Source organism: Oryza sativa, chromosome 1 (genome assembly GCF_034140825.1).
Source record: "Oryza sativa Japonica Group chromosome 1, ASM3414082v1".
Lineage (NCBI taxonomy): Eukaryota > Viridiplantae > Streptophyta > Magnoliopsida > Poales > Poaceae > Oryza > Oryza sativa.
The window spans coordinates 33,491,921-33,606,262 of record NC_089035.1 but is presented as its reverse complement, the minus strand read 5'-3'; the positions used below and the strand labels follow the sequence as shown (position 1 = coordinate 33,606,262).

Sequence of the window (114,342 nt, the reverse complement as noted above, 5' to 3'; positions counted from 1 at the left end):
GAGATAGCATTTCTCTAGGCGTCTAGTGTTTCTAGTTTGTACAGGTGCTCAGATTTTGTAGTTAAAGGTGGCATTGTGGTGCGATTCATTTTTTCTCCGTGCAAGTGGCAACTCATCAGGTAATTTTTCGATGAGCTGCAGTGGTGTCTTTTGATCATGAAGATACAAAGGAGAACGTCATTAGCTAACGCCATATTTGTACATAGTTTTCACCAGCAATCTTAACTCATCTTGAGCTTCGCATTTCAGCCGTATGGTTGTACATCATAAACCATGTAAAAGATTAAGCTGAACTTGTCTTCGACAATTTTTTTCAGTTGATCAAACATGATAGTTTATGGGGAATGAAATTTGCTCAAAAGTTCTAATGAATGTGTGGCATAGCTCATCACTGATGTGTGTATGTAGGCCAAGACGTGTGCATTCTTTTGTTCTTTCAAGTCCCTAGTCATCCTTGTACAGTTTATTTTAGGGGGAAGGGGGGATGTTGGTGGTGAGGGTTGAGATGAGGAAGTCGGTGAAGTTATATTTTGAGATTAATTTTGAGTATTTACAGGTGGAACTTTAAAGTAAGTATGGTTCCTGCGCTGCATAAAGCTCAGTTGGCTTCCTACACTGTTTGGGGGCAACAAAAGTGATGATTTGGCAAAATGGCTCACGGACACTTTGGCTGTGTCCAGTTCCTTTTAAATTTTCAACTTTTCCGTCACATCAAATGTTTAAACATATGTATAGAACATTAAATGTGAATGAAAAAAAAAATCAATTGCACATTTTGCATGTAAATTGCGAGATGAATCTTTTGAGCCTAATTACGTTATGATTTGACAATGTGGTGCTACAGTAAACATTTGCTAATGACAGATTAATTAGGTTTAATATATTCGTCTCGCAGTTTACATGCGGAATCTATAATTTGTTTTGTTATTAGTCTATATTTAATACTTCAAATATATGTCCGTATGGATCAAATTCTTTTTACCAAAACAACTTACGGCCTTTGTAACTGCAGTCCGATGGAATAAGAAACAACCGCTCGTTTTTGTTGCGTGATAAGGTTGTAACTTGTAAGGGCTGCAGCCGCTGACTATTCTCGCAGCGCATAATTGCGTATCAGAGCTCCAGATGACTTAGCACAAGAGCACAATGCATTTCTCGCTATCCCCAACTTTGAATCAACGATTTTTTTACTTCTCCCATCTCACAATATAGCAACCTAATATTTAGGATAAAACATATTGTACTGTTTAAATTTATGTTTAAATTTATATTATTAGGATACGTCCCATCGCTATATCGTGGGATGGGAGTACATTTTGATCATGCACATGTCAAAGTGTCAAAAACTACACCATACAATCTGCCACTTCTGTATGCCGTGAAGCTAAGCCTGAAAAATCAGACACAAAAAGGGAAAAAAAAAAGAGAAAACCTTTTGGCATAGCTACAGTTGATGAATTGAGCCCCAAAAAAATCTTGCTCATGGATCGAGAAGCCTATCATTGATCCCCGATCCTCCTCCGGCATTGGACCCAGACGATCCACACTCACTGACGCCTGGGCCATCGGTGCTCGACGTGCCTTCGACGGACACCGGAGCGACCAAGTCCGGCGGCGGGAAGTACGACGGCACCGGCATCTTGGGCGGCAGCGACGGCAGCGGCGCCTCGAACTTGAGCACGTTCAGCGCCTGCCTGATGCTCGGCCGGTGCGCGTGGTCGGGGTGCGCGCACCACAATCCTACCACCATGAGCCGCTCCATCTGCTCGAGGTCGAACTTGCCATTGAGCCTCTGGTCCGCGGCTTCGAGGATGGCTCTCTTGCCGTAGAGCTCCCACACCCACGGCACCAGCCTCGCCTTGCTCGGGTCCTCCTCGTCGAGCTCCGCGGGGCGGCGGCCGCACGCGATCTCCAGCGCCACGACGCCGAAGCTGTACACGTCCGACTCCCGGCTGGCCCTGCCCGTGATGACGCACTCCGGCGCCAGGTAGCCCAGCGTGCCGGCCAGCACGGTGGTGTGCGGCTGGCTGCCGTGCTCGACGAGCTTGGCGAGGCCGAAGTCGCCGAGCTTGGCGCTGAAGGTGGCGTCGAGCATGACGTTGCTCGGCTTGATGTCGCGGTGCACCACGCACTGCGGGCACTCCTCGTGGAGGTAGAGCAGCGCCGACGCGAGGCCCAGCGCGACGTTGTACCGCGTCGGCCAGGAGAGGGGCGGCGCCGCGCCGCCGGCCTTCTTGCTGCCGCCGCCGCCGCCGTAGAGGTGGCGGTCGACGCTGCCGTTGGGCATGAGCTCGTACACCAGCAGGAAGTCGCCGCGGTGCTCGTGGCACCAGCCGACGAGGCGGACGAGGTGGCGGTGGCGCAGCTGGCTGATGATGCGCACCTCCGCCGCGTACTCCTTGCGCCCCTGCGTCGAGCCCTTGGACACCCTCTTGATCGCCACCGCCAAACCGAGCTCCTTCAAGAAGCCCCTGTACACGGCGCCGAAGCCGCCCTGCCCGAGCTTCCTCTCGTCGGAGAAATTCTTGGTCGCCGCCGCAAGGTCGCTGTACCGGAACCGCCTCGGCCCGCTCTCCACGAAGAACTCCTCGTCGGCGAGCTCGTCGTACCCCATCTCCTCGTCGATGTCGCCATCGGCGAGCTCTCCGGCTTTCCTCCATTGCGACACGAACCAGAGCACGCCAGCGGCGACGAGCACGAGAAGCAAACCGCAGAGCCCCAACACAACCCACAGGATTACCGTCTCCTCCTTGGTGTCGATGCTGGAGGTGAACTCCCAGTACAGCACCTGGTGCAGCTCGGCGGCCTCGCCCGTGGCGGCGGAGAAGCCGACGGCGACGGCGTCGGGGAGGTACTCCATCAGATCGACGGCGTACCAGAGCACGGGGTCCGTCAGGGCCGCCGCCGCCGCCGCGTCGCCGTAGGAGAGCGCGACGGTGAGGTTCTTGGCCTGGCCGTCGTACGCGACGCGCGCGTGCGCCCTCCGGCCGTCCTTCATGCTGGTGGGCCAGTCGACGGTGGCGGCGGAGACAATCCCGCCGAGGTCAACGCCGACGTGGTCGTCGCTGGGGTCCCACTCGTTCTTGTAGGTGTCGAATTCGACGGCGACGAGCGGGCGCGGGTGCGCCGCCGCTGCGCCCCCGCGTGAGAAGGAGTTGAAGAGGCCGAGGAGGCCGCCGGCGGAGCTGTTGGGGAGGACGGAGGGGAAGGGGGAGAGGAAGAAGGCGAGGCCATCGCCGGAGGCGGCGGAGGGGTCGGGGGCGGCGATGGAGAAGGAGAAGGCGGTGGAGAAGGAGGCGCGGCGGCGGGAGACGGGGTCGCAGAGCGGGACGGGGCGCGAGAAGAAGGCCCTCCCGGCGCTGCTGGTGATGGGGCCGATGCGCTCGTCGCGGGTAAGGCGGATGAACTTGTTGAAGAAGGCGTCGCCCTGGAACGCGATGCCCGACGGCGCCGTGTCCGCCGAGGTGAAGTTGTAGGTGAAGGAGAAGGCCGCGGCGGGGGACGGCAGCAGCAGCAGCAGGGCGACGAGGAGAAGGAAGGGGGCGGCGGCGGCGGCGGCGGAGATCCCCATGGCGGAGAAGCTCGGGTTCTCCTGCCCCAGGCCAGGCGAGCCTTGGAAAAGAGATACAAAAGCTTACTACATTTGGGTTGACCACCAACGAGAAGGCTCGAGCTGGCCAGCTGGTATCTGCTTGGTTGTGTCGTACTGTACCGTTCTTCTATACGTGACTACGTGCTGTGCATACTGCCCGCATTTGCAGCTGCCAAGTTACTGTCATGTATGTGTGCGTGCCTTGTGTTGGAATGTTGGATGAGGGCAGGATGCGAGCAGAGAATCGATTTCGAGAGCGTTGTCTCCCAACTCCGCAGGGATGGGAACACTGGACGCGCGGGGCGCCGCGGTGGCAGTAGCGAGAGAGTGGGAGACGGCGACATGAATCATGATGCATCCAGCGTTCACAATTCCAACAAAAACTGGTCGAATTCTGTGAAATTTCGACGTTTTGGCATGACTCAAAATTAAGTTCTGATTAGAATTTCGAAGGTTAAACAGTAGATTTGGTCGAAATTTATCGAAAACCGTGATACGATATAGCTCGAAATTTAGTGGTCAACCGGTAATGTAAACCCTGGATGCATCTCTACGAGGCGACGAGCCGACGACGGCCAAACAACTACCATTTGGAGTCTTCCCTGAGGAATACAAAGAAGCCTACTCCCTCTGTCCTGGAAAGCCAGCCTTTTTAAGATTGGTTGGACAAATTAACAGAAAGTAAAATTTACTATATTGGCCATATTTAATAGTTGCATTTGTCACATTAGATTGTAAAAAAAAAATACAACAAGTAATTAAGTAATCACTACTAGTAGTATTGAAGATCTATTTAATACTCCCACCATCCCAAAATAAGTACAGTTCTACACATCTCATATCTAACGTTTACCTTCCGAACCATTGTCACCTCCCCTCTTTTATCGGATGGGTTGAGGAGATTCACATCAAAACAAAGCTTCAGCCACGCTAGGTCTGGTGGTGGATTCTATCTGCGCTCCATCTTCCCAACTGCTTCCCGGTTGCGGATGACCATTTCCCAGCCTGGTGGCTCCACACTAGAAGCCTAATCCCTGCAGCAAGAAGATGCTTCGACACAATTGTTATCCTAGTAGCCTAGGTGATCTAGAAGGAACAAAACAACCGGGTCATCAACAATCAACCCTTTCCTTAGTTGATCGTCTTCGATAAGATTGCAAAAGAAGCTGCTCTTCGGTGCACGGTCAGGAGAGCCAACGCCTAGACCAACGTATAGCAATGGTAGTCTTTTTTCATGAGATTTCCCCTAGTATTTTTTTCCTAAGGCTGCTTTGTCGCCGGGACGACATGTACTAAAAACTTCTTTCTTAATACACAACAATGTGCAATTCTCTAGTGTATTAGCTATAAATTAACGAATGATTATAGGGATATGGACCATACTACCATAGTGCCAAGATGCACTAGCTAGGGTATAGAAGCTTGGAACAGTAGATGCCAGGTAAGCCGGACGCTCAAAGCAATCCGTTAGCGTTCAGGCACAGCATTCTCCTGGACGAGGGTAATACAAGACCAGAAGTGGCCGCCGCAAAGAAGTCTCCGGACGAAGGATATCCTTGTCCTGACCCGCCGCGCACTCCAATTCTAACCGGCTGCCTGGAGTGCACCGAAAGGAAGCTATAAAACCAAATCAAACCCCATCCACCCGCGGAAGCATGCGCGCCAACGCACTCCCCACGCGATCCCACAGCCCTCCGCTTCCTCTCCCCTTTCGCCTATTCATCGGTAAACCAACGCGCCGTCGCCCACAGATATTCCCCCGCCCTTTTTCTCTTTAACCTCTCGCAGCCAGCCAGCCACCATCCGAAAACACCAGAACCCGATTCCATCCCGGTTGCTGTTCTTATAATACGTGGAGAAGAAACTAGACTAGCTTCTTCGCCGTGAGGGCTTTGGTGCCGGAGCATGTGCCATCCTGGGCTGCCGCCTCTGCCGCCGGGGTGCGAGGTCAAGCGGCGGAGGGCGCCGCCGGTGGCGCGAGTGGGTTCCCCGCCGCCCGTGCCGCGGCGGGAGCAGCCTCATCAGGCTCAGCCGCACCACTACTGCGTGTGCTCGCCCACGGCGCACCGCGGGTCGTTCCGCTGTCGCTGGCACCGCCGCGGCTACTACGAGTGGGGCGCCTCCCGCCGCAGGTAGGGCAAAGCCCGTTCGGTGGGTGACGCGTGCGCGCATGGTGGAAACTGCTCGACGCATCGCCGGCCAGCTGCGTACAACTCATGGCGTCTTCTTGCGCATCATGTTCGGTTGCTCATGTGTTTGTACACAGACACACAGTGTACAGTTGTTCGAACTCGGAAGGAAACACAAAACAATTAAATAAGCGTACATTACTCTATAGTTTCTTTCATCCGGAAGTGCGTCATTAGTGGATTATAATTCATACCAGAAGAATAGCAAATCGTGTATAAGACTACAAGAGCGTCTGAGAGTGTAACGAATTCTAGCTGACTAGCTGTCAGTCCATTGTGATCCGGCCTGGCCCTCCCTTCAGTGAGCGGTACAGAGGCCTGGATCGCTTGAAGCCGAATATGTCAGTGATTCGGTAAGTTTTGGGTGCATCAGCTTCGGCAATAGCCTTCTTGAATTCTGCCAAATGTTTGCCGCCGAAGACTTGTACGCTTAATGTCTTCCGTTGAGGTGCACCAATTCTTATGTACTGATCAAAAAATTCGATGAATTCTTCTTTCTTGAGCTCTCTTAGGAGAGATACCTGCAAAAGAGGTATATCGCACAACTCTTTTCTTTTCTTTGAGAAGTTATCCTGTGCTTAATAACCTGTTTTCATTATATTCGATACCATCAAACAATTAACTATTTGCTGAAAACAGAGCACTTACCTCAGACCTTCCTCTATCAAACTGGAGAGTTCCTGCCTCAATCTCTGCCCAATAGAAGTCGGATTCCTCCCACAAATTTTTGGACTTCTCCAGTTTCGAATCAATAAGTGATTTTACATACCTCTGCAAAAAGAATGTCATATTAAGTGATTTTACATTGATGTGCAAAGAACAAATTTAGATAAATTCAACTATAATGCATCATATATCCCTGTTCTTTTATCGATTACAACCCCTCCAAATTTTGTATACAATTATGCATGTGGAAGTTTACCCCAAAATGAAGAAGAATTGAAAGAACATGATGTGAGCACTTCAGGAAGAGAAAAGAAAGGAAGTGTCATGTAAATTTGAAAACACGAAAGCTTGATTCAATGGAAGCTAAGAACCTTAAAATCCTTGTCTGACAATTCATGGATTTTGTTTTCAAACATCTTGAAGAATTCATCAACTCTAGCATCAAGATATGAAGGATCCTAGGCGTTCAACATAAGATCAGTTAGAGAGAAATAAACAACTATCATGCCAATCATTCTAGCCTTGAACATGTACCTTTACTGTGGACTGAATAACAATCTCGAGTGCCCTGACTCCCCTATCAGATCTGGTAAACAAGGATATTCATTGTAAGCTAGGATTTAAATGGTCAATATCTCCTCAAAAGGCAAAGTAAGAAGCAGCAAGTCTAAGACAAAACATCTGCTACGTACCTTACATAAAGATCTGCTATATAGCCAAGCTGCTCAATAGTTCGTAGCTGGTTGGCGGCAGGCTGCCTCGCAATTAAAGCGAACAGTTGAAGTTTGATATTTGAAAGAGCATCATCCAGATGAACCTGAATATAAATATCAAACTATGATTGGCATCCTCACATGCTTCTTTCTACATATCATCATGTTTTCTACTTTTCAAACTTCAAATTCGTGAGACATCACACTAGTAAAATAATAGCCCTCATTTCAAGTTAAAATTTTCCGCTCAAAAAGATATTGAAAATTAGGCCCCAAAAATGAGCTATAAACTTTATACATCTTAAACTTGATCAAAATTCTCGCATTGTCACTCTTTTTTCACGTCAAATGTTGTTGAGTAGCTAGAACATCAGTTGGTGGCTCAAGTATGTCCCCAGTTCTCCAAAAAAGTCAATAGAACATAATCGAACATGTCACTGAAGGAAACTATGCGTTATGTCCCTTGTGCTGGTTCAGTCACAAGCAACCATTTCAATAAGCTATAGTTACTGACGAATTCCTTTTCATTCTTGGCTACATTGTTCAGGAATTTCACATTAAGAAATTATTTTGATCATGTAATTGTACTTCAAATTTTGTTGTGGTTGAATGAGTATTTCATATTACTTTGCATGCCAGTACGATATGTAATAATAATTTTAGCAAATAGAAGTAGGTAAAGCCTCAAGTCCACTGAATTTTAGGAACAAGATCAACAATTTGTAATCAGTTTGGTGAACATTAGTTCAGAAGTTAGCGATCATGGATCAGTAATGTCTTTTGTTAATAGTAGTTGCATCCCTTGCACGAAAGATGAGGCCTCAGGGACATTTACCTGAATATGTTGGACTACTGATGAATTCTCATTCTTCTGATTTAAGCCCTCAATTTGGTGGTAGCACTTTAACTCATTTTCAAGGGTGATAACCCTTCTAATCAGATATTGTGATGGAGACATTGATTTGAACACAGACTTAGGGGTATTGAATATAGTATCTTCAATCTCCTGGACAATAGATGTAGCATCATTTGGTTCAATGTTCCCTAGAAGGAGAAAAGTTAATCGATAAGTACGACTGGAAATTCATCCTGTTACAGTCCTTAGCAAATATAAATACATGATGAATCGACTAACAATAACTTCCACCTAACCTTGAATATAGCATTCCAAAAATGTCTTCGATAGCAAATGTGGTATGAACTTTGCAAGAGAATCTGGTTCAAGCTTAGAAAGAGCTTCAAGTTTCTCAACCCAAGGCCAATTTTGATCCTCCAATATCAAGGAGAGATAGTTTGAAGCTTGATAGTACGGTTGGCTGAACTTGAAATTTTGGTAGTCCTTGACAGCAGTTTCCTGTGATGGTAAGATGAAATAAATCAATGAAAGAAAACGACATTGTCAAAAGATCCTAATTGGTCCGTGGCAGAGCCTGTTATCTACAGACCGAGAACAAAGCTCATTACAAACAAGTTAGACCAAACAAGTACATGTGATCTGACTATTTTTGATAATTTTCTGGCAGGTTCAAAATAATACAGCATGCGGAACTGAAAACAGTAATAAGATTACTAAATTAGGAGTATGAACTGTTATTTGTGATATTTGCTTTCACACGTTTGAAGCTTACAGGATATGGCACAAAATCCTTCATGTTGTTGTAATTAAAACATTATTTCCCCCAATCTTAATGAAACAAAGCTTTGATCGTCTAACAATTACAACTTGATAGATAACAATTGCCTAATAAAAGTAAAATCCAGCGGTCGAAAAAAAATTGATGCACACAAAGTTCAAACAAAGAGAACAATTAAATATTGAAACCTAAACTCCAAAATAACTGAATCTACCTACCTTCAAGGCACAAAATCTGTTCGGTTTAACTTCAAAGTTAGATATATGCTTCATAATGGCATCTAGCAGAATCCGCATTTTGTCATTGTAACCACCTACTGAGACCTTACATAGAAAGTAAAAAGGTTTTAGTTTAATTCAAACTATCCTAATAAAGCAACCTAATGTTGCATGAACAATGAATGTTTTTTTTTGGCTGGAACACTCCTTGGAAACTAAATGAGAACAATAAAGTAGTTCACTGACTAAACCTGGAATCCAGCAGAAGTGCGATATATTGAATAGAATAAACCAGCAATTTGAGCATCATACGCTGCAAAGGCACAAACATTTCGTAAATACCCAAATGGGTTATTAACATATGGATAAATATGCTAATATTTGTACTATTTGTGAAGTGGTGCTAACCATATGCATTCAAGTAATCTGCCAACAAATCAACAAAGAGACTCGTAGAAATGACTGCTTCGGGGGAATGGCTTGTTAACGGACAGTGGAAATCAATTACAATGTGAACCTTTGGAGTGGAGAACAGCATGTCGGGCATATACCACAACCGTGAAAGCGGTGTCTTTCTCAATATTGCTGGAAATTTAACCTGCAAACATTTATTTTGTAAGAGATATTTACTATATTTAAGATTCAGCAATTCATTTAGAATTGTGCTAATGTGGGGAACAAACACAGACGAGGTGATTTAAATCCAACCTTTTCATGCGCTTCTTTGAGTGAAAAATCTTTTGGAATGAAAATGTTAGGCTTTGGGATACAGAGCTTCTCAGTAGGAGCTTTTTGAATCCATTGCTGCCAAAGTAGAACAATCACTGACAATATGTTCTAGCATATTATCTCTATGGATTACAATAAGTAGCCACATTCTAGCAGTATGTAATGTGGAATAAGATAAGAGGAAAACTCTAGTTCAAAAAATCAAGATTATTCAAAAAGGACAAACCTGTATCATGGAAGGAGTGACATTTTCAACAGAATAAGCTGTACAATACCATGGCTCAACAGAATCAGTTGTTCCTTCAAACTTTTTAGATTCCCAGAGTATCCTGAAGAGGGAGAGAGAGAAATATTACATAAAAGGAAGGGGAAAGTCACAATATTTAGCTTCGTACGGTATTTTAAGTGCTGAACTGGACATTTGTCAGCTTGTCAGAAAATAAGTGGGCAAGTAAATATAATTGACTAATTTTGGGCCTAACTTTCTAAGATCGCATATCTGGAAGAAGTTGAAACCAGTAAGAATGACAAATAGTGATGCATAACTCTTAAACCTATTACCACTTTTTACTTCAGAAAAGAATGAATTCATAAATGTTTGTGTGTTGAGATACCTAAATAGTAGATACTGTAAATAGATAGGAGGCACAAACAATGCTGCCATGTGAACTGCATAAATGTACCTTACTCTTTCAGCTGACAACTCATCAAGTATCATATTTATTCTATTTGGAGCATACTTGGACGGCAATGATGCTCCAACCAGCCATTCTTCTGGTGGGAATGACTGCAAGCAGTTCAAAAGATCTTTCATATTGAAGATAGCTAATGGACTACAGATGAAAGGTGCATTTCTCCAACATTTCAGTACAACATTGAAAATTTAGACAATAGAATAGTTGGTAATCGGTGTTATCACATAATGCTTTGCGGGAGGTGTATCAGCAATGAATAGAATTGATCATATGGAATTGCAAACCATACATTATGTACTTAATGAGGTATTGAGAAGTATACCCGCATGGTTGTTACAATATCTGTCACATAGCTGATTGGATGAACTTTGTCCTGATAATGGAATTCCGTTTCATTTATCGCCACAAGCTAACACATTCAAAAACATGTTACCATCACATTAAGTTTATCTATTTAAATCAATCCCAATATGCTCAAGACATGTAGAAAAAGCTTGATACTATAAATAAGTGATGTTTGAATTTGTTGATGATGAGATGATAACTTGAAACATAATGAGATCTTGCTAAAAGAAAGTACGACTCATATGCAAATGTTTCTTTTTTTTTGGAACGTGACTTGTATGCAAATGGTTGTAGTGTAGTTGATAGAGTCTATTGTCCAGAATTAGAAGCACATCTGTCCTGAACCCTCATAAGTTCTCAAAACTAACAGGTCCTATACTCCTATTCGGTAAATATCCCATTTGTTAACCAAAATTTATATTCCTTATAGAATTCACTGAATGATTAAAACCTGTAAAATATTCCCAACAAAGGTCAACTGACGTTCCTAAAGAAAACTTTTCCAATCAAGATATGAAAAGATCAGAAACTCAATTATGTGGAATAACTCTTGTTTGGGTAGTTTGGGAACTCTAGAGGAAAAGATCAGAAGTCGTAGAAGTATCAGAACTTCTAACCATAAAACATGGATTTACACACTGCGTAAGCCATGTTCTTTGCAATTACCTCATCATAGATCCACTCATGGATCCCATTTTCTTTTAGTAGAAGAATATATTTGAAGACCAAGCCAATGATGTCTTCCATGTGTTCTGAAATCATTGCATGTGCACGCAAGAGGCTTAAATAATAACAAAATGTGCTTAAAACAAAATAGCCATGTTAGTTATAATTAAAGATAGAAGCTGACCATGACCAGCATCAGTGAGCCTCATGCTAATTGAAAAAAAAGGAGTATTGGGCACTGTCACTGCCCTCCCCGGCCGACAAATTCATAGCCCATCCTAAAGTAGTCAAAATTGAGCATATTTCACATGTAGAAAGAATAAACTAGAGTGACTATGAGTAGATAAGGGAGGCAAAAGAGTTGTACAGCAATCAACTGGTGAATGTACTTGCCTAGTTCCTTTATGATATGGAAGATGGATCCCTCGCCTTCATGCTCAATTAAGTGACTCAAATAATGGGAAGGACCTTCTTTGTAAAAGTGGATGTTAGGTGTAACAGGCCATGATATGTTTAGGTAATCGCCTTCAGATATCGGGATAGCTTTGATAACAAGCTGCACAGCAAATTTCATGTCATCTACCATCACACACACACACACACAGATATATATATATATATATATATATATTTGACCGAACCATCACATATATTTTATTTTTAGTGATTGTTGCAAGTATTCCATCTTCTCCATTTTCCACAATTGGTGTTGCTTCAAGTTTCTACCTGCATATGCTCTTCTGAAAGAGGTTGACTTGGGCATTTGAAGCTTCTCTGATCAGTGTTTTTGATGTCACTAAACATGTGCTCAACAAAGCTTTGGATGCAATCCAGGCTCTCTACCAAAATAAATAAATAATCTCAGTAACAGATAAGTTTGTATGAGAATGGACTAACCAGTAATATTTACCCTTTCCATAAACAACAAGGTGCATAAGGTTTGCTGAATAATTCTCATAGAACTTCAGAAGCTCCTGTCTAATGTCCAATCCCCTCTCTTTTGGTTTTGTTTCTAGCGTTTCACAGCTCCCTGATGCATTAAATGACAAATTAGCATAATAATAAAAATATAAAACATTTTAACTTGTTTTTTTTAAAAAAAATTGGAATAGTATTTCATGCAAACGGGATATACAATCACTGCAGAAAAGTAGCTAATTACAAAGCACAACTGTTGGGAGAACTGAACCATTGTATGATATGAATTTAGATTTCAGAATTGACATGTCAATTTTCATGAAAGTTTGTTCATATTTCAATGTGACCTGAAGAAAATTGTGGTCTGCAAAACCAATATAACAGCTAGATTTTAGCCTGTTTGGATCTTCACTTTGTTTTCTCACAAGAAATGCAACCCAGTAATCTTAACAGCTAGCAAGATGACTGGTAAGATATCCACAATTTCTGAACATAACTATTTGCTTACCAATATTGAATTTATGATAAGGGTGATCCTTTGAAGCCAGATGTTTTTGGAGCTGGATGGGGGAAAAAGTGGAAAATTAGGTAACAGTGAAGCATGTGCTATGAGATTCATAGCAAAGGAATGGAAAGTACTGTGCATGCTATTTTTTACTTTCTTTTTTATTGGAGGACCATTTACGTGCCTATAGTCTCACCAATTGTTTATAGATATATTTATATAAGGAAACACGCCTTGTAAATAAAGAATAAACACATATTGATCTGTGAGTGAAAAGGATGCATGATCCTATGCTTTAATGTTGCAGCTTCTAATACAGTCATACATATTTGGCAGCGCGCATGGAAGAATACATAACATATCAACTACCAAATTTGGAATGTTGCAGTACCTGATACATTCTCCAGCTATCAGACAACAAGTTTTTCTTGTGTTCTAGGACGAAAAAAAAGCAAAGTTAGCCAAAATATGCTTTTTACTACTCTCCAAATCAAACTGTGAGTTTTGAAGTGTAATGTAATGTTAACCACCCACACCAAAAAAGCATAACACGATGTTAGATACAAATAGCATAAAAAATCACCATGTGTAAAGTGAATAATCAGAACTTACCAGAATCAACAGCCTTAATCTCTCTAAGAACAGCATCTTGCGACATCAATGGCTTAATAAAAAACTGTGCAAATCTGCACAACCGAAACCACCAATGCAAATTGTTATTTTCTAACAAAAAGCATGAAAAATCTTCAGAACAAAAACCACCACCATATTCAACTCACACGATAAATACACGTGTGCACACATACATACATTAAATGAACTAAAAGTATTAAAAAAAAGGTCTTACCTGTCTAATGCTTCTTCAAAATTGGCCGCATTGACATAAAAAAAGAAAGTTGTTGTCTCTGAATATGTATAGGCATCGCAATAGCCACCGTGCTGATATTTTTTACATCAACCCATTGTCAAAAACATAGCCTAGGTATTTCCAAGCATTATAATATTTTTGTTATGTGTGTAGCTCTTTAACAACTTGTGGCATATGATAGGATGAGGATTACAATGCTATTGCTCATCAGGACATTGTCCTTCCGCTTAAACAGCACCGCACATAATGCCATGCTGGCAAGCATGGACATTAGCTTCAGGGGAACACAATGGGATATAACATGACTTTAGGGTCACGACCACGGATAAATAGCATTTGGTCTGCAGTTTGCCAGTGTGCACACATGCAAACCAGTCATAGCATAGATTACTCACAGTATTCCATATTAGAAGTCGTTTTGGATTTGTTCTAGGTCAAACTTCTTCAAACTTGACTAAGTTCATAGAAAAATAAATGTACCAATATTTTCAACACAAAACAAATATACTATAAAAATATTCAATGGTGGATTAAATAAAACAAGTACCTCTATCATATACTTCGAGTAATCATTTTCCCCAGGGTATTTCTCACTGGCATAAAATAGCATGTGTTCTGCAAACAAGACCATGACAATAAATCAAGACAAGAGAACAGATAAAAAACTATGGTCAATGCAGGATTTTTTTCTTAATTCCTGCAGGAATTAAACTTAAATTGTGTGAAATACTATATAATTTCTGTGAAATCTATGTGTTCCAAAAGAGGCCTAAACGGTTACTGAATTTTGAACAAGTCAGCATTTTCTTCACAAAAATAAGTGGTTTTGCTATAATTATGGCGACATTTTTGCTTTGATTACAGTCAAATTTGATTTAATCTCTCTTTCTATATATATGTATTAGCTAGTATAGACTTTATGTATTTAATCTCTCTCTCTCTATATACATTATTTAGAAATTATATTTACAATTTAGAAAGCTAAGTGGATATTCTTTGCCTTTTTTTAAAAAAAAAAAGTAGAGTCCAATCCAAACAGACTTGAAACCAGAAAAATAAAATAAAAGCTTGCACCGGGCTGGTTATAACTGTCGGTAATAGGTGGAAATCATTAGGGGATTTTTTTTCTAGCGTCATTAGACATAGCCTTTTTCATTTAGAAACTAAGAAAGGACGACAGCAGTCGGAACTCGGAACTTTTCCCGAGATTTTCTCGCTAAGTTCGCGAACTAGACTTCCCCGCGGAGATGAAGGGGACGAGGTCGGGAGAGAGGAAGCGAACGGTGGACTGACCGAGAAAGTGGGCGAGGCCCTCGAGCCCCTCCGGGTCGCTGAACGAGCCCACGCCGACCTCCATACACGCCGCCGCCTGCAACGCCGAGGAATTAGGGGTTAGTTAAACACACACGCACGCATACGCACCACACCACCAAATCACGCGAGAGTCGCCGATGAACCGACGAGCATTCTGCAGGCGAGAGCGATCGGGGAGGGAGATCGAGACCTTGTCGGTGTCGGAGTCGCTGATGAGGAGGCACTCGAGCGCATTGGGGAGCACCACCCGGCGGTACTCCCGCTTGTCGCTGCGCGAGCGGATGAACTCCACATTGCTCGCCGCCGCCGCCGCCGACATCGCCGCTTGTTCTCCGCCTCCGCTCTCGCTTCTGCTCTCCTCACCACCACCACGCGGTCGTCCAATCTCAGAGGAATCGTGGAGGTTTGGTATCGTTTGGAAAATTTTCCTATATATGACCTCATTTGGATCAAAGGAAAGAGCATCTCAAATTCCTAATTAGGGAAAGGGGAGAAATCCTATACTTTCAAAAGGAAAGCAAATGAAAGAGGTTTCCTCCTAAGGGCGCAAATGATCTCCCTCCAAACGGCAGTTATGGCCTTCTTGCTGCTAAAAGAACACAGGGATACGAAAAAATGCAGGAATATGATGAAAAATGGAGGATTAGGAAACAGAGGAATTTTATAGGATTGGATATTCGGAACACAGAAATAGAAAGTGGAGAATTCAAACACCCTATAGCAGCCAATGATGAGACACAAACAAAAAGGTTGGAGGGGATGTTTGGAATCCTTTGAAATTCCTGTGTTCACTGGAATGCTACAGTATTCCTTCAAAATCCCTTCGGACTTCGGTTAATCACTGTGAGTGAGGGATTGGAGGGGATTTATTCCACACCTATTTTGGTATGGATTGATTCCTACGATGCAAACAAGTGAACAGTAGCAAATCCAAAAAGAATCATCAATCCTACAAAAAAAAATCCTATGTAAACCCTTTCATCCGAACAGGCCCTAAGAAAGTCGTCGCCGGAGCTCGTGCTGCCACCGGGATCCGCAGCGCACGCCCGCCGCAACTTCAGCTCTCGCCGGCAGAGCTCGCGCCACGTCGGGAATCAACGCAGGCCACCACACGAGCTCCTCGCAGGCTCACACTACAGCCGCCGCCGCCGCCGCCGCCGAAGGTCCTGCCGCTTGAGCTCCCGCACGAGCCATGGTCCGTGGAGTTGTGTGCGAGTCGAGATCACCAGTGACTGAGATGAAAGGTTACAGGATAATGCTATGTAAATGAAGATATTAGTTGCTAGAGTAAAGGTTAATTAATTAGAATTCCTCCTATCCGTCCAAACACCAGGGTCATGTATATATATCACATGTTTTTTAATCATATTCTAACGTTTTGTATTCATGTGTTTTATTTTAATTAGAATTCCTCCTATCCGTCCAAACACCAGGGTCATGTATATATATCACATGTTTTTTAATCATATTCTAACGTTTTGTATTCATGTGTTTTATTTTCTACTCCCTCCGTCTCAAAATATAAGCATTTTTATACTTCGACAGTCTTCGATATGCTACTTTGACCAACGATATAAGTAAGATGTTTCAAATAAAAAGAGTTGCGCTAGTTTGTTCAATGATAAACCTAGTAACATTAATTTTAATTTTATATGATTGATCTTTTTTATTTTTGTTCTATTAATAGTCAAAGTTATAAATATTTGACTTGGCACTATAATAAAAATGATTATATTTTGGAATGGGGGGAGTAGCGTTCTGAGCTAGAAAATAGACAATATGTTACTTCATTTGTATGGTTTCGATAAAATATCACTCACCGTAATACATTGGATAAAATGAGACTAATTGTCTTTAGTTAATTAGCATGTGACCCATGCAGATTTGTGTGGCTAGTATTTTTATATTTTCTCACATAATGGCACATATATTTTCACATTTTATTTTAAAACTAGCAAAAATACTCGTGTGTTGCAATGCGATGTAAATGTTTGGAGCTGAAAAAGAAAATATTGTCGAAATGGAAAAAGTCCAAATGCCCCCCCCCCCTAACTTTGGATGAAATCCATCTAGCACCCTGAATTCTAAAACCGGACATTTAACCCTCTAAACTTTGTAAAATCAGTCATATTACCATCTAAGATGGTTTTGGATGGTGGTTTTGCATATTTTAAAAGCTTAAACGAACAACTTTAAATAACTAATATAACGTATTTACGTATCATTAGTGGTAAGTCATCAATTTATACTTATGCGGTAATATCATACTATTATTATGTTGGTACTTGTTTGTAAGTGAGAGCTAACAAGTGGTAAAAATAAAGATTTAAGTGGAGATTTTAATACATATATTCAGTGTGTATGTCATGTGATCAAACTCATCTAATTTATATACAAATTAGATAAAAAAACCATTATACAAAACCACCTTAGGGAATAATATGATGGTTTTGCAAAGTTTAGGGAGGGTGGATGTCCGATTGGTGCTAGACGGATTTCTATGTAAAGTGTATGGGGTATTTGGACTTTTTCCTTTTCTAAATAAGCCAATTGATACTCAAATTGGAGCATTATTTAAATTAAATAAGTTATGGGCTATTTTTTCAAGAAAAACATTTCAACTTAAATATTTAAGGTTTAGTTTGATTTAGATTATTACCGTGGAGTGCTTACTTCGTCCCTATATTTTAGAACATAGAGTGGCTAATTAATGGTAGAGATAAATTAAATATTTAAATGAATAGCAAAATAACATGTGTTGCAACGAAGGAAGGCAGGTTTAATTATGTATGCGTACTATATACTTCATAATATCAAATAGGAAGCCCCAATGGTTGCCTGTGATCAATTAGTTGATATATGTTCTGCTTTTAGCCGATTCATATATTGCTTTATATATTTCTCTTGTGACAAGTGGATGTATGATTGTTTGTGAGGAGAGGTAAGGAGAAAATCAAGAAGATAGGTAAGACTAGGCGAGCCATTAGTACATAATTAATTGAGTATTAATTATTTTAAATTTTAAAAAATGAATTTGTATGGTTTTTAGAGTAGCTTTTATATATAAATTTTTACAAAAGACAAATCGTTTAGTAGTTCGGACAACGTACACGTGGAAAATGAGGTAAATCTTCTCTCAATCTTCAAGTGAAGAACACGGGGGATGAAAAAGTTTTAAACTACTTTTATTCAGACTCTCTACAATTATGCGATAAGTTAATTTATGTATTCAATTTTAAACATCCGCAGTGAAACAGTGCTTAAATATTGCTGCTGAGAATTATCTGATCAAAGCAATTTATAACTGTAAAATACTTGTGGGAAAGAAGAAAGATATCCAGAAGCTCATGCAAAATGTGAGAGGGACAATGCATAGAACCCGACTTTATCTGCACTTTGCTCTGAGGATTGTTCTCTGAAACCAAAAACCACTGGTGCAAAATAGTAGTACTACTCAACCAGCCAAACCTTTACCAAAGTGAAAAGTCACCATGACGTTCGCCTGTTCTTGCAGCAGTGCACGTACCCCTGCTCTGAGCGCATCAGGCTCCTCTACCTTCAAAGGTGTGAGCCTTTCTCACTAACATGTAGGCCCATATGGGCCCGATGAACCCCAGGTCCACCTGTTAGTGACAAAGGTATGGTGTCTTTGAAAGCAGATGATCTTAATCCGCTCTGAACACGCGCTCGGCTGGTTGGCCTGCGAAAGACATGCTTCTCTTATCTCCCTTTTCTCTGATCGTTGTCGCTGACTCTCTTAGGTCTCAACCTAGGTAGGAGTCTAGAAGAGGAGACACGGACTCATATTGGAGGCCGGGGGCTGCTGTTGTCGTGTGGACAGCGAATCGCCAAATTCAGGTGGCGACCGACGTTCGAGTTGTGTTGTCCCAGAGGAATTTAGATTGAGTGATTTGAGTCGAACACGTCGTGCGTGAGGGACTGTAGTGTTGGAACAAAAATTAGGATGAAGAACACAACGTGACACATACGGATGAAGGCGACGGAGGAAACTCCTGGTAGAAACAAGTGGGTCCAAAGATGCAGGCGCAGCGGTAACGCGGAAAAGGACAACTTACCAGAGCCATGGTAAAAGATGGCTGCTACAGTACGAGATATACCGTTAGAATGATACACTTTAATAAACCTTTATCTTTTCTCTATCTACCTGAGTAACCACACATAAAATAAAACGAAGCAGCAGCGCTCCCCCTTGCTCCCTCGCTCATCCACATCAATTGCAAGGAAGGGTGGAGGCATCAGAAGAGGAAGGGTGAAGAAGAGCCAATGGCAGGTCCATCACCAGGCGACCAAAAAGCAATGACATGTGTCCCCTCTCTCCTCGACTTGATACCAAGTATCTGGGCAATGACATGTGTCCCCTCTCTTCTTGACTTGATACCAAGTACCTGGACGTACTAGACCTTGGTATCGAGTGTCTGGTACCACCATGGTACCCAAGTATCAAGCATGATACTTATAGGTATCACCTATGATATCGCTAGGTATCATGATACTACTGGAGTATCACTGGGATATTCAAAAGGATATCCATGTATCAAGAGAAAACTCAAGACAAATCAACATAAAGTAATTTCAATTCTAAAAAATCATATGTTTATCAAGAGAGGGCTCAATAAAAACCAATAAGGGAAATCGATTCCAGAAAAAAGTCATCATAACTATAGAAACACCCATAAAATATGTAGAAAACCCCACATCAAACCCTAAAACAAGCCAATGCAGGAGCTTGAGGGTCACGAGCCCAGATCTTGGTCTAAAGATCTGCACCACAAAGAGGCCTTGTCCTTGATGATGGTGACCTCGTCGACGATGGCGACATCTTGGAACGTGGTGAGCAACTCCACCTCCGTCATGTGCTCGGGCACCTACCCCACTAACAGCTTCGCGATCTCCTCCTCTAATCCGTTCACACCTCCACCAGCAGCAACAACGGCGATGGAGACGGTAGCTTCCTCGACGCCCGACGCGCCACCCCGCACGGCCAGCTGCCATCGTGGCCTCCGTGCTCATGAGGGTGTTAGTCAGAGAGAGTGGAGGGGAAGGGGAAGAGATAAAGGAGAGGATAAGATTGAATAGGTGGTGTGAGGAGTGAGGGCAAGATATTTACTAGTAGTAGTTATCCCATGTCTATGGGACTTCGTTCCCTAGATTTTCTGATGGTAAAAACATCTTCAATTTTTATAATAGCAGAGGATAGAGATATATTAAGGGAAAAAAATATGAATTATCCCCCTGAACTATTACGGTCGATTGAATTACCCCCCCAAAAAAAACTCAAATACCATACGTTTTATACCCTCAATTATTCAAACCAGATAAATAACCCCCCTGAGCACTATTTTAGGTTGTTTTGACCTAAGCTTGCACATGTGACGCCAATGTGGCAATCCAGTCAGCAAAGAAAATAGAAAAAAAGCATGGGCCCACATGTAATCTCCCCCAGTCAAGCCATCCCTCCCTTGCTCTATCTCTCTCTGCAGTCTACACCTAAGGCAGGAGAATACGAGAAGGCGGCTGAGGAGGGGCTTGGAGCGATGGCTCCAGATCCACCTCCAGCTGTGGACGCAGTGGCGGCAGAGGAAAAATCGCGTGGCGCCGTCCCAGCGGATTTGGCAGTGAGCTCAGGGAGCCATAGTGATGTCGGCTTCGTCATCGTCGTCGCCCTTGGAGACGTACCTGCGTGGCGCCCCACCGACGCATGTGGGGATGACGTCAAAGGCGGGAAGCGAGGTGGTGGCGGCGGCGCAGGGGCGTGGGGAGGGGGGCGTGGAGACGCCGTTACTGCTGGCGAACATCCTCGATTGGTCGAAGATCCTTGGCATGGAGTATGACGGCAGGGGAGCACGGGCGCGGACGCGGCGCGGTGACTGTTGGATGAGCGCGGCGACGAGGAGTTCCGCTGGGGTAGGGGCTAGGTCCCGCACACGAGCTCCTCCTTTGCCGGGAGCGCATCGACGCATCCTTCTCCGCCCGCAAGGGCGCCGGCCGCACGCTCAAGGGCCGTGACCTCTGCCATATGCGCAACGCCATCTGGGAGAAGACCGGCTTCTAGGACTAATGCCTCTACTCCACCACTGCCGCTGTCGTGATCCTCTCCATCAAAGAGGACCTAGTTGCCGCAGTCGCCCCAGTTGTGCCCGCCGCTGCGCCTGGAGCTTTGGCCCGCCTCCCCAGCCACTCGTGTGAGCTTCGGCCTCTGCCACCGCTGCCGCAACCTTCGTGCGAGCGCGAGCTCCGACTCAGTCGGCTGCCCCCGCTCGTTGCAGGCTGCGGCAAGGGGAGGGAGTGCCCGGAGCTTCGGCGCCTACCGTCGGGCCAGCCACCCTAGCCACTCTTGTGAGTTTCAGCTCCGCCACCGCTGCTGCAACCTTCATGTGAGCGCGAGCTCCGACTTTGCTGGTCGCCGCCGCTCGTTGCAGCAAGGGAGGGAGAAGAGAGAGAGAGAGGAGGGAGGAGAGTCTTAAAGGTGGGGTCCACACCATTTTTTAAAAAGAAATTAACTGGACTGTCACGTAGGACTAAAACCACTCTAGATTGAGCCGGGGGTTATTTGTCCGGTTTGTATAGTTAAAGGGGGTAATTCAATGTACCATGATAGTTCATGGGGTAATTCGTACTTTTTTCTATATTAAAATAACAACATAATTTTAAATTATGTACAAATGATCAAACTAACCGGTGTGTATCTCCTATGCTCACGAGATGACCAAAACACTTCTTTGTTTAACCAAAACTGATTGATCGATCTCACCTGCGCGTTCGTGCAAGTGCCTCCCAAGAGTTTGTTCGTCGCCGCCAAGGAGAAGGCCCGAAAGGATGACCAAAGTCCTGCTCGGTCCTCCACGCGCTCATCGAGCCATTATCACCTCCGCCAAGGTTCACAAAACCAATCGGTTTTCGTGTAAACCGGCCGGTTTTCGTGAAACCGCTAGTTATTGGTTTGTGGGAGTTAATCTGTAGTAGTCTATTTTCGTATGGCGTTGACCCAAAGTCATTGGTCTTTACTGATTTTTGCTAAACTAGTGAGGAGCGTTTTTCACTTCGAAGACAAAAAGGTAAACCCTGACCTCCGCTCTTTTATCGGCAACAGGCAAATCAACGAATGAGGATATCCAGATAGAGCATGAACCATAGTGGCATAGTGCCAAGATTTGCACTAGCAAGCCTAGAACAGTAGGTACCAGGCAAACGAAGCAATCGGTTAGCGTCCAGGATCACCTCCAGCCTCCAGGTACGGCGTTCTCCTGGAGACCAGAATGGATGTGTACGAAAGAGATGATAATATTATAGCTGTTTGGTTGGAGGTAGTTTTTAGAAGGGATTGGAAGTTTAGAGGAATAAGGTTATTAAGTGTTTTGTTTGGTTGAGAGACATGAGAATTTTGTTAGAATGGAGATGGTGAATTGAGGAAGGAACTCCCTCCTTTTCAATATCTGGGTAGGGGCAGGTAATTGGGAGGGAATACCTTCTTTACTTTATCTAAGCAAAATCTCAGCCATCCGTTTTTATTAATGACCTAATCTCCAACTAAACTCCCTATCAATTTCCATCACCTCTACCAAACAATATATTGAGATTAAAAATCAAATTCTCATTTTAGTCCCATCATCAAATTTTTTGTCTAAACTACAATCTCATTATATCGAGTTACCAAACAAACCGAGAATATGAGAAGCCGCCGCCGCAAAGAAGCCACGAGACCAAGGATCGGCGCGCACTCCAATTATTAATAGACGATTGCAGTGCACCGAAAGAAAGCGACCAGATCAGACTCCATCCACCCGCGGAACGGCGCCAACGCAATGGACGCACTCCCCACGCGATCCCAGCCCTCCGCCCGCACGCGCGCTCGTCCGCCACGCCCTCCGCTTCCGCTCCACTCTTCTCCTCTCCCGCGCGCCACGCCCTCCCTCCCCTTCCCCTTCCTTTCGCCTCCTCACAAAACCAACGCGCCGCCGTCGCCCACAGATATTCCCCCCGCTTTTTTCTTTAACCCATGGCCTCTCTCGTCGCCACCACCCGAAAACTCCAGAACCCGATTCCGTCCCGTTTCCCTTTCTATATTACGTGGAGTAGCCGGGTGGGCAGATCGCTTCTCGAGCATCTCCGCCGCGAGGGAGCATGTGCCATCCTGGGCTGCCGCCTCTGCCGCCGGGGTGCGAGGTCAAGCGGCGGAGGGCGCCGCCGGTGGCGCGAGTGGGTTCCCCGCCGCCCGTGCCGCGGCGGGAGCAGCCTCATCAGGCTCAGCCGCACCACTACTGCGTGTGCTCGCCCACGGCGCACCGCGGGTCGTTCCGCTGCCGCTGGCACCGCCGCGGCTACGAGTGGGGCGCTGGCCGCCGCAGGAGCGTGGCGCCGTAGGCAAAAGCCGTCTGGTGACGCGTGCGCGGATGGTGGCACCTGCTGGCCGCCTCGCCGGCGTACAAGTGTACAACTGCTATTCTCAGCTCCCTCAGGGCGTCTCCTTGTGCATCAATTGCTCGTGTGTTTGTACAGAGTGTATAGTTGTTAGAACTCAAAAGGAAAGACAATTATACAAGTTTGTGCATTACTCTCTAGTAGTCTGTACAGTTGTTATATTTCATTCGGAAGTACGTGCATTGGTGAATCATACCATAAGAATAGCAATCGTGTATACTCCGGCCATTAAAATGCCGTCAAAATTCAGTTCATGCATATACACAAGCTATATATCACCGCGAGAAAGAATAATACTATAAGAGAGTGTAACTAATTCTAGCTGTCAGTCCATTGTGATCCGGCCTGGCCCTCCCTTCAGTGAGCGGTACAAAGGTCTGGATCGCTTGAAGCCGAATATGTCAGTGATTCGGTAAGTTTTGGGTGTATCAGCTTCAGCAATGGCCTTCTTGAACTCTGCCAAATGTTCGCCGCCGAAGACTTGCACGCTTACAGTTTTCCTTTGAGGGGCACCAAGTCTTATATGCTGATCAAAAAATTCGATGAATTCTTCTTTCTTCAGCTCTCTTAGAAGAGCTACCTGCAGAACAGTTAAATGCACAACTCTATCATATGCTTCCTGTAAATAAATTTTACCAAGTTTAATCTGTTCTTGATTTTTTTTTTGTTAACCAATAACTTGTTTTCATTAATTCGATACATTTTTTCCAACAATTAACTGTTTGCTGAAAACAGAGCACTAACCTCAGACTCGACCCTGTCAAACTTGAGAGTTCCTGCCTCAATCTCTCCCCAATAGAAGTGGGATTCCTCCCACAAATTTTTGAATTTCTCCAGTTTCGAATCGACAAGTGATTTTACATTCCTCTACAAAAAGAATGCCATATGTCAATACCCCAGCCGCATTGATGTGTAAAGAACCACCTAGTAGTAATGTGCTCCAACTGAGTACATCTAGTGATCAAAATACTATAGAGCATACTATATCACTGCTCTTTTATCGATTACAACCCCTCCAGATATTGTATACAATTGTGCATGTGGAAGTTTACCGCACAGAAATGAATGTTTAAAAGAACATGTGAGCACTTAAGGAAGATAAAAGAAAGGAAGTTTCATGAAAGTTTGGAAATCTTGAAAACTCGATTCAACGAGGCTACAAACCTTAAAATCCTTGTCTGACAATTCATGAATTTTGCTTTCAAACATCTTGAAGAATTCATCAATCCTAGCATCAAGATGTGAAGGATCCTAGGCATTCAACATAAGATCAGTTAGAGAAAGCAGTAAACAACAATCATACTACTATCAATTACTCTAGCCTTGAACCTGTACCTTTACTGTGGACTGAATAACAACCTCGAGTGCCCAGACTCCACAATCAGATCTGATGAACGAGGATATTCATTGTAAGCTAGGATTTAAATGGTCAACCTCATAGGAAATATTTATGTATCTCCTAATATGGCAAAGTAAGAAGCAACAAGTCTAAGGCAAACCTCTGCCGCTCACCTTAAAGAAAGACCTGCTATATAGCCAAGCTGCTCAACAGTTCGCAGCTGGTTGAAGGCAGGCTGGCTCGCAATTAAAGCAAACAGTTGAAGTTTGATATTTGAAAGGGCATCGTCCAGATGAACCTGAATATAAACATGCTTAGCATCCTCACATGCTTCTTTCTACATAACATCAACATTTTTTACTTTTCAAACTTCAAATTATTGAGACATCACACGACTTGTAAAATAATAGCCCTCATTAGAAGTTAATTTTCTTCCCCTCAAAGAAAAAACTGAAAATGGGGCCCCAAAAAGCTAGACTTTACATCTTAAACTCATCAAAACTCACAAATTGCATCCTTGTGCTCCTTTTTTTTATGTCAAATTTTGTACTCACAACCCACAAATCGCATCTTCAAGCATATGCCCTAGTTCTCCAAAAAGTATCAATAGAACATAATCAAACCTGTCCTTCTGATTCAGTCCGGCAAAGCCACTGAAGGAAACAATGTGTCATGTCCCTTGTGCTGGTTCAGTCACAAGCAACCTACTTCTTAACTTCAATCAGTGCTAAGCGACCAAGAGTGAAGTGTCTATGAATTCTGTTAATTCTATAAATTTTTAATATTCTTATTTCAGATTTTTATTAAATTTGACAGTCTGTAAGCAACAAGATTCCTGACAAACAATACTAGAAAAAGAGTGGCAATGATTTTGTTGCAGGGTATGTTTTTCAAGAATAGTTAAAGAGCAAATAGGAGACGATGATTCATTGAGTAGAGCGATGATTATATCCATGAGTCTGACCCTCCCATTTCTTTCAGGGGCATATAGTAAAAAGGAGTAGCACAAATGACAGGAGCAAAACCAAGTGTCACCACGCACATTCCATATAAAATCACAAACATTAGTTCCAGCAAAAGGAATTTAATTTAATTGACTTGGATCTGAAGTGGAATAAACAAATTATATGACTATGGGCAGTACATCTGTGAAACAGATACCTTTTGACTAGACAAGAGATGCCCCCATTGTTGCTCGTATAAGCTACAGTTATTGACGAATTCTTTTTCATTCTAGGCGAAATTGTTCAGGAATTTCACACTAACAGATTGTTTTGATCAAGTAATTGTACTTTGAATTAGTTTTATGGTTGAATTTGAGTACTTCATATTACTTTGCATGCAAGTACGACATGTAATAATATTTTTAGCAATTAGAAGTAGGTAACTCTCAAGTCTACTGAATTTTAGGAACAAGTTCAACAATTTGTAATCAATTTGGTCACCATTAGTTCTGAAGTTACTGATCATGGATCAGTAGTTGCTTTCGTTAATAGTAGTTGCATTGCATCCCTTGCACTAAAGATCAAGCCACAGGGACATTTACCTGAATATATTGGACCACTGATGAATTTTCATTCTTCTGATTTAAGCCCTCAATTTGGTGGTAGCATTTTAACTCATTTTCAAGCATGATAACCCTTTTAATCAGATATTGTGATGGAGACATTGATTTGAACACAGAATTAGGGGTATTGAATATAGTATCTTCAATCTCCTGGACAATAGATGTTGCCTCATTTGGTTCAATGTTCCCTACAAGGAGAAAAGTTAATCAATAAGTATGACTGGAAATTCATCCTGTTACAGTCCATTGCAAATATATCTACATGATGAATCGACTAACAAGAACTTCTGCCTAACCATGAATATAGCATTCCAAAAATGTCTTCGATAGCAAATGTGGCATGAACTTTGCAAGAGAATCTGGTTCAAGCTTAGAAAGAGCCTCAAGTTTCTCAGCCAAAGGCCATTTCTGATCCTCCAATATCAACGAGAGATAGTATGAAGCTTGAGAGTATGGTTGGCTGAACTTGAAATTTTGGTAGTCCTTGACAGCAGTTTCCTGTGGTGGTAGGATGAAATAAATCAATGAAACAAAATGACATTGTATTCAAAAGATCCTAATTGGTCCATGGCAGAGCCTGTTATCCTATATTTATCAACAGACCGAGAACAGAGCTCATTACAAACAAGTACAAGTTATCTGACTATCTTGGATAATTTTCTGGCAGGTACAAAACAATACAGCATGCAGAACTGAAAACATTAATAAGATTACTAAATTAGGATATGGAGTAAGAACTGTTATTTGTGATGTTTGCTTTCACCCGTTTGTCTAGATTGCTGCGTTTTTTAAGAATAGATTTGTACCCAAATCTTCTGCACGGCAAGTTATACATGTGATGTAAGGCTGCCTTGTTTTCACATCAAATCCGTAACACGGTAAACACCAAGCAACAAACAAGAACAAATAAATCTTAATTATGTACTCAGAGTATCATATAATCATCCTGTGTGTTCTTGGTTCCCACAATATCATGTCCATAAGTTGAAAAGTTTGACACAACTAAGCTTTGATTGTCTAACAATTACAAGTTGATAGATAACAGTTGCCTAATGAAAGTAAAATCCAGTGATCGAAAAAAAAATTGATGCACACAAAGTTAAAACAAAGAGAACAATTAAATATTGAAACCTAAACTCCAAAATAACTAAATCTACTTACCTTCAAGGCACAAAACCTGTTCGGTTTAACTTCAAAGTTAGATATATGCTTCATAATGGCATCTAGCAGAATCCGCATTTTGTCATTGTAACCACCTACTGAGACCTTACATAGAAAGTAAAAATGTTTTTAGTTCTAATTCAAACTGTCCTAATAAAGCAACCTCATGATGCATGACAATTCTATCAGACAGCATAACAATTTTACAATGAATTTTTTTTTTGGCTGGAACACTCCTTGGAAACTAAATGAGAACAATAAAGTAGTTCACTGACTAAACCTGGAATCCAGCAGAAGTGCGATATATTGAATAGAATAAACCAGCAATTTGAGCATCATACGCTGCAAAAGGCACAAACATTTTGTAAATTTATGTTTGAACTTACAGTTGGTGGGAGTAGTAATACCCAAATGGGTTATTAATGTACGGATAAATATGCTAATATTTACACTATTTGTGAAGTGGTGCTTACCATATGCATTCAAGTAATCAGCTAACAAATCAACAAAGAGACTCGTAGAAATGACTGCCTCGGGGGAATGGCTTGTTAACGGACAGTGGAAATCAATTATAATGTGAACCTTTGGAGTGGAGAACAGCATGTCAGGCTTATACCACAACCGTGAAAGTGGTGTCTTTCTCAATATTGCTGGATATTTAACCTGCAAACATTTATTTTGTAAGAGATATTTACTATATTCAAGATTCAGCAATTCATTTAGAACTGTGCTAATGTGGGGAAAAAACACAGATGAGGTGATCTGAATCCAACCTTTTCATGCGCTTCTTTGAGCGATAAATCTTTTGGAATGAAAATGTTAGGCTTTGGGATACAGAGCTTCTCAGTAGGAGCTTTTTGAATCCATTGCTGCCAAAGTAGAACAATCACTGACAATATGTTCTAGCATATTATCTCTATGGATTATAACAAGTGTCCACATTCTAACAGTATGTAATGTGCAATAAGATAAGAGGAAAACTCTAGTTCAAAAAATCAAGATTATTCAAAAAGGACAAACCTGTATCATGGAAGGAGTAACATTTTCAACAGAATACGCTGTACTATACCATGGCTCAACAGAATCAGTAGATCCTTTGAACTTTTTAGATTCCCACAGTATCCTGGAGACGGAGAGAGAGAAATATTACATAAAAGGAAGAGGAAAGTCACAATATTTAGCTTCATATGGTATTTTTAAGTGCCAAACTGGATATCTGTCAGCTTGTCAGAAAATAAGTGGGCAAGTAAATATAATGACTAATTTTGGGCATAACTTTCTAAGGTCGCATATCTGGTAGAAGTTGAAACCAGTAGGGATAACTTTCTAAGGTCGCATATCTGGAAGAAGTTGAAACCAGTAGGGATGGCAAATAATGATGCATAATTCTTAAACCTATTACCACTTTTTACTTCAGAAAAGAACGAATTCAGAAATGTTTGTGTGTTGAGATACCTAAATAGTAGATACTGTAAATAGATAGGAGGAACAAACAATGCTGCCATGTGAACTGCATAAATGTACCTTACTCTTTCAGCTGACAACTCATCAAGTATCATATTTATTCTATTTGGAGCATACTTGGACGGTAGTGATGCTCCAACCAGCCATTCTTCTGGTGGGAATAACTGCAAGCAGTCCAAAAGATCTTTCATATTGAAGATAGCTAATGGACTACAGATGAAAGGTGCATTTCTCCAACATATGTCAGTCCAACAGAGAAAATTTAGACGATAGAATAGTTGGTAATCGGTGTTATCACATAATGCTTTGCTGGAGGTGTATCAGTAATGAATAGAATTGATCATATGGAATAGCAAACGATACATTATGTACTTAATGAGGTATTGAGAAGTATACCCGCATGGTTGAGACAGTATCTGTCACATAGCTGATTGGATGGACTTTGTCCTGATAGTGGAATTCCGTTTCATTTATCGCCACAAGCTAACACATCCAAAAACATGTTACCATCACATTTAGTTTATCTATTTAAATCATCCCAATATGCTTAAGGCATGCAGAAAAAGATTGATACTATAAATAAGTGAAGTTGATGATGAGATGATAAATTGAAACATAATGAGGTCTTGCTAAAAGAAAGTACGACTCATGCAAATGTTTCTTTTTTTTTGGAGCGTGACTCGTATACAAATGGTTGTAGTGTATCATTAATTGATAGAGTCTATTGTCCAGAATTAGAAGGACATCTGTCCTGAACCCTCATAAGTTTTCAAAACTAACAGGTCCAATTCAAATGGAAAATATACCATTTGTTAACCAAAATTTATATTCGTTATAGAATTCACTGAATGATTAAAACCAGTAAAATATTCCCCAAAAAAGTCAACTGACGTTGCTAAAGAAAACTTTTCCTATCAAAGATATGCAAAGATAAGAAACTCAATTATGTGGAATAACTCTTGTTTGGGTAATTTTGGATCTCTCAAGGAAAATATCAGAATGTCATACAAGTATCAGAACTTCTAACCATAAAACATGGATTTACACATTGCGTAAGTCCATGTTCTTTTCAATTACCTCATCAAAGATCCACTCATGGATCCCATTTTCTTTTAGTAGAAGAATATATTTGAAAACCAAGCCAATGATGTCTTCCATGTGTTCTGAAATCATTGCATGTGCACGCAAGAGGCTTAAATAATAACAACATGTGCTTAAAACAAAATAGCCATGTTAGTTCTAATTAAAGATAGAAGCTGACCATGACCAGCATCGGTGAGCCTCATGCTAATTGAAAAAAAGGAGTATTGAGCACTGTCACTGCCCTCCCCGGCCGACAAATTCATAGCCCATCCTAAAGTAGTCAAAATTGAGCATATGTCACATGTAGAAAGAATAAACTAGAGTGACTATGAGTAGATAAGGAAGGCAAAAGTGTGGTACAGCAATCAACTGGTGAATGTACTTGCCTAGTTCCTTTATAATATGGAAGATGGATCCCTCGCCTTCATGCCCAATTAAGTGACTCAGATAACGGGAAGGACCTTCTTTGTAAAAGTGGATGTTGGGTGTAACGGGCCATGATATTTTTAGGTAATCGCCTTCAGATATCGGGATTGCTTTGATAACAAGCTGCACGGCAAATTTCATGTTATTTACCATCAATTTTTTTTCCCGAACCATCGCATATATTTTATTTTTAGTGATTGTTGCAAGTATTCCAACTTCTCCATCTACCACAATTGGTGTTGCTTCAAGTTTCTACCTGCATATGCTGCTCTGAAAGAGGTTGACTTGGGCATTTGAAGCTTCTCTGATCAGTGTTTTTTATGTCACTAAACAAGCGCTCAACAAAGCTTTGGATGCAATCCAGGCTCTCTACCCAAAAAAAAAAAAAAACCTCAGTAACAGATAAGTTTGTGTGAGAATGGACTAACCAGTAATATTTACCCTTTCCATAAACAACAAGGTGCATCAGGTTTGCTGAATAATTCTCATAGAACTTCAGAAGCTCCTGTCTAATGTCCAATCCCCTCTCTTTTGGTTTTGTTTCTAGCGTTTCCCAACTCCCTGATGAATTAAATGACAAATTAGGAATAAGAAAACAACAAAACATTTAACTTGTTTCCTAAATTCAAATAGTATTTCATGCAAACAAGATATGATCACCATAAGAGAGTAGCTAATTACGATGCACAGCAATTGATAGGACAACTGACCATTATCTGATATGAATTTAGATTTTAGACTTGTCATCTCTATTTTCATGAATAAATGTATCATATTTCAATGTGACCTGAAGAAAATTGGGATTTGCAAAGCTAATATAATGGCTAGATTTTAGCCTGTTTGAATCTTCACTATGTTTCTCACAAGAAATGCAACCCATTAATCATAAAGGCTGACTGGTCAGAAGTTCACAATTTCTGAACACAACTGTTTGCATACCAGTACTGAATTTATGATAGGGGTGATCCTTTGAAGCCAGATGTTTTTGGAGCTGCATGGGGAAAAGTGGAAAATTAGGTAATAGTGAAGCATGTGCTATGAGATTCAAAGCAAAGGAATGGAAAGTACTGTACATGCTATTTTTTACTTTCTTTTTTTATTGGAGGACCATTAACGTGTGTATAGTCTCACCAATTGTTTATATATATATTTATATAAGGAAACATGCCTTGTAAATAAAGAATATATACATATTCTGTGAGTGAAAAGGATACATAATCCTATGCTTTAATGGTTGTAGCTTCTGATACAGTCATACAGATTTCACAGTGTTGCAAGGAAGAATACATGACACATCAACTACCAAATTTGAAATGTTGCAGTACCTGATACATTCTCCAGCCATCAGACAACAAGTTTTTCTTGTGTTCTAGGACGAAACAAAGCAAAGTTAGCCAAAATATATGCTTATTGCTACTCCAAATTAAACAACTGTGAGTTTTGAAGCGATTTTTATAGGGTTGTAGTTATGTCATGTTAACTACCCACATTATAAGAAGCATAATACGATGTTAGATACAAATAGCATCACCAATCACCATGTGCAAAGCGAATAATCAGAACTTACCAGAATCAACAGCCTTAATCTCTCTAAGAACAGCATCTTGCGACATCAATGGCTTAATAAAAAACTGAGCAAATCTGCACAACCGAGCCACCAATTTGTTATTTTCCAATAAAAAGCATGACAATCTTCAGAACAAACCCCCACCATATTCAACACAGACACACACGCACACACATATACAATAAATGAACTAAAAGCACTACCAAAAAAATCTTACCTGTCTAATGCTTCTTCAAAATTGGCCACATTGACATCAAAATAGAAATTTGTTGTCTCCGAACTTGTGTAGGCATTGCAAGAGCCACCATGCTGATATTTTTCACATCAAACAATTGTCAAAAATATAGTCTAGGTATGTGATTTCCAAGCATTAAAATATTTTTTGATGTTCGAGAAATTGTGCAAGGTGTAGCTCTTAAACAACTTGCGACAGATGACAAGATGAGGATTAAAATGTTATTGCTAATCAGGACACTGCCCCTCCTCTTAAACGTCACCACGACATAATGCCACGCTGGCAAGCATGGGATTTCACTTCAACAGAGCACGATGGGATATAACCTGACTTTAGGGGAACAACCAAATATTAAATAGCAGTTGGTCTGCAGTTTGCACACATACAAACCAGTTTCCCTTTCTCGTCATCTCTTATATTGTCTCGTTGTTTGCTACATTTCTACTGATCTGACATCTAAATATGATGTAGGTAACCCTGAAACTGGGCTGATCTCATACAAATCTGATGTGGTTGTGTCAGCATATCATGATATTGTGTGAATAATACTTTACCCCAAAATACAATGAAATGAAATGAAGACCAGTGTTTCTTTATATTTAGAGTTGATTAATTGAAAGTACCTCTGTGATATACTTCGTGTAATCTTGTTCCCCAGGGTATTTCTCACTGGCATAAAATAGCATATGCTCTGCAAACAAGACCACGACAATAAATCAAGACAAGAAAACAGATAAAAGACTTTAAGTCAATCCAGGAATTTTCTTAATTCCTGCAGGAACTGAACTGAATTGTGTGAGAATACTATATAATTACTGTGAAATCTATGTGTTCCAAAGAATACTTTTATTCCTTCTTAATACAAAGATGTGCCCCTCGCGTATTCCCAAAAAAAAAATCTATGTGTTCCAAAGGATGCCTGAATGATTACTGAATTTTAAAGTCCAGGGTCCGGGCTAACATTTGTCATGCTAATCATTTTCTCCATAGTCCATTCCAGTACAGTTTGCTTTCATCAAACATTTTGCCTTTAGATGATAAACAAAATATTTAGAAAACTATGCAACTCTCTAGGGTAGAATTTCAATTTAACTTTACATGGTTTCATCTGCAGTATACCTTCACATAGGGGTGTAAGTGGGTCAGCCGCGAACCCACTTATAGATCAAAATAAGCGGGTTCGCGCTTATTTTAGCCTATAAGTGGGTTTCGCGGGTTAGCCACTTACACCGCTACCTTCACATACATAGGGTTGGTACTGTCACGAATGTGCAGAAAGTACCCCCCCCCCCAAGTACTTGCAATGAATTGGTACAGTACCCCATGTGTAGGTGACTAGGTGTAGCGCAGGACTTACGATAACCAGTGAGCCAATGAATTGGTGCACCCCTGCGAGTGTAGCTGACTGATCCTTTATCACTAAAAGGTGGAATTTACTCACCAGTCAAAATCAATGCGTTGGTTCTGTACATATATAGACAAAGGTAAAGGGACATTTTTGTGAGCAAGCTGACAAAAATCCTACTAGGCAACAACGTGCAGGAGCAGAGCAAGATAAATTATTTGAAGAATGACCCGCTCTATTTCCTACAGTCTGGCCAGCTGACCATCCGTGAATAACATTGTGCCGACTAAACGAAATAAAAAGGCAATATAGAAGGGCGTCTGCTCGTACATCCTGTTAATAAAAGGGCGTCTGCTCGTACATCAGAAGCCACAGCATAGGCCGATCATGTGCGTCCCGTACGATCAATCACGGATGCCCTCAATGGATCACGCTGAAGAACAGAGATGACAGTTCCTTCATCAGACCATCAATGATCTGAACCGTCAGCTGCATGATCCGACGGCCAAAACAAGTCTGCATTTCCTTCGCAGAAAAGAATTGTACATTCAACTTTATACCTATGAAAACGTCATTGACCCACAAAAGTAGCAGTGGGGAAAGGTCGCCGAGGAATGAGCATCCCGATTCCATGGGAGACAATTCGAGACCCCGGCCGGATCCCAAAAGGGGATTCATCCACCATGCGGCGCAAGCGAATCGCAGAGAAAGGGAAGCGCCAGGTGTCCTGTCGAACCGAACACGCAAGTACCCCCCCCCATACTGCCTACTCTGATTCCCCACTACACGAATCCGGTGGCGGATTGCGCACACGAAACGAATCGAGAAAATCGAAGCGAAGTGAGCGGAGACGAGGGACGAGAAGGGAGGGAGGGAGCGGAAGCGAACGGTGGACTGACCGAGGAAGTGGGCGAGGCCCTCGAGCCCCTCCGGGTCGCTGAACGAGCCCACGCCAACCTCCATACACGCCGCCGCCTGCAACGCCGAGGAATTAGGGGTTAGTTAAACACACGCACACACGCATACGCACCACACCACCAAATCACGCGAGAAATCGCCGATGAACCGACGAGCATTCTGCAAGCGAGAGCGATCGGGGAGGGAGAGACCTTGTCGGTTTCGGAGTCGCTGATGAGGAGGCACTCGAGCGCGTTGGGGAGCACCACCCGGCGGTACTCCCGCTTGTCGCTCCGCGCGCGGATGAACTCCACATTGCTCTCCGCCGGCGCCGGTGCCGCCGCCGCCGCCATGTCCGCTCGCTCTCCGCTCTCCGCCTCCACAGCCTCTGCTCTCTCTTCCGCTCTCCGCGCGATACTCCAGTAGTTCTCCGGGGTTAGATTGGAGGCTAAGCAAGTGGGGTCTTTTGCTCCTCTTATCTCATCTAATCTATTAAATAAATATTGACGGAGTAGTACACTAGCAGTGCAGACTAGGCCGGGGTGGATTGGCTTGCGCGGGTTTGGTTTGGACGACGAATTAAAAGGACGATGAACTCGTTCGTGTCACCATCGGGCTTGTGCTTTTCGACCGCCGAATGACGCGCCCGCGCCTGGACGACGGAGAGGGTGACGTGACGTGGCTTTAGCGGTCTTGCTCCCAGTGCGGATTCCACGTTAGTAATCGCGCACCAGGACAGTCCCAACCCATAGTGTCTATAAGTAATGCCTATAATTCTATGTCAGTAAGACATCACAATATAAACTACACTCTACAATCTATGGTTTTTTAAAGTGGACCATTAATAAATACATCATCTCTCTTCTCTACCTATCATATTTATTCTTCATCTATTATAAAGACATTATTCTCTCCCAATACAAAACTTGATAGTGTATAATGCATAGGTTCTCTTGTTGAAGCTGTGTCTTGCATGAGACCCAGTTTCTTCCTCTCTTCACTCTCTCTCTTAATTAATATAATGCCATATAAGCTAAAAGTTCTACGTAGCAATGTAGTTAATGCCATAGACACTATCCTAGGTGGAAGGTTGGGACTGCACTTAGAGCCTTCGTTTCTCCCAAATGCAGCACCCACACCGTCCGTTCTGTGTAGCTGCGTGCGTTTTGACGTGGCCTTCGGGGAAATTCACGCTTGACGTGACGCGGTCGTCTCGGCTGATCGGCTCTCTCCGAGCGAAGAGATTTTCTAAGCGGGCGAACGTGCGAAGAAGATCGTTTATTGCCAGAATGCAGATAGACTTTGTGATTGGGTGGAGAGCCGTGTCGAGTCGACACTCGAGTCTCGAGCGTCATATGCGAGTGCTTCCAAGCGAGCACGACGTGGAGGTGAAGTTTTACACGATGACCCTGCTTCTTCCGTGGTTCACAAATCACAAAGTTCACATCGTAATTAGCACGGTGTGTTAGCTAAATGAGAAAATATGTATGGCATCGACGTTCACTCCTTTTCATTTTTCTAAAGAAAACTGCTAGCTTACCGAATAGCGTAGACTTATAGGCGAAGTTTTGTCAATGAGCAATTGCTACCGTTCGCCTTTCAGCAATTTCGGATGAAGTGCATTATGAGAAAGTTGTAGACACGTCACAGCTACTACTATATCCAATGACTTGCCTCCTAGCATTATATATATATACTCTTATTAGTAAACATTTTTTTATGAAAGTCCACGTAGTCTAGTGGTTATAGTGACTTAAGTAGTACCCAAAGTCCTGAGTTCAAATCTCCTATGGAACAAATTTCAGATTGGGTTGTTTGTGGGGCTAAGTTCCCTATTTCAATTCCCTATTTCAATGGCCATATATATCCGGTTGGATGTAGAGGCCAGGTAAAAAATACCCTTTCTTTAAAAAAATTAGTATAAACATTTATGTTTGCAATGCAATACTTAGGCCATGTTTAGTTCACACTAAACTTCCCCCAACTCCCAACTTTCCATCACATCACATCCAAAATTTTTCTACACACATAAACTCTCAACTTTTTTTCAACTTTCCCCAAACATCTCCCAATTTCACAAACTAAACACAACCTTATGTTTAATCCCACCTCCTTCGAAGAACAATCACACATAAACTCTTAACTTTTTTTTCAAACTACCAATTTTCCCCAAACTTCTCCCAATTTCAAAAACTAAACATAAGGTCCAATTTCAGAAACTAAACACAAACTTATGTTTGATCCCACCTCCTTCGAAGAACAATCGGAAGTACTAGTGTGATAGGCAACACAAAGGTCATTTCTATTGTTATTTTTACCTTTTGACGTCGACAAAGGCCGTAGTTGCATACTTGCACGCGCCTATGTTCGCATTGCTCCTCTAAAAATATGTCCGCATTGCTGAGGTGTAATCGCACTGTAACTGAAGGTGTGTGCTTTTCTCACATATCAGAGGCTGATCATAATGTAATAAATGAACATATATAGCTAACGCAAATGTTATAACGTGAAGGATTATGTTGCAACGCGCTAAACACAGGTCCAACACTGTATCAAAACTCAAAAGTTTCATTCGCAGAGTATGCGTAGCCGAAATAGTCTACTATTCCATTATATTCTAGCCGGCACCAGTTGCAAATCTGCATTTTACAGTGAATTGAACAATGAAAGTATAGCTGTCGAATCCTCTCAAGCTTTCTAAAGTATTTCCAAAACAGAAAGAAAAAGGCACCAGTGATACACCTCACTAATGCAACCGTTCTTCATAAACAATTCCTAAAAGGTTCATCCGTGTTGACGTCTAAAGAATAGCAGCCTAACTTGTTCTCCTCGAGGAACAGCCAATCCAGGGCTCAATGGCAAAAGGTTGCAGCCATCACTTGGGCAAGTTAATGAAGCCCGTATATTTGCTCACTGAACAGATGAATAACTACAAATACCAACTTAGTACCGGTACTTGATATCATCTGCAAGGGCTTTGGCCAGGAGTATAATCTCATGAGGAGAATATTTGCAACTTGCAGCTGAATAAACACCACAAGTTGCAATATTTAGTTAGTTTTAGACTGACTCTGGGGCGAGGAATCAGTAATAAGCTCCATCTCTATATCCTGCTGTTTTTTGAGATATTCTTGAGCTGTTGATGTGACGATCTTAATGAAGAAGTTCACAAGCACAAGCCACACCACAGTGTTCCAGACCAATGTAAAAGAGAAATTCCACTGTGTATCCTGGATATATAACATAAGTGGACAAAAAAATGAGCCAAGAAATGGGATACATAGAGAAGAAATTAATATTTGAAACTCAATCCACGGGACCAATGTTTTGAACTGATGACAGTAAAATACCAACCTCCATTTTTGAGGATGATGTGGCCGATGTTGGTGTTGATAAATACTTATCCTTCGCACTGTGGAGCTTTGCAATCACAGATGGCAAGGAGGCAGAAAACCCAGGAATGTGACCAAATATCCAGATTAATTCCTTTTCCATAAGATACAAGAGTTGATTGTTGCACAAGGAGATAATAAATAATGTCTGCAAAAGAGAGAAGGCAAAATGCATGTGTCAGCAGCAACTTTTGGGATCATCGACAAGACAATTCAAGTGGAATACAGTAGTAATTAATTCAGTTCAATCAGGCTTGGAAGTTCAAATACTGTAGACTCCCTGCAAAAGTTTACTGTGGCGGCAGGAATGAAAAGAGTGCAACGAGAAAAATAGCACTGGCTTTTAACATACTTTGTATGGCAAAATTATATATCCTGACTAGAAGCAGGAACTATTTATGCGGCTAAGGGAGAAAAAGGAAGTTATGAAACAGATAAACAACAGAATTTCTAGAATTTGACTAATGCATGGTCTGGCCTTTTGTTTGAGAGGGCTTGCAAAATTTTGGTTTATTTTCTGAATGGGCAAGGTTGAGATAGTTTTGAAATTATGATTTCAACTGAATAGGACTCAGGAAAACATGCTGACACATAATGCAACTAAGAACGATTTGCCCTGTTAAGATCATTCACATTGATGAAAAGCGCACCCCCCCCCCCAACCCCCCGGCGAAAAAAAAAGGGCCCCAAAGTTACGAAACATATAAATATAAGCATTAACAGAAGATTAGACAGACAGCAAACCTGAATATGGGTCTTGATGATGGCCTTCCCAATCAAAGTAGCAAAGAAGAACTCCCAGAAGGGAATGCCAAATTGCCCACACATTATACCAGCAAGGTCAAACAGTGGGTTTGGAACCTAGTAAGCACAAAGAAAATTCATTGTATGGTAAATTATTTATCCATCAGATGTTAGTACAAAAGAACCAAGATTCTCCATATCACCACCATCTGTTAGCTATGGCATTGATACGGAGAATGTCCGCTTCAACTTTTTTTAGCACCATTAGCATCATGCATGCATTGCAGCAGATCATAACTAATATACTATAAGTCTAAAAATATAAAATGCATAAAAAATAATTATCCTCTCTAAAACTTGTATACAATATACATAATTATATGAGCAAAGATGCAAACACACATGACACACGCCTACACATATTTGCAGTTACAGAAGATCCGGAGTTGGATGGGTGTAGAACCTACCATCAACTCCAGCTCCCTCTTTTAAAGATGCATGAGCTATCTATGTTCAGAGCAGTAGGCATGACTCGAGAAAGAGGCCCAAATGAATAGTAGCTTGCATGTTTGCTAGAGAATCCTTATATGTAGTTTTTGCAAGAAAATCCTTACTGCTACAAATAAATTGGCATGACAAGATGGGAAAAGGACATAGACTAACCGAAGCAAGAATCAAGATAGTAATGAAGTTGAGATGCTGAGAGTGGGAAAGGAGCCAGCGTTTTGTTCGATTGAGAGTGGATGCTATTGGACCATGTTCATCCGAAGCAGCAGCATCCAGCTCCTTCACAGCTTCTGGTTCACTTCCTGACAAACGAGCTGCAACACGACACATCATTTACTTGGTGTGGTTGAATATGACAAAAGAGACAGGAACCAAATTCAGAAATTAATGCATGGGCCAACACAATCGATCTTCTAGAATTTATCACAACACTAACCGAAGTTTCCACCACAGCCCTAATTTATGGCTAAAAAATAACAAGCAAAATCAAGGGATTCATAAGATGTCAAGATACAAAGTTAATAAAATTGTATGGTTAAATTCATTATTAAGCCCACAAAAGGACAAAGTAGGCAACCTGAACTTTAAAAATGTGGTGACAATTGTTCTCAAACACAAAAGGTGGTCAAAGATGACAAACAGAAATGGAGGGAGCATTATTGAAGTTGAAGAACTATATACAGTAATGGTGGACCATATATTTTAGTTGTGTGGTACTAAAATTGATGAGATGCAGTTATATAGTGTGCAAGGAAAGTCAATTCATAAAAAAAAATAATAGAAAGCAGAGTAAATCATGTGTACAATTACATAGGTTCACCAGTACTGAGACGTGAGAAAGTGTAAAGCATATAGCTAAGCTTCTTTACTTAAGAAATAAGCGTTATGCCATATTACCAGCTCGTGATATAAAATAAGGAGGGAGCTCCCCAAGCGCTGTGCCAATGCCCCAAAGAACAGCTTCCAGCTGAACCTGAGGGAGTAATTCAAAGACTGGGATCCGGACAGAATGAGCCGATGCTTGGTACACTGGTGGTCCAAAATCTGAACACTTCTTGTCCAGCCATGATGGCCCTTGCTTAAGCTGTATGGTATCGTATGGAGCAGTTTTCAAATCAATCCGACCACATTGAACAGCCTTAATAGTGAAGAGGGCAATATGAGGGCCCAGATACAGAACAAATGTATGCAAACCTGAACCTGAATTTCAAAGATATTAATCTTAGTTAGTAAAAAAAAGGATGAGCTCATTTTCATCCGAAGTTCAAAATTTCCAAATTTGAAAGTCATTAAACCAGAAGAGCATCCATTGCAACAAGCCTCAAGCCAATAAAAACTAAAAAAGCATCACTTAATATTTGCTGGTGGTATATGCTTTTACACCTCTAAGCCCCTAAAAGTTAACCAAAGAAATTTCCAGTAGCTGGTCAAAATGATACTACAGAATTATCTGGAATTCTGAATATCCACAAATTCTGCTCAAAAGAACGCTGAGATACCTTTCTCTAGATTGGAAAGTAAAAGGCTAATTGCAGCAGTAGCCCTGTAATTGCGAAACTTTATCCCAATGCATTAAATCTCAAAGTAACTTTAGTGTGTAATTTGGCGATGGTGTGCCTTTTGCTCTTCTAGCCCAATACGAGTTTTTAGAAGATTTTTTAAAGGTTCAATGAAGTCATAGTACATAAATTTAATGTGATTTTGTTGTTAAAATTTTCCTGATATGATAGAGTTTCTAGGTAAGTAATAACTAATAAAATGAAAACAATCATTGTTTTTTTTCTTATGTTCATCTCTTCCTAACTAAATCATGGTTAGCATGTGCTTTAGTCACTTTCAACAGTGTATAAGAAACATCAGCTAAAAATATTATAGAACTAGAAAGGATATAAAATAAAGTACAGTGGCACATTATTTACTTCCATATATATAATGGTATGTCATAAATTTGACAGATGCTAGTAACACTTGCCTAGTCCAATTGACGAAGCCACGCCTAGTGAAACCCACCACAACACAAATCTAGCATAATTCAGGAACTCCTGCACATGCTGCATCAGAAAACAAAATCAGTATTCAAGCACACCACAAGAAGCTAACATAATAAATCAGTGCCCTTATTGTCATGTCTACTCTTATCAGCACAAGCACTGCGATCGTAATCAAATTACAGTGAAGTAACACACCTTTTTATGCAGACCATCTGTAACCGCAAGTAAAATTCCAGGAGCTAGCACCAACACAATGAGGACAACAAACAAAGCACCCTTACTCAGGATATATGTTGCTAATCTTTTCAAGTATTGCAACATAGCTAACATGAAAAAACGTAATGTCCTGAATGGATGCTTTGTTAGTGTCAAATTCTCCAGTTCCAATTTGTGTTTCTCACGGATTTCTGCAAAACGAAAAAAAAAAGGTAAGGATTGAAAATGGAACGCCAAACATCGACTGGTCCAATATAGCACCTTAGTCTACAGCTCTGATAATAGGCAAACCTAACTACATCAACATGTATAATGTAGATAATATTCAAATGACTAAGTCCTGAACCAAAGAGATCATACAAAGCACAGATGTTGGGGTCCTTAACTAGAGAGGATTTTTACTGTCTTGCCAGCCATTGCTCATCAGCTAAATAAAAATCAAAGTAGTAACACAAGAACCCTACTAGGATCCCTAGTTATCAAGGGAGATTGGAACTGCCATCAGCAAGTGAACCAGTCCAATGTTAAACTGCCAAGTTCATTGCTCCAGGATGGGAGAAGATTCAGGAACTGGCGCACGCAGTGCGGCAATTTTACAAGACTCTAAATGGTAAAAGTATATACATGCAACCAAACAAAATTGGAGATTTGATTAGCTTTCCTCTGATTTGAGTTGTAACATATATACTTTGCAGTTCAACCAGTAGATTAATGAATAGCTATTCATCGATTCGCTGTATCAGTAAGCACCATTACATTGAAGAATGAACAGTTGTCAATACATTGGCCACAACAATGACCTCAAGTATTCTCTTATATATATCCTAATTTAATGTATTGCCTCAAATACAGACTTGGTGTAGCACATTCCAAAGGAAACCAATATCAGTTCAGAATATACTAACTTTCCATAGACAGCATGCATTTCTTGGTGATGTGCATGCAACATGATATAGCATATAAAACACAGAAATAACACCTCTCAATTACATAGTACACGTGCACAACCAGCTAGGCGTATAGCTTAAAGCTGAGACGGTATAGGTCCCCATCGTTTGGCTTATTTCCTAATAAGCCAAAACGGCTTATTAGAAAATAAAAATGAATTTATAGGTAAAACTTTTATAAATGTGTTATTCGTGACTTAAAGCCAATGTTGTAAAAGAAACTACGTTGAAAATATCTCAAAATCAATCTCAAAATTAAGCTTGAAAATTTAAATTTTGGCTTTTTCTTTGGCTGATTAGGCCATCCGATGGGAGCCATATTTTTGCGGGGAAAGCTGAGACTTTGCACGCATTAAACACTGAGAGAACAAAACCATGACGCAACATATACACGCTACGTCACAGTCAGCTAGCTGATCCACCACTGAATCCGATCAAATACACTGCGTCTCATGCTTCGGATTTATAGGTATTCCAAATCCCACAAAACTAAAGCGCCATTCGAAATCGCACTCCCATCGTATAGTTCCGATCCCAACCTCACAGAGCATCCCAGTAGCAGCAAGCTCCGATCTAAAAAAGCCCGCAATGCCTTGACACTACCGCCACCGCACGCATCGAAACCGAAGGCGAAGGCGAGGATCTCACCGGATATGACGCCGCCCCCGGCCTTCGACGAGCCACGCGGCGGCGTCGCAGCCGCCGCCGCGGCGACCTTCCGACGCCCCATCGCTCCCTCCCCACCCCCGAGGCGCCGAAAACCCTAGATCTCGCTGCCGCGGCTGCCGCCCTGCGGTACCGACCCCACCATGGGCCGCCCAGATCGCGGGGGGGGGGGGGGGGTCGAAGCTCCTAGGTCTCCGGCCAGTCAGCCGGATCGCACGCCGGACCGGGATGAGCCGCCGTCCGCGACGCCGGCGGCGAGCTTGTGGTGGGTGGTGGACGCGGCGCGGCGGTTCCCCGTCGAGCGGCTCGTATTTATGTCCGCCCCGGCCGAGACGGGAGGAGGAGGCGATGGGGGAGGGTGGGGTGTTGGAAATTTTCTCTTCGATTTTGGAGGAGCAAAGCGAGGCCGTTGTTTTCCGTTGTGGCAGAGGTTGTGGGGGAATATTACTCGGACTCGCGCGCTGACCCTGCTTGCGGGACCCACGCCTCGCCTGTCATGGTGGGCCCCACCCCACCAGTGACACGAGCTCGGGATAAGAGCCGTGCGCGTGGCGGAGTACTGGAGCGTGTGTGCGCAGCGCAGGTGAAGTGCGCGCGAGGTGGAAGAAGCGATCCGGAGAACTAACTGCAGGTGGGCCCGCTGTGTCAGTGTGTGCGGCGAGTGGAGTACAGTACAGTTGAGTGGGAAGTTGGGTCTTGGGTGTAGGAGTAGTCGTTTGGCGTTGCTTGCAAGGCGCTCCAATAGATACTCTACACTCCTCATCGCTACACGAGTAGAGAAAAAATACTCCAATTTGATACCCTGCGGAATATAAAAGGAAGGAAGATGCTGTACCGATCTCGATCTCCCATGGAAGATTAGGGTGCTTCACCATTTTTGTAAGGGCTCACCAGCCTCTCAGGTCACTCCAATCCATGTCCACAAGAACATGCGTACGTAGTGGTAGTTAATACTACCAGGGCCATGGCTAGCGACAGTACTAGTGTGTGGCCCTGCAGAGATCTGGAGATTTTATATTCCAATGTCATGTAATGTGACAAGAGGGGACAAAAAGGCAGTTAGCAAATGTCCAACGTAGCTGAGAATATCGAGCGTTTTGGCGGTTGTTTTCAGCTCTTGATGCAAAGCTGGAGTATATGTCTATCATGAAGGAAAGGATCGATTGTATGCTATGCTTTGTACGAATTTATTTTGTCTTGGAATTTTTCACTTCGCACCATTCTGTGCTTTTCTGTGTGCACTTGCTATAGTTGAGTAAGGGATTGGGTTTGATTATAAATTCGTCATTTTGAGAACGGGACGATGGATTTAAAAGAGCAATAAAGGATCAGTTGGAGTGCCGAACTATTGATGACTGGAGAAGAAATTAAGAAAAGAAGCTGTAGCTCATCGATCTAGTATTGATGAGCACATGTGCTGGAGTTTGTTGGCCTGTTGCTTGTGTTTTTTCCAAGTATGCAATGAATGGGAACTGTCTCTTCCAGTATTAACATGTGGGGGCCTTTTAGATGGACATGCGGGGGCCCTGGTACGACGATGATTTTTGATCTTCTAATCAGGAGATAAATGATTTCTTAATTATTATGCTTCCAGAAAATAATTGTCAATTCATGATATACATATGGAGAAAAGGGAAAAAGGCACAACGCGATGAGTTTGGAACATTAGCTTGTGGAAGATGTTAATAGATGTGGAGAAACTCCCGGAAATCATATATGTGAAATCATATACTTGTACAATTAAAGAAACAACTTCTATGTGCGAATATGAACAATTGTCTAGATTCGCCCTTATAAGTTATTCTTTTCCTTAGAGATAGAGTACAGCAAAATTTGGTAAGTAATATTGTTGGAATTTGCTAGCGATCTAGTAGTAACTTTTTTCATCAAAAACAATATTTTCATCTTATTAAATTTGAATTCGAGCCAAATATTGTACCAATTATAATTGTTATTGAATTAGACCTAGGGTTCATCTTTTTAATGAGTGCCGGAACCCAACCTAAGCTGTGTTTAGTTTCCTTCAAACTTCCAATTTTTCCATCACATTAAATATTTGGACACATGCATGGAGCATTAAATGTGGACGAAAAAAACCAATTGCACGGTTTGCATTGAAATTGCGAGACGAATCTTTTGAGCCTAATTATGCTATGATTTGACAATGTGGTGCTACAGTAAACATTTGCTAATGATGTATTAATTAGGCTTAATAGATTCGTCTCGCAGTTTACAGGCGGAATCTACAATTCGTTTTGTTATTAGTCTATGTTTAATACTTCAAATGTGTGTCCGTATACGTCATTTTTTTTTGCCAAAACAACTAAACACGGCACTAGTGGTATGACATTTTTTTAACAAACTTTCATTAAATTTTAGTCAAAACTTTTACTGTTTCAATTTAAATTCTCAAAAACTATTTAAAATTTCACTCAAAATCTACTTCCGTTCCACATCGAAACCTCAAAATTTCGTGGTTTTCCACAACCCTGATTGGACCTCCATGTCCACACCAACCCAATTCAACTCTGACATCCAAGCGTAACCTAATAAAAGCCCATGCTAGAATCTCTGAACGGACATTGATAGCTTAGCTACTGGTTATACTAATAAAATCACATTTTGCATATCGTGATGGGCCTTGAGTTGACACTACACCACCTGATCGCATCGCATCGCTTCAAAGAATCCCAAAATACAGGTCCACCCTAATCACGCTTAGTTGATAAACAAAGCGCCCTGACATAAGCAAAGCCCCACAGTTTGATCACGCTCGTTTTTTGGCGATTGCAAACTGCGGTGCTACATTCATCCTAAATTTTTTACTACCTCCGTCATAATAAACGGTTATTATCTTTTAAAAAGTTATCATAATAAAGTAGTAATTGTTCCATCAATCATTTCTTATTTATTTTTTTTTCAATTTTATCCTCAACCACCCTCTCATTTTTGGCTATACATCATTTTTTTCCCATAGCATTTCTCCACAGCTATGTTTGAGAAATGAGGAATAAAGAAGATTAAGAAGATATGCAAAACTAGATAAGCTATTAGTACATAGTACCTCCGTTTTAGGTTACAAGACTTTCTAGCATTGCCCACATTCATATATATGTTAATGATTCTAGACATATATGTGTGTCTAGATTCATTAATATCTATATGAATATGGACAATGCTAGAAAGTCTTATAACCTGAAACGAACGAAGTAATAAATTAAGTATTGATTATTTTTTAACTTGAAAAGGATAAATATGATTTTTAAAGCAAATTTTCCATAGAATTTTTTTTTCAAAAAATACACCATTTAATAATTTGTGAAGCGTGAACACAAAAAGCAATGATCTTTTCTTCTCTTTGTTCAAGTCTCAAACACAATCTAAACATAGAAATATAATTATAATTATTTTGAAATAGAGGTAGTATATAGCTATTTTTTTATCGGTGTCTTGTCCTAAAATAGAACTATTTCTCTACTTACCACATCCTCTCAAACAATCACAAATTATTTAAGTTATTATCTTCAGCCACTTTCTCTTATTAACTAATCGTAATTTTCTTCCCATCATTTAAACTAGCTGGGTGGCCCGCGCAATTGCGCGGCTAGCACCCAAATAAAATCATATATTTTTTTAGTATGATTTTACTTAAAATTTATTAAATAGCTATCTCATGTCTTAAGAGTTTGAAAGATTAAACCTTATCATCCCCGTGTTTCTAATTATATATATTTTAAAAGTCACACCAGTTGCTACCCCTTATGACATCTCCTTCTTTATTTGCTTGCTCGATCTACCACTATTTCTATTCATTCTCCTTGAAACCTTTAAAAATTGGATCTTATAGTTTTTAGAGTTTATTGTCACGTTGGGTTTCGTTTTTATAATTTCTAGACGTCCCGTCAAACGTTGCCATTATATTCCTCTATGGCCCGTCCACTGTCTCTTTTCTTTATTGTCATTGAGATTTTAAAAATCGAACATAATTATCGTTTTGGTTCATTTTTACTTTCTAGAAATCCCGCCAAACCGTCAACGGCTTTGCCATTGTACTTCTCTACGGCTCGCTCGCTGCGTCCCTTCTTTATTTTCATTGAGATTTTAAAATCGAACATGATTATCATTGTTTTTTTTTACTTTTTCGAAGTTCGGAACCTTTAAAAATTGAACCTTATAGTTTTTAGAGTTTATTGTCTTGTTGGGTTTCATTTTTTATATTTTTTTAGAAGTCTCGTCAAACGATGCCACTATGCTCCTTTATGGCCCGTCCGCCGCCTACTCTTTCTTTATTATCATTGTGATTCTAAAAATTGAGCATAACTATCGTTGGAATTCATTTTTTATTTTCTAGAAGTCACGTCAAACATCAGCGGCTCTGAAACTATACTACTATACACCCCGCCCACTGCTTCTCCTTTTTATTGTCATTGAGATTTTAAAAATTGAATATGATTATCAATGGGGTTTTTTTTTACTTTCTAGTAGTCCCGGCAATCGCATTGCTCATTTGCTTCATGGCCTGCCTATCGTCCCTCCTTTTAATCGTCATTAGGATTCTATTTGGTGTTTTATTAATAGTTTTTATATGTCGTATCAACCGCCACCACTCTACTCCTTTATAGGCCTGTTACTTAATTTATCTCGTCATGTGTTTTAGATGGTCTTTCTTTCAATAGTCTTTATTTTTATCACAAATTTTAGTTATTTATAAATTGTATTCAATTAAAATCTTATTTTTCTTTTTCTAATTTCAGAATTTATTTTTTTCAAATTTTAATTATTATCGTATTGTGTTCTTTTAGTATTTTTATTTTAATTTTTTATTTTCAATTTCAGTTGTTTCAAAATTGTATTCCTACTTGAACTCTCTTTTAATTTTTCTAAATTTGAATATTATTTTATTTTTTATTCTGAATTTTAATTAATCTCGTATTGGGTTATTATATGGATTTTTATTTTAATATTGTTTATTTTTAATTCCAAATTTCAGCTAATTTTAAATTGTATTCCTACTTGAACTCTTCTTTTTTTTGCTAATTTCGGATTTTATTTTTTTATTCCCAAATTTAATTAATCTCGTAATTGGGTTCTTATATGGACTCTTTTTTTAATATTCCTTATTTTAATTCCGATTTTCAGCTATTTTAAAATTGTATTCCTACTTGGACTATCCTTTTATTTTCTAATTTTTATTTTATTTTAGTTTTATTTTGAATTTTGATTAATCTTGTATTGGGTTCTTATATGGAAACTTCTTTCAATATTACTTATTTTTAATTTCGAATTTCAGCTATTTTAAAAAAAATTTCTACTTGGGTCTCTTTTTTTCTTTCTAATTTTGGATTTTATTTTATTTTTATTTTGAATTTTGATTAATTTTGTATTGGGTTCTTATATAGAAACTTCTTTCAGTATTGCTTATTTTTAATTCTGAATTTCAGCTATTTTTAGATTGTATTTCTACTTGGACTCTCCTTTTCGTTTTTTTCTTTTTCTCCGATTAATGTGGGAATTTCTAGCCTCCACAGCGAACGTGGTGCCTTCTTTCAAAGCTGTATTTTATTATAAATTAAATTTTAGTTGTTAAAAATAATATCATTGGATATTCATTTAAATTTAATTTTATATGATTATGATTTTTTTTGCTACAATGAAAATTTTAAAGTTAAAGTTTAGTTTTTAAGACCGTACTAAATTTGAACACTCCTTAGCGAGTTGGACGGAGTGATGTATCTCTACCAATGCATAAGTTTTCTGGTCTATTTACTCTTTTTTTCATCCATAGGTAAAAAAATCACATTTTAATTCTAATTATACCGGCTCTAAAATATATATGCACGCATTGTGTTTGAATCCTAATCACCTGATCTGTTGATTGATCCTTAGTATCCATCTAGGATAAGGAAAGAATCAAAGCAGGAGTACGTCCACCTATTTGGACTTGTATTCTAATACTTGATCAGTGTTGTCCGTTTGATCTAGCAGTTGTTTTCTATTCAGACTTCTATTATCAAAGTTAATCTACACCATCAAAGTCTAGTCCCAGTATAATCTAACGGTCTAGATTTTTCTTTTTTCTCCGATTAACGTGGGAATTTCTAGCCCCCACAGCGAACGTGGTGCCTCCTTTCAAAGCTGTTTTAATAATATAATAGATAGATAGATAGATGGATAGATTTATTTTCTTAATTCCTCTATCTTAACTAATTAAAAAATTCGTAATTTTCCGATCATCACATCTTTTTGTCCGCGTTTTCGTCCGTCATCACTCTATTTACCAATCGTGTACGATGGAAAAGGCATAAAATCAAATCAAAGATCGGTATGAAATTCAATTGGGCAGCTCCATAAAAATTTAATCGGGTAAATCTACATGAAAAAAAAATCAATCAATCGGAGATATACACATCGAGAACCCTAGAAAAAAGAAAAAAAGGAGAGGAAAAAATCGCATAAATGGGCGAGCTTAATGTCACCGAATCCGATTGATCCGAGCTCGTTGCCATAGCCGTCCATCGCACTCATGTCGTGGCTGCGCCCGCCGGGCACGGTCACACTCGCCGCCTTCCCAACCACACTGGCACCCCCTCCCTCTAACCCCCCATCCTCAGGTGCTCTCCTCCTGCTCGGAGGCAGAGGAGAGAAAGAGAGAAGGATGGCCCGCACCGTAGCCCCACCATCGAGGCCGACGGGGAGAGGGGAAGAGAGGACGGTCGTCGTCGCCGCTGTACCCCCGTCGAGCACTCGCCGACGCGGTGCCATGCCGGCGATACGGGAGGGAGAGGGGGAGATGGAGCGGCGCCGCCGGTAGGGGAGGGAGAAGGGGAGTGGCGCCATCACAGCGGAGGGGGAGAGGCGCCACCTACGCTGTCGTTTTGAGAGAGAGGGGAGGGGAAATGATTTAAGGCTAGGGTTTAGGTTGCAGAACTTTTATATAAGTACAGATCAATCGGGATTGTCGATCAGATCGGACGGCTCCAACTTCTTCCGTGTCGAGCCACCATTCCCAGGCCACCACACAATTGGGCCGCTTCATAGGCCACGTGTAAGCGCACGGAATATGTTCAGTTTAGGTCCCTTAAGGCTGAGTTATTTTCTTTTCACCTCTCTCATTTTTTACGTGCACGCCTTTCAAACTATTAAACGGTACATTTTTTGCAAAAAATATATAGTATATACTAAAGTTGCTTTAAAAAAAATCATATTAATATATTTTTCAAATTATTTTTAGCTAATACTTAATTAATTATATATTAATAAACTACCACCTCCCGAACACATTGTCCCCAAATCTGAAATTCGTCCCTAAACCACAACACCATATATGACATGTCTATCAACTCCTAAAACCAGTGCAAATAAGATCCTAAGACGGTTTGGATGGTGATTTGAGCTAATGTGGCGTTGACATGACATGAAAAGTAAGAAAAAAAAGAGTATCTAATTAAAAATAAAAAATATATATAATGGGATCACGTCAACACTCATCGCCCCTCTCTTTTCCCTCTTCTCTCCCTTCCTCCTCTATCTCCCAAGGTAGTCGCATAACAAACTGAAAAAACATAGTGGCTCCAGGTGGACCATACAACAGGTGTACGGCCGCAAACCCACACGAAGAACTCCTTTCTCACGTGGCTCATGCGTCGCGCGAGACCTCCTTTTTCACGGGGCCGGGGACGGTGAGAAGCGTCGGCGGCTCATCATCGGCTTTCATCGCCTCGCCTCTTCGTTTTCGGTTGCACGCTCGCTTGTCTGGTTGTTGATCGATCGATGCCGTGCGAATTACCCTGCGTTTGCGTTCGTTCATCTGCCTGCGTTTTCCACGCCTCTCTCTGCAACTGGTCTACACAGGCATCATTTCCACGCTTGACTAAAGAGGCCGGAGCTAGCGGCTTGTGAGACAAGTGTTCACTGCGATTCTGCGAGGGCCTGTCCAGGACTCCAGGTGTCCTTTACTCCCGGTTTCTTAATTGTTTCTTAACCGCAGGAACCGGAGCTTTAATCCACAGCTGAACGGCACATATAGCAGAAACCATGCCTAGTAGTAACTGTCGATTATACCAATTTACCATGACTTGTTACTACCAGTAGTATTTTAACTGCAGTTGATCGAGGGCATAATTTACACCTGCTTCTGCGATCGAGCAACGGCGCGAGAGGGGGGTCGCCGTACGCGAGAGATTTGCTACAACGACTTACCACCAGAAAGAGATCGGCCGCAGCGCGCGCTGCCGCGGTCGCTCGAGGCTCATGCGTCGCGTAACGCGTATGATTGAGCCCGCCGCAAGGGAGTCTGGCGTGTCAGCGAGAGAGATGGAGAGGAGATGCGTCGCCCGCGGCGGCCAAGAGAGAAACTATCGATCGAAGAGCAGAGCAGTGTGCGAGACTTTACCCAAGTGTAAAGCAAAGCCAAAAAGGCTACTAGACCTTTTTATCTGATTCACACATACGCAGTTTACGACGACGCACCATACATTCCACCACCAACCTGCCTCTCTCTCGTCTTCTCGATGTGCAGCAGCAGCGGCAGTAGCAGCGGTTGTTCACATGGTCGTCGTCGGGGCTCGTCACGGCTCCTCCGCTCCTGCTTCGGTATAAATGTGAGGTGCAGACGACGGGCGAGGAGGTTCGTCAGGAGGATGGGGTGGCTCCGGTCGCTCCTGTCCCCGCTGAGGAGGCTCTGGTGCCACATGAACGCCGTGCAGCGAAAGAGTACGTCCCAAAATCATCCACTCCTCGATCTCGCTCTGTTGTTTCCTCTGATTCTGCTTCTGCCTGCACTTATCTGACGGTATGTATCAATGGCTGTTTGGCTGCAGAGAGAGGGATCTACATCCTGTACGACGATGTCAAGTCGTGCCCGTGCGAGGACGTGCACGTGCTGTGGTCGATCCTCGTGGAGTCCCACGGCCTGCCGCCGCCAACCCCGATGACGACGCCGGCGCCGGCGCCGGCGCTGAGGCCGACGCGGTGAGTGAGGACAACCGGGCAGAAACAAGCAGCGCCCGCATTAATGGCACCCGCGGCTAATAAGGAGATCGAGGTCGTCGTGGCCCATCGGAGATGAAGTGGTAGAATCATTGTGGGTGTACCGTGTAGATAGGATTTAGGACAGTGTTTGGTGCTGTCATTTGATTTGGCGGCCTTCCGTTTCATCGGCATCTCTCTTGGAGCATGTTGATCGGATGGGTTGGCCGGCGGCAGAATGCAGCTGCCGCAGTGGGGGGCTCCGGCCTGATGAGTGTGGTGATGGGCTTCTTCCTCCCTGGAGCGCACCCCTCTTCCGCCGTGTCGTCTCTGTTGATTTGGATGCGATTGTTTCGTCCCTCTTTGGATGAGTGGCGAAGAAGAAGATGAACAGGAGTTGAATCTCGCGAGATTTATGCGAAATTGACGTCGCAACCAACTGTCAGCGTTCTCCCCATTGCCGCTTTCTTTGCGCGCGCGCACGCAACAGAGAATTGATCGTGTTCGTACCGAACGCTCGAGCAGGAAAACGCTCCATTGGCTTTCCCCTTTATTTGGGGAGTGGATTCTAATCCCTCGAGGGACATCCCCTCGTATACCTTTTTCTTTTAAATTTAATATAAATAGTTGTGAAAAATTTTAAAAAAAATTAACAATGTAGAGTATAATGATACCTACTAGTCCACCAAAATTCATGTTCAAATTCGATCTACACATCGAGAAAAAAAAGACAAATTTAGATATAAACAGTACGCTACTATTCATACGCTAAATTTGTCTTTTTTATATCTCGATGTGTGAGTTGAGTTTGGACTTAAGATTTTGTGAAGTTGTATATATGTGTTGTATGAATGTTGTCAAATTTTTTCAGAATTTTTCATAACCATTTAAATGATTTTTGAGCAAACGAGGGAACATCCCCTCGAGGGATTAGAATAGTTTCCCTGTACTTGTTTCTCTCTGTTTCAGTACGGTTCTGGGCCGAACGCTCTGAGCCTCTGATTAGGAGGATCTGGCCTACCCAACCCTGCGGAAAATGGGCCTGGATCATCGGATTGGGCTGCATCAGAATTCGCTTGTAGACCATGGACGCAAGCCCCCGTAACCAGTAGACAGCGCGGCACGGCAGAGGAGTTGTCATCTCAACGCCAATTCACCATGTGCCTTGCCGCGCCGCGCCGCGAGCGCAATCAATTATTCCGCCGCTCTCCAGCGACGCAATTGCGGGCCCCGGGCCGGCGCCAACGACCCCATCCCGCGCCGGGCGGACTCCCTCCCACCACGATGAACTGAACCAGCTGGTGGCGCCGAGCCGCCAAGCCAACCAATCGATTCCAGGCGCGCGACAGCCCGCCCGGCCGCTCGATCGTCAGCTTATATTAAGCTAGCTAGCCAGGCCGCCTGAAAGCTGTAACACAACGCACCGCGCGTAGCTCAGCTTGTATATAAGCAGCGCACCATCTCCAATCTCTCGCACACACACCCACCGAAACCAGCAGAACTCGTGTCTTGTTGCAGTCTCCCCCAGCCCTCCCTTCTCCAACCCAGCTCGTACGAGATCCGATGGCGGGGCAGCTGAAGTCCAAGATCGTCGCCGTGGCGGTGGCCGCCGTGGTCGTCGTCGCCTCGTCGCTGGTCGGCACGGCCTCCGCGGCCGATGCGCCCGCCCCGGCGCCCACGTCGGGCGCCACCGCCACCGCCGCCGCAGCGCCAGCCTTCGCCGCCGTGTCGGTCGCCGCCGCGGCTTTGGGAGGTTACCTATTCTGTTAGGCTGGTTGTGATGCAGAGAGAGCATATGCGTCGACACATATCACGTATGCTTTGAGATTTGTTGTTGAGATGCGTGGGTGCAATTTGTTTCTTGATCCTGGGGTTGTAATTGCTCATGTACTCTCATGTGTATACCGAAACGTGATTGATTAATTACATATGCATTGATTATTTTTGGGTCGCAATTTGGAAGTGCAAATCTTCGTCGTGCATTCTTTTACGATCGCAATTTGGAGGAATAACGTGGACACGTCTAAGGAGGTGGTTGGCAGTAGTTCTGCTAAACTAGAAACTGCCAGCCAGAAAAACAACTCCAGAACCAAATTGGAGGCTGATTTGGATGCGATGAGTTAGTTGAAATTTTTTGATAGAATGAACGCTCCGGGTAGCAGACGAGCAATTCGAAAAATTGATGGTGAAATGAAGCGAAAACCGCTCCTTTCGAAAATTAAAGCAGAGACCGAGAACAAGGATTTTAATTCAATTCACGAAAGCTCTGAATATGAACGACGCTTTTGTACGCCAGCCAAGAGGATTTGGCGATCATCATAGCCATGTGCATGTGACAAGAGTCACTGTTGGATCTTCGAACATCTATTTAGGAAAAAAATCCTCCTTTGTTCCTGTAAATAATTAACTATGCAAGAAGACGCAAAAAGAGTATAACTAGAGTTAGTTTACTTCTAAGCTAATTCATTCTGACAATCGAGCTGCTACTGTAACCAGAAGGCCATTGATCATGCATCCATACACCATACTGATAAAAAAAATGATACAGACTGTTTTTATCTGTCGGTAGGCACGATTGGGTGCACCGTGTACAGATTGTTTTTCCCCCATACTATAATAAGGGTTTTTTATTTTTTTTAAAAAAAACTAGCGGACCAGGCGGGTGCAATGGTGCATGGGCAGAAGTCAGAGCACCATTCAGGCATCCACTAATCAGAATTGAACGGTCAATTGTGTTTGAGGTGATCGATTCATTCCCGTAATAATTTATTCAGATTTGCAACGTGGAATGTGTCTCAGGTGATCAAATTATTTCCCCATTAAAATTTACATGAATCAGAAATTGACAGTGGAGAAGGTGATGATCGATCAACAATGAACAAAATTATATATATTACTTCATGAAATACTGTGTACACGAGCTGAACGAATACATCAATCTATCAGCTTACATTATATATATCCAACAACAACAGACACAATTGCAAAAGAAAAAAAAAAGAGAAAAAGAAAAACATTTATCAATTAATGCATATAACCTCCGCGGCGAGAGCGCAACCGGTCCAGACCGAACTGACGCGCTCGCGAGCTCAGCAGAAGAGGTACCCAACGGCGGCGGCGGCGAGCGTGCCGAGGGCGACGGCCGGGGCGGCGTTCGTCGCGGCGGCGCCGGCGGAAGCTCCGGACGGGCCAGGAGCCGGGGCCTCGGTCGCGGTGGCCACGCCGACCAAGGACGACGCCACGACGGCGGCGGTGGCAGCCGCGGCGAGGATCCTGAGCTTGAGGGTGGCCGCCATTTCGATCGCTAGCTATGAATCGACTGGAGATGCTGGCAACGGAGAATTAACGAGAAAGCTAGCGAGGGCTTGGGGGGGGGGGGGGGTGCTTAATTTGGGATGAAAAGAAGAGCGAGAGGTGTCGTGTTTATATAGCTGCGATCGGGGAGGCTTTTAGGCTGTTTTTGCGTTGCATGTGTGCTTTGTTTAGGCAGGGCAGGGTCGCCTTGGAATAAGGAATGGATTGCTTGGCTGGGAGTTCCTTTCACAGGCTGGGGCATTGTTAGGTTTGCTATGATTAGCAGCAGCTGGTATAGCTGGGGTGATTGGCCGGCTCTGAACGATCAGCAGTTGTTGTTTCTGGTTTGTTAAGGGAAAACTAACATGCGCAGGTTCAAGTGCCAACTGGATGATGGCCCCGCGAAATTCGCAGATCAACTTATTTGCTATTGTTAAACAATGAATGAAATGAAATCGCAGAAATAATATATCTAACGGCCGGCCGGTTATAATGGTTGTTCGTTTCGCAGAAAATTTGATTTGTTCGCCGAACACGTTCCGTCTTGGCACGTGGATGATCCGCGTGCATGTTTGATGTGGTCCAATTCTACCATGCATCCGTGCCGGTCGATGCAAATTGGTGTGTTCCGAATAGCATGTTCCGATCTATTAGCGCGTGATTAATTAAGTATTAGCTAATTTTTTAAAAAAATAGATCAATATGATTTTTTAAGCAACTTTCGTATAGAATTTTTTTTTTGCAAAAAACATATCGTTTAACAGTTTAAAAAGTGTGCGCGCGGAATACGATAGAGAGGGGTTGAGAACCCAAGGTTCCAAACACAAATCAAGTTTCGTTTCAGATTTCAGCTCATGGTTGGTCACGCGCGCGGTCGAAAACGCCTTTCGATTGTTTCCCTGTTATTTCTATCGTGAACGTGAGCAGTAATCGAGATCGAGTCAGCCAACTCGCACGCACAGAGTTGTCCTCCGAGTATAATAGGTAGGGGTGGGCAAAATAAGACCGAACCGAAGAACCGAACCGAAAAGATCGAGACCAAGAAATTCGGTTAGTAGTTCGGTCTTAGCCATCAAAAGACCGAATTTATTTTGGGTATTTCGGTCATTGGGCTCGGTTAACCGAATTTTAACCGAGAAAACCAAATTGTGGCCCAATAGGACTAGAAGGCCCAATAAACCCAATAAATTGCAAAACCCTAGAAGTCCCCACTACCTCAGTCCCTCACCTACCAGCGCTGCCTCCATCCATCCCCACCCCATCCATCACGCCGCCTTCCGCCTCGGCGCCGCCTCCCGCCTCCGCCGACCGCCATGGTCCCGAGTCCCGACGAGCGTCGCCGTCTGCCTCGGCGCTGCCTCCCGCCTCTGCCGCGTCCCCGACGAGCATCGCCGTCCGCCTCCAACCTCCGCCGCGGCCACAAGGACTGCCGCCTCCAGCCTCTGCCGTGACCACAAGGAGCGCCGCCGTCCACGTCGGCGCTGCCTCTAGCCTCCGCCGCGGCCACGACGAGCGCTGCCATCCGTGGTGCTCCTGGCTAGCAGTGGCGTGGCGCCGTTGCGACAGCCATAGCCATGGCCTCGCCACCAGCTCTTGCTGCCCACCTGCGCTGTCCAAGAATTCGGTTAGACTGAGACTGAAACCGAAAAAACCGAGATCGAATTTGCCGGTCCTGAGTTTATTTGGATGAAATTCGATCCTGAGTTTTCAAAGACCGAAATGACAGAAAGATCGAAGACCGAGACCGAATTTTTCGGTCAGACCGAACGCCCACCCTAGTAATAGGGATCCTGACTCTATTTGGAGAGGCCTCTAACCTTCGTACCAACTATGTCAAGTGTTCCGCAATTCCGATCAACTGCTCGGAGAAAGAGGTCGCAGTCCTCGGTGACTCTCTCCTCTGCCCGGTTGAGGCGTTATCGTGCAAGTATTTAGTTGAGGAGTTATCGTGCAAGTATTTGGGTTTGTCTCTCTCCATCAGAAAACCGCACCACGAGGACCTTCAGCCTTTGGCCGACAAGATTGCACAACGATAGCCGCTGTGGAGATCTGATTGGATCCATCCAGCCGGGCGCCTAGCGCTTGTCAAAGTTATGCTGAGCGCGATCCTGGTTTTATCTGCTCATTGTAATCCCCCCACCCCTTGAAATGGGTGCTGAAAGCCATCAACGAGATCCGGCACGGCTTCCTTTGGTGTGGTTGTGCAAGCGCACAAGGTGGCCATTGCCGGCTAACTTGGTCCTATATCTGCGCGCGCACTGGAATATGAGGGGTTGGGCATCCACAACCTAGAGCTCATGGGGATAGCGCTCCATACTAGGTGGTTCAAAGTTCTGAGGGAGCGTCGTCGTGGGTTCGACATGATTGTGACCCTTGGCGCTTGGTCCATTTGGAAAGAAAGGAACAACTGTGTGTTTAACAACTATTTCCGATCCTAGCCTGAGGTTGTCGCAGGCATGGCACAAGAGGCCGCCCTTTGGCGGCTTGCCCATCCCTCACCACCAAAGCTTCTTGGTTAGCGTGCTTGGTCGTTTGGTTGTCACACTGTAAACGCGAGAATAGGCTTAAGTACTTGTTTTCATTTTTTTCTTCCTTTTTCTCCTCGACCCCCCTTACTTCTTTGTTTGCCGTCTATGTAAATTTTATTCCTTTTAATATAATAAAGGTGCACAATTCTTTTCTTTTGCGTATTCCTGAAAAAAAACCATTTGGCGTAGCTAGGATTCAATTAGGAGCAGTATCATGGCATGATCTATAAGTTTTGACCCAAAGGAGATCAATGTACAGTATCCTAGATAAGCTGTTAAATATTATGCACGCCATATAAGCGTGTGCTGCAAAATTCACAAACGAACTCCAAGGTCGATCGAAATGATCATCAGATCATGAGTCCCTGAGGAGGAGCACGGCGGACGGTCGGTCCGAGGTGTCGCCGGGGGCGGCGGCGGCGGCGGCGGCGCCCTTGCTTCTCGTCCTCCGGTGTTCGGGCCTCGCGGCGGCGGAGGTCCGGCCCCTGTCGACGCTGACCCGGGAGCTGGTGCTGCTCCTCATCTTCTCCCTGAAGACCCTGCACGACTGCATGTGCGAGTGCAGCTCCTGCGGCTTGAACTCCTTCCCGCACTGCCTGCAGAAGTGTGTTACAACATTTCACAAGTCAGTTCTTAAACAGGTTATAAACGATCAATGGAAAAGAAAGTGATTGTTCAGAAAAAAAAAAAAGCAGAGTCGTGTGGATGCTGATAGCTTGTTTGGGGTTTCAAAGTAGACGTAAATCTGCACTTGATGGGCCGGCCCATGAAATTTCTATTCAGACTGCTCGATAACGAGAGCCTTTGTTATCTTGATGGGCCGGCCCATGAGGTTTATAGCCGTACTGGTCTAGCACATTGCGCACAGCGAGCCTGAATAGGTGGCAACTGCAACAACCCAACCGAAAAGCTGCCACGCAAGGTTCTTGGACGAGCAGAAGAAATGGTCAAGAACGAGAAACAGATGGACAGCGTACGTGCAGGCGGTAGCAAAATCAGTTGAGAGGAAACGGGGCTGGCTAGTCAAGAGTACTCACGAGCAACGCGGCAAACTCGCCGGCTTGTGCGAATCGCCGCCGTCTCGCTTCGGCTTCGCCTTGTCTTTCCTGCCTCTTCGCACCTTCACCTTCTTGCCCACCCTGTCACGCCAGATAATCCTATTTGAGCACTGTGTAATCGGATGATCGAATTGTGTGGGGTTTCCGTACTCACCGGAGGCCGCAGCCGTCGATGCCGGGGCACACCGGCGTAGGAGGCCAGTCGCCGCCGTCGTCGTCGGCGCCGTGCCGCAGGACGGGGCGGAGCGCGGTGTCGTCGGCGTCGGCCGCGCCGCACGTCAGGAGGTTGTGGAGCAGCTGCGCCAGGTGCATCCTCCGCGCGCTGCCCACCGCCGGCGGCGTGTGGCTGCTGATCCTGCCGCTCGCCGCTCCTTTCACCTTCTGCTCCGGCGCCGGCGCCGGCACCACCACCGCCTTGGAGACCACTTTCACCACCTCTCGCTGCTGCTTCTTCCGCTCCTCGCGAAGGCCTCGTGGCAGGTCTTTCTTCAACGGCGCCGTACTACGGCTCGCCGGCTCGCCGGGCGAGTCCTCGTCGACCGGCGGCAGCGTCTTCGGCGATCTCTCGTCGGAATCTGGCGCCGTCGTCGTCGTCACCTCCTCGACTTGCTTCTGATCGCACGCGACCTTCACTTCCTGACTGTCCAGTTTCTTTGGCTCTTCAGCTATCACAAACAAATTTTGTGAATTTGTTAATCACGAGCCATCGTCATCGTCGAACGAGAAAAAGAAGACCAGAAAAAAATATCACCGCACCTAAAGAAGACGACTTCTCCTTTGGCGATTCGGTGGCTCGCCGGACGTCGCAGCCCTTGAGCACGTACTCGTTGTCGGAGATGGGGGTGATGAGGTCGTCGTCCATCATCAGGTCCTGCCATATATACCCAGCCTTGTACTTCCTAATCAAGAATCAATTATAAACATTCCTAAATTGCTAAATCTATCGGGTAAGCAAGAACATGCTAAAAATGATTTAGGAATTAACGCAAAAAGAAACACCGAACAATATAACCACGCGTGATCATCATCATGGACGATGACGATAAGGCGGGCAAGATTGATGAATCGCCTTCCTGTTATGAAATTATCGGTACCTTTTGTAGGACCAGGAGAAATTGTCCGCCATGTCCTGGCCGCGCAGCTCCGACAGCCACCTCTTAACATCTGAAACCAATGACAACACGATAAACACCATGAAGAAGAAGAAGACGAAGAAGAAGAGCCGCGTGAATGCGAGAGATCGATCGAACGAAAGGGCGAAACGGGACGAACTTACCGCGGAGGCGCACGCCGGCGCGGTGGTGGTTGACGCGGAAGAGGTGCGGGTGGTCCGTCCTGCCGCCGCGGCTCAAGAAATACACCACGTTGATCCTCCTCGCCTCGCCGCCGCCGCCGCCACCACCCTTCTGCGATCCCCCGCCTTTCTCCATGGAGAAAGTATGCACGTCCTCGTCGACGGCGACAAAAGGACAAGGGCCAAGGAAGGCGATGATATCGACACCACCAAAGCTATCGAAAACCGCGAGAAATCAAAACACGCATGCACACGAGGTTAACCTGCAGAAATTGTTATGTGCAAGAAAAGAGAGAGATGATGTGCGAGGCCGGCAAAGACGCACGCGACGATTAATTCGGTGCAAGGACCAGCCAGGCACAGGCCGAGCTCGCGTGGCTCAAGGTGTTAGCCTGGGATTGGATGCTGTTAGAATAAGGTTGAGGTTGCCTAGCTTCCTCACTTCTCAGCCCTATTGCATTTGCAGGCCTGATAGATAGTTTTAGCCTGTGTGGGAATCTCTCGGCGACGGGAAGGATTACAATATGATCATTGCTCGGTGTGTTCGGATGGGGGAAACCAGTATTTATATTGGTGGAGGTTTTTTGGGTGATCGATGTGATGGCCCACCTCGTAGAAAAGGGAGGAATAATCGCCGATCGAGATCGAAAGTTCCTTGTTTTGCTCCGTTTATTTTACCCTCTTCCATTTATGTGATGATGTAAATCCTTCCTGTAATATATGTTCTTTGATCCACCGTTTCGGTTTTATTACCTGTTAATACTATAAAGCAAGCTGTTTCTCCTACTCCATTCAATGAAAAGGTACTATCTCGTGCCGTTTTCCGTTCAAAAAAGAAAAGAAAACGAGCTGTTTATTTTCCTTCTTATAAAAAAAGAGGGGGAATAACTTATCTGTATGTGTGGCCGCGGTCAATAATAAATAGAAAAAGATGAAATGGAGTGAGTTCGTTGTTTGCAGCTGGTCCTTAGGGGCCGGCCGTTATGTACACTCGCTGTTCCTTGACTGAGAACTCAAAAGTATGCCAAACCTCGTAGGTTCCATCAAGAACACTGACCCTGTTGTTTCTTATTACTAGCAGAGTCCATAAAGAACAATGGCATTAGCATTCTGCATTTGGCAGCATTATTAACACTTTTTCGTGTACTTCAATATAACTTGATCACGAATGATTAATTGATTATTCGTTATCATTAAGTAACTTTTTTTGCGGGGATCATTAAGTAACTTTACAGGTCATGTATGCTAAAAGGGTTGTAGTGATCTGAGTAGTACCCCAAGGTTCTGAGTTCAAATTTCCTATGGAGCGAATTTCAGATTGGATTGTTTGCGGGGCTAAGTTCCCTATTTCAATGGCCGTATATATCCGGTTAAATGTAGAGGCCGGTTAAAAAATATCCTTCTCTAAAAAAAAATGCTAAAAGGGTTGTATAGAGCCCAAATTACAAGAGCAGTATTGAACTGAGAAAGGAAGACATGACTCTGCTACGGATTGCTGCTGTGTCACAGTTTGAGAAGAAAGACTGTAACCTGGACGTAAGCCTGCCATTTGAGTGTACTACTTCACCAGCAGGGAACTCGGGATGGGGTCCAACCGTCCAGGGATGCTTTTCGGAGAAAAAAGAAAACTGCTTTGGTCCCTTCTCGCCGGACAGTCTCCTTTCTTAATCCATCGCAAGCTTTGGTACGGTACGCATTCCCAGCACATAAGAAATTTATTGGTTTTTTTTTTACTTTGGATGTTTTATTTTTCTGAATTAATGTTCGCCTGACGTACCGTGTTGGTTCGTGAATGTTGATGCCGGAAGTTAATTAGCATCGCTTTCAAGTTCTTCTCATTCTTTTCTTTCTCTCTCTCTCTCTCTTTTGAGCTGGAGGTCTTCTCAATTTGACTGCAAAGAAAATATCTGCTATAGCATGAACACGATGAAATGCTGCCACGGTGTTCACTGCATTGACTGCCTTTCAGTTTCTGCTCTTCTTCATAAACCGCCCCAAGTCAACCGAGACTACGCGTCGAGAGACCAAGAGAGTACGTTTATCGGGCTGGCGTGAAGCGGCAGTGTGCACGGGGTCGGAGTTTAAATCTCCGACCCACTCTAGGATCTCAGCTCGCTGTTAACGTGATGCATTGCGGTGATTAGGCCATTAGATCTCATCGCTCTGATGCACTCTGCGCGGCTGCGCGCGCCTGTGTTGCGGTTTAATTTGCATCTATATCCAATTTGTTTAGTGCAATATATTGGAACCTTCAATGCTGCATCTTTGCAATAATGAGACCATAAAATTCTGCTCCAACAAGATCATCGATGCGGAGTATGGTTTGGAGTAGTTTGTTCCTGTCTCTGACATCACATTTCTATTATCTCCAACAACTCTTCTGTGAATTAGAGAGTTAAAATCTGCATGTCATTCAGCTTATCATATACTCCAATCCTGGGTTTAAATCTGAAGACAGTGTATGTCCAGATTTAAATCTAGGATTGGGTTTTTTTTCTGAACGGAGGGAGTACTCCATTCCAGAGTTCGAGGCCCATGAAAGGTGCGTGCATGCGCGGGCGACGGCGAGAGCACCTCGACGACCAGATCGTCCACAACATTGGAATATCTGACAGGCTAGCTAGCTGCATACCGTCAGGGATGAATGGAGCCAACAGCCAAGGTTGACAAAACCGACAGTAACCGTCAAATTGCTGTACTTACTTACCGTTAGGGTACCATAAAAATAAAACCACGGTAATCTCATTAAATTTAAACAAATTTTAAAAATAATTTAATTTTTTAATAAATTTTATACAGTTTACTGCAGTTACCACGCGGTAATCGTGTTTATCGCTAAGGTGCGATAAACTCGACACCGACGGTAAGGGAAACCTGCTTAGAGCTTGGGTGCATCCTCTTCTCATGTGGATCTGGCTAGCGAAGGGTGGACAGGACGCGGCGGCGGTCCGGCGAGGCTTGGCACGAGGGCCAAGGTGGTGTTCTTTGCTGAGTAGGAGTACAAAATAGTGGGAGTGGGAGTCATCGTTTTGAACTCCGAACCCCGTGGAATATCTTATGACTATTCGATCAAGCTTGCACGACTAAGATGAGTGGAATAATTTGTGGCTGCGTAGTCTTTCGACTTGACGAGAGGCCTCTCTGTGTCAGCCTATTGCGCTGAATTGGCCCACAGAGGCCCATTGGAAGGGTCCAGAGTTTAAAACTCCAAGCCCCATTGGAATCTCTGTTGTCCGTTCGATTATGCATATGCGGTCTAGATGAGCAGCTGCTCGCAACGATGGATGGAGACTCCCTCCCAGTCGCTTCGGCGTCGACGACGGGCGCTTGCCCCTGTCCGACCCCTTCTTCAATCCTCTGCCCTGCTTGCCGCCATGCTGCCGGAACTCTAGCTAGGCTAACCGGTGCCACCGAGGCACGAGACTACCTACCTCTCCATGGTACTTTGATTGCTTCGCAATACAAATTACTACTACCATATTTGATTGTTGTATACAATGCTATGGTTTTTAGGCTGCATTCTTCAGTTAAGCTTCCAACCTCACTCTCTTATTTACCGCACGTACGCTTCCCAAACTACTAAATGGTGCGTGGTTTGAAAAAATTCTATAGATAAGTTATATTAATCTATTTTTGAAGTTTTTTAAGCTAATAATTAATTAATCACGTACTAATTCATTGCTCTGTTTTTCATGTCGGAGGTGAATGGGGTCACATTCGTAGTTCTTTCCTGTCTCTCTGACATCACGTCACATGGCATTGATTGAACTCTTCTTTGAATTGGACTTTAGAATCGGAGTGTTTGCTATTCAGCTTATTGGTATATTCTCTATAGGCATGTTTAGATTCCAACTTTTTTCTTTAAACTTTTAACTTTTTCGTCACATCAAACTTTTCTACACACATAAACTTCCAACTTTTTCATCATATCGTTCCAATTTCTTCAAACTTCTATATTTGGCGTGGAACTAAACACAACCTATACCGTCTCTACCTTCTTCTTGATTCCAAGGATCGAAGATGCGTGCGTGTGCATCCGTGCGCTGGCGCCGGTGAGATCGTCCACAGCAATGGGAATATGGGATATCTGACAGACTAGCTGCTAGCTGCCGCCGGGGGACGAACGGCACATCGACCTAGAGTCCCAGACACCATTGGCACGTACTGCGAACTCGGGTGCGTCGTCTTTTGCATCTGCATCCGCCATTCCGCCTAGCGGGGCACGGGCAGGATGCGCCATTGCCGTGCGTCGTCGTTTCAAACCCCGACGTCCTATTGGGCCTATTCGCCGCGTGAACCTTAGTCCTTGGGCCTGTTGGGAGGCTCCATCTCGGCCTATCGCGCTGAAGCGCCCCCCCCCCCCCCCCCCCAGGCCCGTTGGTGGGGTTGGAGTTCAAAACTCCAAACCCCTTTGGAATCTTTTCCCGCCGTCTGATTAGATATGTGCGGCTCAGATGAGCAGCAGGTGCCGCACAGCCGCAGTGAGCCCAGGAGGAGGATGCACTGGTGCATGGGGTCGGAGTACTCCGACCCCCTCTGGGATTTCAGCTAGCGGTTAACGTGTCGTGTTGCGGTGATTAGGACTATGTACTCTGCGCGGCAGTGTTGCAACAACAACAGCTGGAACCTTTTATGCTGCATCGAACTTGCCCTTTGCAACATTATGGCCATGCATGAAATTCTGCTCCAGTAAGTTCATCAATGCAGATGAAGAAGAGTGAGACCTTCTATGGTTTTAGCTCGTTCTTTTCTCTGAGGCTAGCTGCCACGGGGACAAATGGCACATTGACCCAGACGCCATCGGCGTACTGGAAGTCTGGAACTTGGGCACTCGGGTGCGTCCTCTTTGCCTCTGGGGACGGGTATTACGCGGCGGCGCTCCGGCGAGGCCTGGCGCCTCATTCTTGCCACCCGAATACAGGGCCACGGGGGTTCGTTGTTTCCAACTCCGAGCTCCCTGGAATACCCGACGACCGTTCGATCAAGCCCGTGCGGCCTAGATGAGTGGAATTATTCGCGACGCTCCGTGATCCTTGGGCCTGATGGGAGGCTCCGCCTCGGGCTCTCGGCCTATGGCGCTGAACGGGCTCGTGAAGGCCCATTGATGGGATTCGGAGTTGAAAACTCCGAACCCCATCGGAATCTCTGCCAACCGTTCGATTAGGAATGTGCAATGCCATTGCAGAAGAAATTCAGGGGGGCGCAAAATATATATTGCAGATTTGAGGACCATGCACAGTATAACTTCACTTTACCTTCGTTTATTCTTTATAGTCGATCATGCAGACATACACATAGAAACGTATACGTCCTTTGGTTAATCGAGCAACCAGTGCATGCAATATAAATATTTCCACTGCAGGTGGATCACGCATGCATCTGATACTTGAAGAACCTGAACTTAACGGAGGACTTGTACTGTAATCTAGCTATAGACCGATACAATTATCAACATTTAACAAAAGGCAAGCACGTGTACAGTGTATATCTCAACTCAGACTGTTCGTCCTCGTCAACCAGTCGAGACGCCACTGTGACCGTAATTAGGTCACAAATATGACCGATGGGTCGCAGCAGCACTCGTCGATGAGGCAGCAGCAGCAGAGAGCAGCAAGGCTGTATTATTCAGACAAATTAGCACCATGATTAGCAGAGAGAATGCAAAGGACAGAGACAGTATTCTGACGATCGTATGCTCGCATATGGCTTTGTCGTTCTTACCATCCTTCGAGGAAGCTCGGCTCCGGCCGCCTCGGCGGCGGAGCCGCGTACTGCGGCGGCGCCATCACCGGCGGCCCATTGTAGTACCCTGCACGCACGCATTGCAAGCCCAAATTAATCAAGCAAGTAAAATCAACGAGGAGATAGATCATGAATGTAACTCTGCAAGTGATCATAATGCTTATTACCTTGGGGTGGTGGATACGAGTAGCCGTACCTACGATCATCCATGCTGGTCGATCACTGGATTCTGTTTCAGATGAGTACCCTTTGGTAGTTTGCTCAATGGAGAACTATACTGGGTGAGAGTAAGAAGAGAGCCTGTCCTGGAGCTATATTTATAGACCACGGTGCTTCAGGTTGCAGCTGAGTGATGATGCTTCTCGCGGTGTTTGGAGCTTCCAAGTTCCAACCCGGCCACCATCCTGCGTGCGCCGCTGTCAGCAGCTGATCCATCGGCGAGTGCGTGTGATGGATCGGAGGGAAACGAATAAAGCTCGATATATATTCGTCACCTTTTTACCTTTTCGGATTGTTCCTGCCCTTAACTTCAAGGCACGCAATGCCTAATACAACCGTAACAAAAGTTCAATAGTAGAAGTGTTCAGAATTCAGAAAAAAAAAAGGCCGTAAAAGAGAGAACAATGTTGATGCCAACGTTGAAGCTGGTGAAAGTCAGAAACCGATGGTCGTAGGGAGTGGATTCTAAATTCTCGAGGGATCACCCCTCGTTGTTTGCATGTCATTCATTGGGAGTATGACTTACGTATATTCATCTTACATGTTTGTAGAGTGACTTATCACATATTAATATATCTTGTAAAAAAATAACCATTTAAATAATATGTATAAAAGGAAAGGATGTCCTCTCGAGTTAAATATTTTCCCACCTCTAAATGCAATGTGAACGGCGATCCTAGTTAAGCACTTTTATCTTGAATTCTTCATCAAAGATGAGGCGATGAGAGATTCGACCGCGACGTGACGCCGAGAATCGTCCGGCAGGCCGGCGAAGGAAGCTGATTGCGAGCTCGTTCCAAGATCTCGAATCGAAGCACTACAAACCAAGGTAGCTCGCTGGTTCTCGCGGACACTAAGCATCGATCGGAGATCAGCAGATGCTGGTCGGGTTCTTGTTTCTTTCACACCGTCGAAAAAAGTACAGACCAGATTGATCGACCGCCATTGTCGTGAGCTTTCGGTGGCCTTGCTAGCTAGGCCAATTTGCCCTCCTTTTGGGCAAATGGAAATGATCCGGAGGTGCAGATTGCAGAAGGCGATGTGCTGCTTTAATTTGGCGATCCGGTTAAGGAGAGAACGTAAAGAACTCGCTCGAGCTCAAGCGTCTGACTTTCCGTCTACTAACCCGGTTAATTAGCAGAATTTTTGAGAGAGAGAACGAAGATCAAACACGTTTTAAAAGGGAATCAAATTCGAGAATCAGTACTACTTGCTAGAACTAGAAGACCACACGCTGTCTCACTTGTTGCAAAATCCAGAAGGATTCTTGTCTTGAGGAAAAGTCACAGTATTGCACACATAAGTTGAACGGATTCCCCTGCAAGAAAAATTCCAAATACGGTCTTGTGGGCAAAGGCCATCCTGGTCGGAGAAAGAGAGGAATAGTGCTCTGAGATTCGTGCCGGGACACGTGTCACGCAGGGAAGTGAAGTCCTTCGGATAACCGAAGGACCGGAGTCCCGTGGAACTTTCTTCGCACCGGTTCGGGGGCATGGAGGCGGCGGCGGCGGCGGAGGAGGAGGAGGAGGAGGCGGTGTGGGCGTGGAGTTGGGGCGCGGGAACGGACGGGCAGCTCGGGAACGGCGGCTTCCAGGACCACCATCTCCCGCAGCCGCTCCTCCTGCCACCTCGCTGCCGCGGTCTGGTTTCCTTCGTCGCCGGCGGTGGCGCCCACGCTATCGCCCTCACAAGTAAGCCCCGGTCCCGTTCAAAGCCGCCACATTTTTTTTTCTAGTAAACGATCGTTGTAGTAATGATTGGTTCTCGCATTTGCCGGAACTTGAACTCAGTTAGATACCTAGATTGACAATGGATTTGTGCACGGCGATGTAGTTTTGCTCACCATAGCAACAGATGTTCAGAGACTTCAGTTTGCACCAGTTCTAGTGTCTAGAATAATCACTTCCATCCAAACACCACTGAAGTGTTGCTGTGTTGGGCTTGATGATTAATCAGAACAGTTTTCTATTTCACAAATTTAAAACTTTTCGGTTTTCGCTAGTTCCTTTGTTCTGAATATTTGAACTTAGTGCCATTAAGTGGAGAGACATCTCTCTGTTGTATACTTGTATTCTAACAAGGGGCTGAGTGTTTTCCTTTTCAGTTCAAATTCCGCTTTCCAGTAATTAGTGATTGGATATGTTTCACAGATTTGTTCTATCCTTGGCCATTTTTTCAAAGCATTCTTGTTCCATTATCAAGATATATTGCTCGCTGAAGCTTGATCATTTACCAGGAAGAAAATTCTCTCATTGGCAACCTAAGCATTTTTGCCTTCTTTCCTCTTGGGTGTTTTGAGATGGGCTTGTAAATCTGAATCTTTTTGTGCCTATATTAGTGCAATGGCACGCAGAAATTTTGTATGTGCCCTAAATTGGCAACCTTGTCCCATTTCCGTCAGTCCTCAAGAATTTAGTCTCTGCATCAGATGCCTTCACGTGAGCAATATGCATCAGTTCTTTGAACAGCTACTCAACATTTCAGGTGATGGTGAAGTATTTACTTGGGGAAGAGGTACACATGGTCAGCTTGGTCATGGGGACGTGGAGAACATCCCTCATCCAAAGCTTGTAAAGTTCTTTGAGAACTACATGATAACCTGTGTGTCTGCTGGATGGAACCATTCTGGATTTGCTACAGGTGTCCAATTCTGAAACCACCTTATTTCCTTGTACTTTCTTTTGATCCTTTATGCTTTATGTTCAAAAAATCTACTTTATACTCTATATCACATATAGTCTGTGCATTTCAGGTGTTTATTTTGTTTCAAAAATAAAACCATTACTGATGAGCTTAGCTGTGATGTTTCTAGTTCTTATTTTCAGATTCTGGACAGCTTTTCATGTGTGGAGATGGTTCATTTGGACAGCTCGGTGCTGGTGATAACCACCCAAGAAACTTACCTTTTGAAGTGGCATACTTTACCACAAAGCATGTTGTGAGGCTTGCACTTGGGATGCGTCATTCTCTTGTCCTTTTGAAAGGTATGCAACATCATGTGTTGCGATGTTAGCTTAATTTTTAAGAAATTGCATAGTACATGAACCTACCCAGATTTACTCTGTTACCTCTTCTGAAACCACTTGCTCAGAAATCTTCCATTGTCTGGGCAATACCCAACTTTTAAATGACCCAATCATATTCCGTAATGCATTTTCTAAAGTTAAACAGCCTTTGAAAGAAACAATTAATCAATATTTTTTCTTTTCAATTGAGGATAGGCATCGCTATAGCAGGGCAAGACCATACTGATAATTTTTATTGAAAGCGAAAATCAAGAACAAGATGACCTATACACAGTTATACACTTCTTTGAAGCCAAACATACCGGCAACTTAGGGTTGTTGATTCCTTGAAGAAGGGCTGAGTGAGCATTCTTTGATTTTTTTCCAACTATGGCAATATGGCATACAAAGCATTCATGTGGATGCAGAACCATCCCTTCTGCACTAGTGATTCGGGAGACGTGGGAGGGTCATCAATCCACAACCATATAATATTTCCTATCAGTCATCTGAGAATTTTAAGGCCACTGCTTTCTCTGATGATGTGGAATCTATGAAGGTGTACCTTTGAGCCATCCTTTAGCATTCTTTTCAGAGGGATGCTGCACCATCATTGTGTTCTAATGATGAATATGCATGAGATGTTGCAGGTTTTAGCTCATCAGTCATATATCTTTCCTATTGGACGTCCTGAGAATTATATGGACACCTCTTCTACTTGATGTATTGACAAACTAATTGTTATATATGTTACAAACGGATGACACTGCTAGTCCTTGTTCTTGCAGATAATTCTGTCTATGGATTTGGCTCAACAAGACGGGGACAAATTGGTAGATGCACTAGGAACCAAAAGTTCTATGATGTTCCAAGAATAATTGATGGTTTTCCAGACTGTAAGATAGGGAATATATATGCCAATGGAGATCACAGTGCTGCATTGGATGGTAAGCCTTGTAAATTTGTTGTGCAAACACTCTTCTTCTCTTTGGTACTTGGACATGATTGTACTTTCATTGCATGGAACAGAATCTGGTCAGTTGTACATCTGGGGAAGAGCATTAATTGGTGAACATGATGATGATCAACCTCGGCCAGTCTTTCCTTCTTTGGGTATTTCTCAAGTGGCATTAGGATGGCATCATGCATTAGTTTTATCTGGTATGTGGTGCGTTGTTCCTTTTCAATTGAAATATGTTTTCTGGAACTGCTGTCAAATGAGTAAGCATTCCGCAGTTACAGCAGGTGAATTGTACACAATTGGCGCTTACCGTCATCGTAAGCTTGATCCCCATGTGTTGCCAAGTGCAGAGCCAGTGCAGAGACTAAATCCCGCCACAACAAGCCATAGTCATGATGGTAGCCCCTTTTCAATTTTGGTTATATTATGTCACGTAGTTGTATTAAGTTTTTATTAGGAACCAGTAGCTGGACTGGAAAATATCTTTACATATAGATGAATACTCATTCTATGTGTTAGCCTAGTAATTATTGCCCAACCGTTGTGCTTTCTGTTAATTTCTTTTGTAATAACAATCTGCTTAGTTCATACAAGATTAGTTGAAATAAACTCATAGCATAGGGTAAATCGGACGTCGAACAATTTTTTTCTTCAATAAGAGGTTGGCATTCTTTTCTTTGCCATTTGATCTGCATGCTGCATTTTTTTTCCCTATCACCATATAAAATTTGTCTTTGTGATTTGCAGAATCATCCTCATCATCAACACTGGTGAAGGTTCCCTGTGTTGATGGAGAACAGGTGGTGCACATAGCTGCTGGCACTGAACATTCTGCTTCGGTAACAGGTAAGTTACTCAAAGGCTGAAAATGAGCACATAATCCCTGGGTGGTACAAACTAATTGCTCTTGCATCTTTTTGTCAGATAAAGGAACAGTCTTCACCTGGGGTTGGGGAGAGCATGGACAGCTTGGTTTGGGAGATACTTGTGATCAAGTGACTCCACAGAGAGTTAATATAGGTGATAAGAGGCCATGTTCTTCTGCTTCAGTTAACGTCTATTGTGGGAGTGGATTTACCATTGCGGTGAATTCTGGCTTAGAGTCTGATTAGTTAGTATCATGCTGGATTCCCCTTTATGGCTAGTACAGAAGCAAAACATCAGATCCATTCTTGTGTTGTCATTGGAGTAAAAATTAAGTGTGCAACATGATTTGGTCAATTTCTTTTGTGATAACTTTACCAATCCCGGGCTATATTTACCTTATTTGGACTCCACATTCGACCTCTCCATTATAGATGAATTTAAAATAAATTCAGTAATCAGTATGCCATACCAATATACCATCGGAGGCTATTCGTCGTAGCGTAGAACCATATTCTGGATTGAATATATATAATACTGTAGTGACGCATCTGGTTCTTCAAAGAACAATATTCTCAGATGCTGTCTTCCTAAAGATCAAACTGCTGACCTTTTGAAAGCAGACTCTAGAGAGTAGAGACACACAAAGCAGACACTACTATAATAAGTGTCGGCTAGTTACACGCAGTAGATGACTCTCCAGTAAATCAAATGGTCTTCAGTGCTCCAGTTCGATCAAAACTTACACAATCAAATATTCTATCAGTTGTGTTAAATACAAAAATTCTATCCTTGCCTTATATATATATATATATATATATATATATATATATATATATATATATATATATATATATATATATATATAAAGGATCAGACGTAATTGTATTTGTCCATAGCCGAAAACAATCATTTCTGGAGTTTGAACGTGGAAGCAAAGGTTCCCATAATTCTTGGATTATGTGGCGCGTAGCACAAAGATTTGGTCAGATAATCTCGCATGAGCCTCCAAAATCATTTTTTGGGATATTCCAGTTGGATGTTCCTGCTACGTGCTACGATCTCGACGTCGACGCCGACGGGAACACCAATTGGATTAGATCACGGGTCAATTTCGCCTAATCTCAGGGTGCTCTTCTGATGGGAGCATTTGCCTGGATATTCCATGGTATGACTGAATGTTCTTCAAAATATTCCTGCTTGGGTCTTCCATTTTTGGTTTTTTTTTTATTTCTGAATCATCTGAAAGGGAGGATTTGGAGATGTAATACTGATTTTTGGGGCAAATATTTGACAGCTGAAAATTTGGTGATTGATTCCCTAAACATTTCTGATTAGCACTTTCAGACCCAAAGGACATCTGATAGGTGTACCTCACCTTTTGTGGGATGTGATCTCGCGCGCGCGCGCGTCACTGACAGGAATTCGTCCAAGATCTGGTTCTGTAAAATGTATTTCCTCCGTTTCATATTATAAAACTTTCTACCATTGCTCATATTCATATATATATATATATATATGTTAATGAATTTAAATACACATGTATGTCTAGATTCATTAACATCTATATAAATATGGGTAATGCTAGAAAATCTTGTAACCTGAAACGGAGGTAGTACAACATTTTGTCACCTACTTCTATTATTTTCTATTTTGCGATTAAGTGCCTGTGGTTAGAGAACATCAATTATAAAAGTACACAAATTTGGACAATTTGACCCTTTTCGAAAACTAATTTTACAAATGAACCGCGGCCAAAACTTATTTAAAAAATGATCCTTTTGTTCAGCGCCAAATCGTATGGCGCTGAATTTAGACACCTCAGTATCAAATAGCACGGTGTTGAATGCATGTTGGCACGCCGACTCAGCCTCTCATCCGCGGTGGCACGACATTCAGCGCCAGCTGACATGACGCTGAGGTGTCTAAGTTTAGCGCCATACGATTTGCGCTGAACAAAAGAGTCATTTCTGAAATAAGTTTTGGCCGCAGTTTATTTGTAAAATTAATTTTCGGAAAAGGTCAAATTATCAAAATTTGTGATAAAAATACATGTGTTTATTTGTCAAGGCCCACTGTAGAAGAAGGCCAGCATGAGTGGATGCCTAGAAGATTTTTTTTTCTTTTTCCTTTTTGCATGACATGGCTGACTAACGTCAAGTGCCTCCATAAGCTGATGGAACATTTTGCTGGGTCTTGCAAGAAACATTTGCTTGCTCATATAAAAATTTGCCTATACATTTCTTGGTCAGTCTCCTAAATAAATCTAGCCTTTCTTTTTAAAGTAGCAATAATATTTTATAAGACTATATATATAAAATGAGATACAGTATGCATCTTTCGAAAGACCATTCAATCTTAAATTTCCTTCCTGAGCGACGTAATCCATGGGCGCCTTCACCACACTCCAGTGTGACGAAGTATGAAGTATTTTTTATTACTATTGTAATTGAAAAGAAAATATGCAAATATAGTGACATATAAGTACACCGTAAGTCATACATATTTAATATCTACTATCTCTGTCCCAAAATATATCTATTTGTAGCATAGTAACTTGTCCAAAATAAAGTAATTTCTTCACCTACTTTCTGTTTACCAATCACAATCCTCTTTTAATCATCTCTACTTAGTTTCTTAATATCCGTGTCTACTTAAAAAATATTTAAATTCTAGGATGGAGGAAGTAGATAAAATTCAATTAAAGTTTTAAAACTTTGACATTCAATTAAAGTTTTAAAACTTTGACTATCACAACTGGTCATAAGAAGAAAAAAAAACATAGGAGGAACCAATTGCTACCTTACAAAGTGTTGGGAGTATCTGACTGAGAAAATGAAACCGAACAAACTAATGAAATACTAGGTGCACCCATTCCCATGCACATGTAGTTGTATTTTATTTTCTAAACGTACTACGGCTAATATACACATGCATATTCACGTACATTATATCTCTATATCTTATAAGCACATTAAAAAAAACTGGACCGACATATTTTAATTAATTATGAAATCACTCTAGACATTCCGTTGTGGATTGACTACAACTAAAGCAAACATGAGTTCATACCATGCGTTGCTCAAAAGCAGTATCGATTTTGTTTTTCTATTTATTTTCTTCCATATGACAAAAAGAAAAGAAAAAACACCTAATCCAAAAGCATTCGCCAAGTTGCAGTACTATCGATGCTCTAAGAAACTTTGACAGCCAAAAAACGTAGTCCTTTGGGGCCCGTTTAGTTCCCCAAAATTTTTTCTCAAAAACATCACATCGAATCTTTGGACACATACATAAAGCATTAAATATAGATAAAAAACTAATTACGCAGTTATGGGGGAAATCGCGAGACGAATCTTTTAAGCCTAATTAGTCCGTGATTAGCTATAAGTGCTACAGTAACCCACATGTGCTAATGACGGCTTAATTAGTCTCAAAAGATTCGTCTCGCGGTTTCCAGGCGAGTTCTGAAATTAGTTTTTTTATTCGTGTCCGAAAACCCCTTCCGACATCCGGTCAAATATTCAATGTGACACTTAAAAATTTCCTTTTCCCCAACTAAACACACCCTAAATTGTCCTAAATTGTGCTTGTGTTGCTACTAGACTCATCATGTATTGTCAGAAACCTCGAATGTGTGGTCGTGCTTGCAAGTAAACCAAAACTTGCCGTGTGCCCGTAGCAATAAGCCAACTAACTACCGTATCTCCTAATTTCTTGCTGAACAGAAGTGGAGAAACTGAAAAAGAGAAGAGTCATGTTGACTGCTGAGCACATAAACAAAAGTAAAAGCAATGAAAAGGAGGTTCTTTCCGAGCAAATCCGAGATAAACTAGCATGGGAAGAGATTCAGAATAACTAGCATGGGGAGAGACGCAGAGAGCTGCTCATTGTAGACTTGTAGTCCTTGAAAAATAAAGGGGGAAAAAGGAAGAAAAGTTTATCCTTGCACAGTGCACTCTCCTCACATACCCTCTTCGTCCCTCCCTGCCCTCCTCCATAAAAAGCTTCAATCTTGGAATCCTTGTGGGGGGTGCGAAATGTCCTAAGAAACAGACCCTCCCTTTCCCGTTGTAATCTCTTCTTTCCCGGAGAACAGAAAGGGGTAGCGAGGGGATGGAGCGGCGGAATGATGGCTGTGACGGTGGAGGCAAGATCAAGATTGGTGTCTGCGTCATGGAGAAGAAGGTGTGATTTTTTATCCATTTTTTTCAGTTGTGTTCTTGGGTTGGCTCCAATGCGGAGGTGGCCATGTTGATTACTTTTTGTTATTCTTTTTCTCCCATGTTGGTTGCAGGTGTGGTGTTCCCCCATGGAGCAGATTCTTGAGAGGCTGCGGGCGTTCGGGGAGTTCGAGGTATGGTTCGGAAAAGGTCATTCTGGTCTTCAGGCAGATTCCAGCCCGTGTTTCTTTTGTTAATTAGTTTGACGTTTCTCCTTAAGAGCAAATTTTGATATCAAATGGAGAGGAAAAATGGAGTCTTTTTGTAGGATGAGAAGCATTCAGAGATTCAATTAGGATTATTGATGCCCGCGAACTGTCTGAAGAAACATGCTAGAGGTCTATGACAACATCAACTGAAAAAAGCATATGATCCTTGTGTCTCTGTTTCCATATGCAGGAGTAAACTGTGTAACTGAACCCATTAGCACCCTATTTTCTGACTGCTGTACAAGTTAAGGCGTGGCGATTACATATTGCCCGGGTTCCACGGCTCAATCAATCCTTCATTATTTGGCCGGGTACCCGGAAAACAAGAATATGTAGGAGGAACAAACAACAACCATGCAAAACGCCATTCTTGTATTATTTCCTACAAAAGTCTATGTGTGGCCTGCACAACTTCAAGTTTGGTAGTCATAAAAACTAGATAAATATCTATAAAATGTTATGGAAGAAGAACCTTGTAATTATACTCTCTCTTCTGTTATCAGTTGCCAAATACAGTCAGTTGTAGCTATGAATCCTGCAGAAGATACGTATATGCCACCATGGTGTATTGGCATAGTAAAGTGTTTTGCTTCTGATCAATACAACATATGAGCATCTCTGGCTCTTTAGTAAAGCAACTACATTGTGCTGAATGTTAATAACTACATGCATGCTTTATGGATGCAGATTATAATTTTTGGTGACAAAATCATTCTTGAAGATCCTATTGAAAGGTATGCCTGATAGCTGTGAAGGGAGAGCCTTCTATGAGCTTGAATTCTTTAGTTCTCAATTTGTTGTTATTGGCAAAATAGAAAAGCAAATTATGCAGGTCAAAATATCTGTACAGATGTACAGACATGAATGATGGATCATGCTGTCTTACTTGAAGGATAAGACCTAGGATAAATATAGTCAGTTCACAAATGATTGCTGTAGCATAACCATATTTAATCCTTGATAGAGTGATTATGAATATCTGTCTAGGAAATATAACTGATATGTTTTAAAATTTTGTGCTGCTAAATAAATCCATTGTCCATATGTGATGATGCACCTCTTAGCAGATGTCAACTTAATATTCCTAGAATACTAAAGATTTCCTTCTATCTGATGATATCAGACTTTACATGATATTACCTCTGGTCACAAAAAAATGCCTTTTTGGACAGTTACACGGTCTTCAAAATGCAGTATTGACCACTAATTTCTATTGTAAAATCTTTGAATACCTGATGTATTACAACAATACTTTTTGAGGCAAATCTACGCATATGATTTTCATACATTCAATCTAGTAATACATTGATGTTCAACTTTTTAAAGTTTGACTTGAAACATGTCCAAAACATCTAATTATCTGCACATATGTTTTCGTGATTGGATGGAGTATAATGAGGTTAATTCAGTGATTTATTTTTCTTCATATATTGTGTTTACTATGAAATCATCTTTGTTCTGTTTTTTTGTTGACAGCTGGCCTCTATGTGACTGTCTGATTGCCTTTTACTCGGCTGGGTATCCACTAGAAAAGGCAGAGAAATATGCTGCTTTACGCAGGTTAAATGCTTTTCCTGACACATGAAATTTTCAGAGCACATCTTTGTGCTGGATCTGCAAGTATCTTTAGTTTCACAACAGGCTTCCCTGACATATAGAACATTTCTAGTACTACTAGCAGCTGGACTAAGATAATTATCAACAATAAAATTGTGGACATTGATGACCCATGTGTTGTTTCTGTATAGTTGCCCTTTTTGGCTTCAACATTTGCACCACTTTTAAAGTTACTTTGATATAGTTGCTACTGAATGTGCCCATGGCTAATTAATGTATCTAAAGCAACTCTATTCATAATAGCATCACCTAAGCTCTTATTGATATCACTGTTTCATTCATGTATGTATATATGAGTTTGCCTATGCCTTTTTTCTGTAGCTGAAGAAAATGAAGAGAACTTTAGAAATCATAAGTATAGGTTATCATTTGAGCTAGCCTTTTTTTAACACTGGTCAGCTGCAATTTGAACATATTATTAATGTGTATATTATTTTTCTTGGGAAATACACAGGCAGTGTTGATTATGGGCCTAAGAAATTCACATGTTTATTATTAGCTAGATACCTATATAAGTTCATCAACTTGATGCAATAACATTATGTAAATATCTTTATGCAGGCCATTTTTGGTCAATGAGTTGGATCCCCAATACCTCCTCCATGATCGCAGCAAAGTATATGAGGTATTAATATCGGTATAATAAAAAATGATGCTTCGTACATTTGAGATATCCTTTTTTCATGTTTTGACTGAGTTGCTTGTTCTGTAATAGATTCTTTAAAGATGTGTTATTTCTTGCTAGTTATCATGGGATGCAAATTAACCTCCTTTAAACTAGAAGAAATAACTTCTCTTGAAGAAGGTAGTAGTACTCAACAGTATATAAACCAAAAGATGGCAGCAAGATCATCTATGAATATCTGGTAATGAACCTTTGTTTAGTTCGTTTGAAATATCTAGTTTTTGCTTCTGCAGTCTATTGTTGACCATGTTAATCTCAAGACTCTACTGTAATATCTGTTACATTCTCTTTTGAAACTGCCAATACAAACAGGCCTTTTTATCCTAATAAATGCAGAAGTTGGTACTGATCTCTCTCTCTCTCTCTCTCTCTCTGGAAACTGATACCAATGAGATAATCTCCTGTGAGCAAATGTTCTTCTTAGATATAGCATTTCCAGTTTGAAAAGAAATTTCTTTTAAGTTCATATGCCTACAATATGTTCCTCTGTGTAAATGTGTCCTATGGAACCTGCAAAAGGATATGCATAATTTTGGATGGAAAGATAAGTACTGTAAAAAAAACTAGATGTTATGTCTGTTCCTTATATTATGTGACTGATGTGGTCCTAGTCTGCAAGAACAGTATAGTTTGTTTTATTTGTTATATCATTATGTATATCCAACAAAATGCTTGGCCTATAAGTATTCTTGTTTTGTTTTCCTGACACAGCAACTATTACCGTCAACAAAATTTATAGGATGGATAAGATAGTCAACAGATGGTTTTATCCAACTATACTTATAGAGAAACACAACCCTCCACTCCAGTTTGCAACCTTTTACATAATAGCTTATTCTCTTTTCGCAAATGTTGATACTTCCCTTTTGCCTGTTTAGCACCTTAAATTGTTCGGAGTTCCTGTTCCAACTTATGCTGTTGTCAGAAGAGAATACCCTAACCAAGAGTTAAAGTACTTTGTTGAGCAAGATGATTTTATTGAGATCCATGGAAAGCGATTTTACAAGCCTTTTGTGGAGAAACCAATCGATGGTATGTTAGTATCAGCTCTTGATAGAAAAAATATTTTCTTAATGGTTTTTCCTTCTACTAGTTCATGCCTGTTCTTCTGTCTCCCACTAGAATACCAACTATCATTTTATATCTGCGGAATACATGTACGCCAAAACAAAAAAAAAGAAAGAAAAAGAAAACCTGCACTAGGTCTGATTGATTAAGCTTCTCATGGAAGGCTGCTTCCTAGTATCAACTATGAGAAGTGGCAGGTTACAAAAGAAAATTGCGAGCCTTCCAAAAACTGGCAAAATCCATTCCGTATTGTAGGGTACAACTCAAAACACAAATTAATGGTACGATTGGGTGGTGATAATACATCTTTAATGGACATAATTAAAACAAACCATGCAAAGCTAACTCATTAGAGCCCACCTTGCATCCACTCTCTAGGATTAGGAAAAACTATGTATTTGGCAAAATATCATGAGTCAATTGATATTTGGGCCTGACCTTGCTGTGATATGGATCTAATTTCAATAGAATGCATGAGTGCTTTGGAAACATATGTTGACTGTCGAAGCATCAACAAGCCGAAGCCTTGGCAGTCTAAATAATGTCAAACACTAAACATTGCTTATCTTGCTCCTAAAATACATAAATGAGATATTCTTCATGGCATGGTATGAAACAAATTTACATATTAGTACTGATGGGTAAGAAACTTAAAATTGTTCATTCATTCTTATTATTGGTTTAGTAGTAGACAATTTATTTTAGCTAAAGTATGCATTTTGTTCCCCTGTGGTCTGTGCCTTGTACTTTCATTTATTGTGGAAAACCTATCCTTAATAACTGCCAATTGTTCTGCAATAAGTTCTACATTTTTTTATATGCAAATCATGAATCAGTCTTATCAATGCATCCATGCATATTCCAATTTGTGCGGTACTGCAAATTTAATTTGTCAGATTGTCTATTTTAAACATTAACTTTGCCGCATTGTAAAGAAGTGTTAGAACAAATCTTTGCTGCTGCTGACTAATTCTGTTGTACATAGGAGATGACCATAACATAATGATATATTATCCTAGCTCCGCTGGTGGAGGAATGAAAGAACTGTTCCGCAAGGTGGGCACTTGTTACCTTCAATTCACACACATTTCTTGGTAGAAAAATTGTAATTAGTCTCTTTCTTGTTAAGAAAATACTAATCATTTCTTAACTGAGGAAGTACTTAGCATCTAGAGTAGATGGTGTTAGCGCTGTCGATAGGGAGCTGCTTCAGTTCTAATCTGCTTTCCTTTTCATTTTCTTCTTCCAAGCTTGTTCCTTGTTTAGCACAGAGTGTCTATAATCCTATCTATTTTTCTTTTACACACACAATTATGTGTGATGTCTTTCTTGTTGCTAAGAAAAATTACTTGATAATAAACACTGTCACAGTATAACTCAGTAACCTAGCAGATGATCATCTGCTTTATGTTCTAACATGCTGTTTTATCTATTTTGTGTCCTCTCTGACGTGCTTGCGCTGTGTCCGCCTTTGTATTACTTTTTTTTTTTACCTTTGAAGGTTAATATATTCAGGCCGGCCTCCTTAAAAAATAACTGGCTATCTTTGCTCTAGTTGGTATTTTCTTGCTGAGGTTAAACTTCTTTGATATAAATGAATGAGTTAATGTGCATTCTGATTTCTGAATCTGCTTGTCATATCATGTTCTTCCAGTCGACTTTCATCTGTTCAAAACTCCCCAAATTCACTCACCAGATGTATTCTTCAAAATATTTATGCATAGGTTGGCAATCGATCTAGTGAATTTTATCCAGACATTAGGAAGGTGAGGCGAGATGGATCTTACATTTATGAAGAATTCATGCCAACAGGAGGAACAGATGTCAAGGTGACAGAACTTGCGCCTAGTGCTATTTTTTTTTCCTCCCAACTTATACTCTCCAGATATGTTAAAAAGGAACTTTTTACAGCTTTCTTCTTGGTAATGAGTAAACATAAAATAATTATATTTTATACAGTTGATGCCTACATGCATTGTTGCCATAACATGCAACATATGCCACAAGCTTCCCTTTTTTTTATTTGGGCATTAAGAAATGCACCATGGTAAGGACTTGAATCTCTAGGGATACCAAAAGGGAATCACATTCTCTTGGAAATCTGGGTTTGAGGGAAAATTATCTTCATCAGGACAGTTTCCCAATTGGTCCAGGGTTGCTTTGTCCTATAAAAGACTAACCATCATGTTGTAGGTTTATACAGTTGGGCCAGGATATGCACATGCTGAAGCCCGCAAATCTCCAGTTGTAGATGGGGTTGTTATGAGGAATTCTGATGGAAAAGAGGTAACCTTTGTTGCCTATTTGCCATAGGATTCACCAGTGCTATCAATATGCCTCAGTATTTGACACTTTGATGGATATTTAACCCGTTTATGTTCTTTAGTTACCATTCTGTGTAGATATATAGTAACACTTGTTGTATAATTTGTATCTAACACTTGTTGTATAATTTGTATCTTTCTTGAAGGTGCGCTATCCTGTTTTACTAACCCCTACTGAGAAACAAATTGCAAGGAATATTTGCCAAGCCTTCGGACAAGCGGTACAGAATTCTTTTAGTTATTATTTAATTCCTACTATGTCGGAAGCTTACACTATTTCAGAACTTAGGATGTATCTTATATTGTGTATTTATGGGCTGTCACCTGTCAATACCACTAGACATAATGGATACAGTTAGTGAAACCATCATCGTGTTAAGTCATCTACAGCATATAAGTAGAATTTGTTTCCTTCAAGATTAATTAGCACAAGGTCAAGTAGTGTGGAAGATCAAGAAGGTATTGAGCATCCAACTCCATAGTGATCTCTGTTGCTTGGATTCTGTGGAACGAGAATTTTCAATAGGATCAATGCTGCAGTGGTTCAAGTTTGGTTGATCAAGGAGTGCATGAAATGGCACCTTGCTGGAGCAAAATGCTTTTAAGAGCTTATATATGTAGCTTAAATTTTCCTTTGTTGGTCATTCTTGACCTTATTCTGCTGGCGCATCTGTACTAAATGAGTTCCTTGATTTTCTTTTTTTGTTTTGTTTTTTCCTTTAGGGACCTGATCTCTGGCTGAATATCTTGTGATTACTGAGTTTGACTTTTTTTAACTAAAATACTTTCGATCCTCTAGCTTAATGAAATGGCATGCAATGCTCTTTCCTGCCATTGAGCAAAATGGATCAATTAGATAGATTGGAGATGAATTGGACACACCTCTATTCCATGACCAGAAGCCATACATGCAGAAAACAAATATACAGAGAGCTAATTTATATGTGCTTAGTTATATTTTTATTATATAATGGAATTAGATTAATTCCGGCATTTGCTTCAACAGAATCTACAGCCAATTATTACAAAGAACGAAGCACATAAGACTGCGGATAACAATTTGATATATGTCAGGATTCCAAAACCAAAAGACCATACAGGTAGTTGTATTAGCTCAGTAGTTGTTCCTTCTTTGTGTAGGTGTGTGGTTTTGATCTTCTAAGGTGTGATTTGGGGGAGGCAAGGTCTTATGTATGTGATGTCAATGGCTGGAGTTTTGTGAAAAGCTCACACAAGTAAATCTTTCTCACTCTGTTGGAACAATTACTGTAACAGTTTAATGCATTTGTAGTTTTCTATGGTCAAATTCCTCGTTATATCTTGTTTATTTGGTGAATGCCTTCATAACTCCAGGTACTACGATGATGCTGCATGCATTCTGAGGAAAATGTTTCTCGATGATAAAGCTCCACATATTTCATCCACCATTCCTGCTAATCTTCCATGGAAAGTCAGTGAGCCAGTCCAACCATTTGATGCTGTAAGAGATCGAGAAAGGGGAACTGTTGGCATATCTAGGCAATCAGAAGAGCTGCGCTGTGTCATAGCTGTTATACGCCAGTAAGGATAATCTTATGATCTCTAAATTGTATCATCATCAAACTTGTTTTTGACACTACAAAAAATGATATGCAAGTGGGGATCGCACGCCAAAGCAAAAGGTGAAGCTGAAGGTAACTGAAGAAAAGCTTTTAAAATTAATGTTGAAATACAATGGAGGAAAGGCCCATGCAGAGGTACGAAAACTAACTCAATTTCGATTTAGATTTATTCATGAGCTTTATATTTTTGCTTCCTGAAAACTGATCATGTTGTCAAATTGTGCAGGCAAAACTTAAAAGTGCCTTGCAGCTGCAAGATCTATTAGATGCAACAAGAATCCTTGTTCCACGTGCTAGGTAATTTCTGGAGCCTCAAATTTTCTATGGTTTTATGGTTTATGGTTTGTGTATGTGCAGCTGGATGTCACTAGTAACATACAACAAAACAAAATATTAATCCGTATCAAATATGTCTTCCAATTTATTGTTTGTTCTCAAGGGTTTCAAAATATGTGCATTTTTGCTAGTTTACAAAATGCTAAAAATCTATGAGATCATGTTTAATATCCCCATATAATATTTTACCTTTTGATGTCAGAAATTATGTTTTTATGTAATATGTGTATCTTGGTTAGAGTTCTGACTTCTAACAATACATAGTAGACATCCACACGGATCTTAATTGTGAGCATGTTCTCTCCCTTGTATGTTGCATTGTTGATTTGTTGCTAACAAAGAGGAAAAAAATTTCTAACTTCAGGTCTGGCCGTGAAAGTGATAGTGATGCTGAAATTGAGCATGCAGAGAAGCTACGCCAAGTTAGAGCAGTTCTAGAAGAGGTAAAATAGTGTTCAAGTATTAATAGGGCTATATGTTTGGCATGGCACCTAGGATGAATATACAAGCATAAGAATGGTAGTTGTACATAAACCTTGAAGAGCCATGCACACCAACTGGGTTAACCCTGTAAAATGAAGTGAGGATTAAAGCCTAAAGTGTTGGTTTTGGTTGGACGTACTTTGGAGTGGCACGAAAAGGTGTTCACTGGTGCCTGGTATTTAGGTCAGCTAATTTCTACTACAACGATAGCAGCATGCTTCTTGTGATCTTGTCAGTGCATAATGAAAGCATTCCCTTCATGTTGATAACTGTATATTTCCCGTGGATCTCCATCATGCTTATTGTTGTTCTACCTGTTCTTCAAAAATCATTTTTCCATCTATAAATGTTAAAAAAAACATAAAATTGTTAACAGTTTGTATATACATAAATAGCTTATGTGGTTCAGCAGTTACTGTTTACATATCTATGGAGCTCCATGCCTCCATTGCAGAGTTCTTGTAGATTTTCGTGAAGTATAATCAAATACCACATCACTATTTACAAAATGTTTTCTGTTTAATTAAATACTACATATAAGATTGTTTATTTATGTACTTGTTCTTGCTGAGACAATTGTGTTGCATGAATAGAAATGCGATACAAAGGCGCTGTCTAGACATTTCCTTTTGTTTACTGCCATATATAATCTGCATTTGTCCTCATTGTCAATTTTAGTTGCAAATACAATAGATTCTTAGGCATTAAGTATTAGTTTCCCTATGGCCTGTAGGGTGGACATTTTTCAGGTATTTATAGGAAAGTGCAGTTAAAGCCATCCAATTGGGTCCATATTCCTAAAAGTAACGGCAACGGGAAGGAGGAGTATCCAATTGAAGCACTGATGGTTCTCAAGTACGGTGGAGTTCTAACTCATGCTGGGAGAAAGCAGGTTGCTTTCATTTCACCTATTGAAGATTTTATTATCTGTCATTATTATAATGAGCACTGCGTTGCCAATGAAGCTCATTTAGTTTGATGTCGGTATGATTTTTTGGGGTTTATGGATATTTTATGTTAATTCAACAATCTCCAATTTCAATGTCCAAATATTCAACTTATTAGTACTATGGACATAATCTAAGTAAACATGATTAATGATCAGTCTGTTCATTTCATTTAAGTTCTTATCGTGTCCCCCCTTTGTGTCTCTCAGATGCTTTTGTTTGATCATGCAGGCAGAAGAGTTGGGAAGATACTTCAGAAATAATATGTATCCAAGTATGCCTTATCCTAAACTTTTCCGCTTCCCGTTTAGAACTTTCTATGTGTGGCATCAAGCTGTGGGTCTCCAACGTGATATTTTGCTGAAACTCTGGTTTTAACTAAATTATTGTATGAACTGCATCACTAAACACCACAATAGTCTAATCCATTTCAGACCTTCGGTGAAGTCTTCACTAAATGTTTATATTCAGTTTCACTGTGCCACTTTGGGTACCAATTTGAAATAAAAAACTTAACTAAACAAAATAATCGTAGTGAATTTTTCAATAAAATGTAACTTGGTCAGGTTCAGCTATTTCAGTTCAGTTGGTTTACTGAAATGGTATCTCAATCTTTACTTTTAGTGAAATTACTCCAGCAATCATTTCACAAAATGGTTTATTATCCTTCACGTTGATATTTTGTGCCCTACTTATGTCCTTTCTTTCCTTTCCCTTTGTTAATTTGGCTGCCATTTCTGTCTAGATGTCAGTTAGATAGCCTCCCATTCTTTAGATAGCCTCCCATTCTTTTCTCTAACTGTCTGAAAACAGCACCATTTATTTGGCTTTTGTGTCTCATGTACTATTTTGGTGTGACTTCGGTTTATTTAGGTGAAGGACCAGGATTGCTTCGTCTGCACAGTACATATAGGCATGATCTGAAAATATACAGTTCAGATGAAGGTCGTGTCCAGGTAAATGGCAGTATTTCTTCTTACAGGCTTGGGTTATTGAATGTAAAAGAAAATGAAAACCAGCCATTTTTTGGGTACATCATGTCCATATCAGGGTTAGGATTTTAGAGTCGGGACTCAGGATTGAACCGCCTGCTCTGTTCCTCTGAAAACCAGCCATTTTTTGGCAGCTATCTGAAAAACTGGTCTTTTCACATGATTACACATGATTTGATGCATCACACCTTCAAGTGGGCAAAAACCCAGTATTAAGCAGAACTGGTAGCAGATTTCTGGACCCTGGTCCATATAATCAATAGTAACGTAATGTAATAACTTATTCTTCTTCGTAGTAATTCTCTAACTACCAGAAACTATTTAGTTCCATTCTGGATTCACTGAAATGTTTATGTTTTTTGTACATTTATGCCTTCTGTGACATGCCATTAAATTTTTTAGGCAAGGGATATTTCATTAAGTAATGGAATTACATCAGGCAGGGATGCACACAGACAACAGAGAAAATAAAGGAGAAAATCCAAAGACAACATGAACATAATGACATGCCATCAAATAATTTTGCATTTAATATGTAAAAAAAGTAATGATTGCTGGGGTTTCCTGACCTTACTATCCTATGTCATTTTTCTTGTACTGGGTAACGGTCCTAACGGATGGTTGCTTACATTTTTTTTCTTGTTGTTACCTAATAGATGTCTGCAGCAGCTTTTGCGAAAGGTCTTCTTGATTTGGAGGGGGAGTTAACTCCAATTCTGGTTTGTTCCTATTACGGAAATATATCCAGTTGAAGACTTGACAGAGCTGCAATTCATTGGATTTACTGTCTCCAGGTTTCACTTGTCAGTAAGGACTCTTCTATGCTTGATGGACTTCAGGATGGCTCTATTGAGATAGATGAAGCGAAGGTCGCCTTCAGATACCAATGCCATAACTCATACTTATGAAAAAAAATATTTGTTTGAAACTTCAAAAGTTTCTGTCATAAAATGTCAGATCTCTGCAGGCTCGTTTGCACAATATTATCCTTTCTTCAAAAATTGCAAATGGTGAGACTATGGAGTTCCCATGGATGGTTGATGGAGCTGGAGTGCCTCCAAATGCTGCTAACCTTCTCACAAATTTGGTATATGCATTAGATGTATTTATTTCCTTTCCCCTTTGCTTTCTATACCGTATACTTGTGAGTTGTTTCTGCAGAAACTTGCACATCTAAAACAACCAAACGTTAAGATAATTACATCTATAATGGTGACAAATAAGTTGCCCTTATCTCAACTGTCCAATCAGGCTCAATTGACCAAGGAAATAACTGCACAAGTGAAGCTGCTTTCTGACAATGAAGATGAAGAGGCTGTGACAGATAGTGACTCACCAAGTCATCCTTATGATCAAGCAAAGGCACTAGGGAAAACAGCAATTGATATGGACCGCATTGCTTCTGGATTGCCTTGTGGCAGCGAGAGCTTCCTTTTGATGTTTGCCCGTTGGAAGAAACTAGAGAGGGATCTCTACAACGAAAGAAAAAAGTATGTTTCCAAGCTTTTAATATTCTTGTTGATTAAATTCTCAGAAGGAGTTGCAGCTTGTGTAACCATTGCTAAAACTCTCATTATGATGCAGACGTTTTGACACTACGCAAATACCTGATATATATGACTCTTGCAAGTGGGTAACCATGTTACCATCTCCAGATGCTTCTATTTCTCTTCACAAAATAGCTGGGCCCTGGATGCCTATTATATGATTGTATCATGCTCTTCCATAAGATCTTTGTCAATTGTCAACTTCATTCGAATTTGCTTTTCTGAATGAACATGCAAATTAGCATACCAAATTGTGCCTCGAAACTTGGCCATGAGAGGGCCTGACCTTGATTTGCCCAGCTGCTTTCCATGCTGTTTAGGCCTTAGGGGCTGTGACCTAGGGAATCAACAAGAATGTTCAGCGAAACAGCCCAGCCGTAGGAAAATAAATTTCTTATTTTCATAAGAAAACCATGACTATTGGTTTCAAAAAAAAAAAAACATGACTATCAAAGTCTCAAATATTTCCTAAAGCTTACCTGAAAGTTTGCTAGTGGATCACTGGAAAGTTCACAATGTTGACGATCTCAAAGACAGATAAAATTTGCCCAAAATAACTTCATTTTGCTTTTTTTGCAAGTGTTCATCTGCTCTCTCTTTTTTGCAATTCAAGGCTTCTTGCAATTATTTTAAAAATCACGTGATGCTTTTGTTCGAAACAAAAGCATTTTCTCAAGTTTCAAAAACATTTCTTTGTTCCAGCATATCTCTTCACCTCATCTATTTCTAACAGTATACTTGACAGGTATGACCTCCTTCATAACTCACATCTCAAACTTAATGGTTTGAGTGATCTCTTCAGAGTTTCTCAGGTAAATTAAATATGTATCGCACTCTTAAAATGTACCTTGCACTTAAATGTGTGTAGAACCACGGATATACAGCTGCTCCTGTGTATTTGTGAAATATTTGCACATGAAGACATCATTTCATAGCACTCAGGTCCTAAATGAAATCCTTTGATCCCTGTTTTACATTATGAATACAACTAGTAGAGTGGTGAATGATTATTGCTTTACTGTTACTAAATTAACACTGAGAGAACTCAATATGCTATGCACTATTAGAAACATGTACTGCTATACTACCTATTACTCCCTCCATCCCATAATATAAGGGATTATTCCCTTTTGGGAAAGGTTAAGGATGAAAAGAAAAGACTACAATACCCCTATTAAATGTGATTTTGGTTGTGGTGAGTGGGTAGTTGGAGGCTAAAATAGGTAGAAATTTGAATTAGAGATGATGGATGTGACAAGTAGTATAGCAAAATCTCTTATATTGTGGGTCTAGTGAGAGGGATAAAATCCCTTATATTATGGGATGGAGGGAGTACGTTACTAGTAAGAGTGGCGTGCTTATGTTGAATTCTGAATTTTATGATTGGTCATTCTAATGCTCTTTTTCTATCCATTTTCTGCCTGCTATCTAACTATTTATAATGTTTCTTTTTCATTCAGTCACTAGCTGATGGTGTAATTCCAAATGAGTATGGAATAAATGCGAAGCAGAAACTCAAAATTGGTTCAAAGGTACTGGTGTGTAAATATATTTGAAAACTGGAAAAGAAACTGTTATGAGTTGCGTCCTGTATATTCATTGTTTTCATTATGTAGTGTTTATCCGAAAAACTAACATAAATGAGATTTTGTTTCTAGAAATGAAGGATGCTAAAGGAATTTGTTGCAGAAAATATGTAGTACCCAATTTTCTCCTAGAGGCTAGCCCTTTTATTTGGCACTGTTTTGTTTTTTAGTCACAAGCAACTTATGATGTTTCTCATGTCCTTTTCTTCAGATTGCACGCCGTTTGTTGGGCAAGATTCTGATTGACCTGCATAACACCAGACGAGAGGTTGCTGCTGCTGGTGGTGAATCTAATGCATGCCATGATCCAACAATAGTGCCTTCTTCAAAACGGAAGGATAGGGGTTACTATGGGGATGTTAAGAATGAGGGTTTTGATAGACCTAACTCAAACAAGAAGTCAATTGATCTTGATGATTCGCACAAAGAAACCAAATACTGCTTGGATCCAAAGTAAGTACGAAATTCCAGTTAGGAATCTTGACTATGAAGAATACAATTGATATTCAAATAATTTTGTTGTAGATATGCCAATGTGATGGAACCTGAACGACGTGTTCGAACAAGGCTCTATTTTACATCAGTAAGACAAATTACATTGAGTTTTCATATTCCCCTTGCAAATTGTTAAGTTTATGCTTTCTTGATTTATGGTAATATATCAATATAACTATAGAAGTATACAGAAATTTCAAAAAAAAAAAACCCTAAAAACTAAGGCTCTAAAAAGCATACATCATCATGGAAACGACAATTTCCTATATGACATTTCTTTGGAGTTTTTTTTTAACTGAAATTCTTTGTTTTTGTTTTCTTCTCCCTGATAAGAATGACTAAGGATTATTTTGTTGTCAGGAATCACATATACATTCTCTAATGAATGTACTTCGATACTGCAATTTTGATGAATCTATGGATGGAGAAGAAAGTCTTGTTTGCAAAAATGCTCTAGATAATCTGTTTAAAACAAGGGAACTTGACTACATGAGTTACATTGTATTGCGTATGTTCGAGAATACAGAGGTATTAAAAAATTATAGTGTAATCATAAGCTTTTACTTTACTAATACTACCGGTGAGAAGTGATATTGATCTTGTCATTGGACAACTATTGCAGGTTTCTTTGGAAGACCCAAAAAGGTTTCGCATAGAAATGACATATAGTCGTGGTGCAGATATAAGTTCCTTACAGGTGAGTTTGGTCCCCTTCAAATGAAATGTAAGATGTTTGTTTTCAACATTTCTGGTTATTAACTCAACAGTTCTTGAAAAATGTATCCATACAGAGCGAACATGGAAAAGATTCATTGCTACCTGATGATCACACTATGAAAATTATGGAGCCAGAAAGATTGCAGGAAGTTGGATCATATCTCACCTTGGACAAATTTGATAAAATGGTTCGTCCATTTGCAATGCCAGCTGAAGATTTCCCCCCAGCTGCCCCTTCTCAATCTTTGGCAGTCCGTTTCTGCAAGGATAATGGATTGCAAGGCGCAAGATTGGTACCCTATCCTGTTCTTTATCATAGAATGATTCTGCCCTTCTATTTTAGAGAAAATAGCATCTAATACTTCCAATGTTTTGTCAGTGCCAAAAAATACCACCAAAACATTCTTCTCCAATCTTATACCACAGAGTGAGCCTGAAGGTTTAAGAAATGTCACAACATTGTATGAACCAGCTAAGAGAGGGGATCAATGCTGGAACTATCGTCACTGCACGAGTATATAACGCTAATGAATTAAAAATTGACTAGTGCCAATGGATACTCCATTAATCAGATAGCGTTATGAGGCTGTCTGCTTCTGCAATCAATCAGAAATCATTAGAAGACTGCTTACGTCTGGGAACAATCAGCTTAACTAGTCATATTGACACAATGCTATGAATAATCATCAACAAACCAGTCAGATGTCACTGTACAGCCTTTTCCTCTTTGTATACATGATTGATTTGGCTATATCTTTTTAACCTTTGGCGATAATGACCTAAAATTTCTTATTTTATTACCTCCTCCTGTTATATTAACTACATATTTTCCTTTTTGAAATTTGACAGCAAGATAAGTCAGACATGGTGAGTGGTATGCCAAAAAGGAAGACAAAAAAGCTTCAAGAATAGCATGTTCAACACGCAGGCCAGCAAGATAAGTCAGACATGGTTTGATATTTCTGTTAACAAAAGTCTCAGGTAAATGGTTTACCAATAGAATGTTGATAAAGCACTTGCCTTGAAGAGAGGTTAATAGTGAGTCTGCAAAATGCTGCATGAGTGCCAAGCACTGAAGATCATGCAGCTGGAACAATTTTGTCAGTTCTGAGAATGTAACCTGATAGAGCTGTTTTGCAGACAGTGTAATTGCGTAAATAATAGGTTACACGTGTATCTGGATAAAATTTTCCGTATATATACAAGGTGGTCATATTATGTGCCTTTAAAATTATAGTGTTTCCGTCTTCAGAATAATTTCACTAGAAAATTCTGCTACTTTAGGCGTTTGCTAAGAGCGTTATTTTTAGAGCTTTACAGGTTGGAGCGTTTTAATCGAACATGTTTAACAAAAAGTACTCGCTGAACATTCCCGGAATAATACCTTGTATATTTGTGACATGCCAGTGTGATATATTCGATTTACTTTTGCTCTATTTTTACTGGTATAGACTGATGTGATACGAAGCACAACTCCCAGATTCCTTTTTTTTCACCTCTTTGATCAGACGGTTCTTCTGCCTTTTATGAAACGGTGTCAAATATTGAATCGATCAAAACACTTTTGATCTTTTTTTTTTTGCTAAATCTTTTTCAAATGTTTTCAAAGTAGCCACGAATAATAGTCGAATGCACTTGAATAGAAATTTTGAGAAGATGGTAAGGCACTGTCAATATTAACAATCTAACATACATAAATTCTCATGTTTTGATGATAACTTCCACAATACATGCTGAATACAAGAAACACCTACCCATCTGAAGGTACCTTCACACACTAAAAAATACCCATAGCTTACTCACCTAAAGACCCTAGCAGTGTACAAGAACAAACCTGAATGGTTGTCTCACCTCCTCCCTAAAGAAGGCTGGTTATTAGAAGTTCAGAACAGATCATCGTAGGCGACTATTTCTCTAGCTTTGTAGGTTCCTTCTGGAGCCGCTTTCGTGCTCGAGAACGCTGAAGATTCGCTTGCATTCCTCTTCGTCGCATCATGCGTATTCTCCCCCACTGGGTTGGCTTGAGCTGTACTTCTCAAGTCATTCGGCGCCTCGCTTGCCTGTACAACTAAAACCTGCAACCCATGAAAGAACCAGCAATCTGAGTATCGAAGAGCAAGAGTACCAAATGGCTCAAAACATGTGTAGCATGCTATAGCTTCCCCTGAATCTGTTAGAAATTTTGTTCTGTTTATTTTGTGCCTGCTGCACAACCAAAGTGCAGATGCATTTCGACTAAAATAAAGTGCAAAATAAGTTTATTGTTTATTTTTTCTAAACTAAATCTGTATTCTACTTGGTTTTAAACGACCGTTAACATGAACAAATTGTGACAGCGAAGATACCAGCACAGTCTGGATGTAAACAAGATCAATATTGAATATAATTTACTATCTTATAGACTTGTACCAGATAAAATGGTTGACTGTAACCTTGGACTGAATTTAAGGTAGCCAGTTCATCACGGAATTGAGTAGGTTTTGTAGAGCCCAGCAAATGTGTAAGTTAATTGAATAACTAGCACATTAATTAAATCCAAAATGCTAGAATGAAACAGCAAATGCAGAGTATAAAATGAGATGAAAAATAATTAAAAAAAGCATTCTTTTCCTCTCACGGATTTTTGATTATTGCGGGCGCACTTCCCAAACTCCCAAACGGTATGATTTTTGCATAAACTTTCTTCATCGGCATTTCTTAGAGAACTTTTTAAAGTCAACCTTTCAACTTTCTAATACTAAATTCTCTCGTCTGTGCCCTCAAATAATTTTCATAAACTCTGTTTGATCCATAATCCATCATCCATCAGAACTTTAAAGTCGAGATAAAAGGCCGGATGTGATGCCAATCTATAAAATTCTCAAATCTAGCAGCGCCTTCAAACAATTCTCAGCAAAGCTTGACCCTGTACAGGCTGTACTGCATTCCTCTACACGCACAGCAAGTTGAAATCGAGCTCATCCAACTGCAGCACGCAGATCTCCTTACCTTCTTGGATCCGACGGTGACGCCACCGTCGGGGTCGAGGGAGGCAGCAATGGCGGCCATGGCGGCCGCGGCGGAGCGGAAGGTGACGTACCCGGTGGCCGAGGCGGCGTCTATGCGGGTGCGCGCGATGGGGCCGTACGCCCCGAGCCGCGACTTGAGCTCCATCACGCCGCACCCGGGCGGCAGCCCCGCGACCATCACTAGCAACGGCTCCGAAGCCGCCGCCGCCGCCGCCGATGGAGCCTGTACCGGCGCCGGAGGAGCCTCCAGCTCGTCGGCCTCTAACTCCGGCGGGCCAGGGCCGTGGCCGTGGCCGCGGCCGCGGCGGCGGCGCTTCGCCGGAGGGTCGGGGCTCGCGCGCCCGCGCTTGCCTCTGCGGTGACGGGTCATGATGATGTCCACCGAAGTGTACTCCCTGGCCGGGATAGTAGGGGAATCTGCACGGCTGATTGCGCGGAGATTCGTGCAGTATCTTCAATTGTTATATGGAGTATATTTCAATGGATAAGTAAGAAATTGAATATTAATTACTCCCTCCGTCCCATAATATAAGGGATTTTGAGCTTTTGCTTACGACCACCTGTCTTATTAAAAAAATTTATGCAAATATAAAAAACGAAAAGTTGTGCTTAAAGGAAATTTTTTTTGAAAATAATACGATTTTAATGAAAAATCGCAAAAATATAGATCGGTTAGGCGAAATCGCATGTTTAGCACCCTGTCGAACAACCGTGGTTCGACAGAGGTATCTGTCGAACAACCGTAGTTCGACAGCCACCTGTAGCCGCAACCTGTCGAACTTTGAAAGTTCGATATGTCCTGTAGCGGCACTGTTCACGTGACCCTATCTAACTTTGTCAGTTCGACATGTTCCTGCTGATTTCTGACTGTTCACGTGACCCTATCTAACTTTGTCAGTTCGACATGTTCCTGCTGATTCCTGTAGCCGTACTTTTTTATATTTTTTTAGACCAACTACCCAGTTCGACAGATGGCTGTCGAACCACGGTTGTTCGACAGGGTGCTAAACATGCGATTTCGCCTAATCGACCTATATTTTTACAATTTTTCATTAAAATCGTATTATTTCCAAAAAAATTCGTGTTTAAAATACTTTGAATAATAAAGTAAGTCAAAAAAAATAAATAATAATTCCAAACATTTTTAAATAAGACGAGTCATCAAAGCAAACAAAAACTCAAAATCCCTTATATTATGGGACGGAGGGAATACTTTGAAAACTATATAGTATCGTTTTTTTTTTCATTCCATGTTTGCATTAGCTTCATTTCGGTTGTAATCCCAGAGTTTGGCCACCGTTATTTTAAGACTAGCCACTGGAATTTTAGATTGGAAAAGAACACCGGTCCATTTTGCAACTATTGTGAAGTTTGCCGGTTTAAAGTGAAAATCTGCAAACTAGATAAAAATTTGTTCCCAATATGCAATTTACTCTTATTATAATCTTTCAGAAAGACTGGTAGAATGCTGGCAAGTGCTTAAACAGCCGGTTTCAAAGTCTTTCCAACATCTTGATCAATAGTTGACAAGAGTAATGCTATCTGAATTCTGAAGGAATGCTCACACTTGTATAAGAATGAACATACAGCAGTATCTTCTCAAAAAGGAACAATACAACAGTATCCTCATTTGCGGCTTAAATAGCATCGCAAATTCGACTGCTGTTCATACAAGAACCTCATTGGACAAGGCAAAAACGAGCACATACATTTGGCTCGCAAAATGCCACATAATTGGCTCTGGAAACCGAGAAGATAAAGCACTTCCCTTCAGAACATGTGTGCTTCTGATTGCGCAGATACGGATGAGCTCTGAAGTCTGAACTGATAAGCCCTGCAGCTAGTAGTAGTGAATGGCAGCTACCTCAGCCGTGCTTGCACTTTGGGCAAAATGGAATGCACTTTTATTGAGAGCATTTGTTGCTGGATGATTCTGTTGAACTCAGATCATGAACGCAGACAGAAGGCATACGCAAATCCAAACATGCTCAGATAAGGAAGCTGGCAGGTGCATCCACAATTTTGTGAGAATCAGCTCCGAGAGGTTCGTCTAGCTGCTTTTAGTGCTGCACCTGAAAACTTGCTCCCATCTGAACGTCTGACGGCGCTTTTCATGGGTTTATATTCGAATGTGCTAATATCAGGAGGGCTGTCCGCAGTGCACATAGCTTTGCGCGTGTTTTCACTCTGATCAAAACGGCTGGTGGTAGATCTTGTTGGTGCATAAGCAAATGTTCTCAGGTCAGGAGGTCCAGCAGCAGCATCTGTAGCTTTGCTTGTGATCTTCCCCTGATCAGAATGAGCAGAAGCAACTTATGATGTTTCTCATGTCCTTTTCTTCAGATTGCACGCCGTTTGTTGGGCAAGATTCTGATTGACCTGCATAACACCAGACGAGAGGTTGCTGCTGCTGGTGGTGAATCTAATGCATGCCATGATCCAACAATAGTGCCTTCTTCAAAACGGAAGGATAGGGGTTACTATGGGGATGTTAAGAATGAGGGTTTTGATAGACCTAACTCAAACAAGAAGTCAATTGATCTTGATGATTCGCACAAAGAAACCAAATACTGCTTGGATCCAAAGTAAGTACGAAATTCCAGTTAGGAATCTTGACTATGAAGAATACAATTGATATTCAAATAATTTTGTTGTAGATATGCCAATGTGATGGAACCTGAACGACGTGTTCGAACAAGGCTCTATTTTACATCAGTAAGACAAATTACATTGAGTTTTCATATTCCCCTTGCAAATTGTTAAGTTTATGCTTTCTTGATTTATGGTAATATATCAATATAACTATAGAAGTATACAGAAATTTCAAAAAAAAAAAACCCTAAAAACTAAGGCTCTAAAAAGCATACATCATCATGGAAACGACAATTTCCTATATGACATTTCTTTGGAGTTTTTTTTTAACTGAAATTCTTTGTTTTTGTTTTCTTCTCCCTGATAAGAATGACTAAGGATTATTTTGTTGTCAGGAATCACATATACATTCTCTAATGAATGTACTTCGATACTGCAATTTTGATGAATCTATGGATGGAGAAGAAAGTCTTGTTTGCAAAAATGCTCTAGATAATCTGTTTAAAACAAGGGAACTTGACTACATGAGTTACATTGTATTGCGTATGTTCGAGAATACAGAGGTATTAAAAAATTATAGTGTAATCATAAGCTTTTACTTTACTAATACTACCGGTGAGAAGTGATATTGATCTTGTCATTGGACAACTATTGCAGGTTTCTTTGGAAGACCCAAAAAGGTTTCGCATAGAAATGACATATAGTCGTGGTGCAGATATAAGTTCCTTACAGGTGAGTTTGGTCCCCTTCAAATGAAATGTAAGATGTTTGTTTTCAACATTTCTGGTTATTAACTCAACAGTTCTTGAAAAATGTATCCATACAGAGCGAACATGGAAAAGATTCATTGCTACCTGATGATCACACTATGAAAATTATGGAGCCAGAAAGATTGCAGGAAGTTGGATCATATCTCACCTTGGACAAATTTGATAAAATGGTTCGTCCATTTGCAATGCCAGCTGAAGATTTCCCCCCAGCTGCCCCTTCTCAATCTTTGGCAGTCCGTTTCTGCAAGGATAATGGATTGCAAGGCGCAAGATTGGTACCCTATCCTGTTCTTTATCATAGAATGATTCTGCCCTTCTATTTTAGAGAAAATAGCATCTAATACTTCCAATGTTTTGTCAGTGCCAAAAAATACCACCAAAACATTCTTCTCCAATCTTATACCACAGAGTGAGCCTGAAGGTTTAAGAAATGTCACAACATTGTATGAACCAGCTAAGAGAGGGGATCAATGCTGGAACTATCGTCACTGCACGAGTATATAACGCTAATGAATTAAAAATTGACTAGTGCCAATGGATACTCCATTAATCAGATAGCGTTATGAGGCTGTCTGCTTCTGCAATCAATCAGAAATCATTAGAAGACTGCTTACGTCTGGGAACAATCAGCTTAACTAGTCATATTGACACAATGCTATGAATAATCATCAACAAACCAGTCAGATGTCACTGTACAGCCTTTTCCTCTTTGTATACATGATTGATTTGGCTATATCTTTTTAACCTTTGGCGATAATGACCTAAAATTTCTTATTTTATTACCTCCTCCTGTTATATTAACTACATATTTTCCTTTTTGAAATTTGACAGCAAGATAAGTCAGACATGGTGAGTGGTATGCCAAAAAGGAAGACAAAAAAGCTTCAAGAATAGCATGTTCAACACGCAGGCCAGCAAGATAAGTCAGACATGGTTTGATATTTCTGTTAACAAAAGTCTCAGGTAAATGGTTTACCAATAGAATGTTGATAAAGCACTTGCCTTGAAGAGAGGTTAATAGTGAGTCTGCAAAATGCTGCATGAGTGCCAAGCACTGAAGATCATGCAGCTGGAACAATTTTGTCAGTTCTGAGAATGTAACCTGATAGAGCTGTTTTGCAGACAGTGTAATTGCGTAAATAATAGGTTACACGTGTATCTGGATAAAATTTTCCGTATATATACAAGGTGGTCATATTATGTGCCTTTAAAATTATAGTGTTTCCGTCTTCAGAATAATTTCACTAGAAAATTCTGCTACTTTAGGCGTTTGCTAAGAGCGTTATTTTTAGAGCTTTACAGGTTGGAGCGTTTTAATCGAACATGTTTAACAAAAAGTACTCGCTGAACATTCCCGGAATAATACCTTGTATATTTGTGACATGCCAGTGTGATATATTCGATTTACTTTTGCTCTATTTTTACTGGTATAGACTGATGTGATACGAAGCACAACTCCCAGATTCCTTTTTTTTCACCTCTTTGATCAGACGGTTCTTCTGCCTTTTATGAAACGGTGTCAAATATTGAATCGATCAAAACACTTTTGATCTTTTTTTTTTTGCTAAATCTTTTTCAAATGTTTTCAAAGTAGCCACGAATAATAGTCGAATGCACTTGAATAGAAATTTTGAGAAGATGGTAAGGCACTGTCAATATTAACAATCTAACATACATAAATTCTCATGTTTTGATGATAACTTCCACAATACATGCTGAATACAAGAAACACCTACCCATCTGAAGGTACCTTCACACACTAAAAAATACCCATAGCTTACTCACCTAAAGACCCTAGCAGTGTACAAGAACAAACCTGAATGGTTGTCTCACCTCCTCCCTAAAGAAGGCTGGTTATTAGAAGTTCAGAACAGATCATCGTAGGCGACTATTTCTCTAGCTTTGTAGGTTCCTTCTGGAGCCGCTTTCGTGCTCGAGAACGCTGAAGATTCGCTTGCATTCCTCTTCGTCGCATCATGCGTATTCTCCCCCACTGGGTTGGCTTGAGCTGTACTTCTCAAGTCATTCGGCGCCTCGCTTGCCTGTACAACTAAAACCTGCAACCCATGAAAGAACCAGCAATCTGAGTATCGAAGAGCAAGAGTACCAAATGGCTCAAAACATGTGTAGCATGCTATAGCTTCCCCTGAATCTGTTAGAAATTTTGTTCTGTTTATTTTGTGCCTGCTGCACAACCAAAGTGCAGATGCATTTCGACTAAAATAAAGTGCAAAATAAGTTTATTGTTTATTTTTTCTAAACTAAATCTGTATTCTACTTGGTTTTAAACGACCGTTAACATGAACAAATTGTGACAGCGAAGATACCAGCACAGTCTGGATGTAAACAAGATCAATATTGAATATAATTTACTATCTTATAGACTTGTACCAGATAAAATGGTTGACTGTAACCTTGGACTGAATTTAAGGTAGCCAGTTCATCACGGAATTGAGTAGGTTTTGTAGAGCCCAGCAAATGTGTAAGTTAATTGAATAACTAGCACATTAATTAAATCCAAAATGCTAGAATGAAACAGCAAATGCAGAGTATAAAATGAGATGAAAAATAATTAAAAAAAGCATTCTTTTCCTCTCACGGATTTTTGATTATTGCGGGCGCACTTCCCAAACTCCCAAACGGTATGATTTTTGCATAAACTTTCTTCATCGGCATTTCTTAGAGAACTTTTTAAAGTCAACCTTTCAACTTTCTAATACTAAATTCTCTCGTCTGTGCCCTCAAATAATTTTCATAAACTCTGTTTGATCCATAATCCATCATCCATCAGAACTTTAAAGTCGAGATAAAAGGCCGGATGTGATGCCAATCTATAAAATTCTCAAATCTAGCAGCGCCTTCAAACAATTCTCAGCAAAGCTTGACCCTGTACAGGCTGTACTGCATTCCTCTACACGCACAGCAAGTTGAAATCGAGCTCATCCAACTGCAGCACGCAGATCTCCTTACCTTCTTGGATCCGACGGTGACGCCACCGTCGGGGTCGAGGGAGGCAGCAATGGCGGCCATGGCGGCCGCGGCGGAGCGGAAGGTGACGTACCCGGTGGCCGAGGCGGCGTCTATGCGGGTGCGCGCGATGGGGCCGTACGCCCCGAGCCGCGACTTGAGCTCCATCACGCCGCACCCGGGCGGCAGCCCCGCGACCATCACTAGCAACGGCTCCGAAGCCGCCGCCGCCGCCGCCGATGGAGCCTGTACCGGCGCCGGAGGAGCCTCCAGCTCGTCGGCCTCTAACTCCGGCGGGCCAGGGCCGTGGCCGTGGCCGCGGCCGCGGCGGCGGCGCTTCGCCGGAGGGTCGGGGCTCGCGCGCCCGCGCTTGCCTCTGCGGTGACGGGTCATGATGATGTCCACCGAAGTGTACTCCCTGGCCGGGATAGTAGGGGAATCTGCACGGCTGATTGCGCGGAGATTCGTGCAGTATCTTCAATTGTTATATGGAGTATATTTCAATGGATAAGTAAGAAATTGAATATTAATTACTCCCTCCGTCCCATAATATAAGGGATTTTGAGCTTTTGCTTACGACCACCTGTCTTATTAAAAAAATTTATGCAAATATAAAAAACGAAAAGTTGTGCTTAAAGGAAATTTTTTTTGAAAATAATACGATTTTAATGAAAAATCGCAAAAATATAGATCGGTTAGGCGAAATCGCATGTTTAGCACCCTGTCGAACAACCGTGGTTCGACAGAGGTATCTGTCGAACAACCGTAGTTCGACAGCCACCTGTAGCCGCAACCTGTCGAACTTTGAAAGTTCGATATGTCCTGTAGCGGCACTGTTCACGTGACCCTATCTAACTTTGTCAGTTCGACATGTTCCTGCTGATTCCTGACTGTTCACGTGACCCTATCTAACTTTGTCAGTTCGACATGTTCCTGCTGATTCCTGTAGCCGTACTTTTTTATATTTTTTTAGACCAACTACCCAGTTCGACAGATGGCTGTCGAACCACGGTTGTTCGACAGGGTGCTAAACATGCGATTTCGCCTAATCGACCTATATTTTTACAATTTTTCATTAAAATCGTATTATTTCCAAAAAAATTCGTGTTTAAAATACTTTGAATAATAAAGTAAGTCAAAAAAAATAAATAATAATTCCAAACATTTTTAAATAAGACGAGTCATCAAAGCAAACAAAAACTCAAAATCCCTTATATTATGGGACGGAGGGAATACTTTGAAAACTATATAGTATCGTTTTTTTTTTCATTCCATGTTTGCATTAGCTTCATTTCGGTTGTAATCCCAGAGTTTGGCCACCGTTATTTTAAGACTAGCCACTGGAATTTTAGATTGGAAAAGAACACCGGTCCATTTTGCAACTATTGTGAAGTTTGCCGGTTTAAAGTGAAAATCTGCAAACTAGATAAAAATTTGTTCCCAATATGCAATTTACTCTTATTATAATCTTTCAGAAAGACTGGTAGAATGCTGGCAAGTGCTTAAACAGCCGGTTTCAAAGTCTTTCCAACATCTTGATCAATAGTTGACAAGAGTAATGCTATCTGAATTCTGAAGGAATGCTCACACTTGTATAAGAATGAACATACAGCAGTATCTTCTCAAAAAGGAACAATACAACAGTATCCTCATTTGCGGCTTAAATAGCATCGCAAATTCGACTGCTGTTCATACAAGAACCTCATTGGACAAGGCAAAAACGAGCACATACATTTGGCTCGCAAAATGCCACATAATTGGCTCTGGAAACCGAGAAGATAAAGCACTTCCCTTCAGAACATGTGTGCTTCTGATTGCGCAGATACGGATGAGCTCTGAAGTCTGAACTGATAAGCCCTGCAGCTAGTAGTAGTGAATGGCAGCTACCTCAGCCGTGCTTGCACTTTGGGCAAAATGGAATGCACTTTTATTGAGAGCATTTGTTGCTGGATGATTCTGTTGAACTCAGATCATGAACGCAGACAGAAGGCATACGCAAATCCAAACATGCTCAGATAAGGAAGCTGGCAGGTGCATCCACAATTTTGTGAGAATCAGCTCCGAGAGGTTCGTCTAGCTGCTTTTAGTGCTGCACCTGAAAACTTGCTCCCATCTGAACGTCTGACGGCGCTTTTCATGGGTTTATATTCGAATGTGCTAATATCAGGAGGGCTGTCCGCAGTGCACATAGCTTTGCGCGTGTTTTCACTCTGATCAAAACGGCTGGTGGTAGATCTTGTTGGTGCATAAGCAAATGTTCTCAGGTCAGGAGGTCCAGCAGCAGCATCTGTAGCTTTGCTTGTGATCTTCCCCTGATCAGAATGAGCAGAAGCAGTTGTAGGCCTGTATGCAAATGTGCTCAGATCAGGAACGTCAGTGCTGTTTGTAGCATCACTTGAGAATCTGCTTTGTAGAGGCACTCTAGTAGTCTTCTTAGCCGTACAACCGAATCTCTGTTCTGGAGGTCTGAGAACAGATCTGCAATTAATGTTATAAAATATATCAACTCATTGGGACAACTGTGTCCCCCTCTTAAGTTCTGATAAGTAAATTGTGTGAACTTGGTGCAATTGAAATTTTCTGAAGCTGCAGACCTGACAGGAAGAGTGTTCTTCACATCCTTTAAAGGAGCGCGAAGACCACTGGCACGAGAGCCTGCGTATCTGAAAGATGATATCAGCGCAGCAAACTTATCCATTGATTTCTCTGCAATGCCACTGTATTTATTTACATGGGCGACATTGCATCCAAATTTTCCTTCAGAATTTGTGTTGATACCGTCGTGGGAATCAGAGTCACAGCCTGCATTAGTATCAGACATTCAGAAGATTTCCCTCAGCAACAAAAAAAAAGGGAACTACGCACACTCAAACATTGGCAGAACCTTCTGTTGTTTTTGGAAAAACTGAATTTCTTGTAATCGTCACAAGTTTATCTATAGAGAAATGGAACAAGGAAAGGTGCACATTCTCACAGAGAATAAGAACAGACAACTAGGTGGAACTATTACCTTTATCAGCAACCGGTGGACTTTCATGAGGACTAGTGGGTTGAAACATTCCCTGCACAAATAGTACATTCAAGACCAGATAGTAGAATGATACAGACAGTTCACTGCGATATGATGATAGAATAACAACTCAAAAAAAAATTGCTTACATCTTCAAAATTTTGGGGATCACTAAATTTTCTTCTCTTCAATATACCTCCAGAGCTTCTTTGTTGATCTCCAGGAAGAGTGTAATTACCAGTCTCGCAGTTATCTTCATCATGGCACTCATCTTCTCCTTGATTTGTGCAAACTCTTTTATTTACTGTTTTGAAATATGAACTCCTCACAGTAATATTTCTATTGGCAGAGACCACATTGCTTTTTTCAGCATAACGTGGTGCAGCTCTGGATGGCTCTGTGTTGTGTGAATCTAAAAATGGATCTGATATCCCAGGCAAAGTCCCTAGAAAACGAAAATAAATGCATACAAAACAGAAACCAAGATTATTTTCATTTTAATTAGATATACCAGTACATGATTTGCAGATCAAGTCATGCATCAACTACAAAAAGGTAGAGCTCTTACCCTCTAAGAAAGAGCCTGTCGGTATTGTACTTCTGTTGCAGAAGTTGACTTTCACCTGTATAGCAGAAGTAAAACTATAAGAATGACGGAAATACGATATTGTTGTAGAAAGGTAGGACTACGAGAACACTGAAAATAAGGCAATAAAGAAACGTGAAATACCTTGTTGCCTTCAATGTCTGGGTCCTCAGCAGGATCACTACCAATATCATGAGAACACTGGGGTGAAACACTGGCTGAATCATCCCGAGGGATGTCACAGCGGACACGCTCAGAACTACATTGAGAGGCGGTATTGATTGAATCATCTAGAGGGGTTCCTGAGCTAAAATGCTCAGAACTACACTGATAAACTTGAATGTTATTTGATGGCAAGCTAGTATCTTCAATTAAATCAGGGGTACCAGAGTCTTCAATTCTGGGACTGGGCAAAGACCCATTAAGTACTTGTTGCTTAGGTGTAACCTTAGGTGCTCTGAACTTCCGTTTTGCCTCAAGCGATGCTAAGCCTTCTAAAAGTCAAGGATTCATCCAATGGACAGTTGAAGTATTGTTTACAAAACAAGCAAAATACCATGCTAAGAATCGCACATCACCTTAGACTTCGTAAATAAGTTTATGGGGAAATTATTAGTTCTTCATTTGATCCTAAACATGTTTGGGAACGAGAAAGCACAATAACTGAACTATCTTATCCAAGGCATTCCCATAATATAAGCTGCAACAAGTAGTTCATATAATAAAGTTGATTGGTATATATATTGTTCTCTCAATTAAATTAAAATGTGTTGAGAGGATACAGAAGTAATTTGTCAATACGTTTCTTTGGACAGGTAGATCAAGCTTTTTCTTTCCATTTGAAGGAGCACTGGACTCTCTGTTCAGATGCACTTTATCAAAAGCGAGTGCGCTACTCTCTGTTTTGCCCTGCAAGTCACATATACAAATAAAACATATATAACTTCTTAGTAAGACAATCCACAAAAGATAAAATTGAATGTTGGTATTCGCATGTCAGCAAAGCAAATGCTTGCATACTGGTGATCTTTAATAAAACAGAGTACATCAGTAAAACCATGATCACTTACAATGTACTTTCTTATTTCAGTGAGGACCCTACATTTTTTTCTTACAAAATATTTTATGGATTTTTATCTGTTTTTCTCTAATGAGCTTCTGTAATGCTCTGTAGCCTCTGATTGGATATTTCAGTGAGCTTACAACCATTTTCAAGAGCCCCTCGTTTGTATTTGCATATTGATGCTTGGGTATGTTTATACATATGCAGTGCACAGAATCAGAGTAGGATGAAATTACATTCAAGGAAACAAAGCACCAAGAAACCAAAACAACCGAGGGAAGATCGGTAGTACCTCAAATGGTTCCTTGGTAATCGGATCGATATTCCCTTGGGCAATGCCTTTAGCAACAGTCTGTGGTAGCCATGTATAAACCAATTAAGGAAAAGATCCAATGCATGCAAGTTGAGATTTTCTTCAAGTAACACAATTCGGTATTACTGAGAAATGGTGGCATTGAAAGGCCGTTAGCTTACTTTCTAACGCAACTTGTATAATGGCCATTAGACATGACCAAACAAAAGTGGAAATTCATCCTTATGGACTTATGGTGGATAAAACAACAGGTTATCATATGAATGAGCTTTAGCATCTATTGTACAAATATAAGTTTGGCAAGGATATGGGCCCAAAAAGTCCAAGTCTTCACTACTGCCATGGGGAATGCCTGACAAATGAACAATATCTTCCGTCACAGGGTCATAAACTCTTTGGAACTGAAATGCCCAGATCGCCTTTCTGAAGTTTTCTTCATATTGAGGTGGAACAGAAACAGCACTGTACCTCAGGTGCTTGATTACCTGAAATTATACGCATCATTTGCTCATTATTTTTTTTTCTAATTTGCTAAGCAAGAAAGTGATTGCACATCGTTGCCCTACAAGCTCAGTAGTAACTCAAATCATGTCCTGCATGTATGACAGGCTATGGATTGGCTAATGACCTAAGTACAAGACGGTGGCCTCATAAAAGTTGAAGCAATCAATTTTGTGTTGAGGCCTTGCCTTCTGTAGTTATGTCTAAGTAGAACTGCATTCTGGTTCTACTATCCAGCCTTTTCTTACCATGCTTTGTAGGTCTTGAACACTATCTCAGGCATCGTTCATGTTAGTTCATGAATCAGTTCTTTCCAATTCCAACTAGGCCTAAAGTTAGTATTTGATACAACAGATACAGGGTTTACCTTTTCATGACCCTTGAGCTTTTGGATAAGTGCATGAGCTCGTTTCACACCCATTCCAGGCAATGATGGAAGATAATCACAGCCACTTAAAATACACATCTCTAGTAGCATTTGCATAGTGAATCCATTAAGATCAAGCTCCCTGCATCGCTGCAATCGTGTAATATGAAATTCAACACCTTGTCCAAACTTGTCCATCTTGAAAATAATCTGCACAATGGAATAAGATGCATTTTAATTAGAGAAGTTACAACAAACTATGAACACTAATCTAGCTGAGCAGCAAAATACTATGGGGTACGTGGAGGACAAAGATAAAGCGTTTTAACACTGTGCTTACTCTAGAACAGCCAAATGGTATCAGATCAGAATCCTCTGTGATAACGGCATCAACAAGTTTGTTCACAGACAAGAATGTCATTTGTGCATCTGCTTCATAAGGCGCAACAATATAATCAACCTTTTCTTGCTTCAATACCTGCATTGCAAGTTTTGGAACAATAATCAGTTAAGACAAGCCAAATGTTCCTACTCCTGACTAGAACTGCTTCAAATAGGTGGTAAATATTTGGTAAAAATACATGGAATTTGCTCCTTTACCTGGATCAGTTCAAAAGCAATCCTAGGTGTAATGTCAACAGCTTTCTGATAACACTCAAAAGCAGCACGTGAATTCCCAGCAGATTCATGCTCCTTGGCACGCTCAAGATTTTCCTTTCGTGACCTACAGGATGTCATGCTTACTTGCTTAGCATCCAATGACTCAAGAAACATCACATAGCAAAGAATGGCTGGAGGCCTTTAGCTTATCCACTAGTCTGTACTAATAATGCGACTGCTCTATATCAGCCTAAAGCCACAGTTGTCCATAACTATAGCCGTATGTAAAATGTCAAATCACAATTTTTTTTAATGTTCTGTAAGGGTAATGTAGATGTTCCTTGGCAACTGAAACATGTTAGGCTCTTTCTGGAGCCCTAAGAAAGAACATACCTTTCACGTTTAGTCTCTTGATCACCCTTCATCGGCAGATGACCTCCGTCAAATACAAGGATTGGTTTCACGCCATGGTGCCGCAACATGTTAACCCTATGCATGCAATACTCAATATGCCTGGTTCAGATTCAGGAGGGGAAACACAAGGTGTAAGTTATGGTGCTCAACTACAACGGTGATAAATGATGATAAAAACTGGAGTTGCAAATCTATGGCCCTCCGCATTATGAGTTCACGACATCAAAAATGCAGCAATGTTAGAAGATATCCCATACAGTAAAAAGATACTACTAACAATGCTAAGCTATTGTTAACGTTTATTGAACTATTCATGTCTAAGCTATTTCCAATAAAAATTCCACAAACTAAAATGGTGAATTCTCTGAACTAAAGCGGCACCAGATGCCAAGCAGCGGATCTCTCCCAAGTGTGTATTTTATTCAATGCAACCTAGACATACAAGAATCTGGGCACTGAGGCGGATAACAAATTTCAGTAAATGTACTGCCCCTGGAAGGGGGCGAAAACAAATGCCGCACATTTATTACCTTAATCCTGAGAGAGACTGAACAAACAAGAAATCCCCCCCCCCTTCCTACACCCACCTAAAAAATGCGGAAATCTCTCATCCGAAGCAAGACGTGCCTTTTACCCCTCCTCCGAAATGGATTTCACCAGTCGGGACCAAGAAAACAAAATCGGAAGAAACCCCTGGTAGGACCAGCAGCTGTCAATACGCTCGTGGGGAAGAAGTAGATTTCCCGGATCCGTCGATTTAGGTCTCACCAATCGGCGAAATGGATTAAGAAACCCTGGGTTCCAAGAAAAGGGGGGAGGTCACCGGAGCCGAACCTGGTGGTGGGTAGGCCCTTGCAGAGGCGGTCGCCGCAGGAGAGGGCGCCCTTGTGGAGCCAGGAGTAGGTGTCGACGGCCACCGTCTGGCCCTTGAGCGCCTCCACCCCGATGGGCGCCATGATCGACTTCAGCTGCGGCAGCAATCCCTGGATCCCCATTGCCGCCTCTCTCTCTCTCTCTCTCTCTCTCTCTCTCTCTCCTCTCTCTCTCGCTCTCTCTCTCTACTTGTAGGTTTTTTCTTGGAAGGGGAGAAGTGAAGGGCGGGAAGCGAGGGGTTGGAGGGAGGGAGCCGAGTGAAATTGGCGGACGGCCTCTCGTTTTTTCTCTTCCGGCGGTCCCCACCATAAATCTATCCGAACCGTCGGTCTCGCCATCCAACGGCTGTGCTACAGTGTTTTGCTCCGTGCGAGTAGGCCACAGCCTGAGTGGGTTCCAGATCCGCGATTGTGAGTGTCCAACATTAGTTGGGCCCTAACGGGGTTCCTTACAGCTACGTGCGGCCTGTCCGTGTTAGGCCGGAACGGAATTCCCATGGGCTTGCAGCCCATTTAAGTTGGGCCGTAACAGGATTTCCGCCAACGTGCGGGCCGTTGGTTTTGGGCCGTAACGGGATTTCCGCCAACGTGTGGGGGAGGGGGGTGGGGGCGGACTAATTCGAGAAAATTAATTTTTCATTTGAATTTTAATACCTTTAACTCAAATTTCAAACTTTTCATCTAAAAATTGAATACTTTCATATCAAATTTCAAATTTTCAAATCAAATTTCAAAAACTTCCCGACATAAATTTTAGCGATAATTTATAATTTTCAGACCCACCTATAAGTGATAAAGGTGGGGTGCAGTCGACTGCAAAGATCCTGACAGCCGCCTGCCCCGCCACTCTGACCGCCAGAGACGGCGCCCACCAAAACCAGACAGTTACATCGTCATCCCAATACGGAAAAATATACCGTGAAAATTCCACGTGTGGTGTAAATCCAGAAACTACCGGTAGTACAAAAGAATGGACATATAAGATTTATAACTTTTTACTAATGCTAACGTGAACAAATCTCAAAAATCAATTTGTATATGCTACGATATATGGAGATTGCACGACATTTTTCCCTTCCAACGTGTAGGTGTGAGACAGTGAGAGCGACAAAAAAGAGGCTGCTCCATGAGCAATGAACTCTTGACATTTCATTTTTTTTTCTCCTTTTCCCTATCTGTATGTACAGTAAGAATGGGTCATGCTCATTCGCTCGTGGGGGGGAACCGGACGCCTGAATGCACCAACAAAGAATGGAATCACAATGTCACATGTCGGGAGATCGATATCGGTTAGCCCGTCTGCTATCTACGTGAGAAGCCGCCAAAAATGAGCGCGACGGCGACCGCTACGGCAGGTACCAGGCCGCTGTACGGCGGCCGCGGCGACGCTCCGTTCACGTCGAACTGGCCCGTGTTCACGTACTGGTTCTTCCCCGACGACGTCGTCACGTTCACCGACGTCGAACCTACCAAAAGAAAGAAAAACAGGCATTCGTTAGTTGTTCACTTGTTTGTCACAACGACGACGAAGAAGAAGAATCGGAAAACGTGATGAATCCATGGACAAAATCTGAAAATTCGGGTGAGCTTACAGTCGTAGTCAGTCCAGCCCATGCGCATGTTCGCCAAGTCATACACAAAAATCTTGTCCTTCAAAACTAGATCTGCGTCAAAGTGGGACCAAATAGTTAGCAACAAAGCATCAACATGGAGAAATGTGTGCTTCAATCATCAGCATAGGACTAATAGATCGACTGTTTTTTTTTTATGGAAATTGAAGTGTTCAGGGTCAAGGAAAAACATATGGGGTCAAAACGTAGGATTAATCTGTCAAGGCCTCAATACCCTTGAAAGAACTTGCAGATTAATGTGCATCGATGTGATTATTGAGAATGTTGTTAATCATTGAAATTTTTCAGACATCAGTGGTGTGATGTGATGGTTGTCTCAAGTCTTAATAGTAGTTGCGGGTTAGACTTAGACGTGCAACCATAATTAGCTAATTCAATCAGAGCTAGTTAACTAACCTCCGAGTATGGTTATTTGTTGACCCTGGTTCCTTTGCCAACCAATACACCACAATACATTGTTGTCCTGAAAAGCATGATATGGTATTAATATGGGCAGGAACAAGTCTTTTCAGAAACGGTTAGGCAGATATACAACTGTTACCAAGGCCAGAAACCAAATATATTAAAAAAAATGCAGGCTTACAATAGAAGCCTGCTGCAAAAGATAGTTCTCTGGCTTCACCGTCATTGCAACACCACCCATAAAATATAGTGACACGGTAGGAAACGACGAGTCAACGCTGGTTGAAAAGCGAAAATATCTGTAAGTAATTTGACATACTGAAGAACATGAGCTGCTAATTTCCTTCACTGAAACAAGAAGCTAACCTGCTGGAAGTTACAAAGCATTGGTTCCCCTTGCTGACAAGAGAGCGCACAGATGGAGAGACTGCAGCAGTTATCTGCAAAAACAAAATATGAGGACTAACAATCATGTAACAAGATTAATTACTATCGTAGGCTTATCATATATGGGGAATTCCAGAAAATAGAACTATAAGTGGGCCCTATGAAGCTCACCGCATTAACAAATGGATCATATGCCCCATCTGCAAGATATGCTAAAGTTGTTCCTGAGTCCACAATTGTTCCTTGTGTATTTGATGTCGTAAACAAGGAGGAATCAATTGGCAGCTTCTGTCCATTGACAACGATACTTTCCAGATTCAAATTGTAATGAGGCCTATATTTCATTGAAAAATAAATCATAAACTGACGTCCATAGAAAGAAATTAGGAGGAAGAATATCAAGTTACTCATGCAGCAATATTGTTAGCCTCTCACGCAAGGTTAATGAATGTGCATACACTTATTGGTTGAAAACTTTTCTACAAACAAAAAATCAGCAGAATTCTGAAGTTATACAATAAGTAATTCTAGTAAGAGACTCACTGTGATGGGACGAGTGGAGTATAGACTAATCCTGGCTCGACAATTTCACCAAGAACGAGAATACCACCACCATTATCTGAACCTTTCAGGCAATGAGAGAACACCTTTGGGGATACCCCAAGAGAATTCAGTTGTGAGACAACAGACAGCTGATGCTGTCCAAACCCAAAAATCCCATCAACTGCCCTGTCTGTCTTTGTCAAGTCTCCTGACTGTGAGTTGCTACATCTGTTTCAAAAGAATTAACATATTCATCAGACAATGAATAATACTGATCATGCGAAGCAACAAAGTTCACTGTTAGGGTAATGAAAATAAAAAAATGCACAGTTAAACTTTACAGCAAAGTGTCACCAGGCTTCTACTGCTAAAAGATCCACATAAGGCTAAGCTTTTGTTAACATAACAACAAGGCCATTAACAGGATGAAGCATGCATGCCAGAGGATAGTAGTCTAGAAGCATGCTGAATTTCTTTTGCTCCAGAATGGCATGGAAAGCAAAATATAAATATAATTTTATTCAGGTTGACCATTAAGGATATTGACAACTTTTTCTGGTGGCAACTGTTTTCAGGGATGACAAGAACTTTATTCAGATTGACTATTAAGGATATTGAAAGGAAGTTTGCTTGCAAAAGTAACAAGAAGACTGTTGGTTTAAGGACATTGGGAGTTTGTTGCCATTAGGTCCATCATTTGTACCAACTCAATCAGCAAAAAGAGCCAACTTTGTCACACATGTGCAACAAACTGTCAACATGTAAATGGACCACATCACTAACAAGGTTTCTAATGGTATCTTACTATCCTTAAAGCACAGTTTAGTTGTCGATTGCAGTTTAAAATTAACTAATGTAAAATTTAGAAAGATACAGGGCTTCAAGGGAACTGTACCCAAAAACAATAGAGGCTGAAGAATTGGCAGTTTGCTCATTTCCCATGACAGTGTCAAAATACATTGTGTCAGACACGTAATAACCTGATGTGCCACTTCCATCACCATACGTGAAAGTGTAACCACATGGGCTGTTGTCTGAAGTCTGGCAGACTGCTTCGCTTGTTTGAAGGGCAGCTGTACACCTATCATCTGAGCATGGTATTTTGGATGATGTTGATGAAGTGTCAGGATTGAAGAACTCCAACTGGATCTGAAAAACATATAAAGTAATAATCCAATCAGAATGAATCTCAACTGATAGGTAAGTCCATCTCAAGGGATAACAATGCTGTTGTATGCATGTCATAGAGATAAGGATAAGAGCGCAAAGAATGAGATGTCTCACATTGAGCCCACTTGAAGATGGGCAACCGGTGCAAGGGCTGCACGCTACCCATAAGATGTCACTGCCAGTGTCAATCTGGACAAAATATTCTTTTGGTGGGCTTCCCAATTTCACACGCGTAAAATAGAGCCTGCAAATTCAAACACTAGGAATTAGGATAAAGTAGTTGCAAAAAGGTCTCCTAATTTCAAATAACAAGCCAAATTGCAAAATGAAAAATGGCATCAGTCCTACAATTCTTCTGATTGGAACCCACTAACTGCAATTGATAACTCTATGTATTATCCAAGGTTGAGTCACGTCATCTTCAAAATTATATCCATCAGCTGACAATCCCCCAACCCAACAAAAGGACATGTATCCTTTCAGTCCTTCCATCCCTGCTGAACGTCCCCTTTTTGCTATCTGCATTGGCGAGCATGCTTCCCTAATCATGATATGATATCATCTTTACATTAGCATGACACTAATCCACCCTGCCCATCAGTAGTAACTAGTTATAGTCATGTTTGTCATTTTTAACAAAACCATTGTTAATACATGTATAGATGTTATATTATATCCATAATTATGGAAAAATTGCATCCCTCAAATTCCCTCTACAAAGTAGTATCCACTACTAGTTGAAGGATAGTTCCAAAACGGAGGTTGGGCAATCACATAACATTTCTAAATTTGGAAACAAACTGAAACGTTCATCCTAACAAATTCAAGGATTCACTTAAAGATGAGCATGTTTACAAATTGCCGCCCATCAGTAAAGGTTTAAACACATGATACTCCAATACCTCAAGGGAGTTCATCAACACCACAGATTGCAGATGGTAACTAACTAACTATAGCCTATGGCACAAAACCATGAAGTGGAATTCAGCATGATGGAAGGTGTGATAGCATATAAAGCCTACAGGTATTGGTGAAACATAATTGCTCCCCTTTTAAGGCTCGCAAGGGGCAATTAAAAAGTTCCGTCTAGCAGTCCATAATATATCGCTCCCTATTGCTAAGATATCTCTAAATAACCCTGTCACTAAGCTTACAACTGGTGTTGCACAAATTTGAATTGATTACACAAACAAAAGTTAAATCATAGCTGAGGGTGACAAATTCCTAACCGCAGCTAAGACAAATAAATATCTTTTTTTTCCTAAGAGGAATTGACCTTAAGTAAAAGCAATCGAGGAAAATGAAAGAAAGCAGGTATTGCGGCCAAGTGAAACTGTGACGGGCAACCAAATCTCTGTAAACACTCGATCCAGTAGAAGCAAGGTACGGGCTAATAAATGAATTCTTTCTTCTTTCAGAAAGGAAAAATGAACTCTTTCTTTACATATGAATGCATTTATTTTATTTTAATTGGAGCAAGCAAACGCATCACTGCATCAGAATTGGGCTCCCGAATGAACAAGCAATTGAGCATCGACATTGAAACAAGAGAAGCAATTGAATGCATATAAAGAAAGAGCGAAGTCAGAATCGTCGCATCGAAAAAGGGACAAAAACGAATCTAAGAATCCGAAAGAAAACAAGCCGCCGCCATCTACGACGAACAATTCGGCCAAAAAAAAAAAAAAGAAAGCCAAAACTTCGAACAAAACAGAACGAGAAGATACTTTTCAGAATGCACACAAAAAAACATCAGCAAGAAACCGTCGAGTAAGGGCATAAACACTTCATCAGGGTTGAACCTTCATCCGAGAAACAGAAAGAACTGAAGCAACAAAAGCCCACGAACAACCCAGCCATCCACCACCCTGAAAACGAACTACCATTGTCGATACGTGAGACCAATCTACCTTAGCAGAAGCAACAACCTCAGATCAACGCCGAGACGAACAAACCCAGAAGAAGAAAAGAACTCCCAAATTTCTCGATCACACACAACCACACCCATACAAAACACAGGGAAAAGAAAGCGAGAGGCAGCTCACCCACCCGACCATGAACGGGTTGGCGGAGCCCTCCACGGGGAAGTCCACCACGCCGGCGACCCCTCCTCCTCCTCCCCCGAGCAGCCCCCTCCTCCCGTGCCGCGCCCTGTCCCGCTCCCTCAGGTGCTCCACCGCCACCCCCTTGTGCGGCAGCGCGCGCTCCAGCCTCAGCGCCGCCGGCAACGGCGCCGCGCCCGCCCCAGCCGCCAGCACCAGCGCGGCGACGACCGCCACCGCCGCCACCGCCGCGAACTCCGGCGGCCTCCTCATCCGGCACGCCGCCTCGCAGTCGCCGACGCGGCGAGGCGGAGGGGTGGCGCGGAGGCTGCGCCGCTGCGCGTGTGCGCGTAGCAGCAACTTTTTTTTTGCGTTTAGGGACTCGAAATAACCAGGATTTAGCTTGCCAGCATATATACCCCCCTCCAACTTGTCCTGGATTGTAAATAAAGAAAGTTTCAGGGGTGAGAGGTGAAAACGCGGGGGGACGGGCAAAGGATTACGTGTGGGCTCTGCGGTTGCCACTCTTCTGCTCCGCCGCTTTATAGCGTGTCCAGCATTTTTTCCTCCTTTTCTCTCCTCCTCTTGGGGTTTTCCTTTCTTGGTTTTCCTTTGCTTCTTTGCTGCCTTTGACCCAAAGTGATGGGTTTGGTTTGGCTTAGTTTATTCAAACAGAGGCTGCCATGCCAAATTCCACATGAATTTTGGGGAAATAAGTTCAACTCCTGCATAAACCATGGCAAAAGAAAAATAGAATTCCAATTGTCCCCTAATTTGATGATGATGTCAGTAGTGAGAGCTCTTTTGTTCTTCCTTGTGTGTTCCATTTTCTTGATTGGATATGATGGATGATGATATATTGAGATATCTAAGAAAATTCTTGTTGCACATACTATGGGTCCCACTGCTAGTCTAATGATGCTTTTCATTAGTACAATTGTGCAAAAATTGCATTTGGGGAAAGAGCCAAAGAGGGGAATAAGATTACTAGATACTCCACCTAGTTTATAAAAGTATTCTCTTGCATCTTTGCCTTTAGCATTTCTCCTGCGTCCAATAGTAGCAGCTAAATTGGCGTTCAAAAAAAAATACTAGCAGCCAAATCTGCCATTCAATTTGTCAAGTTTCAACAACGATCTACAAAGAAAGAAACAAATCAACAATGGACTTCTATAAATACAATATTTTGATAATAATTTCTTTTTTCTTAGAAAATGGAGTAAAACCCATTCTATGCATCCAAAGCGGATTTACGCAGCCAAATTTGATGTAATTTAATGGGTGTATTTAGTTCACGCTAAAAT

The 114,342-nt window shown here is 41.6% G+C and overlaps 12 protein-coding genes, 1 long non-coding RNA gene and 1 pseudogene across 24 annotated transcripts in view; 4 read left to right on the top strand and 10 right to left on the bottom strand.

Moving 5' to 3' along the window:
- Positions 1-372, top strand: part of LOC4326436 (helicase-like transcription factor CHR28) — a 10,197-nt gene extending 9,825 nt beyond the window's left edge. For all 6 annotated transcript variants that reach the window (XM_015760756.3, XM_066304423.1, XM_015760752.3 and 3 more), the window contains one exon: positions 1-372. This exon is cut by the window's left edge and continues 180 nt beyond it. The gene's annotated coding sequence lies outside the window, so the exon portion shown is untranslated.
- Positions 373-1,241: 869 nt separating this feature from the next.
- Positions 1,242-3,690, bottom strand: LOC4326435 (L-type lectin-domain containing receptor kinase IX.1). The gene has a single exon (XM_015767057.3). It carries the CDS (start codon positions 3,569-3,571, stop codon positions 1,481-1,483), a length of 2,091 nt encoding a protein of 696 aa, XP_015622543.1. The 5' UTR covers positions 3,572-3,690; the 3' UTR covers positions 1,242-1,480.
- A 2,214-nt stretch (positions 3,691-5,904) lies between these two features.
- Positions 5,905-16,425, bottom strand: LOC4326434 (insulin-degrading enzyme-like 1, peroxisomal; annotated as a pseudogene).
- Positions 16,426-23,595: 7,170 nt separating this feature from the next.
- LOC4326432 (insulin-degrading enzyme-like 1, peroxisomal) lies at positions 23,596-35,025 on the bottom strand. Of its 2 annotated transcripts, XM_015757252.3 has the most exons (26): positions 34,788-35,025; positions 34,578-34,653; positions 32,957-33,024; positions 32,316-32,407; positions 32,099-32,172; positions 31,857-31,900; positions 31,471-31,522; positions 30,973-31,092; positions 30,788-30,900; positions 30,492-30,654; positions 30,284-30,376; positions 30,100-30,185; positions 29,419-29,505; positions 29,083-29,186; positions 28,579-28,681; positions 28,332-28,427; positions 28,032-28,221; positions 27,839-27,900; positions 27,559-27,663; positions 26,694-26,895; positions 26,377-26,585; positions 25,004-25,128; positions 24,827-24,878; positions 24,656-24,742; positions 24,236-24,358; positions 23,596-24,071 (listed from the first exon to the last, which is right to left on the bottom strand). In XM_015757252.3, the coding sequence occupies exons 1-26, from the start codon at positions 34,926-34,928 to the stop codon at positions 23,817-23,819; spliced, it is 2,922 nt and encodes a 973-aa protein (XP_015612738.1). In that variant the 5' UTR covers positions 34,929-35,025; the 3' UTR covers positions 23,596-23,816. The 2 variants fall into 2 exon arrangements, with proteins under 2 accessions (XP_015612738.1, XP_066160518.1); XM_066304421.1 differs by lacking the exons at positions 34,578-34,653; positions 34,788-35,025 and adding an exon at positions 33,691-33,788.
- A 2,136-nt stretch (positions 35,026-37,161) lies between these two features.
- LOC4326431 (vacuole membrane protein KMS1) lies at positions 37,162-43,456 on the bottom strand. Its single transcript, XM_015766030.2, has 8 exons — positions 43,021-43,456; positions 41,405-41,616; positions 41,191-41,269; positions 40,116-40,418; positions 39,375-39,532; positions 38,712-38,828; positions 37,930-38,115; positions 37,162-37,805 (listed from the first exon to the last, which is right to left on the bottom strand). Exons 1-8 carry the CDS (start codon positions 43,100-43,102, stop codon positions 37,626-37,628), a joined length of 1,317 nt encoding a protein of 438 aa, XP_015621516.1. The 5' UTR covers positions 43,103-43,456; the 3' UTR covers positions 37,162-37,625.
- A 14,571-nt stretch (positions 43,457-58,027) lies between these two features.
- LOC9270515 (protein SOSEKI 1) lies at positions 58,028-60,348 on the bottom strand. The gene is made up of 6 exons (XM_015777625.3): positions 60,162-60,348; positions 59,980-60,049; positions 59,642-59,784; positions 59,040-59,550; positions 58,865-58,966; positions 58,028-58,423 (listed from the first exon to the last, which is right to left on the bottom strand). Exons 1-6 carry the CDS (start codon positions 60,313-60,315, stop codon positions 58,183-58,185), a joined length of 1,221 nt encoding a protein of 406 aa, XP_015633111.1. The 5' UTR covers positions 60,316-60,348; the 3' UTR covers positions 58,028-58,182.
- Positions 60,349-65,420: 5,072 nt separating this feature from the next.
- Positions 65,421-66,352, bottom strand: LOC9268283 (uncharacterized). Its single transcript, XR_001546593.2, has 3 exons — positions 66,089-66,352; positions 65,901-65,988; positions 65,421-65,795 (listed from the first exon to the last, which is right to left on the bottom strand). It is a non-coding gene; the product is annotated as an uncharacterized lncRNA (long non-coding RNA).
- Positions 66,353-67,602: 1,250 nt separating this feature from the next.
- Positions 67,603-71,383, top strand: LOC4326428 (ultraviolet-B receptor UVR8). 3 transcript variants are annotated; one of them, XM_015773175.3, is made up of 8 exons: positions 67,603-67,831; positions 68,625-68,780; positions 68,966-69,124; positions 69,934-70,092; positions 70,175-70,306; positions 70,391-70,504; positions 70,854-70,952; positions 71,031-71,383. In XM_015773175.3, the coding sequence occupies exons 1-8, from the start codon at positions 67,633-67,635 to the stop codon at positions 71,216-71,218; spliced, it is 1,206 nt and encodes a 401-aa protein (XP_015628661.1). In that variant the 5' UTR covers positions 67,603-67,632; the 3' UTR covers positions 71,219-71,383. The 3 variants fall into 3 exon arrangements, with proteins under 3 accessions (XP_015628661.1, XP_015628651.1, XP_015628642.1); XM_015773165.3 differs by having other exon boundaries at positions 70,388-70,504; XM_015773156.3 differs by having other exon boundaries at positions 70,382-70,504.
- Positions 71,384-74,855: 3,472 nt separating this feature from the next.
- Positions 74,856-91,031, top strand: LOC4327902 (inositol hexakisphosphate and diphosphoinositol-pentakisphosphate kinase VIP1). 4 transcript variants are annotated; one of them, XM_066304418.1, is made up of 31 exons: positions 74,856-75,158; positions 75,268-75,327; positions 76,090-76,136; positions 76,879-76,962; positions 77,581-77,644; positions 78,583-78,736; positions 79,761-79,828; positions 80,497-80,601; positions 80,966-81,058; positions 81,243-81,317; positions 82,237-82,331; positions 82,450-82,656; positions 82,733-82,832; positions 82,924-82,994; positions 83,398-83,476; positions 84,250-84,408; positions 84,695-84,737; positions 85,337-85,419; positions 86,112-86,174; positions 86,250-86,324; positions 86,423-86,542; positions 86,707-86,945; positions 87,040-87,084; positions 87,748-87,814; positions 88,463-88,534; positions 88,800-89,041; positions 89,114-89,171; positions 89,444-89,611; positions 89,706-89,780; positions 89,875-90,093; positions 90,650-91,031. In XM_066304418.1, the coding sequence occupies exons 1-31, from the start codon at positions 75,087-75,089 to the stop codon at positions 90,710-90,712; spliced, it is 3,165 nt and encodes a 1,054-aa protein (XP_066160515.1). In that variant the 5' UTR covers positions 74,856-75,086; the 3' UTR covers positions 90,713-91,031. The 4 variants fall into 4 exon arrangements, with proteins under 4 accessions (XP_066160515.1, XP_015611981.1, XP_066160516.1 ...); XM_015756495.3 differs by having other exon boundaries at positions 79,758-79,828; XM_066304419.1 differs by lacking the exon at positions 87,040-87,084 and having other exon boundaries at positions 79,758-79,828.
- A 415-nt stretch (positions 91,032-91,446) lies between these two features.
- Positions 91,447-93,188, bottom strand: LOC107278698 (uncharacterized protein At1g27050). Its single transcript, XM_015756533.3, has 2 exons — positions 92,789-93,188; positions 91,447-91,875 (listed from the first exon to the last, which is right to left on the bottom strand). The coding sequence occupies exons 1-2, from the start codon at positions 93,176-93,178 to the stop codon at positions 91,684-91,686; spliced, it is 582 nt and encodes a 193-aa protein (XP_015612019.1). The 5' UTR covers positions 93,179-93,188; the 3' UTR covers positions 91,447-91,683.
- A 591-nt stretch (positions 93,189-93,779) lies between these two features.
- LOC4327901 (inositol hexakisphosphate and diphosphoinositol-pentakisphosphate kinase VIP2) lies at positions 93,780-97,386 on the top strand. The gene is made up of 7 exons (XM_015756553.3): positions 93,780-93,809; positions 95,152-95,393; positions 95,466-95,523; positions 95,796-95,963; positions 96,058-96,132; positions 96,227-96,445; positions 97,002-97,386. The coding sequence occupies exons 1-7, from the start codon at positions 93,780-93,782 to the stop codon at positions 97,062-97,064; spliced, it is 855 nt and encodes a 284-aa protein (XP_015612039.2). The 3' UTR covers positions 97,065-97,386.
- Positions 97,387-97,798: 412 nt separating this feature from the next.
- LOC4327900 (uncharacterized protein At1g27050) lies at positions 97,799-99,536 on the bottom strand. The gene is made up of 2 exons (NM_001401735.1): positions 99,141-99,536; positions 97,799-98,227 (listed from the first exon to the last, which is right to left on the bottom strand). The coding sequence occupies exons 1-2, from the start codon at positions 99,528-99,530 to the stop codon at positions 98,036-98,038; spliced, it is 582 nt and encodes a 193-aa protein (NP_001388664.1). The 5' UTR covers positions 99,531-99,536; the 3' UTR covers positions 97,799-98,035.
- Positions 99,537-100,636: 1,100 nt separating this feature from the next.
- Positions 100,637-107,119, bottom strand: LOC4327899 (exonuclease 1-like). Its single transcript, NM_001409252.1, has 14 exons — positions 106,826-107,119; positions 105,971-106,090; positions 105,578-105,701; positions 105,318-105,455; positions 104,978-105,187; positions 104,419-104,594; positions 104,089-104,161; positions 103,516-103,642; positions 102,878-103,224; positions 102,716-102,770; positions 102,297-102,592; positions 102,148-102,199; positions 101,732-101,939; positions 100,637-101,615 (listed from the first exon to the last, which is right to left on the bottom strand). The coding sequence occupies exons 1-14, from the start codon at positions 106,984-106,986 to the stop codon at positions 101,192-101,194; spliced, it is 2,511 nt and encodes an 836-aa protein (NP_001396181.1). The 5' UTR covers positions 106,987-107,119; the 3' UTR covers positions 100,637-101,191.
- A 717-nt stretch (positions 107,120-107,836) lies between these two features.
- On the bottom strand, positions 107,837-113,552 carry LOC9267579 (aspartic proteinase-like protein 2). The gene is made up of 10 exons (NM_001409251.1): positions 113,046-113,552; positions 111,111-111,240; positions 110,722-110,975; positions 109,827-110,054; positions 109,455-109,617; positions 109,263-109,336; positions 109,078-109,174; positions 108,891-108,957; positions 108,456-108,527; positions 107,837-108,329 (listed from the first exon to the last, which is right to left on the bottom strand). Exons 1-10 carry the CDS (start codon positions 113,309-113,311, stop codon positions 108,166-108,168), a joined length of 1,515 nt encoding a protein of 504 aa, NP_001396180.1. The 5' UTR covers positions 113,312-113,552; the 3' UTR covers positions 107,837-108,165.
- Positions 113,553-114,342: the final 790 nt, after the last annotated feature.

Bases quoted from the DNA above. Each gene is read 5' to 3' on its own strand.
- LOC9267579 (NM_001409251.1), bottom strand. From the start codon at position 113,311: ATGAGGAGGCCGCCGGAGTTCGCGGCGGTGGCGGCGGTGGCGGTCGTC. The intron at 109,337-109,454 runs GTGAGCTTCATA...TTGTTTTTGCAG, and splicing joins ATGATCCATTTGTTAATGCG to ATAACTGCTGCAGTCTCTCC. The intron at 109,175-109,262 runs GTTAGCTTCTTG...CTTTTCAACCAG, and splicing joins TGCTTTGTAACTTCCAGCAG to CGTTGACTCGTCGTTTCCTA.
- LOC4327899 (NM_001409252.1), bottom strand. From the start codon at position 106,986: ATGGGGATCCAGGGATTGCTGCCGCAGCTGAAGTCGATCATGGCGCCC. The intron at 102,771-102,877 runs GTATTTCACGTT...TCTGCTATACAG, and splicing joins CAGACATTGAAGGCAACAAG to GTGAAAGTCAACTTCTGCAA. The intron at 101,616-101,731 runs GTCTGCAGCTTC...CATTAATTGCAG, and splicing joins AAGAACACTCTTCCTGTCAG to ATCTGTTCTCAGACCTCCAG.
- LOC9270515 (XM_015777625.3), bottom strand. From the start codon at position 60,315: ATGGAGAAAGGCGGGGGATCGCAGAAGGGTGGTGGCGGCGGCGGCGGC. The intron at 60,050-60,161 runs GTAAGTTCGTCC...CATTGGTTTCAG, and splicing joins CGCCGGCGTGCGCCTCCGCG to ATGTTAAGAGGTGGCTGTCG. The intron at 59,551-59,641 runs GTGCGGTGATAT...TGTTTGTGATAG, and splicing joins GGAGAAGTCGTCTTCTTTAG to CTGAAGAGCCAAAGAAACTG.
- LOC4326435 (XM_015767057.3), bottom strand. From the start codon at position 3,571: ATGGGGATCTCCGCCGCCGCCGCCGCCGCCCCCTTCCTTCTCCTCGTC.
- LOC107278698 (XM_015756533.3), bottom strand. From the start codon at position 93,178: ATGACCCGTCACCGCAGAGGCAAGCGCGGGCGCGCGAGCCCCGACCCT. The intron at 91,876-92,788 runs GTAAGGAGATCT...CATGGGTTGCAG, and splicing joins TCACCGTCGGATCCAAGAAG to GTTTTAGTTGTACAGGCAAG.
- LOC4327902 (XM_015756495.3), top strand. From the start codon at position 75,087: ATGGAGCGGCGGAATGATGGCTGTGACGGTGGAGGCAAGATCAAGATT. The intron at 82,332-82,449 runs GTAAATCTTTCT...TCATAACTCCAG, and splicing joins TTTGTGAAAAGCTCACACAA to GTACTACGATGATGCTGCAT. The intron at 89,612-89,705 runs GTATTAAAAAAT...CAACTATTGCAG, and splicing joins GTATGTTCGAGAATACAGAG to GTTTCTTTGGAAGACCCAAA.
- LOC4327901 (XM_015756553.3), top strand. From the start codon at position 93,780: ATGGCTGTCGAACCACGGTTGTTCGACAGG. The intron at 93,810-95,151 runs GTGCTAAACATG...CCTTTTCTTCAG, and splicing joins AACCACGGTTGTTCGACAGG to ATTGCACGCCGTTTGTTGGG. The intron at 96,133-96,226 runs GTGAGTTTGGTC...GTATCCATACAG, and splicing joins CAGATATAAGTTCCTTACAG to AGCGAACATGGAAAAGATTC.
- LOC4326431 (XM_015766030.2), bottom strand. From the start codon at position 43,102: ATGGGGCGTCGGAAGGTCGCCGCGGCGGCGGCTGCGACGCCGCCGCGT. The intron at 41,270-41,404 runs GTGTGTTACTTC...TTTCTGATGCAG, and splicing joins CAGATGGTCTGCATAAAAAG to CATGTGCAGGAGTTCCTGAA. The intron at 39,533-40,115 runs GTAATATGGCAT...GTCGTGTTGCAG, and splicing joins TTATTTTATATCACGAGCTG to CTCGTTTGTCAGGAAGTGAA.
- LOC4326428 (XM_015773156.3), top strand. From the start codon at position 67,633: ATGGAGGCGGCGGCGGCGGCGGAGGAGGAGGAGGAGGAGGCGGTGTGG. The intron at 67,832-68,624 runs GTAAGCCCCGGT...TCAACATTTCAG, and splicing joins CCACGCTATCGCCCTCACAA to GTGATGGTGAAGTATTTACT. The intron at 68,781-68,965 runs GTGTCCAATTCT...TCTTATTTTCAG, and splicing joins CCATTCTGGATTTGCTACAG to ATTCTGGACAGCTTTTCATG.
- LOC4327900 (NM_001401735.1), bottom strand. From the start codon at position 99,530: ATGACCCGTCACCGCAGAGGCAAGCGCGGGCGCGCGAGCCCCGACCCT. The intron at 98,228-99,140 runs GTAAGGAGATCT...CATGGGTTGCAG, and splicing joins TCACCGTCGGATCCAAGAAG to GTTTTAGTTGTACAGGCAAG.
- LOC4326432 (XM_015757252.3), bottom strand. From the start codon at position 34,928: ATGGCGGCGGCGGCGGCACCGGCGCCGGCGGAGAGCAATGTGGAGTTC. The intron at 31,901-32,098 runs GTAAGTTCTGAT...GTTTCGTCCTAG, and splicing joins GATTAAGGCTGTTGATTCTG to AACACAAGAAAAACTTGTTG. The intron at 27,901-28,031 runs GTAAGCACCACT...TGCCTTTTGCAG, and splicing joins TGATTACTTGAATGCATATG to CGTATGATGCTCAAATTGCT.